We start from the raw sequence: 144,179 nt of genomic DNA, 5'->3' as shown, positions 1-144,179 counted from the left end.
CACCATTGGTCCATCTTGGTTGAGGAATTTCCTAAGTGACAAGTCTTGCACTTCACCTATTCACAAAGATATATGGGTCTCCATTCTGATTCCCAGATAGTTATTTATCGGGATTTTGAACCCCAAAGCCTACAAATGTATTGCTGAACCTTACTATCCTGCTCAATTTGCTAGACAATTTGGCCTCACACAAGGGGTCCCAATACCTCTCTGCAGCAACACAAATCTCAGTCTTACTAGAAGGGATCTGAAAGTTCGGAAGTCCAGGCTAGAAGAGGCAACTTTTAAATTTATAGACGACTTGGTCAATTTTGAGTATACCCCTTTCATTCCTCAAGGTACCCTATTGAAGAGATACCAAAACTGGTGGGTGACCAACATGGAAGTCTACTTGGCCATTTCACCTAACGGTGTTAGATGTGACCAAGCCCAAAGGAGCTGGAATTATCACTTCTTCCACTGTTTTAGTTGTAGCACATGCTACAACCCAATCTGCTCCTGCTGCTTCAATTTCTCCTAGAGTTACTCGGGCTGCCTCGAAGAAAGGTATATACCCTTGTCTCTTCTTCTTTTGTCTTTTTATAATGCATTTAGCCTTATCTTTAGTTCTTCTTTTGTGGAGGTGGCCAACAATAAAAGAAAAGGAGGCTCCTTGAGCTTGAGAAGGAAACATCCGATATTCAAGGAGAAGAAAAAGAAGAAGCAAATCAAGAGGAAGAGTCACCCTTGAAAAGAAAGAAGAGAGTGATCATATCTTCCTCTGACTTGCTTAGGGATAAGACAACTGTCAGAGAGATGGAAGATGAGCTCATTTCTTTGGAATCCAGATCTCAGATTGAAGAAGTTGAGAAGGAAATTGAGCAGGAGCAGACCCTGCTAATACAGAGAAAAAGGAAAAGAAAGGTGACTGTCTCTCCTTCTGATATGGTCAAAGACTCTGATTCCGAGACAATTGCCAAAGCAATGGAAAAGAGAAAGAAAGTGACTGCTTCTGCTATTATCTTGGTTGAAGATACCATCCATGAAGCAGCCGTCAAGGCAGTAGAACAAGAACATTCTAAGGCCATGATTGTCTTCGAGAGAGCTGAGAAGAAACGACAGCAACAATTTCTGAGAGATGAAGCTGCTGCTGCTGATGCACTACAAAGGGAAACTGCAAGAAAGCAACAAACTACCAGACATTACTCCCTTCGTAGTTTTCCCATCATCGCCGACACTTCTGGAGTAGGTAATTTCTTTCATACTTCTGCTGTTTTTCCTTTGTCAGCCTTTGGTATTGAAGTTTAACATTGCTTTACATTTCTTCCTCTTGCAACAGCAACTTTTGAGTTCATCTTTCCAATGAGACCTCTCTCAGTTTCACTTGAGGTTGATCAGATGCAGGATGTAAGGGCTATTCAGACCATACTTCCACTTCCAAGGTCTACACTTCCTGCACTTTTCCTGAGGCCAAGCATTCCTGCACTTCTTTCTCTTGGTTTGACTCCACGTCTTTCCCACTTGACCCTCGACCTTCCTCAATTTACTTCTCTATCAAGCCTTGCTTCTCTTCCTCCTTCCAAAGAAATTCCAACTGCTACCTCATCTCTGATGGAAGTTGATTCCCCTATTGAGGGTGCTGGCAGCTCTCCAACTCGTGGTTTATCACCTTTACCTAGCTCCAGCCCTCTTTCACTTGATTCATTGGTGGCTAGGACCATGGATACTGCTAAAGATGCTTCACCCATTTCTCCTATCCCTATGCAGTCTTCTGTGTCTTCCACAACAACTCTCTCTGCGCCCCTTATGTCTAATGATGAGGTTGATGTCTTCGAAGTAAGATTAGCTAGTCTCTTTGACATCCCCTCTACTTCTCCAACATTCGATGAGGAAGCTGAGCCATTAGTTTTGGCTGACTCTTTGCTGGAAATTTTTGAGAGCTCTTCTTCCTCCAGCAGCAAGCCTTCTGTACCTTTGATAGACTTAGACACCTGCCTAGACCTGTTAATTTCCTTTTCGAGGATTCCCTTTGAGGCTCTACAAAGGCCTATAATTAAAAATGGGTTTCTTTAGTGCTACAAACTTGCTGAGCAGTCTGGTATGAATGTCTCAAGTCATCTATCCCAGGCAGCAGTTACTATCGACTTCTACATCAGCATCTGTCATGCTGCCAAGGCTGCGGATGAGAAATTGGTTAGAGATCAAAGTTTTGTTTCTCAAGTGCATACTGAAGTGTCGAAGCTTAAGGAACAACACTCCTCTGCCTCTCACTTTCGAACTCAACTACTGGAGAGGAAAGCTCAACTTGAAGAGGAGCTTTCTGCAGTGAATCAGGCCTTAGTCCGAACTGACATCAAACTGCAAATCACCAATCAAGGACTGGCCGATCAAAAGAGAGACATGGCTGCAGCTATTCAACTATTTTCATCATTTACCAATAGAAATCTATTATACAAAAACAATTAAAACATTGTAATGATTTTTGGGCCAATTTGTGGCACGATGTACTTGACTCTTTATGAAAAATAAGTTCTTGTTTATCATCTTATGTTCTTGTATTCAGTGTTTATTTTATTCCTTGTGTTTCCCAAATAGTTGGAAAATAAGGCTTCAAATATCTGACATTAATCTTTTTCGGATGTACATAACCATTCAAATTTTTCAAATGGTATGCTCCAAAAGGCAAAACTCTATGAATTTGATATGGTCCTTCCCAGTTAGGTGACCATTTGCCAAACTTATGGCTTTTAATTCCTATTGAAAGTATTGTCTTCCACACCAAATCACCTTCATCAAAGCCAACGTGTTTGACTTTCTTATTATAATTTTTGGCTGCTTTCTTCTTCTGAAAGAGAATGCTATTTAATGCCAGAATTCTAGCTCCATCTATGTCTTCTAACTCCAAGCACATACTCTGATAGTACTGCTCAGGATCCAACTGGTCTTGGCATCTTACCCTCAAGGATTTAACATTGATTTCCACAGGTAATACTGCATCATGCCCATAAACTAAGGCATAAGGAGTGACTCCGGTGCTTGACCTCGGCGAAGTTCTGTAAACCCATAATACATCCAACAATAAGTTATGCCAATCCTTAGGATTATCTTCCACAACCTTTTGTATTCCTTTTTCAAGGACTTATTGGATGATTCATGTAATAACCCTCACCACTGTTTACCGATTAACTACTGATTACTGCTAAACTGAGACTGATTATGATTGGTAATTGAACTGATTGAAATACTGAACTGACTGACTGAAATATGGAATTGAATTGACTAAGTATATCTGTTTAATTGTATGTCCATCTGTTGACTGTTTAATTATCTGTTCAGTTTTTATGTTTAAGCTGTTAATTGAAGGCCTTATCGGCGGCCGAATCTGAAATTGATTGATGATTTGTGATCCTTAGAATTAATGCGATTTTACGGCATATTTAGTTAAAATGTGATTTGGTATGATTTAATTAGATTGAATTGAGTAATCAAGAGAGTTAAGTTTATTTACCAAACTACCCCCTTAGTGGCCACTTTCTTACACATATTTGAGCCTTATTATATACTTAGGCACACAATTCATCAGCCATTCTCTTGTTATTGCCGACCATAGAGAGAGAGAGACTAGAAGAGTTGATTTCATCTCACTTTTGCTTGTGAATTGCTTGGAAATTAAAGAAGAAATTGCATATTTGAGCTTCCCTTCCTTGAATTGGAGACTTAAGGTAGAAATTCATCTTCTCATTCTTGTGTTTAAATTGTTTCTTGCATGGTTTAGACCTAGGTTGAAGACTAGAGCCAACCTATGGCTCAAATTGTTGTGTTGAAGCTTAATTGTTGCATGTATGTATATATATATATATATATTGAAGTTTGAGGTTGTAGTTCACATTCCTCACATGCATGTCCATGTTTTAAGAGTAGTCCATGATTTCATCATGTTTTTAGAAAGAATGGGCTCAATTAAGCTAGCATTTGAAGCTTTGAAGTGTTTAAATTCATGCATTTTTGCACGTTCTTCATATTCATGGAAATTGGTTTGAATTGGATTTATTTGAAACACCCTTGGGCTTTGATTTTACAAATTGAGCTTTGAATCATGTTAAAGTATGAGTTTTGATGTGTTTTCTGGAAAATTGGCCCAAGAGGATCGAAATTTATGGTTTAAAACTTGGTTTTGAGCTTGAGGTTCAAATCTGGAATTTCTAGAATTTGGACTCACGCTCGAGCGGGGTGACTGGCGCTCGAGCGTGGAAATTGTGCTCCCAGCATTTTGTTCTGTTTTGAAGTCCGCTCGAGTGGAATAATTGACACTCGAGCGTGACATTGTGTCTCATGCTCGAGCGGGTGTCGAGCGCCCAATCGAGCGTGATTTTCGCCTTTCCAGCACTTTTGACTGTTTTGCAGAACGCTCGAGCGGGTAATGATACGCTCGAGTGGTAACCTTCGTCTGCATGTCCGCTCGAGCGGAGTAACCTACGCTCGAGCGTGACCCCTGTTTTTTGAAAAGTCTGAAAATGCTTTTAAAGTGCACCTTTACATTCTCATCTCATTCTAGGCATTCTTAGGTCTAGTTTAAGACATCTTATTGAGGAAATAGATGTAGAACCACACCGAGGTAAATTAGGGATTAAGTTACTATCTTTCCCAACTGTGTAGCTTAGTGTGTGTTCAATCTGTAAACTGTGTAGGGTTGGCTTTCCGAGGAGACGCGCTCTAGCTTTACCATAGCCCAGAACCCTGTAAGTAACAACTGTGTAAAGATATGTTCAAAATGACTATCTTCTGAACAACTGAACTGTTTACTGAACTGTTACTGTTAATTGAACGAATGTATGTCCTATATTCTGAACTGTACTGTGGTATCCATAGCAACTACTGTTTACTGATACTGTTACAGAGATCTCTGTCGGTTCCCTTGTTGGAACCATTACTGTTTACTGATTGATGGCCATCATTTACTGCTCGGTCTTTTAAGACCTACTGTTTACTGTACTGTTATGCTAATGGGTGTACCACATATGACTGTACTGACTGAACGACTGAAATACTGATTTAATGAACGGTTTTCCTAACTGTAAGGACATTCATTCTTAACCCCTTTACGCATTGTGTTATTCACTGGGCTTTAGCTCACTGCTCATATATATATGTAGGTGTACAGGCACCAGACCGCAGCTAGGAATGTCGGGGTAAACTCCGGTTTTGTCGAGCCAACCTATGTGCCTCAATGCGAGGTTCCGAGCCTGTCAAGTTATGGCTTAAGGGTGTTTAGTTCCCCCTTCTGTCTCTGTAACTGTTTTGTTTACTGTACTGTACTGTTTAATAGGGATTAGGTCCCTGACTGAATGATTGTATATATGTATATACTGTTTTGTCTGACTGTATATATATTTGAATGAAAAGTCTTTTTGCGTACATATTATCACAGCTCATTGGACATTGTTTATTTATTGTATTGGCTTCCGCCAGCCCCTGTACTCTGTATACTGTATTACTGTTAAGCAGGCCTTCGGTAATCTCAGATTACTGGCTGGTTACGGTGCTAAACCCATAGGGGCGGGTTTGGGTCGTGACAATTCAGCTTGACCATTGGCTTGTGCATAATATGGGATGAAATTAACAAGGCTAATTCCAAACTCAGACACAAAAGACTTTACCATTTTCCCATAAAAAAAAGTTCCATTATCAACCGTTATAGTTTGCGGGACGCCAAATCTATGGATCAAATCTTTAATGAACCCAATAACCTCCGTCTGATCTACAACTTTGTATGGCTTAGCTTCGACCCACTTGGTGAAATAATCAGTAGCTACCAAAATGAAACAATGATGCTTCGAAGAGGGTGGGTGTATTTTCCCCATCATATCCATGGCTCATCCTCTGAATGGCCAAGGCTTTACTACTGCATGCAGATCAGTTATGGGCACATGCCTTATTGTGCCATGCTTTTGACATGCTTGGCAATCCTTTGCATATTCTATGCAGCCTTTAAGGATAGTTGGCCAATAGTAGGAATGTCTTCGAAGCAGCCATCTCATTTTTACACCAGGCTGATGTGCACCACAGATGCCTTCATGAACCTCAGCCATAGTTGTTAATGCTTCTTTTGGTCCTAAACATTCCAACAATAGACCATCTCCCCCCCTTTTGTAGAGATCATTGTTATATATGATGTATTGCATAGATTGCAATTTAACTCTTCTGCTGGCTTTTGAGGATGGCCAGCCAAGTACTGTATTATTGGATGCCTCCAATCTTGTTCCTGCAAATCATTATGATTGATTTTCAGGACCACATTCCTTTTATTTAAGGGTGGTATAGATTTTTGGTATGTTGTTTGGCTTATGTCCCGTTGGGTACCTGTCACGCCCCAAACTTGCCCCTAAAAGTTTGGGCATGACCTACACAGAAACGGATGCATAACCTGGTATACATATCATATGGGGCCAGAACGGAAGCATTTACCAATATAAATTAACATAAATAAAAGAACTGCATCCATTGAGCGACCACTATCATGCCAGGATCACAGACAGAACATAAGGCAAATAAACATACAGTGACGTGCACCAGAGAGTTAGCTATGTACATATATATATACAGACCCAGCCCTCAGAATTGGGCGTAAAACAACATGGACAGGCAAAGGAATTATATATACATCAACCTTAAGCAAACAATCAGAGTGTAAAATCAAAAGTTTAGCAAAAAGGGCTGCCTTCACTTAAGTGCCTGGATACTCTGAGGTTGACAAAAGAGGCACGGATGCCATGGGTTAAAACTGACCTCCAGGTGGAGTGCCTACAGAAACAGATATAAGACAAAGTGAGTCAAGCTCAGTGAACAGTAGTACATAAACAATTTAAAGATTAACTTAATTTACTTACAATGTACACATTTCTCTAATTAGATAAGTAAATGCAAAAATCCTGTGGTTAGTCTGATTCTGTACACATTTCAGAACAGTCTTGTCGGTTCATAACTTCATAGGTTGGCCCTTGGCCTGATGGGTTCACACATTCACAAATTAACCCTTGGCTTAACTTAGATGCATAACTTCACAAATTGGCCCTCGGCCTTTGAGATTCATAGTTTCACAAGTTACAGATTCATACTTCACAAGTTGGCCCTCGGCCTCATACTTTCAGAATTCACAAGTTGGCCCTCGGCCTCATACTTTCAGAATTCACAAGTTCGCCCTCGGCCTCATAAGTTCACAAATTCACAAAGTGGCCCTCGGCCTCATAAGTTCACAAATTCACAAAGTGGCCCTCGGCCTCATAAGTTCACAAGTTATACCTTTCATATCTTCACAAATTATATCTTTCATAAGTTCACAAGTTATTCCTTTCATATCTTCAAAAATTATATCTTTCATAATTTCACATAACCAGGTGACCCATAAAGGGACTAAATTGGCTTTAAGCCCAGTTCTTGTATGTATGGACTCAAGAGGTGGTTCACATTGCAGCACTTAGTTTCGTACTAGGAATCAATAGTTCTTGAAGACTGAACAATTCATATTATGTCATAGCATAAACGAAGTGAATAAACATAACATAATAATGCCAGGTTCATACAAATACCGTTCACAATGGTGCACATAAATTTCCCTTTATGATTCATTACATGTAGCCATAGTCATCTTACATATAACAAAGTATTAATAATAATTATTTACAGAAACACGTGTCGTTACAGTACTATTCATGGGGATAGAACAATTCACACCATAACGTGAGTCATATAACAATGTTATTGATATTCAATTCTTTGACGTATAAGGAAACCCATGGTTCTGTTCGATTTTCATTTCGTTAATCCATTTTAGGCAGATGTCTATGTCATAAAACATGTATCGAACTAAATAAGGCTGTAGGAGTCCAGGATAGGACGTTCAAAATATCATGTTCCCATTAAGCGGGGTTTATATTCATAATCCCTTCTTGCCAACTAGTTGCATAATATTAATAATTCTTGTGCGGAGTTATAGGTAATTTACAGGTTATTATACATTAAGGATAACCATTAACCATAACCAGAATGTAGAGTAGTTTCAGCGTCATACCGAAGTGCACATAATCTTTCAATGTTCTCACTGATCCCTAAACAACATAAATGCTTACAAAGAACAGTGCGTTAACAATAAGAATTATTTACGGTAAGTAAACGTACGATTGCAGAACTACTACTCACAGTGATCGGTTCCCGGTGGTAATAGGACGATGTCCTCGTCTCGACCTACAAGTACAGTGCACAACACATAATATGAGATTATACTCGATCATTTACTTATTCTCTTTGATCATTCAATCAATTAGCCATGGTGGTACCAAGCTCATTATTTCTTAATAAGTTATACTCCATGTCACAGAAACAGGAGAAATCAATGGAAAATGGTTTAGGTGAAGAAATGGTATAAAATTAGTTGACAGAAAGTGAACATTCGTCACTAATTTGGGAATAACTATTTTTGTATTTAGAATTTGGGAGTGAGACCATTTCCATTGGAAACTAGACTTCCGGGGCTTGATTTTAGGCTCAAGAATCACTCAAAACGGAGCCACGAGGCAAAAGATATGCTTATTCAAAGATGGTTGGACAAAGCTGTCTCCCGCACGTGCGGGAAACAGGGCCGCACGTGCGGCTCTGGGCAGTGTGTAGTCCGAAAATGGCTCTTTTTGCTCCAACACTTGGTTTTTCCATTTTTAAGCTTGGTTCTTAACATAAATCACTCAAAAACATGTAGAATTGCCCTATAACATGATAAACTAACATCAACCATGTGTAATTTCATTTCAAACAATTCAATCTTTGTCTCAAAGTTCAAGATTAATGCTTAATCTTTCATGATCTTCAAGGTTCTTAAAAACACAACCCACAATCCACAAATTCACATGATTCCTGCATAATCTAAAGTTTATTTCATGATATCCATGAGCTTGAGCTCCACTCATAAACAAAATTAAAGAACTCAATTTCTAACTCCTCAAATTAGCTCAAGTAAATACATAGATAAACCTTAACCCCAAATGGGTTTAAATCTTCCAAGATCTCTATGATTTTACCAAATTGATACTTTAAACACAAGATTTCAAGATAGATTTTCATACCTAACTCAATCTTTGTCTATCTCTTAGCTCTCTTCAATTCCTCCAAGTCCCATGGGTGATCTTCTTTCTTTCCTTCAATTCTCTTCCATCATCTTCAAAGCCTCCATGGATGTTGGGAAAATTGACACTCTTCCCTCTCTCCCTTTCACGGTTTCCTCTCTCTCTCTTTAGATATTTTGTTTTTTGACACCAAAAGTATGAGTTCACCACTTATATAACTCATACACACCTATATATTTAATTATACAAGCTTTATCACAAATAAGGAGGGCCAAACACGCCCTTACGAATCGCGAAAAATTAAATTTCAATTAAACTTTCCAGATGACTCTAAAAATTATGATGATCATAAATATGTCCCCTATTCTGGTTTCTGAAGCCTCCAAGGCCTTCAATTTGCAGTACAAAGTTAACCACCCAAACGCACATTAACAAATCAGACAAATTAGATTTCCAATTATGTTTCCCAAATAGTTCTAAAAATTTTCATTAACACATCCAAGTCCTCAATTGTGATTTCTGAACCCAAAAAGGTCGGTAATTTCAATGGTACAGTCGTGGCTCAACAAATAATTTCTCAATTTGAACACATATCAATAAATCAAAATGCATTAACCCAATAGGCCGTAAAGGTAATCTCTAATACGGATTTTGGGGTCGTTACAGTACCATCCTTCCTCTTGAAATTCGAGACTTTCTGAGCCACATCATTAGCTCTATTATTCAAGAATCTTGGAACATGAGTTACATTTGCTACTTGAAATTGAGAGAGCAAATGTAATGCGACAACATAATATGGCAGCATACTTATACTTTGATACTTGAAAATCCCTTTTACTTGGTTAACGACCAATTGGGAATCTCCAAATATGTCAACTGCATGTACTTGTAATCCAATAAGAATTTCCAATCCCACTATCAAAGCTTCATAGTCAGCTTGGTTATTAGAACAAGCAGTTTCATTCACTCTGAAACCATGTGTGGTTTCTATTCCTTGTGGTGACTTGATCACTATACCAATTCCAGTTAGGCCATTGGCTTTCGATCCATCGAACCACATTTGCCATGGCTCGACACTAGCCATACTAAGTTCCATTATCTCTTGACTCTCTGTTTGAGATGGATGGTCTGTCAAAAAATTGGCTAAAACTTGTCCTTTCACTGCCTTTTGGAGAACATATTCTAAGTGAAATTCTGACAAGGCTAATACCCATTTGCCAATTCTTCCCCTCAACATAGGTCTAGATAACATAAATTTAACCAAATCTGTGGTTGCAATTACCAAGACAATCATAGGCAAAAGGTAATATCTTAATTTCATTGCAGCAAAATACAGTGCAAGGCAAAGCTTTTCTACAGCTGAATATTTACATTCACAAGAATTTAAAAACCTACTAAGATAATAAATAGCTTGCTCCTTGCCTTCTTCATTGTCTTGGGCCAAGAACGCTCCTAATGAATCTTCTGCTGCAGCTATGTACAACTTTAAAGGCTTAACGCCATTTGGTGGCATCAGTACTGGAGGGTTGGCCAAGTAGGCTTTGATTCCTTCGAAAGCACTTTGATGCTCCGTTGTCCACACAAATTCCTTTTCATCTTTCAGCCTTAATAAGGAAGAAAAAACTTTAGTTTTCCCTGCAGTGTTAGAAATGAATCTTCGAAGAAAATTAACCTGTTCAAAGAACTTTTGTTATTCTTTCTTACTTGATGGATGTCTGGCTTCAATGATGGCTTTGGCTTTATTCTGGTCGATCTGTATTCCTTTCTTGTGTACTACATAGCCTAAGAAGTTTCCAGATGATACGCCAAAAGCACACTTAAGAGGATTAAGCTTCAATTTGAACTTTCTCATTCTTTCAAAGGTTGCTTCTAGGTGAAACAGATGTTCCTCCATGGATTGGGATTTAACTACAATGTCATCAATATAACACTCTAAATACCCTCCAATAAGGTCATGAAAGATAGTGTTCATAGCCCTCTGATATGTGGCCCCAGCATTCTTTAGGCCAAATGGCATTTTAACCCATTCGAAGGTCCCAATATTCCCAGGATATCTAAATGCTGTCTTGTGAACATCTTCCTCCGCAATGCAGATTTGGTTAGAACCAGAGTGCCCATCCATCATTGATAAAATCTGATGTCCTGCTGAGCTATCCACCAGCAAATCTACTATAGGCATATGATATTCATCTTTCGGAGTTGCTAGATTTAGGTTTCTAAAATCGATGCATACCCTCATTTTGCCATTCTTCTTAACTACAGGCACAATATTAGATAGCCATTCAACATACCTGGTTGTCCTGATAAAGCCTGCCTTGAGTAGTCTAAGAATTTCATCCTTAACTTTTTGGATCACGTCTGAACCCATTCTTCTTGGTTTTTGTTTGTATGGCTTGAAGTTAGGCTTCATAGGAAGCCTATGTTCCACTAATGACCTATCCAATCCTGGTAGTTCATTATAAGACCATGCAAAACAATCTTTATATCTCCTCAGAATAACCAACAACTGGTTCCTATCAAGAGAATTCAACCAAGCACTTATATAAATGGGTTGTTGTACAGAATCTTCCCCTAAATTTATTTCTTCTAAGGGGTCTTGTATCTGAGTACTTACTGGAACTCATTCTTTGATTCCTTCTGGCTTCGAAGCAGTCTCTTTCCTGCGTTCTATTTCCAGGCTCTTTGATTCCACCTCTTTATCCTCCTCCTCATAGACAAAGTCTGTCCACAAGGTTTCTTCTTCCTGTATTTCTTGGACTTTTGTTTCTATGTCCAATGCACAGTATTTATCAAGAGTCAAAACTCTGGCTTGTTGCTGCTCCTGCTTGTAGCCAATCGTCATGATTTCTTTCTCTTACTCCCACACTTTCTGGACTATTGACTTTACATCCAATATTGAAAACTTAATTAAAGCCAAAGATCTAGCTTCTGGTGCTTCATCTTGTTGCCTATAACCAGGCATCATTGTCATCTTTAACGACCAGCTCTTCATCAGCACTCTCCAGGACTAAGTGCTTCAGGTGTGCTACTTCCTCATCAGTCGTTACTTCGGATGAGCCATCGGATTTCATCAGTATACTGAGCGGTGCCACGCCCTCAATATACAACTTGGCTTCTGCGAAATCCGCACAGGCTATGAAAGGTTGAGGATCTGCATTAATTTCCTCCGTCTCACCATTGCCTAGAGCCATTATCATTTTCTGATGCAAAGAGGAAGGCACACATTTGTTAGTGTGGATCCAATCTCTACCAAGTAAAGCATTGTACTTCGCATTGTTGTCGATGACGAAAAACGCCGTCATGCAGTCCCTGGTTCCCACACTCAGGTTGATGGGTAGAATTCCCTGGGCTATCTGTTTGTCTCCAGTAAAACTAGCAATGGTTGTACTGGTTGGGATCAACCTGGGATTCTTTTCCCCTAATTTCTTCAAGGAGGATTTCGGTAGTAAGTTCACCGCTGCTCCATTATCCACTAGGACTCGGTTTAATTGTATCCCAACGAAGAAGGCCTTAATGTACAAAGATTTAACATGTTGCGTCATAGAATTCGAGGGATATTCAAAAGGATATGAAAGGTTAATACTTACCACTTTTTCACTTTCATACTCAGCTTCCATTGGGGTAACCATCCCGGAATTATCTTGTACCATACTCGCTTGTGAGTCTTCACTAGAGATTGGAATTGGATCAATTTCTTGCCCCTCTTGATTCTTATCTCCAGCTTGGAATTCCTGCGGTAGTATGTGTACCATGTTTACTGATACTGGGGGAAACGAGCCAAATTGGATGGCTGGTTGTACCTGTTTCCCCTCTTGGCTACCTTGGTCAATTACCTCAGAAGCATCCTGCATGCTGCATTCTGGTACTTCATTGCTAACAGGTTCCATCGAATGGTTTTCCTCGACTGGTTTTTCAACCAAAAATGTTTGCTTGGCCATGAAAGCTTCGAACATTTCTTCTTCCACCATTTCTTTCTTTTGGCTCATGCCAATTTCTTCTTTTGTCTCACTACCACTCTCCATTAGAGCTTTCTCCAATCCTGCTAGGCTATCCTTCTTTCTGACTTTTAGTTCAGAATGAACCTTAGCCAACTGTTCTCTGCTGCAACCCACCTTGCTTTGTAGAACTGGCTTTGGAGTATGGTCTGACTTTCGATTCTTCTTTTCTTCAATCTTGTTCAACGAAGAACTCTCTCCACTTTCTTTCAGGTCTTGCTGGTATTGGGTGTACCTACGCTGAATTTTCCTTCTTTGTGATCTGGAAATAACGGGAACCATATCTGGTTCCTTCGTTCTTGGGTGTTTCAGCAATACCCAGTTGTTGGGGGCCACCAAAGGAGGCTTAACCATCCTACCTTGATTTCCAAAATTCGTTTGGGTAGGCATTTCCCTAGGTTTGTTCTGCATCACAAACCAATCTGGAACCCTAGGTACCCACGAACTTACTGACCCAGATGTTGAATTGCCCTTTTCTTCCTTTGAGGTCACCTTCGAAGCTGGCTGTGAAGGCAATTGTTTGGCCCTGACCCCAAGCTTTGAGCCTGATTCAGGCCTTCGATGATGGTGATCATTTTCTATCCTCCGTGAAGCTAGTCCAGGGGGCCAATTTCTGGTTTTGATCCTAAAACCTGAACTCTTCTCCAATCTTCTTTCAGAATGACTACTCTCCATTCTGTAATAGTTAGGTGACCTGGACTCATATAAGGGCCTCTTGCCTTTAGCATGCATTCTATCAACTGCAGGCTCAACCACTAATGGCTGCTGCCTAACATTAGCCAGATACAGCCTTTTATTATAAGCATTGGTTGGTTTGGGACGCCTCTGCACATCCCTGTAATATTGTTTCCCATCAACTGGAAGGCCTTTCAACCACTTATAACTCAGTCTGCACCTGGGACACATCCTCTGCATTACGGTTGCCTCTAGGGAGTCATCATCCAGTGCTTCTTCATCAGAGCCTTCCCTCTGATGTGAGAAATCTTGTCCAATAGCTGGTAGATTTCTAGTGCCTTTTTTTATTGCTGTCTAGTTGGCCACATGCATCTGTACATTGACTTCTTCCAATTCTTTCAAAGACAGGTTCTGAAAATTTGACATAATGACATTGGCTGCCACCTCTCAAATTTCTGGAAATGGACTGCTATCGATCCCCATGGCCTTTTCAGCTTTGGCTGGGAATTTCAAACTCCCTTTTCGAATTATTTCTTGGATCCTGTCTCGAAAAACAACACAGGTTTTAGTCGAGTGAGACCAAGAATTATGCCATTTACAATATACTTTTCCTTTAAGTTCATCAAGAGATAGAATTTTAACCCTTTTTGGTAACTTAAGGAAGTTGGCCGCAAGCAAATGATCAAAAATGTCATCTGCCTTAGTTAAATCGAAAGAATACTTCCTGTGGAGATCTTTCTTTTTAAACTGCTGGTCAATTGTCGTATCTTTATGAATTAATGCTTCACAGATCATAGGCTCTTTTCTCACAATCTCTGCTGCATCAATCTCATAGTTAGGATTTTTGTAGTATGTCCTATATGATGCATTATTTCGATCTTGTTCCTCTTCTTGTAATGCTTCATATCTAGATACTTTGTAAGTCAGTTCCACTAAATCCCTGAACTCTGTTGAATCAAACTTCTTTCGAAGCCTGAACTCTAAGCCATTTTGGGCCAATCTTACGAATTCTGGCTCTGGCAAGATTACTCTACATTTATTTCGAGCCCTTTTAAATCTGGCAATAAACTGAGTAGCCTTCTCTTCAGGCATTTGACTCAATCTTGCTAAGTCTGCCAAAGAAACTTCTGGCTCTGATTGGAAGAATTGGGCATGAAATGCCTTTTCCATTTGCTGCCAAGTCTGGATGGAGCCAGGTGGAAGGTTAATGTGCCATACAAATGCTCCCCCAGTTAGAGAATTTGAGAATAGTCTCAACTTCATATAGTCATGATTGGTAAATTCACCACATTGAGCAGCAAACCTAGCAATATGCTCTACTGTTGATTGGTTTCCGTTCCCATAAAAAAGGACAAAATCTGGTATCCTGAAATCCCTTGGGTATTCATGTACCCTGTCGACCCATTCTGGGTATAGTTTTCTGTACACAGGAGTTTGGACCCCCCGAGCCATTGGTCCACACAGCTCCCTAACTATATCAGCAATTTGGTCCCTAGGGACCATATTTTGTGCTTGCTGAACCACTACTAGGGAAACAAACACAGGATTTGGTGGACAAACTTGTGCTTGTGGTCCTCTTGGTCCATAGGGTGGTACATTTGGGACTGGTTGTCCCTGTGGTACAGGTTGCTGTTAGGGGTGTAGGTAACCTCTTTGAGCCTATCCTGCGAAGGGACCTACGAAAGGTGCTGGAACAGGTATTGTATCCCTTCCATTTGTGGGAAAACCTTCCAATCCCCGTGTATAAATTCGAATAAGGGATTATTGTACCCCCTAGTGCCAGGTATGGCTTCGAATGTGGGATTTGGAACCATTCTTATGCCATTTTCTTGTACTGGGCCAGATCCACCAATTTGCATGGCTTCACTGTTGAACATTGAGGCATTTTGGCCTGCTACAGGCCTCGAAATGGGTTCGTACCAAGACTGAAGTGGTGGTCTTTCATGACTCTGATTACTAGTTTGACCATTAGAATGTCCATTAACTTGCATAGGCTGTTTATCTCTAGCCAGTCTTTGCTGAGGGACATTTACTTCCTCCATGTGTCTTACATTTGTTGGTTGGTGGTTATTCATTCGATCCAAAAAGGATGTTGCCTACCTTTTCATTGTGTTTATTAATTGCTGTCCCATGGTATCTACTAGGCCACCCCACGGATTTACTGGCTGAGTAGATGGGACATTGGATGGTCCAATTCCTTGGTCTCGTCCAATATTACGAACAAATGGTATTTGCTCTGAAGTACTGGTCTGTTCGACCATAAGTTCCGATAAGATAGGAGTCTCCACAGGATGTGTTATCACATTATCCTCTGGATTAGGTATCTCTACCTCTCCTTCTACGCCTTCTTCCAAGCGTTCATTTTCTTCTTGTCTTCTACGTCTAGCCATTTTAAATGTGTCCCACTGGGCGTACCAAAAATATATGTTGACTTTTTGGCTTTCGAAAGTTATTTTTGTAATTACTAGCGTGCCAGCAAGGATCAATCAGTCCTTACAGAATTTTAATTGCCAACCAATTATTCAGACGATTGTGTTATAGTTCTTTCAGCCTCAATGAAGAGGACTTTTACTGGTGGCATGATTTAGGAGAATTTAAGTATAAGAACAGTTAAATAAAGAACAATTGAAGCATTTCATCAGTATGAAAAACTTACAATGATCCAAACTCAGCCTCGTAGAGATTTACAACGACAATATACTTGAAACTACTCCTATGAATAAAGTGTAGTGCAGGAATTTAAAGTACAGAAATGTAAAGAACAGGAAATATAAAAACTGGAATGAAATATATAAAGTAAGACTGGTTTTTTAGACCTGAGCCTCTTCTTTCCTGGGGTTTTCCCTGCTATTTATACTCCCCAAAGATAACCATCGAACTGCACTTCAAACCGTCGAACTGCTCCTCTGTGATCGCTGATCATGCTGCCTTATAAATAGTTCCACTACGCTTTTACTTACAGTTAGGCTTCCCTCCTATATTTGAATTTGAATGTGAGTAACCGTTGAAGCCACGTCACTTTGCATCTGTTTGTTGATTCACTGCTACTCAGATCTTATAACAACCAATATTAACTGTCACGTGTATGATCAGGATCGGAGACTTGACTGATTTCCCCATATTACCCTTACTTTGTCACGGGTCGAATTGTCACTGGCTTGCACAAAATATGTAGCCAACAGATAATTAATGACATTTTTCATCAAACACTATTAAAAAATTTCACTAATTGTTAATTTTCAGTGATAGTTTAAAAATTGTCACAAAAAATTTCACAAATTATAAGTTTTAGTGACAATTTAAGAAAATCATCACAGAAAAGTTAAAATTTTATGATAGTTTGAAAAATTCGCCACAAAAAACATCACTAATTGTAAGTTTAGTGAAAATTTATAAAAATCGTAATAAAAAAAATTACTAATTGTTAATTTTTGAAACATATGAAAAAAATATCACAAAAAATTATTTTTAACGATAATTTTATTATGACTTATATTTAATAAAACTTGATAGAAATTATGTCTAACAACAGATTTTACTTGTAATTAACCTAAGAGGAATAGTTCCCATCTCAATTTGTAATCTTGACCGTACGTGACGACTAGGTAGTCGCCCACAATGGGCTCGAAATCCGGTGGTCCTAATGTCTACTATGACAACAATGATTCATCCCCCACCCCTTTTGACCCCCTCTCTCTCTCATTGGTTACATTTTTTTTTTTTTTTTTTTTTTTCCCTGCTCCTCCAATCACCACCCGCCACGTGGCAAAGGGGGGGTGAGGGGGTGACCCCCAAAAGGGGGTCCCAAGCATTATTCCTACGATAACTGTCAATGAGAAGAAAAATGCTTGGGAGCACTAATTAGTGCTCCCACTAATTAGGTGGCAGTGAGTCCCGCCATTAATGATGTGATGTTTTGGCCTTGGAGTTGTGCTTTTTTTTTTTTTTTTTTTTACTTTTTTAATACATTAGTGCTATTAGTGGTGATATTTTTAGTGGGATGAATCATTATTGCAACGAGAAATACAATCCTTTGCATTTTCAACCTCTTCCTGTGTCATGATCTCTTTTGTTGTTAATAGAAAATGGTGGTTTAAACAGAGTCAAATACAAGTCTGCAATATAAAAAATAAAAAAAAATTGGTTGTTTGGGGTTTATTTATTACCAATAAAAAAAAAGAAAATGATTGTTTGGGGGTTTGTTTATTTTTTAAAATTTTTTTTATGAAAAAATATGTTAAAAAATAAAAAAATAATTTGATAACTTGTGTAACTTCTTCTTCTCCTCCCCCTCCCCCCCCTCCCCTTTTTTTAAATTTTTTTTTTATTTTTAAATCATGTACCCAGAAGACCATTGAAAACCGGTTAGTGTTAAATGAGTTCTCTGTAATACGGCAATTTTTTTTTTTTTAATCTTTTCGTAATAAATAAAAAAAATTAAAAAATAAGTTATACCCAAATCAACTCAAGTGTGTTATGTTTTTATGGTCTTATTTGGGAAGTTAGCTATTTTATTTTTTGACTATTTTAACCTGACTAAAATAGTTGTGTTTAGAAGGTTAGTTGGTTTTTTTATAATTGATTTGATAGTTGTAAAAAAAAAATATGATTGTGAATTAGATGTGATATTTTATCTTATTAACTATTTTAGTCTATTTTATCTTTTAATAGACTATTTTAGCTAAATCCTCCCCCAACCAAAGCCTATGGCCCGTTTGGTGTAACTGTTAAAACAGATTATAGACTACAACTTAATATATTATAGATTATAACTTTAATCAAAAGCTGTTAATCTGTTTGGTGTAACTGTTTGATTATAGATTTAAGTTGCTGAGTAGTGTTTGTTAAATAAGCTGTGAAGTAACTTTTTCAATTAACTTTTATTTTTTATTATTCACTACTTGTCTACATTTCTCATAAATAATAATAATAATAATAATAATAATAATAATAATAATAATAATAATAATAATATATAGTCCATTTGGATCTTTTTCTATTTTTTAAAAAATAAAAAATAAAAAAATTTAAGAATATAACCGTAAATTAACATGTCCACAGCAGAAACTAAGAATCAGAAGGAAGGGGTGAGTAACTTTTCAGAATCAGTTTTTTTGAGTTAAAATAAATTGTTAGAATTAGAAGCTATTTGAAATAAATTTAACCAAACAGTTCAAAATAATTTTTTCAAAATTAAAAGGTATAAATTGGTTAAAAAAAGTCCCAACAAACACCCCCTTATGTATTTTTAATGATGTTGTCAATTGATGTGGGTTGTCAAAGAATGGAAAAACATATTAAGTAGTGTTTTGAAAAGTTGGTAAAAAGTTATTTTTTTGACTTTTTTAGTTTATTTTGCCTTTTTGTTGATAAAAAATGTGAGAGGTGATGTGATTTAAAATGGATAAAAAGCTAAAAACTAACTTTTTAGTTTCTTCCCAAAAGACCCCTAAATGATTGTGTCTTTTTGAATATTAAGGGTTGTTTTAGAAAGTTGGTTAATAATTAGTTTTTTAATTTTTTTTCTTAGGGGTGGTTTGGGATGTTGTAAATAAGTGTATTTTTTGAATTTTTATGAAATATGGGTTGGGTATGGGTTGTGTTTGAAGTGATATGGTAGAGAGGTGATGTGACTTAAATAAGATGATGTGCCTTAAATAGGATAGTGACTTTTTGACTTTTTTAGCATATGCCAAACAAGGTCTTACTTTTTAAAAAAATATATATATATATAAAAAAATAAATATATAATGTGACTTAAAATAAATTAAAAGCTAAAAAGTGACTATTTACTATATCTCCAAAAGGAGACCTAAAGAAGTGAGCCCAACCAAATATTGTAAAGTTTTGTCAAATGATATATGTTATATGTTTAATTATGAATTTGATGTCTTTATTCCTAACATTGGGGTGTTGGGCAACTTAAGTTTAGGTTAAAATAGTTCATAAAGATAAAATAGATTAAAATAGTTATCAAGACAAGACGTTACATTAGGAATGGCAGTAGGGCAGGGTCGGGGATCACACTCCCCGTCCTCGATCCCCGATGGTGGAAATTACCCCGTCTCTTGCCCCGATCCCCGACTGGGAACCTATATCCCGCCCCCGCCCCCTAACGGGGATCGGGTTTTCCCGACCCCGAAAATTTTCCGACCAAAAAAAATAAATTAGATACAACTGATTTGTTCATCATTAACAACGACAACAACGTAGAAAGAGATATATTCATCATTATTATACAGATCTGTTCACCATTAACAAATCTGATGAGCTCAAATGGGGAAAAAAATAAATAAGATCTAACAGATCTGTTCATCATCATCATCATCATTATCAACAACATAAAGAGAGAGAGAGATCTGATGCTCAAATCTAATATATATATATAACAAATCGAGACAGAGAGAGAGGGGAAAAGTGCTCAAATCTAATATATATATACACCGTCGAATGGTGTCATTGTTGAACTGCCGCAAACAGTGGTGATGGTGGCGGTGATTCGGCAAACTTGGCCTCACTACCATTGAAGAAGAAAAAGAGACAGTGGAGTTGTGGTGGCTCAATCGGCGGTCGGAGATAGTGACGGAGGTCAGGGAAAGTGAACTCAGATCTCGACGGTGATGGGAGAAGGGAGATGAGGGAAATCGGCGGTGATGAGAGGATAGACATTGGCGGAGGGTTTGAGAGAGAGAGAGAGAGAGAGAGAGAGAGAGAGAGAGAGAGAGAGAGAGAGAGATATAGAGAGATGAGAGGCAGTGATAAGTGTGTGAGGTGCACAGTGCTGTGTGAGTGAAAGGGTTGGTTTATATATATATATAAAGAGGGGTAAAATAGTAATTTTACTTCGGGGAAATTCGGGGTTGGGGACGGAGACGGGCCGGGGCTTGAACACTGATCCTTGTCTTCGGCTCGAAACTGATCGGGGATTTAATTTTGAATACCATCCGCGTTCCTACGGGGTATTTTTCAGGAAAAAAACTATTCTAATTGGGATCGGGAGATCAGGTTCTCATCGGGCCGGGTTCAAATTATCATCCCTACGTTACATCTAAATCATAATCATTTCATTTTTACTCTCACAATCATTAAATTAATTACAAAAAAATTCACCTATCATCTTAAATACAATTTTTTTAATCAAATTAAAGTAACTGAAAAATCAATTAAAATAGCTAACTTCTCAAACCAGTCTATTATTGCTTGATTTCGTGTACTGTTCATGCATTGTAGTCACTAAAAAAATGATATTCAGTGTTTTTGGTTTCAATTTTCTGAATTCAGTTTTTTAGAAATTAAATTTTTTATTTTTCGTGTTTTTTTGTTTTTAGTGAATATTTTTTAAATTTTAAGTAATTTTTTTTACTTTTTTAGATGCACCTTACTTAGATGTATCTAAATAGTAAAATATTTGTGAAAAAATATTTTAAAAAATTAATAAATACACAAAAATATAAAAAATGTACTAAATTTTCATATATATATATATATATATATTTGTGTTTTTTTTTTATAAAAAAAATTCACAAATATTATACTTTTTAAATCTATTCATGTTAGATGCATTTAAAAATTTTAAAAAATTGCTTAAAAGATTAAAAAAGTTCAGTAAAAATAGAAAAATATAAAAACGAAAAAATAGAATTTTTGAAAAAGTGAATTTTGAAAATTAAAACCAAACAGATTTGTATTTTTGTGAGAGAATTGCCTCGAAAGTTGAATCAAATTGATCTATTAGGATTTAAAACATGAACAAGCATAACAACCAGCACATAGGGATGGCAATTCAAACCCGACCCGACGGGGACCCGACCCCCCGACCCCGATCAGAACGGTTTTCCCCGAAAATTACTCCTCGTAGGGCCGAGAATGGTATCAAAAATTAAATTCCCGATAATTTTCGGGCCGGGGACGGGGATATGTTTCCCAACCCCGGCCCTGGCCCCGGCCCCGGCCCCGGCCCCGAATTATCCCCGAAGGCAACCCGTGTATATATATATATATAATATTTATAAACCATTCATTCTCTCGCAGCCCATTTTTCTCTTATTTCGAATCCCTCATTTCTACACCCAAAAGAATCCCTCATTTCTCTCTCTCTCTCTCTCTCTCTCTACTCCACTGCCGATCTCCACTCTCCACTCTCTTCCACCACCGATCTTCACTCACCACTCCCCTCCACTGTCGATCTTCTTCACTCGCCACTCTCCTTTCTCGCAGCGTCTCTCTCTCTCTTTCTCTCTCTTTCGCTACCACCATCGTCGTACACCACCGTGAAGCCATTGATCAGAAGCCGCCATCACCACCGATCCCTCTGTTGCCACCGATCTGAAGCCATGACCATGACCAGGACCGCAAAGCCACCGATCGATGTCTTGATCAACGGACCATGGACAGATCGTGAAGCCCTGCTCTCTCTCTCTCTCTCTCTCTTTATATATATATATATGTTGTTGATTGATGAACAAATTTTTTTTTTCCAAGTTGTTATCTATATTATATCTGTTGTTGTATGTGGTTGTTGATGAAGAATATTATATCTGTTGTGTATGTGTTGAATGTATGTGTGTGTTGAACAGATCTGTGTACATATAGATTATTATTATTATTTTTTTTTTGTTCTTGTGTTTGTATGTGTGTTGAACAGATTCGTCGGGAATTGTTCAAGGTCGGGGAAACCCGATCCCCATTAGGGGACGGGAACGAGGGAGGTGAAGGGTTCCTCGCCGGGATCGGGGCCGGGGATTTTGTTATTGTCAGGGATCGGGGACGGAGAGGGTCATCCCCGGCCCCGCCCAGCCCCATAAGAAACATGGATCATTTCAAGAAAAAAATTATTAAATATTTTCAAAATCTTATATAATATTATTCATATTTTATTTTTGATGACCAAAAAAATCGCCACATAGCAATCTAATAATTTATTTATTTCACTAAAAAATAATAAAACAATATATTATAGGATAAATTACAATTATTTCACCTAAGAATTAATAACACTGTAGAAACACCGCTTGAGAATTTTAAAATGACTTAAACCTTCCTCATTAATTTGAAAATAATTTTTCAATCTTCTATTGGAGTGTAATTTTCCATGTGAGCCATTGAATTGCGAATTGCCACGTCACAAAGCCACTGTTGCACTCAATTCTAATAAATTCTAAGCCATTAATTAAAATCACAGGAAAAGATAGATTTCTCCCCCATTGTACAGTAGGTACATTTGAAAGTAATTTTCTGCATACGATGATGATGATTTCCTTATATATTAATTTTACTGTGCCTTGCATGTACCTCGTGGCCATTTTTGTCCACATTGCTACCTAGAAAACTAATGTAGTTGAAATTGTGGGAATTTCATTGTTAACACCATGCTTCAAATTTGATGGGTTGAGACAAAATGTTCAAGGAAATAATATGCCAATTCCACATTTACATTGGTTGAGACTATATCTAGGTGTAATGTTCCAATTCAAATTCGAATCTTACTGACTAAACTTGTAATGCAGCTTTCCCCTCACGGATTTGGGGATTCTGCTGTGATTTTCACAGCAGGGATATGTGGTACTTTGGTGGGAGGTTTCTCTCAGTCTTTTTTTAATAATTTGAGCGGTTTATATTGTAAGATTCGTCGAATATATAATTCATACAAAAAACTAAGTTAAATAAAAAATTCGCAACTTCGTGATCATATTCAAATTGTTTTACAAAAATTATTAAGATAATGTTAATTGTTTAATTTTTTAAAAACAAATAATATGTTTTTGTTATAAAGTTATAGATTTCCAATCAATTTGATTTTTTGCATGAATGATCTATTCAATGAATCCTATAATATGAACAATTCAGATTATCAAAAAAAACCTCGCAAAAAAGCCTCCATCCAGGCACCATAAATCGCTACTATAACTTAGTCACAACAACATCCCTTGGTCTCCCTCACCTATTACCTTTCTACCATCGAAAAAGGGGTAAAATCTAGTTTAGGGCATGTTTGGTTTGTCTATCAAAACATGTTTTTAGAGAAAATTTTTTAAAAAATGTTTGGTTGAAAATTAAAAAAAAAAAAATTTCTAAAATCATTTTTCTCTTTACTACTCATCAATCAATTACTTTTTCTCTCCTCTCTCTCATTTTCAATCACTTTTTCTCTCACACTTATCTATTTAATTATAAAAAAAATATCAAATCATCTCAAATTTCAAAACTCTAAAATTATTTTCAAAATATACAACTAAACAAAATTTTAAATTCTCCAAAAAAATTATTTTTAAAATAATATCTTAAAACACAAATCAAAATATTGTCTTGTCTTTCAAAAATATTTAAAGAAACTTGGACAACTTGGTTTGGGATAACCAATAAAAGTTAAAAAGTCAAAAAGTTATTAAAAAAGTTAAAAAGTTCATACTATTTAGGAAAACTTGTGAAGGAAGCCTAGAGGGCAAAATTATTATTTTGCCCTTTGAATTTAACTATCCAAAAGTCAAAAAGTTAAAAGTCAAAAAATCAACAAGGATAGAATAGTTATTTTGATTTTACTACAATATTTTATTACACATCTTTTTGTAAAAAATCAAAAAATTATTTCAAATATACGTGTTTTTTTCTCTACTTTTTTAGTTAAAAAGTCAAAAAATGCAATTATATAACATATCCCAATTAACCCTCACTATAAATTATTACATCACTTTCTCTATTTTTTTTACATATTTTTTCATAAAAAATAAAAAAATATTAAAATAATTTGTCCCAAACGATACTTAAATAGAGAAAAAAATGGATCACGCTAAATAAATACATCGTTGATCTACAAAATAGAGCATTAATAAAGGAAACTTCGATACTTAAGACAGTACCCCTATGAATATGGTGATAATCTATCTACTGTATAAAAAGTTGTGTATATATCTTTGCAAAGTATTGTTCGGTTTCATATTTTTTCCCCAGTTTTTTGAAGTTAATATCACATGCATTTTTAATAATGTGTGTGCACTGTGCATACATACTTATATATATATATATATATATATCAATTCCGATTCGTAGCTCGAATTCAGAGGCTCGAATTTGACTCGACACCAAAAAGACGTCGTTTTGGTACCTTTTTTGTTTTTTTTTCTTTTTTCCTGCGTTTTTGTTGCAAAAGGAAGAAGAAAAAGAATGGAGAAGAAGAAGGGTGGGTCTAAAATCAAACCCAAACCCACACACACAGAGCAGCAAAATCACCCCCCACACACACAGAGCAGCAAACCAGCACGAGCCTCGTCGGCGTTCGGCGTCCGCCGTCGTTGGCAGAACTAGCATGATCGCGTCGCCGGCAGAACCAGCACAATCGTCCACCGTCGTCCTCCGTCGTCGGCAGAACCAGCACGAGCCTTCTCTTTCTCTTCTTTTCTTCCTCTTCTCTCTTCCCTCTTCCTCTTTTCCCCTCTCTCTCTTCTCTCTCTCTCTTTGTATTCAAATGAAAAAGAAAAAAAATAAAAAATCAATTTCGAGCCAAAATCGGGCCACTAATTTAAAGCTACCAGCCATTTTTCTATATATATATATATATATATGAATGGAGAGAGAGACAGCTTTGCACTGCAACATTAATGGCTCTAAAGTGAAAAATGAGCAATCACAATCCAGAGTATGTACTGCTTGAATCTAAGATAGAGAAATTTTCACATGAAGATTGAAGGAGAGTGGGTCATTGCTCTCTCACGTGAAGCTATTGTGACTTTGTCTGGTTTAACTCTTAAAATATAATTTTTAAAATTTTTTTTTAAAATTTTGTTTGATTAGAAATTTTAAAAAAAGTTTCAAAATTATTTTCTCTCTCCTACACATCAATCAATAACTTTTTATCTCTCTTCTCTCAATTTCAATCATTTTTTCTCTTACACAAATTGACTCAACTGTAACAAAATATCAAATTATTTCAAACTCTCATATTCCAAAACTATTTTCAAAATATAGAGCTAAACAAATCAAAAAAAAATTAAACTCTTTTTCCAATTAGTGTGTTTGATTTGAGTTTTCTAGATTAAGTTTTTTGAAAATTGAATTTTTTAATTTTCGTATTCTTTTGTTTTTAGTGAATATTTTTTAAATTTTAAACTTTTTTTTTTAAACTTTTTTAGATGCACCTTAGTTAGATGTATCTAAAAAGTAAAAAATTTGTGAAAAAATATTTTTAAAAATTAATAAATATATAAAAATACAAAAAATATACTGAATTCTTGTATTTTTTTGATATTTAATGAATTTTTAAAATATTTTTTTTTACAATTTTTTTACTCTTTAGTTGTATTTATGTTAGGTGTGTCTAAAAAGTAAAAAAAATTATTTAAAATATTAAAAAAATTCAGTAAAAATAAAAAAAACACGGAAAATAAAAAAATAAAATTTTCTGAAAATATTTTCTAAAAAATGAAAACAAACAAGCTAAATATTTTTTTGAAAATTTATCTCTTAAAATCAAACCAAACACACCTGGATTTCTGATAATGACATTTCATACGATTATTAGACTTTGTCCCCATCTTTTTTATTTTATTTTTCTCTGACTGATGATGACATTTCATACAAGTATTCAGTTGTCTCCTTCTTTGTTTTTTCAAGACTATTATACTATAGATGAAAACTCACACTATTTTCATATAAAAAAAACTGATCAAAATGTTTGAATAGACACTACTGCATAAAATAAAAAAATAAAAAATATAATATATGTGTTGTATTATAATTTTTTTTTTATTCTCGAGAATTAGCGATTAATTGTTAGATTAATACATTGTGAGAGTTGAAATTCACATCTATACACTTTGCAATCAAATCTTGCCCTGTCATTCTATTTTTAAGAGTAGAATCCAAACCTCCTCTTAAGAGAGCCCTGTCATTCTATTTTTAAGAGTAGAATCCAAACCTCCTCTTAAGAGAGGTATAGTGGCCAAAGAGCTAGCCAATTACGCTAGAGTTCCTTGGTTATGTTGAATTATACTAGTTTGTGTATGGTAACCACCATTCATTTAATGAAAAATATTGAGGTCTGACTTGGTGTTGTATTTGGATTATTTTGGTGATTATAGGATTTTGTGAATAGAGAGAACTCTTTACAAACAAATTTTGAGAGATAGTTGCTTCTTGTATTTTTTTCCTCTTTTGATATGAAACCTTTTGTCATTTTTCTCGGGTGAACATAGATTAAGGGGGTCTTTTAGGAAGTCAAAAAAAAAAAAAAAATCAACTTTTAACTTTTTATCTATTTTGAGTCACATCATCTCTCACATTTTTTACTCATAAAAAGATAAAATAAATTAAAAAGTCAAAAAATTAATTTTTTATCAACTTTTCAAAACACTACCAAGTCGAATCAATTATATCTTTTTATTTTCTCATGTTACTTTATTCGACTATAACAAAAATAATGATCGAACTATATCAACACAAAAACAAATTACATAACAAAACATAAACACTCATATTTGTGGGTCTCGCATAATATATGAGTATCCATATATATATATATATATATATTTAAGTATGTGTTAAGTTCAATCCAATAGTCCCATAGCCAGCTTGTGAGATATAAAAGACAAGACTTCATTGAGGAGCTATCACAAGTTCTTGCTCTACCTACCAAAGTAATTGTTGGTGGTCATATGTGATATTGATGGGAACCCAAGAGAGCCTAGCCCACGGCTCAGGGCCCAGTTCACGGTTTGGTTATTAAAACCCACTAACCTTGAGAAGTCAATGCTGGACTAGGACTAACTGCATTCAAACACATGCAAAAAATTAGCCACGTAAGTAAACAAAAATGCTGCAAAGTTATTATACCCACATATCAGTCATTTAATGAGGCCCTCGCAGCATTAAATGTGGCAAACCCTTCACGCCGGAAGAAGCAGACTCACCATGAACAATGTGAGCTAGACTATAGACTTTCAACCAACAAGACAGTCTGGAATGGACAAGGAAATGATGAGCAAAGGATATAAGGAAACTTTCGAGATACGTTAAAGGTTAAGTTTTTCATCCTTTGCCCTTCTCTCTCTATAATCAATCTTCCTTAACCTAACTTGATTGTCGAAGTGTCTATCAAGGGATTACCTCCTCCTTTCGACATTTTTGCAGGCTTGCTTTGAGGACATCGAGGCCAGTAGATGCCTTGGAAATGTAGATCAGCCCGACCCATCCATCGTTGAAGTTATAGCATTATCAATATGAAATCAATATATCCAAGATTATTAAAAAAAAAGTCCAAAATATCATCATAATACATGCAAAATCTAACTTTACATGTACATAATCCTCATTGACCATTGAAGCTTTTTCACATTGAATGTGTGCATGAAAAACTATGCAACAATATTATCATTATTCATTTTAAGTTCCTTGAAAATGAAATGACGTGTCAACTAAATTTATTTTGAGTGTGGCTCATGTAGTACCAATTTTGATAAATTCATAGTTTTTTGGGCAAATTATATTAAATTCACTTAAACTATCAACCATTTATACTTTAACCCCCCTAATGTTTTAAACCCAATAATTACCCCCTCAAATTATTTGAATTTGAACATTAGTCATTCTGTTAGTCATCTATTAGATATTTGAATGAAAAATTGTCAAGTGTTATGTGCATGCTGATTATATTAAATTTTATGATCAAATTACCTTATTTTATCTTTTGTTAAAATTTAATATAATCATCATATGCACATTATGTCACGACCCAAACTCGCCCCTATAGGTTTAGTATTGTAACCGGCCAGTAATCCTTGGATTACCGAAGGCCTCTGAACAGATTAACAAAAATAAAGGGGCTAGCGGAAGCAAATACATAAATATAGTTGTCCAATGAGTTGTGCTGACTTATATGAAACAGAATATTTAAAATTTTATATACATAACTGGTAGTCAACCATACATTATACCCACACACATTACAGTATTTTAAGGACAGCCAACGACATCAAATCAAGTCTTATATAAACAGAAATCACAAAACTTAAACACAAGACGCTTCGGGAACCTCCACGTGAGGCATAATGGTTGGCTGACAACGGAACACAGATCCAAACAAAAACCTTCAGACTCGAACTCCAGAATGCTTACCTATATATATATATATATAAATACAAACAGTGAGCTAAAGCCCAGTGAATAACATTAAGGTAAAGGAGTTACCGAACGAAATATGAACATATCATAAGCGGAAACAAATCATAGCATAATCATTCTCATATCAGAACATAATAATGGTACATCCCATAGAACACATCACAGAACGTCTTCCGACTAGAGTAATCAGTTCCGGATACCAATTAAACACATATCACCACAATGAAGTGGCTAACGAGATCTCGTAATTACTTGTATGTCATGGGCCCGCATTTTCATGCCGTCCCCCATGACTTGGGACTATCTATGGATGCCATAATAGATTTTAAACTTGGAATGTTCGTTCATGTAAACAGATAACATTTCAGAAATCACAGCTTATCATATTTCATTCGGAACATAATTCATATGAACGTATCTTTACGATAACGTTACTCACAGTAGTTCTTGCAAACGGTTAATCAATCTTTAGACGTTGACCTACAAATACAAAGGTACATAACACAACATATCTCATTATTACACATTCACATGGCCAACACAGCTTAACTTTCTTATTACATAGGTTTCTTGCTTAGCACATTGCTCGAAACACACTCTTGAATCTCATAATTTAGTACATTCTTCACTTAGTGTGTTTCTAATCCATAACCTCATTATCAAAGCTTAATTAGGTCTTAGGAATGCCTAAGATGCAATGAGGATGCCAAAACATGAATTGGAACACTTAGTAAATTTTCTGAAAATGAGGTTTGCGCTCGAGCGTGGGTTTCCCCGCTCGAGCGGACATGCAGACAATGAAGGCTCCGCTCGAGCGTGGCTTTCCCCGCTCGAGCGGAATGTAAACTCAAAAAGTACTGGATGCAAGGCTTTTACGCTCGGTGGGCGCTCGACCTACGCTTGAGCGTGGTGCATGAATTCAGGATTCACGCTCGAGCGTGAAAGTCTTCGCTCGAGCGTGGGTCAAATTTCTGGAAAATCCAAATTGACCTCCCAAGTTCAAAACTCGAATTTCACCATCCAAAACACATCTCTTGGGCCCCAAAACTTGAGATAACAAAGTAAACTTGTAAAACATGAAGAATTTAGGATCATTTCATAAAATCATGGCCCAAGAGTTTTCCAAAAGTTTCCAATTTCAATTTAAACTTCAAGAATGTTTATGAACACAACATGCATGGATTTTTCTTGTATCAAACTTCTCAAAACATGATCAAACACCACAAAACAACTTGAAACTTGAATATTTCCCATAATTTAGATGAATTTCAAACATGCATGAGAGAATTCTTGGAGTTCATGCTCAATTTGTGAGAAAATGCACATGCATGCATGAATTGCAACTCAAATCTATATTCTAAGCTCAATGTACACATTCAAACTCATAATCTTGAAGAAATTTCATGTTAAATGACTTAGTTACATAATCTAGAGGTTGTAATCTTACCTAGAGTCTTCAATAGGCTAGATATTTGCACAATCTTTGATCAATTCAAGCTATAGCCTTCAATTTCTCTTTAATCTCTACATTTCTCTCTCTAGAATTGCACTCTCTCTCTCTCTAAAACAAACTCTCAGATTTTTGCACTAAGGGAAAATGAAAGAAATGAGCTCAAATGAGCTAAATGTGATGCATATATAGTTATGAGGCTAAAATACATTAATTAAAACATAAGGCTTGCCAAACGCAACTTAATGAATCATTTTGAACCAATTTTTAATAAAACTTGCCAAAATGTTCTAAAAAATCTAAATAACACATTAACGTAACTAATTCCGAATTCAGATGCCGATAAGACTTTCAATTTACATATTAAAGCGGAATTCCAAACAGATATTTCTACAAGTAACAGATAGAAAGCCAAATATCAAGCAAAATACATAATAAACACATAATTTATTTTAATCCTCTCATTAACATCCTTAATTACCGATTAGTGGCTAATTGTGGATCGGGGTCATTATAGTCTCCCCACCTTAAAAAGTTTGGTCCTTCAAACTCAAGTTATCTTATATCAAAAGAAATGATGTTCATCGAAAATATAACTGCAATTCTTTACAAAACAGAAGCATAACCACATTCATAAATATGCTCATAACCCAATCTCGACCTTAGCTTCATACCGAAACAAAATGACAAATCATATACAGAGATTAGGGTTCGTATCAAAACAGAGTCTTATACGCATTCAGATTTTAATTAGAAACAGATTCATATACATATTCACATTCACATTCACATTCTTGTCCAGATCATACACAGATGTCACAATTCTTACTTAAGCATACGTGGTGCATACATTAGCACTAACAAATCCGATGACCCATAAAGAGACCCGATGACCCATAAAGAGACCTGATGACCCATAAAGGGATGCATGTTATATGATGCTAAGGATGTCACGAATACATACCACAAATTGGATAATCATTCAGCATACAACATATAGCATTTCAGAAAACAGAACTTATTTTGTCACACAGAAAATAAATACAGTTGGACATAACTTTATTAAGTTATTATTCACATTACTTATATCAAGTACTTATCGGGGTCATAAATTCACACTGTTTCCCGTTATTAAGTCAGAGAGACTTGATTTACTCACTCCCGAGTCATCCATCCGGTCCTTGTTCGATTTGGTTTTCAATCCGGTAATCTTATTACAGTTAATCCAGTCATTCTGAAGTTATCATTCATATACTATTCATCAGCCTCAGCTTCCATAGATTCAATTGTACTATGTGTCAATACAGGAGCAGTCATACTGATTGCATATCCCCCAGGTAGTCAGAGTTTATAATCAACCAGTCTGTTGCCACAAATTCCATCAATTTTGAAATTTAGTAATACTAAAACAATCATCCTCTAGTCAAACAAGTTCATGGTCAAAACGGTAATACCGGGTAATTAATAACATGTCATATATACAGTATTCCCATATTCTCCCAAGCACAAGTTACCAAATTTCATAATCTCATTCACGTGTTTTCCCAATCGGTTTCAGGCATATAGTAAGAAGCTATTCGTAATTACGTAGTCTGCTGTTGACGGTTCACATTATTCCTAAGGGTTCAAGATTGATTCTAATTCTCATTCGGTTAGTTCCCTTAGCAACACGACCCTGTTATTCAATCATAAGCAACTCACAATCCCCTATAATGTAATCAATCAGATAATAGCTCTCAATAAGGGTCTCTTCAGATTAAATCAATGAAAGTTCAACCAGGTCATATCAAATCAAGGTTCAAGCATGAGTCATCAAACAGAAGTTCTCTCAGGTAAACAAAGGTCTCGTCAAGCCATGATTCTATCAGGCAAAATCAGGTAAAGGTTCTAGCCTTATTATTTCCAAACGAGGTATATTAATTCTATAGTTCATACTCCATTCGCTTAGGTGCAGAGTCAGTAATTCTACAGTTGTTCTAAGTTCCTCGATTCTCAAATCACATAAGAGTCATGTATCATAATAGGTCTAATCGAAGTGTTTAAGGTCATATACAATGTGGCATTCTCCAAATAAGTTTACATGTGGGTGTACAGGCATACAGTTGTTCATATCGAGAGGTAAGCATCACAGTCAATATAGCAATTTCCCAAATGAGCCTTTCATGTAAGCATAAGGTACACAATAGCAGATTGTTATACAAAAGTTTCAAATTGGTCATACAGTCATTAAAGCATGGGCTCACTGGTCTAGTCAAATACAGTCCACAGTTTAGAGGTTATCACATGGGGTCTTTACTTAGTCATACAATCCCAGAGTCGTAGTCCCGATGGTCAAATTACCAAAGCAACTAACATATCAATCATTCTGAGCAAAGGTACAGTCATATATGTGTATGTCCAGATTCTAATAACATTTCCAATACAGGTTCATGAGGTCTATGTACAGATGAACACAAAACAGTTTCTCCAAATACGATAGTGAAGGCAACAAGTCATAACTCTACTCAGTCTAGATACAAATACAGCGGATAAAAAGAGTGTGTCGGGTTCGATTAACTAACATCCCACGCAAGGGTATAGATATATGTAGGTCCAAACATGTTCCATATGCAGTCAATCGTAGTGTGTCTCTATATTTAACAGTTCAAGCATAGTTCAACAGGTCTGACACGATAGTTCATATCAACTAGTAAGTCTCTAAGTGTTCATTAACCACGGTTCAATCCCATCAATTCTAATAGTATTACAAGCATGAAACATACAAATAGGTACGTGTCCAAAAGCAATTACCATTTAGGCATTCGTTCACAATTCATAAGCAAGAGTTCGTCGTTCCAAACTGACATAGGTTCTCAATTTCAGAAGCTCTATATGTGGCTGATTCATGTATATAATTCGAGATTACGGGTCTACTCATTCGATGATGTCAGTCAATATATAACAGTTTAGATCAAGTCATGGTCATACAGATTTCCTCAAATTATAGTCAATCATAACGTATTCCCATGTTCGATAGTTCTAGCATAGTTCAAAAGGTCATACCTAACAGTTCATATTAAGTTGTTGAAATACAGTACAAAGATCTAATCCAGCAAATTCTTATTGTCCATAAGTCTCAATGATTTCCAAGGCTCAAGTGATTCGTTATAGGGTTTTGTCCATCTCACATAAAATTTACATTAAATAGTAAGTCTTCAAGACAGTCAATGACTAGGGTTCATAATTCTAATAATTCAATTGATCCAATTAACATGTCCACAATCAATATCAAGTTAAGGAATGTACACTTTCCACACAAATTCCCATATAAACAATTGCACATAGTCAAGGTAATACCTGCGTCAGTCATTTCAGCATTCCGAGCATTTTCTGGAACTAGGGTATAGGAACAGAACCAGTCGTGCTAGCATTAGGCCTAGTGTTATTCAGATGAGTTCACGGGCAAGATTTAGCCAAGTACCCTTTTTTACCACATCTAAAACAGGCCCCTGACAGGCAGCGACAAATGCCCCAATGTTGTTTCCCACATTCTTTATAACTAGGTATGCCATTGTTCATATTGCTTCCCCGACTTTCTTTGTTCACAGTTATTGCCCTAGATTTTTCATTCGCAGAAGTCAACGAATTACTAGTTATTTCAACTTTTTGTTTCTTTTGTTTCGTTCTTTCGGATTCAATTGATGATGTTGATTTCGATATTTTCAAAGCTACTATGTTTGCCTCGGACATTAAGGCCCTATCCAGAACATCTACATACTTTGACAGTTTTAAAACGCCAACATGGTCATACACATCTAGGTCAAGCCCACCTTCAAATTTCCTAGCCTTTTTGTAGTCAGTGTCTATCATGTGGGGTGCATATCAGGCTAACTCAGTAAATTTTTTTCATACTCAGCTACAGTCATTTTACCTTGTTTTAGTTGTTTAAATTCGGATACCTTCCTATCCCGGATGCATTGGGGAAAATATTTTTCGAAGAAGATTTCTTTAAATCTATCCCACGTTACACCTTCATTATCATTTCGTACTAACATCCACCATCTCCTAGCTTCTTATTTAAGTGTGAATGTTGCCAACAAAACTTTCTGTGCCTCAGGACACGGAAATACTTCAAATATTTTCTCAGTTTCTAAAACCCAAGCCTCAGCTTTTAACGGTTCAATACCCCCCTGAAATTCTGGTGGTTTCATCTTATTGTATTTCTGTGTCAGTGTTACCATATCATAATTAGCTGGTTCAGGTACATGTAGTTGCCCTTGTTGCTGTTGTTTCAAATTTTCGGTTAAGGCTTCAACCATTCTTTCTAACCGGCTAATTCTAGCGTCAGAAGATTCAGATTCGTCTATATTCCTTGTCCTTTCCATTGGCTACACACAAACAGGGTGCTTATTAATATAAGGAAAGTTCTCACTGTTCTCACATTTCATTTCATATCAGATGTGTTTATACTTTCATTTCAATTTAGATACAGTCACATGATCCCTTAATTTCATACATTCATGTTCACATAGATTCCACATTCGATATTGAAATTAACATTACATGTTATTCCACTTAACTTCTTTGATCATGCACGAAGGTTTCATGTCAATGTGTTTTCAATAAGGACGTGTTCATAATAGTTCACATACTTACACATGATAATGCAATGTCCCTATTTCATTGCTAGGACATCCTATAGCTCATATGGACACGTGTGTGCGGTATAACTCGTGTTTTGATACCACTCTGTCACGACCCAAACCCGCCCCCTATAGGTTTAGCATCGTAACCGGCCAGTAATCCTTAGATTACCGAAGGCCTCTGAACAGATTAACAAAAATAAAGGGGCTAGCGGAAGTAAATAAATAAATATAGTTGTCCAATGAGCTGTGCTGACTTATATGAAACAGAATATTTAAAACTTTATATACATAACCGGTAGTCAACCATACATTATACCCACACACATTACAGTATTTTAAGTACAGCCAACAACATCAAATCAAGTCTTATATAAACAGAAACCACAAAACTTAAACACAAGACGCTTCGGGAACCTCCACGTGAGGTACAATGGTTGGCTAACAACGGAACACAGATCCAGACAAAAACCTTCAGACTCGAACTCCAGAATGCTTACCTATATATATATATATAAATACAAACAGTGAGCTAAAGCCCAGTGAATAACATTAAGGTAAAGGGGTTAGTGAACGAAATCTGAACATATCATAAGCGGAAACAGATCATAGCATAATCATTCTCATATTAGAACATTATAATGGTGCATCCCACAGAACACATCACAGAACGTCTTCTGACTAGAGTAATTGGTTCCGGACACCGATTAAACACATATCACTACAATGAAGTGGCTAACGAGATCTCGTAAATTACTTGTATGTCATGGGTCCGCATTTTCATGCCGTCCCCCATGACTTGGGACTATCTATGGATGCCATAATAGATTTCAAACTTGGAATGTTCGTTCATGTAAACAGATAACATTTCAGAAATCATAACTTATCATATTTCATTCGGAACATAATTCATATGAATGTATCTTTACGATAACGTTACTCACAGTGGTTCTCGCAAATGGTTAATCAATCTTCAGACGTTAACCTACAAACACAAAGGTACATAACACAACATATCTCATTATTACACATTCACATGGCCAACACAGCTTAACTTTCTTATTACGTAGGTTTCTTGCTTAACACATTGCTCAAAACACACTCTTGAATCTCATAACTTAGTACATTCTTCACTTAGTGTGTTTCTAATCCATAACCTCATTATCAAAGCTTAATTAGGTCTTAGGAATGCCTAAGATGCAATGAGGATACCAGAACATGAATTGGAATACTTAGTAAATTTTTTGAAAATGAGGTCTACGCTCGAGCGTGGGTTTCCCCGCTCGAGCGGACATGCAAACAATGAAGGCTCCGCTCGAGCGTGGCTTTCCCCGCTCGAGCAGAATGTAAACTCAAAAAGTACTGGATGCAAGGTTTTCATGCTCGACGGGCGCTCAACCCACGCTCGAGCGTGGTGCATGAATTCAAGGTTCACGCTCGAGCGTGGGTCAAATTTCTAGAAAATCCAGATTGACCTCCCAAGTTCAAAACTCGAATTCCACCATCCAAAACACATCTCTTGGACCCCAAAACTTGAGATAACAAAGTAAACTTGTAAAACATGAAGGGTCTGTTTGGTAACGTTTACGTTTTCAGTTTATATTTATAAACTGGTTTTTGTTTATTTTTAGAAAAACATAAACTACAAACGCGTTTGGTAATTGACAAAATGTTTAAAAAAAATTTAAAATATAAAAAAAGAGTGAGAAATGGCAAGTGGTGGCAAGTGATGACAAGTGGCGGCGAAAGACGGTGGTGGAAAGCGGTGACGGTAGGTGGTGGGTAGCGGGTGGGTGGTAGTGGTGGTGGGTAAGTGGGTGATGGTGGTGGGTGGTTGCGAGTGGGTGGTGGTGGTGGTGGTGGCAGGTGGGTGGCAGATAGCGGGTGGTGGCGGGTGGTGGTGGTGGGTGGGTGGGTAACGGTGGCGGGTGGTGGTGGTGGTGGCAGGTGGGTGGCGGATGGGGGGTGGTGGCGGGTGGGTAGGTGGTGACGGCGAGTGGTGATGGTGGGTAGATGGGTGATAGTGGCGGGTGATTGGTGATAGCGAGCGAGTGAGTGGTGGTGGTGGTGGTGGTGGTGCTGGCGGGTGGTGGTGGTAGGTGGGTGGCGGATGGTGGGTGGTAGTGGTGGTAGGTGGGTAGGTGACGGTGGCGGGTGGTGGGTGGTGGCGGTGGATGGCAGGTGGGTGGTGGTGGCGAGTGGGTGGCAGACGGGTGGTAGTTAGTGGTGGCTGGTGGGTGGTAGGTGGATGGTGGTGACGGGTGGTGGGTGGTGGTAGTAGGTGAGTGGTGAGTGGTGGTGGCAGGTGGTGGTGGGGAGTGGGTGGTGGTGGCGGCGGCGGAAGACGGTGGTGGAAAATGGTGGCGGGTGGGGGCTAGTGTTGGGTGGTAAAAAAAAAAAAAAAACTGAAAACTCAAAATGGAAACACATTTTTTGAGTTTACATTTTTTGGCCAAATTTATAAACTGAGACCACTGATTTATAAATAAAAAATTTACCAAACAAGTTTTTATTTGAGTTTTTAAAATTTTTGTAAATATAAACAGAAAACTGAAAACGTAAGTGTTACCAAACGGCACCAAAGAATTTAGGATCATTTCATAAAATCATGGCCCAAGGGTTTTCCGAAAGTTCCCAATTTCAATTTAAACTTCAAGAATGTTTATGAACACAACATGAATGGATTTTTCTTGTATCAAACTTCTCAAAACATGATCAAACACCACAAAACAACTTGAAACTTGAAGATTTCCCATAATTAAGATGAATTTCAAACATGCATGAGAGAATTCTTGGAGTTTATGCTCAATTTGTGAGAAAATGCACATGCATGCATAAATTGCAACTCAAATCTTTATTCTAAGCTCAATGTACACATTCAAACTCATAATCTTGAAGAAATTTCACGTTAAATGACTTAGTTACACAATCTAGAGGTTGTAATCTTACCTAGAGTCTTCAATAGGCTTGATATTTGCACAATCTTTGATCAATTCAAGCTATAGCCTTCAATTTCTCTTTAATCTCTACCTTTCTCTCTCTAGAATTGCACTCTCTCTCTCTCTAAAACAAACTCTCAGATTTTTGCACTAAGGGGAAATGAAAGAAATGAGCTCAAATGAGCTAAATGTGATGCATATATAGTTATGAGGCTAAAATACATTAATTAAAACATAAGGAGTGCCAAACGCAACTTAATGAATCGTTCTTAACCAATTTTTAATAAAACTTGTCAAAAGGTTCTAAAAATTCTAAATAACACATTAATGTAACTAATTTTGAATTTAGATGCCGATAAGGCTTTCAATTTACATATTAAAGCGGAATTCCAAGCAGATATTTCTACAAGTAACAGATAGAAAGCCAAATATCAAGCAAAATACATAATAAACACATAATTTATTTTAATCCTCTCGTTAACATCCTTAATTACTAATTAGTGGCTAATTGTGGATCGGGGTTATTACACATTACTTAACAATTTTTCATCCAAATATCTAACAGATGACTAACAGAAGGACTTAATGTTCAAATTCAAATAGTTTAAGAAAGGTAATTGTTGGGTTTAAAATATTAGGGAGATAAAGTGTAAATGGTCGATAGTTTGAGGGGGTTTGATATAATTTGCCCTAATTTTTTTTGATACAATCACTGTCTCCTCACTTGTATGGACGGACTCCAATTATGTAAAAGGAGATGAGCTCCCCTCCATACTTTCATCTTTCTATATCTTTCCATACTCCTTTTGTGGGCCTTAATTCGGACCCGCACCAAAATCCAAACCATCTATCTCACAAATTTTGTAATAAAGGTCATTCATAGATTTAGATTATCGGTGCGGGTCCGAATTGGGACTTACAAAAAGAATATGAAGAAATGAAAATATGGAGCGGAGCATATCTCATGTAAGTGAGACTTTGAAATCATAAAAAAAATTAGTTGTGAATTGAACTAAAAATAAATAGTTGTGAATTTGCTACCCTTTTTATTTCTTTTCAAATAAGGTGAATGTTGGTAGAATTATCATGTGGACCAAAATATAAATAAATAAAGAAAGAAAAAGATCATCACCACGCCATGCAAGTGGACAAGTAGATCCTCAATTTCTTCCACCCCCCTTTCGTCGCCGCCAAAACCAAAACTCTCTAATGTACTATCTCTTCATATTTTAATCATTGAACCATATGCAATATTTATTGACTTGTTTTAACTTTTAGGGAAAAACCGATTAAAAAAAAACTTCTTAAGGAAAATCGTACCTGTAATGTATCTCTTGCAGTAGTAATTTGGACTCTGTAATTAAAATTGTATTAATTTTTGGGGAAGTAGCAATTCAGTATAAAATTGGATAAAAAAAGGTGCACATCAATGGTAAATGTTAGGTCCCTTTATTGTCAAATCCTTGTATAAACTTTGTTTTGAAAAAGTTGTAATTTTTCCTTGGTTTTTGGCTTTCCTGCTCGAGTGGGACCATTGGCGCTCGAGCATAATATGTGATGTCTCAGTAGTTGGTCATGTCTATAAACATAATGAGAAGTGTGATTTCGCGCTCGAGCGTGTGTTCTAGCGCTCGAGCGGAAACCTATTTGGTCACACGCGTATTTTACTGAAGCCGCTCGAGCGGGCTGTCCTGCGCTCAAGCGGAGATTGCGAACTCTGTTTTTCTATATATATCTGTTAAGGCCGATTTTAGGTTTTACTTTTCCTAGATCTTGTTTAAGAGTCTTAGGATTTTGTTTGAGGTTTTCTTCTAAAAGTCTTGTTGAGTTTTCCTTGATGATTTGAGAGAGTTCTAAACTTATGATCTAAGATACATACATCAAGGAGTTTGTTGCGTCATATTCAAGAGTGTTCTCTTCGGTGGATTCCGAAGATCTAAATGTGGAGTTTCAAAGGAGTTTGATTCTGTACGTAGTCGTTGATTCGACAAGTAAAGTTATGGATTTAATTTCAGATTAATCAGTTCCGAGACGAAGGCTTGGTGAAAGAGTTACAGAAGGTTCAAAGACAAATTGGTTGAGTTGGGTAATTTGTTTGTTATCTTTGTAATCTTTCTTTCTTCAGTAGTGGATTGATTAGTGGCGGTTTGCCCGTGGTTTTTGATTACAATTGAAGGTTCTTCAATTGTGGTTTTTTCACGTAAAAATTGTTTATGTCGATTTATTGTTTATTTCGAAAACAACAATCTAAATCACTTTCACAAGTGCTTGATGATTTAGATTGTGTGTTTTGAATAATTGGGAATTGAAATATTTTAATCTTGATCTAATCATGAATCACTTAAGATTTTCAATTGGTATCAGAGCAGGTCACTCTTTGTTTTTATCAAAACTATAGGAGTGTGATTTTGGGTGACTAGTGATATGGATTCAACTCGTGAAGGTAACTCGACCCATAGACCTCCTTTACTCGATGATACAAACTATTCTTATTGGAAAGCTCGTATGAGAGCGCTTTTAAAATCCATCGATGAGAAAGTTTGGCACTGCGTGATCTATGGGTGGAGTGAACCTATTGTCACCATTGATGGTGTTGATATTCCTAAATCCCTTGATAAATGGGACACAACCGATTACCAAAACTCGAGTTGAAACAGTAAGGCTCTCAATTCCCTTTTTTGCTCCGTCACACCTGACGAGTTTCGTCGTATCTACACGTGTGAGGTAGCAAAAGAGGCTTGGGATATTCTTGAAACAATTCATGAAGGTACTACTTCTGTCAAAAGGTTAAAACTTCAATGTCTCATATCTGCCTTTGAAACCCTTTTATGCGAGATGATGAGACGTTTGATGATTTCGATGCAAAACTTAGTGACATCGTGAATTCCTGTTTCACACTTAGTGAAAAAATCCCTGAAGCTAAAGTTGTTGGAAAAATTTTGAGGTCTTTACCCGAGAGGTTCCAATCAAAAGTGACAGCCATTGAGGAGGCTTAGAATGTTGATACCCTCAAGCTTGATCAGTTGGTTGGAAACTTGCTGGCTTATGAAGCCTACTAGATTTCTAAGAAAAAACAAAAAGATAGTGTGGCTTTCACTAGTGCTCATGAGACTGTAAGAACTCCGGAGACTGAGTTTGATTTAGAGTACGGCTATGTATACTAAACAGTTTAAAAAAAATTTGAAGAAAAAAAAGCCTAATTTCAGAGACCCTAATTCAAAAGACAAGAGTAATGAAAAACCCAAAACTTTTTCACCAAAACTTGCTCTAAAACCTGAAAAGAAAATTGTAAAGGGGCAAGGGGCCAAGTGCTATGAATGCCAAGGGTTTGGCCATATTGCCCTTGAATGTCCTTCGAAAAAGAATCGGAAGAAAGTCTACATAGTGACCTGGGATGATGAAAGTGGGTTGGAGCAAGAACTCGAAGAACCTGAATCTGGTGAAGACGGGGATAGTACTTTCATGGCCTTTTGGTCCACCTTCACACAACCTCTTCCGAAGCCAGTGGAATAAGCTCGTGGTCAGAACCTGCATCATACTCCTATCTTTGATGGGAGTAACTACTTGTATTGGAAGATCAGAATGAGGGCATTTTTTGAGAGATTGTGACCCAGAAGGCTAGCAAACCATTGAAGAAGATACAGAAAGTGCTGACAATCCGAGCAATCAGAGAGCCCTGATTACTATTTGTGGAGCAATTTTTGATGAAGAACAACAACGAGTTGCTCATTGCACAAAGGCTAAAGATGCACGGGAAATTCTGAGCCGATTTCATGAAAGAAGAGATTCACCTTCACCACCATCCAACAACTTTCCTGCCTTAGTTGCTAGATTGGATGAGGTCAAGGAGAACAAAGAGCAAAAGAGGATGATGAAACGTCAGAAGACAATGATGAGATTAATGGTGATGAACTGCAACAAGCTTATGAAAAGCTTTACGAGGAATCTCTGAATTTGTCCAAAATCAATGACAAACTCTCTCTCAAGCTCAAAGCATGTGAAAGCGAGAATGTCAAGCTAAAAGAAGAACTTGTAGTAGCAAAGCAGAATGTCATCAAGATCTCAAGTGATAGGCAAGACCTATGTGGAAAACTCCTATCCTGTGAAACTAAAAGGAATGAACTTCTAAAAGTGTATTCCATATATTAAGAGAAGCTTGAAAGCCTTGAGATGTCACAAGCTACACTGGAAGAGATAGTCTGTCAGAAAGATGAAGAACTCCGTATTGCTAGAGCCATAATTGCCATGTGGAACAAAGGTTCCAAATCATTAGAAGACATCCTCGGGTCTCAACAAATGGGTTATGACAAAAATGGGCTAGGCTATGGTGCGACAGCCCACAAGGGACATGCCTCTATTTTACATGACCTGAAGACTCAAGCAAATGGAAAGTTGAAGGTAGATCAAGGTGACTCCTCTCTTCATCTACCTAAAGGGGGTAAGATCAACAAAAGGGAGGTAAAACTTGTTTTTATCTGTCATCACTGTGGTAGGTATGGCCACATTCGTCCTTATTGCTGTAGACACCCCATTTTTGACCGTCCTCAAGACTTGGACATCACCGTTTGAACACTCGGTGATCATCTATGTTCGTGTTCAATTTGAGTTCTCGGAGGTCTCGGCTACGCGCCTTGCCTTAGGATCTCTTAACTTGCTTGCTTTGTGTTTGGTTGTGCACCAAACACTTGTTGTTTTGCTTCTTAGGGAAGGGAATGGCTTGTTGGTCATCCCCACACCTCACCGGCCATGGCTTGAGGCCATCGGCCCTGTTTTGTTGTTACCGGCCATTTGTAATGGCCGGCCGGCACTTTTTATGGTCGGTCGACCATTGTTTTGGTCAATTTGACATTTTTAGCTGGCCGATCACTGTTCATCTGCTTTTGGCAGATATTTTATGCCAGCTGTGATAGCTGGCATCCACAATGCACCCCCTCCATACACGTGTATGGAGGGATTTCTCTCTTGCTTAGCTTGTTTGGTAAGCTTTGCAAGAGTGAATCTCTATAAAGAGAGGGCTTCTCCTCCCTCCTCAAGGGTTCCAAAAAGTTCCAAAGAGGGTCTGAGATTAGGGTTTAGGATTTGTATCTCTTTATCTCTATATCTCCCTGTATTTCACTCTTGTGTGTGTATAAGGTGTATTAATTCTTAGTTTTGCACTAGGACACCTAGTATCACACCTTACCTTGGTTGCTGAGGTGCCAAAGGGTTGTTCTTGAAGTTTTTGAGTGGATTTAAGCTTGGAAAGACTGCTAGAGCCTTGTTCTCGAAGGTGGTCTACAAGGGTGAGATTCTTGCTCTTTATTCCCCATTTTTGCATAAGTCTTTTGCCTATCTTGCATCTATTTTTGAGCTTAGTCTATAACTGATAAAAGTTCTGATTTTACTTGCTTAAAATAGTTGTTTAAGGTTGCTTTGGTGTTTGGGGTTGTTTACCCTCCTTAGGCCTTGTTTGGCCTCCTTTTTGTGCTATTTTTGGTGAGCTCCGGGACTACCTTGTATTGGCCTCCTCACCACTGAAATCTAAAGGGATTTCAGTGGTGAGGATGGTGTTTTGAGATCCTAAGAAGGAGAGGGCCATCCCCTCTCCTTGTTGTCTTTAAAACTTGTCATTTTAGCCTCATGTGTGAGCACCTTTTTAAGTTCATGTTGGCCATGTCTTAGTTGGTATTTGTGCTTATTTTGTCATGACATAGCACTGTTTCAAGTTGGTTTAGACACATCATGCATGCTTTGCATACTTGTCTTGTAATGCCATAAAATTACCTTAACATGCTTTGTGCTTTGAGCCTTGTTTCTAGCATGATTTTGGCTTAGCTTTGTGAAGCTTTTATGCATGTTTTGATGTGTTTGATGTTTGATTTTGGTTATTTGGGTCGTCCATGACTTGCTTTGTATAGCTACCATGCAATCTCCCTTATAGGCCTTGAGTGTTGGTCTCTCTAGCATGCTCTCCTTGCATCATTTCAGTGGTTTGACACCACTTATCATGTCATTTCAGTCCATATGGTATGCTTGTATGCTTGCATTTGATACTCCTTTGTTGCTTTAAAAGGTTGTTGTCTTCTGCTCCATGTTTGGACCATTATGTATGCTTCCATGTGTAGGCCATTTAGATGCCATCTAAGTGTGTCTTGGGCCTTGTCCCGACCTACATTGGGACTGTTTTGAGTCCCCTCGACTCTTTGGGACCCGCCTTGCATAGCCATGGTTTGATCCCTTAGGTTTGCCTCAGGCCTTGGGCTTGGTTGCATGCTTTGCTTGCCTTATTTAATTGGTTTGACACCTTTTTTAACATTATTTCAGAGCTTGTTATGCTTGCCATATGTCCATGTTCATCCCTTTTAAGTGTACTTAAAAATTGCCTCTTTATGCTTAAGTGTTGGACCATGTGTGCATGCATGTTTGTATGTGACTTTGTCCCTTGTCTCTTAGCATCTTGGCCACTGATTTGGGCCTATTTTAGAGCTGCCCAAATTGGTTTAAGACCATCCTTCGTATGTTGTCGCATGCTCGCCTTGTGTGGTGTTACGTACTTGGTCTATCGTATGTTGTTGCATGCTTAAATCACATTGCATTTGGCATGCATTTTCTTTGCTAAAGTTGCTTTACATGTTCCCATGCTAAGTTTCATTCACATGTTGTTGCATGTTGGTTATTAGCATTATTGTTACATGTCTCGCATGCTTGTTTGCTTAGGTTGTGTGCCTAGTACACATTGCTTGTTTGCATGCTCATATTGCATACTTAGCTCGCATGCTCAGGTTGCATTTTGCATGCATGCCTTGCCTCTTGAATCACCATGATAGAGGTTGGGTCCCTTGTTTGTTTGGTGTGCATTTCATTTGACATTGAAATGGCATACTTGGCCTCTTTGGCCATCATGCATTGAAATGCGTGATTGGTGGCCCGAAGGTCGAGGGCCACACTCCCTTGAGTTCATAACATGATGGGGAGGTTCGTTGTGCAAACATTTACTTTAAAATGCATTGCCATGCCTAGTTTGCCCTATGCTGTTGTCAAAACAGGATTCTGCAGGAAGATATGGTCGACCGACCATATTGAGTGCTGGCCGAGAGCCATACCAATGGTCGATGACCAGTTTCCTCTGACCGGTGGTGTTTCCTCTTGGTCGGTGACCTTCCACAGTGATCAGGAAGTGATTCTGGAGCATCATTAAGACTTGCACAATTTTCAGATGAGCAGAGCAGGGTAAACAGAGGCAGCTTGCGCATGGTGGTGGATTTCCGAGCGAAGCCAAGCACGCATGCATTGAACCCTCTTCCCGAGGTTGTTTTACCGCTTTATTAGCTTAGTTAATTTGCTTAACTAGTTAAGTGGTCTGTAACTATTTAATTAGCTTGTTAGTTAGTTAAATTTGTATTATTCTTTTGGTCCCTCCGAGAAAGGGCGAATTGTGTAATAAGCATGCGTGTGTGTGATGCATGTCTTCCAAACCCCACTTCTTTCTCCCTTTTACTTACCTGCTTTGATGGTTAGTATTAGGGCATATTTTAATTAGCATCCTTATGCCATGCATGTGTGCATTCATTCATCAGTATTGCATGCACCGGACTCGGCGCATCATACTAACTGCATAATATTTCAAATCTAACTTGAATACATGTTATCTGTTGCATTTCATATGCCATCCATAGATTAGCCGAGCCTATTCTAGCTGCATTTTGCCTGCGATGCATTAGCCATCTTAACATGGACTTAGATCATACATTTGATTACTAACATGTTCCTTGATTTGGCTTGGAGTACTAGGTGAGTGTTTATGCTTTAGCATCTCGCATGAGTGTGAATGTTAACATGAAAGCATGCTTGCTATGAGGCTAACCGCTTAGTTGATTTACTGCCTGATTTCCTGTGGGTGAAGGTTGGATTGTTTGAATTGGAATAATTCATCGAAATCTGTATTTTAGCCTACTTGCGAGTAGCAAACCTTAAATCATATTCCAAACAAACGGATATGCGATGCTTTGTTCCAAATTAAGCGATCTAGTCTATACTTGTTTTGCTGCGCGCATCACATAGTAATTCTAGCTAATTAATTGGAATAAGAACGCATGTGTTTTCAAAAACGAGATATCATGGTTAGTAGAGGCTGATCTTTGATCGGGCGAGCGGGGGTGCTCATAGCTGACCTTCCCCAATCGTACCTAAGTTCCCGAGCCGAGGCAACTTTGGTGATGACGGATACGTGGCCTTAGACAAACGAGTCAGGGTTTCCTAAATTTCCCAAAAATAAAACATTTAGGTGGCGACTCTGTATCTGGCAAAGCAGTTCATGTTTGGCACTTCTTTCTAAAAATTTGTTTTTTAAAACGATTTGCCAGATTTGGACTCTTTGGTGATTTATCAATCTCACATCGCACATTGTGAGATCAGATTAAGAACCGTGACGATTTGAGTCCGAACTGTAGTGAGCCCAAATGAACAGAACGGGATTCCCTCCCGGGACGTTCGGGGACGTCTACAATTGCTTTGAAATGTTTGGTAAGGTGTCTCAAAAGGGTAGAAATTCGAATACTTTTTAGGTTAGGAGACAACCTTACATGTCTAGGCGGAATACCAAGATTTATCAGGGTGTTCACAACGCCAAGACATTTACCAAGACCAAAAAGATTTGGATGAGAAAAGATGATTTGACTTGTTTAGTTGTTCACACTGCTCTAAAAGCACGTGACTCACACATATGGTATCTTGATAGTGGGTGCTCTCGTCACATGTCCGGTAACAAATCCTACTTCACCTCCCTTGAAAAATATGAAGGAGGAATTGTTACCTTTGGAGATGGCGGCACTTCTAGAGTTATTGGTAAAGGCTCTATAAGTGTTGCTGGTCTTCCCAAGTTGGAAAATGCTTTACTTGTTGATGGTCTTAAAGCAAATCTTTTGAGCATTAGTCAAATGTGTGATTCCCACCATGAAGTATTGTTTTCAAAAAATAAATGTGAAATTTTGGATAAAAAGGGGAATACTGTCTTACAGGGGTTCGCACATCTGATAACTGCTATGCGATTGTTACTACTAATGATCTCACTTGTCACTCTGCCATCATAAGTAACATTGATTTGTGGCATCAAAGATTAGGTCACATGAATTTCAAAGACCTAACTAAGATAGCCAACAAAGAGCTTGTGAGATGAGTACCTAAACTAGGTAAAAATTTGAATCATGTGTGTGGACCATGTCAACTTGGGAAGCAAACCCGTGCCCCTCATAAAAAGGTGAACAACTTTACAACCAAACGTCCTATTGAATTGGTTCACATGGACTTAATGGAACCTACTCGCACTGAAAACATCGGAGGTAAAAGATACATTTTTTTAACTGTTGATGATTTTACTCGATTTTCGTGGGTAAACTTTTTAAGGGAAAAATCTGATACGTTTGATGCTTTCCAGGCTTTAGTCCTTAAAATCCAAAATGAACAGGGTGTTTCCATTGGGCGTATCATAAGAATCCGAACTGATCATGGTCGTGAGTTTGAAAACAGTTCGTTTTCGGATTTTTGTGATATGCACGGAATTAAGCATGAATTTTCTACACCTATTACTCCACAACAAAAATGGAGTGGTTGAGAGGAAGAACAGAGTTGTTCAAGAAATGGCTAGGGTCATGCTCCTTAGTAATAAACTTCCTCCAAAGTTTTGGGCTGAAGCCCTAAATACTGCTGTTTATGTCATAAATCGCGTGTATTTAAGGCCCGGCACGTTACAAACTCCATATGAATTGTGGAAGGGTTTGAAACCTAATGTAAAATACTTCAAAACTTTTGGGAGTAAGCGTTACATTTTCAAAAATAGAGAGCCTTTGGGCAAATTTGACTCCCGAAGTGATGAAGGTATTTTCCTAGGGTATTCAACCACTAGTAGGGCTTTTCGAGTTTATGACCTGCGAACTTCTTCTTTAATGGAATCTATTAATGTGGTTATAGATGACACAGGTTCAACTACTCCAGTAACAAATGAGGATGACAATGGTGAGTCTCCAATCCTGGATACTGAACCACAAAGTCAAAGAGAAGCTGGGGTCCAAGCATAAGAAGTTGTGACAGCACCATTCTCATAGGTAAGTTCAAGTCCAAAGAGTGCACACAGAAACATCACTCCTGATGCTTCTGTCACCACAAGTCCTGAGTTCAAACTATCAGCAAGGGTGAAACTGAATCATCCAGCTCAACAGGTGATTGGAAGTGTATCGGATCGAATAAAAACCCAAAGACAGATTCGGGATGAGGTATCACATATGTGTTATGTTTCATTAATTGAACCTAAGAATTTTAAAGAGGCCTTGCTAGATGATAGTTGGGTTAATGCTATGCATGAAGAATTATGTCAATTTGAACGTAACAATGTTTGGACTCTAGTTCCCAAACCTAGAGACATGAATGTGATAGGTACCAAGTGGATCTTTAAAAATAAATCTGATGAGAATGGTACTGTGGTTAGAAATAAAGCTAGGTTGGTGGCTCAAGGCTATACACAAGTAGAGAGTGTTGACTATGATGAGACGTTTGCCCCAGTTGCACGTCTCGAATCTATTCATATTTTACTTGGTGTTGCATGTTTTCTTGGTTTCAAATTATTTCAAATGGATGTGAAAAATGCTTTTCTGAATGGGTACTTGAAAGAAGAGGCATATGTTGAGCAACCAAAAGGGTTTGAGGACCCTAAATGTCCAAATCATGTCTACAAGTTAGACAAGGCTTTGTATGGATTGAAACAAGCCCCTTGGGCTTGGTATGATAGACTTACTACCTGTCTTCTTGATAATGATTTTCAAAGGGATAGTGTGGATAAGACTTTATTTGTGAAACATACGAAGTCTCATATTCTTGTTGTTTAGATTTATGTTGATGATATTGTGTTTGGATCCACTGCTGATCATCTTGTGAAATATTTTTGGGATTGCATGACACATGAGTTTGAGATGAGCATGATATTGTGTTTGGATCCACTGCTGATCATCAGGTATGTTTGTTTCTCAGTCTAAGTATGCCAAAAATCTTGTGTCAAAGTTTGGTCTTGAGTCTGCCAAACATGCTCGCACTCTCATGAGCACTAGTCTCCACCTTTCTAAAGATCCCTTTGGCACTGATGTTGATCCTACCCTGTATAGGAGTATGATAGGGAGTCTTCTTTACCTCACAGCCAGTCGTCTTGATATTGCTTTTAGTGTAGATGTTTGTACCCGTTACCAAGCCAGCCCTAAAGAGTCTCATCTTCTTGCTGTCAAAGCATCATTAAATATGTTAATGGGATTGGGGTATGGGGTTTGGTTTTCTACTGATACTACAGCTGAAATTACTGATTTTTCTGATGTTGACTGGGCAAGGTGTGCTGATAGTAGGAAGAGTACATCCGGGGGGTGTTTTTACCTTGGGAATAATTTGGTTTCCTGGCATAGTAAAAAGCAAAATGCCATCTCCCTTTCGACTGCTGAGGCTGAGTACATTGCTGCAGGGGGTTATCGTGCACAAATGCTGTAGATAAGGAAAATGCTTCATGATTATGGGATAGAATAGAACACTCTCACTCTTTTCTATCATAACACAAGTGCCATAAACATTTCAAAAAATCCTGTCCAACACTCTCGCACCAAACACATTGACATCCGTTATCATTTTATTCGAGAGTTAGTGGAAGAAGGTGTCACGACCCAAACCCGCCCCTATGGGTTTAGCACCGTAACTGGCCAGTAATCCGTGATTACCGAAGGCCTGCTTAACAGTAATAACCGTATTACAGAGTACAGGGGCTGGTGGAAGCCAAAACAGTAAAGGAAAGATGTCCAATGAGCTGTGATAATCTGTATGCAAAAGGACTTTTCATAACATATTCACATTCAAAACAAAAACAGTATATACATACATCATTTACAGGCATTCAGGTTAGGGACCAAATCCCCACCATAACAGTACAATACAAATATCATTCAGTCTATACATAACAGAGACAGATAGGGTGAATCTGAGACACCCCAAAAGCAGCCTTAGCTTGACCAGATCTGGAACCTCGAAGTGAGGCACAAAGGTTGGCTTGACAAACAAGGGCTTAGCCTGACGCTTCTAGCAATGGTCCGGTGCCTGAACACCTACATATATATATGAGCAGTGAGCTAAAGCCCAGCGAATAACATATGCGTAAAGAGGTTAAGAATGAATGTCCTTTCAGTATTGAAAACAGTTATTTATCAATATATCAGTCATTCAGTTTGTGGCTCATATTTCATGCCATAACAGTCATTCAGAAACTATAATAGTCATATGTAGTACATCCAATAGCAAAACAGTACAGTAGGTCTTAACAGACCAAACAGTTAGTTGATGACCATCATATCAGTAAACAGTAGTGGTTCCAAACATGGGAACTGATAGAGATCTCTGTGACAGTAGCAGCACAGTACAGTAACAGTAAATTGCTATAGATGCCACGAATATAGTTCGCAAATAGGACAAGCATTTATTCAGTGAGAAATATCATTTCAGAAAACAGTACAGTTGTTCATTCAGAAAATATTCATGATTGAACATATCTTTATAACATTGTTACTCACAGAGTTCTGGGCTACAGATAGGCTAGTGAGCGTCCTCGGATGCTAACCCTACACAATTACAGGATGAACACACACTAAGTTGCACGTTTGGAAAACAACAACTTAGTCCCTATCTTGACTCGGTGTGCTTCTAAAGCATTATCCTCATTAAGATGCCTTAAACTAGGCCTAGGAATGCCTAGGATGGAGTGAGGATGCAAAAATGCATTTAAAAACACTTATCAAAATTTTTCTGAAACAAGGTCCCGCTCGAGCATGGGTTTCCTCGCTCGAGCGGACATGCAGACAAAAGAGCCCCGCTCGAGCGTGACTCACTCCACTCGAGCGGACTGCAAAAGTACTGGATGGGTGAAATTCACCCTCGATGGGCGCTCGATCTCTGCTCGAGCGTGAGACGCAAGTCCTTGCTCGAGCGTGCATTTCCCTGCTCGAGCGGACTGTAAACACATGCAAAGTACTGGATACACGCATTTCTCGCTCGAGCGTTACTTTCCCCGCTCGAGTGGACTGCATGAACTCAGTGTGTACGCTCGAGCGTGGAGTTCCCCACTCGAGCGTGAGTCCAAAATCTGAAATTTCCAGATTTGAACCTCAAGCTCAAAACTCAACTTTAATGCATCAAATTCGATCATTTTGGGCTAATTTTCTAGAAAAAACTTGTAAACTCATAATATGACATGTTTCAAAGATCAATTTGCAAAATCAAAGCCCAAAGGTAGTTCAATTAAACACAATTTCGAAGAAGTTTTCATGAACATAAAGAACATATGACATGCATGAATTCTAGTGAATTCTAATGCCTCAAAATATGATCCAAAGCAAGATTAAACTCAAAACAATGATGAACTCATGGACTAGAACAAGAATGTAAACTTGCATGCAAGATTTCATGAAAATCAACTTCAAAATACAAGAATATGTACATGCAGGCATGATTCAAGCTTCAATTCAACAATTTAAGCCATAACTTGGCTCTAAACTCCAACAATCCTCTAAACCATGCAAGAACCAACCCAAAATATGAACAAAAAGGTAAATTCTCTACCTTTAGTCTCCAATTTCAAATGTAGAAGCTCAAAAATGCAATCCTCTCTTCAAAACTTCTAATTTCAAGCAAGAATTCTAGATGAATTCAAGGTCTCCAACACTCTATCTCTCTCTCACGTTTGGTCTTAGAGGAAATGAAGAATGATGCAAGACTAAGCTTCAAACAATATTTGGTGAAGTGGCCCACTAGATGGGGTAATAAACATAACTAGTGTAGTTTAACATTATTTAATCTAATTTAATCATACCAAATCAAGTTCCAATTAAATATACCATAAAATCACATAAATTTTAACTAGCATAAAACATTACTCGATTTCAGATTCGGCCGCCGATAAAGCCTTCAATTTACAGTTTAAAGCACAAAACACGAACAGATCATTCAACAGTCAGCAGATAGAAATGCACTTAAGCTATACACTCAATCAATCAGTTCAAGATTTCAGTCAATCAGTCATTTAACATGCTTAATCATTGATTAACGCTAATCAGTTGTAAGGGTTGTCACAGAAGGCCTTGTTGTTCTTGAACATGTACCCACTGAGCATCAAAAAGCTGATATTTTTACAAAACTCCTTGATCTTCTTCGGTTTGAGTTTCTTAGAAAGACCTTGGGTGTAGTGCTCAGTAACTAGGATGTTTCCTGTTTTCTAAATTGGGTGTGAGTGGTTGGCTTATTGTATACTTGGATGTGATAATCTCATTGTCATTGAGTCCTGATATCTTTGCATCAAAAATTTATATGAACACTGCTCAAGTTGCTTACAAGATCTCATTCTTCTTTGTTCATAACTCATTCTGAATGCCCATACTCATTTACTTCATGATCTCATTCTGTACACATCCTTGAGATAAACTGTTGCAAGGGTTTCCGCACAAGTGATCAAAGTTCTCTATGGACCACTAATAGTGTTTCTTGTACTTTTTCAAAGGAATTGACTTATACTAGTATATCATGGGTGATGTTGAGTCTCTTAAACATCTACCATCTTTTTTCACTTCCATGGTTTCTTCCTCAGTTCATTGAAATCCGGGCATTAGGAAAAGGCTACCTTAGAGGCACCAACCAGGCCATCCTTTTTTATTTCATTCTTCTCTGGTTTGGTCTCCATACTCTTGAGCGTGCATGCCACCAGTGAGTGCCCATAAGAAAGAAAAGTTCAAAAAACACAAAAAGGGGAATCATTGATTGAGGAGGAGCCTCCGGGTTTACTCAACAAATACCCCATGATTCCTAATGGTTTGACTTTTCTCTGTGATGTTCAGTTACTCTAGTCGGAGGTCCAGCCATCCGATCACTATGAGGATTAACTTTAGCTTTGTGGCTCTCAAGGATTGTACACACACACATTCTATTTGTAAGCTCTCATGGGTGTTTTTGAGTCATGCATTCGTATGTTGCTTATGTCATTGATTACATTCTATCTGTTCTGTTCATGACCTGGTGTTTCAAATTTTTTTTTTCCAAGTTTACAGGATTCATGATTAATGGACTATCTTATCCTAGTGGTACAGTCTTTCAATTGGACTCCCCGCTGGTAACAGGACATCTTAGGTGTTTTTTTTAATTTTTTTTATTTTATTAAAAAAAAAAGAAAAAAAAAAATTGATGTCTTGTTCCCGCTGGAGCGGACATTCCCACGCTCGAGCGTGGTTTTGGGTCTTGCAGCATTTTTGCCCATGCTTTACAGTTCTATGAGGGGTGTTTTTGCGCTCGAACGTCCTTGTTAGCGCTCAAACGGGTCTCTGCGTGCTTTGTCTCACTCTCGAGCGTTAATCCTTACGCTCGAGCGGACTGATTTTGTTTAAAACTCCCTCCCTCGACTCTTCAGTTCATTTTTTTCCCATATTTTTCAGTCTCTGCTCCCTAGGGCTTGGATCGCGACATCTTTGGCCTTAATTTTGCCTTCCTCCTTCCTCTTTCCTCTCCGATTTAACCTTGGTAAGTTTTTCATCTCAATTTCTCTTTGTTTGCCTCTGTTCTTTCGGCTTTTGAGGAGGTTGTATTTAGGTTTTTTTTTTTTTTTTTTTTTTTGCTTTAGTTTTTTTTTTCCCTTCTTACCTCACACTCTCACCGAGTCTTGGTTTCCTCTTAATGGTGAGTTTGCTGCATTTTTATGTCATTTGATGTGTCCTTAAGTTCTAGGATTCTTAGTTGTTGATCTCATGCCTTTTATTATGTTCTTTCCTCTCTCCATTATTTGTTGATTTGGTGAGTTTGGTTCAGATTTGTTAGGTTTTGGATCCCACTTAATGCCTTATTTTCTTCCTCCTATCATCTATATTATGCATTGTGTCTATCATTTACATCATATTGTTATTCTTATATCTTTTATTTATTGTCATTGATCTATGCTTTGAGTTTGTCATTGTGATTATGCTAGTTTTTTGATATCTTTCTAACAGTGTTCCTAATGTTTGCTGTGATCTGTTGCTTTGGTTTTTGGGATTGTTTTGTTTTGGGTTTTAGTTGTGTTTTGGTGTCACCATGTCTGCTCCCAAAAGACGCAAGTCTATAGTGTCGCGTCCTTCATTTAATCCTGTTAGATTTTCCTCTGCCAGACAAGCCAAGTTATTCCGTAAGTCATTTGCGTCTAGGACAGTTCATCTCGAACGTCATGTCCAGCCCAATACCTTCGAGTCTATTCCCATCCGTCTCTTGTTTGATCCTTTAGGCGGCGACTTGGTTTTGTCCTTCTCCGGACACCAAAATCTAGACTGGGTCCGTGAGTTTTTCAGCAATATTGAGAATATCAATGACATTAGTCCTTCTTTCACCACCTGGGTTCGGTCTAAGTCCATCTCTGTCACTCCCGAGCTTGTTAGAGGGCTTCTTAGTATTGACTAAGTGTTTCCGGAACATTATCCTTTTCCGGTTCGTCCTAATTGTGATTTTAATATTGTGGCCGAAGTGTTGTGTGGTGCTCCTCATAACTGGATTAAGAGCACTTTGATTAAACAGTTTGAACTCCTTCCCGAGTTTCGACTGCTTAATCTTATTGTGTGTGCTAATATTATTGTCACCACACACTCTTTTGAAATCAATCAAGAACAGGGGTTCGTTCTTTTCTGTATTGCTCGTCATATGTCCATCGATCTTGCCACCCTCAATATTCGTAAGATGATTGCTGTCTTTGGTAACAAGCAATTAGGTCTCCCTTATGGTTGTTTAATCAACCGTCTCTTGTCCCAGCTTGCCGTTCCCGTTTTAGAAGATGATGAGTTTACCTTTCCCTCTTGGCCCTTCACTAAAAAGACTGTTTCCCAAAGTCGTGCACACGTCAAGAGGGAGTCTTCTAGGGTTGGTCCTTCCGCAGGTATAGCAGCTGGACTTGCCGAGGATGCAGAGATTGATGCTGCCACAGCTGGTGGTGAGGAGGATGTTGTTCCACCCCGGGCTTTTCATGACCAGCTTCGACATTTCGAGGAGGCTATGACATAGAGGTTGGATTTTCTGGATGCTAGGTTTGATGCCTTCGATGGCCGCCTTGGACAGTTGGAGCAGTCCGCCGTCCAGACTACTACTCAGCTGGCTCACATTATTTCTTTGCTTCAGATTTAACAGCCTCATCCTCCACCTGATGCTTGATCCCTTTGTTTGTCTCCCGGCCAAAAAGGGGGAGAAGTTTTTGGATATGGTACATTGATATAGGATGGATACTTTTGATATTTTGTTTGGTACATTGCTACATGATGGATACTTTGTTTTTTGACATCTGATGGATACTTTGTTCTTATTATGGTACATTCATTTTGTTTTCATTTTGGATATAGTATAGTGGTTTTCTTTATATATATGTTTTGATATCTTCTTATGAAGTTCCACAGTTTTTGTTTTTCTGGTATGTTGCTTGCTGTCTCACAGGTGGATGTGTGATGGATTGTTCGAATGGCAGAGTTGTTTGTTGATTCAAGAGTTGTTTTGTTTACTTATTTTCTAGGTTGTCAGGTTGTTTAGTGCGTGTGTTTTAAGGAAAATTGTTTAGAAGAGTTTTGTCCAGGAATTGACAAAGGGGGAGATTGTTAGGTCCTTTTATTGTCAAATCCTCGTACAAACTTTGTTTTGAAAAAGTTGTAATTTTTCCTTGGTTTTTGGCTGTCCCGCTCGAGCGGGACCATTGGCGCTCGAGCGTAATATGTGATGTCTCAGTAGTTGGTCATGTCTGTAAACATACTGAGAAGTGTGATTTCGCGCTCGAGCGTGTGTTCTAGCGTTCGAGCGAAAACCTATTTGGTCACACGCATATTTTACTGAAGCTGCTTGAGCGGGCTGTCCTGCGCTCGAGCGGAGATCGCGAACTCTGTTTTCCTATATATATCTATTTAGGCTGATTTTAGGTTTTACTTTTCCTAGATCTTGTTTAAGAGTCTTAGGGTTTTGTTTGAGGTTTTCTTCTAAAAGTCTTGTTGAGTTTTCCTTGATGATTTGAGAGAGTTCTAAACTCATGATCTAAGATACATACATCAAGGAGTTTGTTGCTTCATATTCAAGAGTGTTCTCTTCGGTGGATTCCGAAGATCTAAACGTGGAGTTTCAAAGGAGTTTGATTCTGTACATAGTCATTGATTCGACAAGTGAAGTTGTGGATTCAACTTCAGATTAATCAGTTCTGAGACGAAGACTTGGTGAAAGAGTTACTGTGGCACCCGAATGTTTTAAATTTAATATTACGATAAATTAAATAAATAATAATAATAATAATAAAATAAGTATATATATATATACATGTAGTGACAATAATAATAATAAATAAATGATAATAAATAAATGCATAATTTAGGAGATTGGGAATTTTATGGTTAAAGAAATACGTTGTGAAATACTACACATTAAATATTTTAATAAGTGGTAAGTGGTGATTTATAGTTGGGTAGTGAGGTTTTTAGACGTGAACCTAACTTATTATTATACGTAATTTTAAGAATCATTGTGGATTACCAAAGAAGATAATAATGTTTAAAGTGGTAAAGTGGTCAAAATAAGTCAACAGTCAAAGAAATAAAAAGATAAAATCAAACAAGTTCATAAATAACAGGATAAAGGTGGACAAGAGACTACAAGTGTCAATTTACGGACTCCGTAGCTTATTATCCAAGAGTGTATTTCCTATAAATAGAGAAGGTTGGTATGTTAAGGCAACGGAAAAATAAATAAATAGAGAGTAGGAAAGAGGACGGCTCGGGTGAGAAGCTTGAGTGGAAAGGAAGAATAAAGGAAGTAATTTAAGGTGAATTATATTATACCTTAAGTTATCAAAAAGTATTTTACTTATGTTTTGACTTACCAAAATCTATTTTATATAATTTATGTTTTATTAATATATTAATAAAAGTTATGTTTTATAAAAGTTTCAGCTACGTGGTTTTATTTCTGAACCCTATTTGCTTAAAAGTGAAAACATGGATATGTTTGTTTTACCTTTAAAGAATATTTGGCTATGACCTTATATGAAAATATGTTTTGTGAGTACCACCACGGGAGTCACATGCCTTGGGGGACTTAAATAACCATTGGCTAGTTTTTGACCACTTTGTGGTCCAGTGTTTGTCATGGATCCATTGACCAGTGTAGTGCTTGTCACTTAGTGATGTACCGTGGTTATAGTGATTGTTTCAGTTTCTGACACTTAATTAATTTGTGTATTTAACTCAACTCAATTTATAATGTTTTAGCTTAAATAAATATCCATGGCCATTTTGTGCCCCTCATAGTATAATATTTCTCACTCTGCTATGTGCTTATAGTTGTTACCCATTTCAGGTGACGAGGTTTAACGGGAGCAAGATAGAAAATGAATTGCTATGTTATTTTGTTTTTAAGATTTCTATCTTTTATTATTAAACTCTTGTAATACAGTGAAGCTCAAATGACTATATTTTATTTCCTTTTAAATAAACAGTTGGTACCCGGTTATTTATTTTAATTTATTTAATTTATCCGCTTGTGCTGTGACTACAGAATTATCCGAATTATTTTATTTTTATCTTGTTACGACGCTGAGCCTTTGGGTACCGGGTTTGGGTCGTGACAAAAGTGGTATCAGAGCAATGGTTTTTTTTTTTTTATAAAAATAATAATAATAATAATGATAAATAATAAAATAAATAAATATATATATATATATATATAGTACAAGTTTTAAAATTTTATATAATTTTCACATTATTTACAATTATAAAAAAAAAAGAAAGAACATATATGTATTAAACTTGTATTATTTTGTATTATGTGGTATGTCTAACGCAAATAAACCATGTTATCTGTATGTCTAGGCTAAGTTTTCTTGTGTTGTAGGACATGGTGAACCTATTGGAGCTATTCTGGTACGAGCCCCCAGAAGCTCATCTCCTTCTGAACCAATTAGAGGGCTGGGGTGACTCAGAGAATCTTGTCAGGTAAGCCCATCCAACACTTGACCATCTCATGGAAAAATCCGTTTATTTACAAGCTGACCCCGATAAGGACTTATTATTCTGGAGACTTAGCCGAGGTAGCACTCGTGAAAGGTACATAGGACCGACCCATGTTTTTGGTCTTGTTCCGAACCTAGAACCACCACATTTTCTGGTCGCACCTCTACCCGTAGGCTTTGCAAAAAGGAGGGGACCCGCATATCCTAGTAGCCATATTCGCACCACGACATCACCTCCCCAGCACATTGCCTATATCCCAGCTGTGGACTTTATCGACGGTGCATCATACCTGGAGACACCGATACGGATTACTGGACGGGAATTCTGGGGCTATGATCACGGTACTCCTATTTACATGGTTCAGGTAGTATGGAGCTGCTTCGGAGTTGAGCTTAGTGGATGAGAGTTTGAGTCCATCATGCAAAGTGAGTTTCCGGGGTTGTTTCATGGACCAGTTTTTCGAAGCCAGTTCTCCTGGTGGCCTAATGAACTATTCTAGATGTCTCACCAGAAGACCCTTTTTGTGAGCTGACCATGAGTAGTCTAATCTTTTTGTATTAGTAGGATTAGACATTAATTTGTAATCGCCAGACTAACGCCCTATGTATGGTAACAATGATGTATATGGTATTAATGTGGTAATATTAACATGATGGTAAAACTAATATGTTATATATGAAAGTGGTGATATTAATAGCAAAACTAATACAGTATATACGAATGTGGTGATAATATAACTAATATGTTACATATGACGTTGTATCAAAATTGTCTCAATGTGATGTCACGTTTATATCATTTTGCCTTGTAGTAATGGCCAACGAAGGAAACGAAATTGGATCATCAGTCAGCGGTACCCTCCCAATGGAACAGATCATGGAAAGGGCAGTCACCAACTTTTTACAGGCCTTGCAAAGCAGCATAACCAATGGGACATTAGAAAGACGAGAAAAACCGACTTCGATTAAACAATTTCAAGAGCTGAAACCCACCACGTTTATCGGCAATCCAAACCCACTAGTAACAGAGGCTTGGGTCAGTGACATGGAGAAAATCTTTCGCGCACTACCTTGCATAGAAAGACAGAAGGTGACTTTTGCCACCTTCACCTTCAAGGACGATGCACAAGAATGGTGGCTTCTTACCCTGGAAAAGGAAGATATTGTGACTTGGGCGAGATTTTTAGAAGTATTCTATGAAAAGTATGTTCCAGATTCACTACGGGAACAAAAAGCGTCAGAATTCATACATCTAAGGCAAGGAACCATGACAGTGGTCGAATATGAAAGTAAGTTCACACAGCTAGCCCGGTTCGCGACATATGTCATTCCCACCAAAGCTCGAAAAGCTAGGAAATTTGAAGCAGGGTTGGATCCTGAAATTAAGGACAGGCTGGAGGTTTTGAAACTACCAACCTATGCGGCGGTGGTAGATCAAGCATACATTGCGGAAAAAGGGATTAAAGCCTTGCGATCTGGGGAGCCAAGTCAGAGGAAGCGATTTTGGGAAAAGAGATAACAGAAGGGCCGGTGTCGCACCTCCCAAGAGAATAAATACGAGCACAACCAGTTCAATCGGTCCAAGCAATCAAAGCCCTGCAAACCCTAAAGGAGGCACCACTCCAGCTTGCTCTACCTGTGGACGGATTCATTAGGGACCATGCCGTCAAGATATGAGAACATGCTTTAGATGTGGCCAAGTTGGCCATTGGCTGAGGAATTGTCCAATGCTCGTCTGCCCCTTTGAACCAGTCCGAAAACCTGCAGTACTTGAAAGAGCGAGATAGGACCAAAAACGCCAAGGAAGAGCTTTTGCCTTGGTGCCTGGAAACCCAGAAGTTACTGAAAATGTTGTGTCAGGTACACTCTCTGTTTGTGGTCACTTAGCCCATGTTCTCTTTGACTCTGTTCAACTCATTCTTTTGTTACACCACACTTTGCTACCAAATTGGCATCAACACCCAAGCCCTTAGGATACATACTATCTGTGTCTTTTCCCTCTGGAAATTCCGCCCTTAGTACTGATGTATACAAATCTTGTACTGTATCCTTAAAAGGTGAAACCTTACACGTAGACTTGATACCCCTTGGCATTAGTACCTTTGATGTAATCTTAGGAATGGATTGGCCACGACCTACTAACGTATCAGAAATTCGAAGCTTCTTGGGCCTAGCCGGCTACTACCGGCGCTTTGTGCAAGACTTCTCGAAGATAGCTTCACCATTGACCCAGCTAACTCAAAAGAACACACCCTTTGAATGGACGGACAAACAGGAACGTTGCTTCCAAGAATTGAAGGACAGACTTGTGACGGCTCCAATACTAGTGCTCCCCGCGGAAGCAGAAGGGTTTATAATTTACAGCGATGCCTCATACAATGGTTTGGGTTGCGTTCTTATGCAAAACGGGAAGGTCATTGCTTATGCCTCTCGCCAACTAAAGACTCACGAAAGGAACTATCCAACTCATGATCTAGAATTGGCTGCGGTGATTTTCGCCCTCAAAATCTGGCATCATTATCTCTACGGAGTAGCTTGCGAAATCTACACCGATCACAAAAGTCTCAAATATCTGTTTACACAGAAGGAATTGAATATGAGGCAACGACGATGGCTAGAATTTATGAAGGACTACGATATAGAGATCCATTATCATCTCGGCAAAGCTAATGTAGTAACAGACGCACTAAGTCGAAAAACGACCAAAAGTTTGGCATGTACCCTCGTTCCCCGCAAGATCCATGGATTGCTCGCCAACATAATCGTGGAACCCGAGTTGATGAAAGAAATTAGAGCCCGCCAATGTGAAGATAAACTTCTGAAGAAAAAAAACGAGGAACAAGGAAACACGCCTGATCCTGACTTTACAATAAGCAATGGGATGCTAAAATTTCGAAATCAAATTGGCATACCCGACCTCCCAGAACTCAAGAAAAAGATATTGATAGAAGTTCATAGCACGAAGGTTGCGATCCATCCTGGCAATGCGAAGATGTATCACGATCTGCGGGAACACTTCTGGTGGACAGGAATGAAGAAAGACATAGCAAACTATTTCTCCAAATGCCTGCGTTGTCAACAAGTTAAAGCAGAGCATCAGAGACCTGCAGGTATGTTGCAGCCACTCCCTATTCCCGAATGGAAATGGGAGCATATTACTATGGATTTCGTGGTCGGGCTACCGCAATCAGTCTCGAAGAATGATGCAATATGGGTTATCATAGATCGATTGACAAAGTCGGCGCATTTTCTACCAATCAGAATCATGTACTCCCTCTCTAAGTTCGCTACTCTCTACATTAAGGAAATCGTTCGCTTGCACGGCACCCCAGTTTCAATCGTATATCCGATAGAGACCCTCATTTCGTGTCTCACTTCTGGACCAAATTACAAGAAGTTTTGGGAACCACTCTAAGGTTTAGCACGGCTTACCACCCGCAAACTGATGGGCAATCTGAAAGGACGATCCAGACTTTGGAAGATATGTTACGTTTGTGCATACTAGACCTCAAAGGTAACTGGGATGATCACCTACCTTTTGTGGAGTTCGCATATAATAATAGCTACCATGCAAGTATTGGAATGGCACCGTACGAGGCACTGTATGGAAGAAGATGTCAATCACCTCTGTGTTGGACGGAAGTCGGAGACAGAAAATTATTAGGCCCCGAGATCGTGCAAGTAACGAGTGATAAAATTCAACTCATCTAACAATGAATTTGCACTGCCCAGAGCCGCCAAAAAAGCTATGCAGATACACGAAGACGAGACTTAGAATTTCAAATAGGAGATCATGTGTTCCTTAAAATCTCATCGACAAGAGGGGTAATCCGATTTGGGAAAAGAGGAAAGTTAAGACCACGTTATATCGGCCCATTCGAGATACTCGAAAGGATTGGTCCTATAGCATATCGTCTTGCGCTTCCACCCGAACTATCCAATGTCCATAATGTGTTTCACATTTCGATGCTTCGTCGATAACTTCGAGATCCAGAGCATGTTGTCGATCATAAGAACCTAGAAGTTCAAGAAGATCTCTCCTACGAAGAACAACCTGTACAGATTCTCGATCGCCGTGATTAGATCTTTCGAAATAAAACTATACCCCTTGTAAAGGTCTTATGGAGAAATTATCGTGTCGAAGAAGCAACGTGGGAAACAGAAAGCCAAACGCGAGCCAAATACCCCACCTCTTCGAAAACCAAGGTACGTCAAGTTTGGGGACAAACTTCTTTTAAGGAGAGGAGAAATGTGACACCCGAATGTTTTAAATTTAACATTACGATAAATTAAATAAATAAATAATAATAATAATAATAATAATAATAATAATAATAATAATAAAAATAAGTATATATATATACATGTAGTGACAATAATAATAATAAATAAATGATAATAAATAAATGCATAATTTAGGAGATTGGAAATTTTATGGTTAAAGAAATACGTTGTGAAATACTACACATTAAATATTTTAATAAGTGGTAAGTGGTGATTTATAGTTGGGTAGTGAGATTTTTAGACGTGAATCTAACTTATTATTATACGTAATTTTAAGAATCATTGTGGATTACCAAAGAAGATAATAATATTTAAAGTGGTAAAGTGGTCAAAATAAGTCAATAGTCAAAGAAATAAAAAGATAAAATCAAACAAGTTCATAAATAACAAGATAAGGGTGGACCGGAGACTACACACGTCAATTTACGGACTCCGTAGCTTGTTATCCAAGAGTGTCTTTCCTATAAATAGAGAAAGTTGGTATGTTAAGGCAACGGAAAAAATAAATAAATAGAGAGTAGGAAAGAGGACGGCTCGGGTGAGAAGTTTGAGTAGAAAGAAAGAATAAAAGAAGTAATTTAAGGTGAGTTATATTATACCTTGAGTTACCAAAAAGTATTTTACTTATATTTTGACTTATCAAAATCTATTTTATATAATTTATGCTATTAATATATTAATAAAAGTTATGTTTTATAAAAGTTTCAGCTACGTGGTTTTATTTCTGAACCCTATTTGCTTAAAAGTGAAAACATGGATATGTTTGTTTTACCTTTAAAGAATATTTGGCTATGACCTTATATGAAAATATGTTTTGTGAGTACCACCACGGGAGTCACACGCCTTGGGGGACTTAAATAACCATTGGCTAGTGTTTGACCACTTTGTGGTCCAGTGTTTGTCATGGATCTATTGACCAATGTAGTGCTTGTCACTTAGTGATGTACCGTGGTTATAGTGATTATTTCAGTTTCTGGCACTTAATTAATTTGTGTATTCAACTCAATTCAATTTATAATGTTTTAGCTTAAATAAATATCCATGGCCATTTTGTGCCCCTCGTAGTATAATATTTCTTACTCTGCTATATGCTTATAACTGTTACCCCTTTCAGGTGATGAGGTTTTGCGGGATTAAGATGGAAAATGAATCGCTATGTTATTTTGTTTTTAAGATTTCTATCTTTTATTATTAAACTCTTGTAATACAGCAAAGCTCAAATGACTATGTTTTATTTCCTTTTAAATAAACAGTTGGTATCCAGTTATTTATTTTAATTTATTTAATTTATCCGCTTGCGCTGTGACTACAAAATTATCTGAATTATTTTATTTTTATCTTGTTACGACGCTGAGCCTTTGGGTACCGGGTTTGGGTCGTGACAGTTACAGAAGGTTCGAAGACAAATTGGTTGAGTTGGGTAATTTGTTTGTTATCTTTGTAATCTTTCTTTCTTCAGCAGTGGATTGATTAGTGGCGGTTCACTCGTAGTTTTTTATTACAATTGAAGGTTCTTCAATTGTGATTTTTTTATGTAAAAATAGTTTGTGTCGATTTATTGTTTATTTCGAAAACAACAATCTAAATCACTTTCGTAAGTGCTTGATGATTTAGATTGTGTGTTTTGAATAATTGAGAATTGAAATATTTTAATCTTGATCTAATCACGAATCACTTAGGATTTTCAGTAAACTTTATACACATTAATAATTATAATTATTTTTTTTATGTATTTACAAATATTTATTCAAAAGTCATAATTCTCCCCTAACCAAAATCAAGGGTAAAGTAATCCATTGAATTAAAAGGAAAATGGAAAATTTTAAATTGAACGTGAATCTATCAATCACTTTAAAAAAAGTGAAAAAGATTATTTTCCCTCTTGAATTTAGTTCAATTTCCAATGAATTAGAATAAATTGATACAATATAAAAAATTTAAGAATAAAACTGATACAATTTGGGAAGTGGGTTATAATCCACTTTCCAGATTATAACCCACTTTCTCTCTCACAAAAAAAGTTGCTTATAAACTGTTTATAAGCAATTTTTTACCAAAAAATTGATTATAATAATCTTTCCAAAATAGGCCAAAGTCATAGGACCTGCATTAACACAAGACACAAATTATTGAGACCACATATATAACTTTCCTAGCTCTTATTAAGCACAGCTTCTTTGGCTGGAATGACCATCTGATTAATAAGGTTTTTCAGTTTTAATCAGTCTATGGAATGTGGAGCTATCAAAAGAATATAATAATCTAAATATAAACAACAATAGTAGATGTATATTAAAAAACAATTATGTAGAGAAACGAATCAATGGTGTATATTTATTGTAAGTATGATGCGCATTTCACTAACTTTAAATCTATACTATACAATTACTTTCAAATAAGATTTAAAATACATTTTTAGATTCAATATAAAACACTCACCACAAAATGTTTTTTTCTATTTCTTTTTCCTTTTTTCTTAACGGATGGATTTAGTAAGTAGCAGACATATACGTCAGCAGTGGATAATGAAGACGTAATCATGTAGATTTATTTATGATAATAAAAGTCATCTCTCTATTTTTTATCTCTAATTTTCTATTGAGCAAGATATACACCTCAGGTTATTGGTAGTATATTCATGTATACTTACCCTATAGGTTTGTCGCTTTAAACCTTGTTGAAACTTGGAGAGCTAAACTTCTCATTTATCATATTCGAGAAGTATAATTTTTATGAGAATTTTTAATTCACTACAAGAAAAATCACTTTTGGCGACTAAATTTTTAGTCGCCAAAAGTCCACTTTTAGTCGCCGAAAGTCGAGTTTTTGCTTTCAGCGACTAATTTTTTTAGTCGCCCCTTTTGTCGCGCATAAATGGTCGCGAGAGGTATCGGCGACTAAACTTTTTTTAGTCGGCAAAAAATAGCTCTTTAGCGACCAAATGTTTAGTCGCCATTGGTGCATTACACATTTTAAAAGCACACATTTGGCGACTAATATTTTAGTCGCCAATAGTCCATGAATCGCCGACTAAACAATTTTGTCGCCCAAAATAACACCTTTGGCGACTAAAAGTTTAGTCGCCAAAGGTTCTTCCGTAAAAAAAAAAAAAAAACAAATTCTTTGGTTTTTCTGAGATTCGAACCGTGAACCATTCCAAGTGCCAACACCTTTACCAACATACTCCCCCACTATGCCACTTGAACCTCACATGATTATATATGCAATATATATTATTTATATACTATTTTGACCGGTATTTATACAAAACCATATCTGTAAATATAATTATTTTTATTGAATATAATTTATGTAAAAAATAAATTATTTATTAAAAAAAAATGTAGGCCACTTTTGGCGACTAAATCAATTATTTAGTCGCCAATTCTATGATTTTTGGGCTACTAATTAATTTGTTGTCGCTAAAAAAATATGTTTAAATTAAAAATAGCACTTTTCGCGACTAAATCTGTTTTTAGTCGCCAAAAACGTCCCGTTTTGGCTACTAAATTGAAATTTAGTCGCCAATTCACTGTTTTTAGCTACTAATTTTTTTTTTTGTAGCCAAAAATCTTCATTTTCAGCGACTAATCTTTTTTTAGTCGGCAAAAGACCCATAATCGGCGACTAAAATGGTTTTTAGTCGCCAAAACCATAACTTTTGGCTACTAAATTAATTTAGTCGCCAAAAACCGTCGCTTTTGGCTACCAAACACCCTTTAGTCGGCAAAACTGTTACATTCGGCGACCAACAAACAGTTTAGTCGCTAAATCCTTGGTATTCGGCGACTAATTCATTTTAGTCGGCAAAAGGCTTCATTTTTGGCGACTAAATCAAGTTTAGTCGCCATTTGGTCAACTTTCAGCGACGAAATTCTTCATTTTAGTCGCCATTTGTGCTTTTTCTTGTAGTGATTTCATTAATTCCAATCGTTAATAGAGTTATTATAGATAGGTTTAATTAAAATTACAAAACACAAACATTGACTCTTAGACCTCGTTTGGCAACATCACTTTTGTATTTAAAAGTCAAAAAGTCACTAAAAAAATTAAAAAACCAACAACTCATACTAAAAAGTCAAAATTTTCATTTTCTCTTTATTTTTTGCACATCTTTTCATAAAAAAATTAAAAAGTCATCACAAATATACTAATTTTTTTTACATCATATTTTAGTTAAAAAACTAAAAAATTACTTTAAAAAATCTGTTTCTAAATGAAACTTTAGATAATGGCCTCGTTTGGTAGAACTGTTTATAACTTAACAGATTATGGCTTATAGCTGTGAATATAAGTTGTTAATCTGTTTGGTGCAGCTGTGTGATTATGGATTTAAGTAGCAGAGTAGTGTTTGGTTAATCAGCTGTAAAATAGCTTTTTACGGTATAATTGTCCTTTCTACCCTTGTATGATATAAAAATGATTATTTTGTCATTTTTTTCAGTTTTAATTTTCATTAATAAAAGTTAATATAATTAGTATTAATTAGTATCAATTAATATAAAAATTGATACATTTGCTAAAAATGAATGGAAGTATTATTGTCACAATTATTATTAATTGCCACAATTATTTTCCATTATAAATTAATTATTATTAATTAATTGCTTAATTAGTATCAATTAATGGCTTAATTATTCTCAATTAATACTAAAATTATTAATTAGTATAAATTAATATTAATGTTAATATTTAATTTTTATTAGTATCAATTAATATTAATAATCAACAATTGTTATTAATTTGTATGAATTAATAATTAATTCATTACAAAAGTATACAATATTAATTTATTAATAATTAATACCAATTAATATTGATTTTTTTAATTAATATTGTTTTTTTTCTTTTTCTTTAGAAATATACAATTTTTTATTTTTTAATTAATATAAAAATATACAATATGAATTTATTAATAATTAATACCAATTAATATTTATTTTTTTCTTTTTCTTCAGAAATATACATTTTTTTTATTTTTTAATTAATATTAATATTAATATTTGAGTATTGACGAGGGTATTTAAGTAATTTTAGCCCCTCATACTAGTTATGCGCTTAAGTCAAAAATTTAAGCGCTTCTTGACCAGCTTTTAAGATAAGTTGAGAAATAACTTGATTTAAGTTATAAGCTAATTAACTTAAATTGTATCAAACATAATATTTTAACTTAAATTAAGCTAAAAATTAAAATAAATGAGCTCTACCAAACTGGCTTAACATAGAAGCCATCACGTGAGAGTAGCCGCCCTAATTTAGCCACCACATGCGTCACGTGTTCCCACACCTCCTCCCAAAAACCACCCAACACTGGCAAACGCTTCCGAAGAAGCAATTTGAAAAGAAATGAAAAGGAAAATAAATAAATAAATAAATAAATTAAATTTAAATATATTTTTTTTATTAGCATTTTCAGACGCCAGTATGTCCATGTTTCTTGTCCATAGACCTTTGCACCAAAATATCATTAACTTGCTTGGTTTGGTTTTTTTACTTTTCAGGAAATTTTATTTTTTTTATTTTATATATATATATATATATATATATTTTTTATTGAATTTTTTTAATATTTTAATTTTTTTTTTCATTTTTAGACACACCTAACATAAATACGCTTAAAAAGTATAATTTTCGTGAAAAAAATATTTAAAAAATTCACTAAATACCAAAAATACAAAAAAAAAGAGAAAATTCAGTATATTTTTTTATATTGTTGTGTATTTATTAATTTTTAAAAATATTTTTTCACAAATATTTTACTTTTTAGATATATTTAAGTAAGGTGCATCTAAAAAAATTAAAAAAATATTTAAAATTTTAAAAATATTTATTAAAAACAAAAAATTACAAAAAATAAAAAACTCAGTTTTCACAAAACTGAAACCAAATGCACTAAATTTTGTTATTTTTATTTTTTTAGATGGTTGAAGGCCTTACATAGGCAAAGAAAAGGAATAAAGCACACAAAAACCAGCAGAACACAAAACCAAAATACCAAAACTTAAACCACTAACATTAGAAGGAAAATGTCATTCTTTTAGATTTATTTATTTATTTATTTGTGCACAAATTGTCCACCAAAATAACATGACAGTGATCTTTTTATAAATAAAAGTATCTTGATTGATTTTTAATTTAAAATGATATTACAACAACTCAATACGTCATTCTGTATATTCTCACTTTCTCCATTGCAATCCACATATATAATAGTTGTTAATAGTTTATTTTATTTTATTTTATTTTATTTTTTTGGTCATTTTAGTAGGGTCTTTGTGAAGCTGATTTTGGAGCTAATAATAATTGCAAAGTATGTGATTGTCTTTATCATTGTTGGTTCTAATCTTATCAGGTTGTACGTGTGTGGACTTACTATTTTTTTTGATCAAATTGTGTGGACTTACTATTAGCATTATTAAAATCCATGTTGTAATTGAACTAAAAACAAGGGGAGTCAAAAGTCATTTTTGGTTATAACAAATTGCTTACAATAGTATTGTTACACAAAAATAAATTTTTTATTTGATTTTGCTACTATTTTGTATGAGGAAGAATTGCACAGAAATCTGAAGGAATCGTCTATACTTCAGGGCTTTAAAATTAGTGAAGAGAGAGTGAGAGAGAGATGGCATTTGTCAAACTAACAAATCATACAAAATTTACAAATTAATGTGACACTCACCATATTTTATGTTCCAAAGTGATTATTGCCTGACAAATTTTATAATTTATTAGTTTGTTTAATTTTATTCTAACTAACACCATCTATGAAAGTAGAAATACCATACACTTAAAAATAAAAAAAATAAAAAAAAAAATTCAAAACCTAAATTTATTGTGTTATTTAAATTTGATGTGATATAATTCACATTTCAAAATAAAGGATTTTTTTTTTCCAGATCCCTGGTATTAAGACTTTACAGCATAAAGGACACTCAATATTTTCATAATGTCTAAGGTCTCTTATGTTGATCCAGAGAAAATTGGTCCAGAGAAAATTTGTCTAGAGAAAATTGGTCTAGAGAAAATTCCTCAATATTTTCATAATTTCTTCACCTGTTTGAATTTGCAGCATTATCACCATGGGTTTGTTTACATGGTCCAGAGAAATTCTTTGGTTTAGACTGAATTTTCTTTGGTTTGAACTGAATTTTCTCTGGACTTTCTCTAGGTTGGTCCAGAGAATTTCTCTGGTTTGGTTGGTCTGAATTTTCTTTGGGTTGTTGGACTGAAATTTGAGAAGTTGATGCATACTTACCTTGATTGAATTACCCATGAGATTTGTGATGATTTGCCGAAATCTATCTGGATCTCCATAATACTGAAATTCTTGAATCGGGAAAATTCAGTTTAAAAACCAAAGAATTTCTCGGGACCAACCCAGAGAAAATTCAGTTAAAAAACCTGAGAATTTCTCTGATTTTAACCCAGAGAAAATTCAGTTCAGGTGAATGGCCATGGCCATGGAAGTTTCCCTATCTTGAAGCTGTAGCAGTGTTGATGGAATGTGAAAATCCAGCGAATTCTCCACTATACATGAACACCAATAGTAGTACTTATACTAGCTGTATTAATAAAACAGTCTAGTCTTCTTCACAAACCCATTATTAACACCAATAGTAGTGAGGCAACAAAGGATGCTGGTGTAATTGCTGGTCTCAATGTGATGCGTATCATCAATGAACCCATTGCCGCTGCCATTGCTTATGGTCTTGACAAAAAGGCAACCAGTGTTGGCGAGAAGAATGTTTAGAAACTCTAGAGCGGTGCATTGGTGGATTACACACAAAATAATAATAATAAATAAATAATTAGAATTAAAATCGAACACATGTGAGAGGGTGATTTGCGATCTGGAGTTGGGCCGAGGCAACGGCCAAACAGGTTGAGAGCCCAACGGTGCATGGGGCCGAGATGATCGACTATCCGCCCAGAGATGGGCTGCCAGAACTTGGGCCGGACAGAGCTTGGGCCGTGTGTGAGCCGCCCCGGACCAAGAAGCTCGGCAAGGTAGTGCTCGGTTGGACCGAGCTGCCTGATCAGGGGATGACTGAAGCCAGACAGGCTGAGTGACCGGCGCCCGGAAAGGCGTGGTCAACCGAGGAGACCGTTTGATCGGCAGGAAGGCCGACCAAAGGGGGTGCCCGGGCTAGGCTCTGCCGAGATGCTGCCTAGCCCGGTCCTCCTTGTGTTTATCCAGTGAGGTGCTTGGGTATGAAGCATAGCATGGCCGTAGTAGAGCAGCTCGGCTGCCGAGCTCCAGCTGTGAAGTCAGGCAGTTGAGATTAGGTGATGTTCAGCAAGGTTTATGCTGACAAATGGGATGGCGGAGCCACGTGTAAGGAGACGACTGGAAGTAGATACGGGGCACAGAGGGTATATAAGCATGTCTGCGCCCCCCATACGCGACATATGAACACTTTGTAAGGATTTTCTTACATTAAAACACCTCCCTCTCTCTCTCTCTCTCTGTCCTAAGGTGTGTGCTAACTTGATCATCAGAGGGTTTTTCCGGTCACACACCGCCGGGTAGCTCACCATTCTTTGCACGCAGGTGATCGGGCATAAACGGAGCTTAGAAGAAAGGAGTACGGGCTTGCCGGAATATTTTCTCCCCGTACAACATGCATTAAGAAAATGAAGACGCAGTGATATATATGCAGTAGTATTGAAATTCAAATATCATTAGTCCAGAGAAAATTATCATTTTTGTAGCTAGTTATAACAATCTATATATATATATACACACATTGATCATATGTTTTCTTTCTTTTACAATTTTAGAAACCAAACCATGCACGAGGTGAAAACTTTTCTACATTTGTATATTTTCCAAGGATTATCAGTGAGAACAGAGTGTATGTACAATCCATTATAGGCCTTTTCCAGTTTCTCTCTCTATTCAGGGCAAATCAATTATAGGAAAATCCAATCTGGATCTGGGTATAGTCATAACAAAACAACACAAATATTTGATATTTGGCCAAGATGGCAATGACTTTGCATATTGGTGAAAATTTGAAGCTTATCAAGGGAGATCAGGGAAAATGGTGTTCTTAGAATACTCACATTTTGCTTACTATACACAGTTTCATTCTCATGATACTATTAAAGGTTTCAAAAAACCTAGTATAGTGATCACAAATAATTTAAATTATTCCAACTCATAACTTCAAATCCACTGCCTACCAAATACATCATAGGTAAAATAAGTTACTAGATGGAAGGATAACTAAATGAGAGACTATACAATATAGGAGCATGCATATATATATTGGTGAAAGGAAGAGTAACAGCACCAAAATGCATGGATACAACAGAATCGTTCTACAGCACAGGCATTGTATAAATGATTCAATCACAGAGAAAATTCAAATTTCTCTGGGTTCAGTTTGATCAATTTTCAAACCAGAGAAAATTGATAAATTCTGGACATCCCAAGCCCAGAGAAAATTGGTACAATTATTAGAATCTTGAATTTGAAGCTGTGATTTCAAATCTTCCACTTTGTTGGGTTATGAATAAAATTGGTTTTCAAAAATTCAGGTGGTCTCCTCTCTCTCTCTAGCCCGAGACCATCCATCACATGCAAGCAAATCCTTTAAAACAACCATAGACGATGCTGCTGTTCGGGTGAAGCAAGAAACCAAGCGACCGAGGTTCGGATGAATAGATACAAACCCAGACCTCTCTCTCTCTCGGGTGGGAGAGACAGCATTGTTTGTGAGACACATGCATGATCTCTCTATCTATCACCTTCTCTCTCTCCACAGGGGCAAAACCCAGCTTGCTTATAGCCCATGGCTACCACTCTAGGGGCCGTCGTCATCACCGAGGCCAAGCCACCTTGCACACCATCCGCGGTCATAGCTTCGGTTACCATTAACGTCGCGACAGCTCTGGCTACCATCGGTTCATGCCGATACCATCTCCACCTCATCTTGGTGCTTCACTTCAGACTATTACTCGTCGGAGTCAGATCCATAGATGGCTATTTCCATAGGCGTAGCAGCAGAAGAGGAAGACGCAATGTTATTGTGGCTGGGCTCGGCCATATCTGATGAAGAGTCAACAACGCGAAGTCGAAGAGAAAGAGAGGAATTGTGGGTAAAGAGTCAAATTTCTCTGATATATGTTTAGGGACCTTAGACATCAAAAAATAATTTTGTGGATCTCTTCCATTACGAAAAGTGGGGGAGGGACCCTAGACTAATTTTCTCCAAAATAAATATAATTTACATATTTCAAAATAGATAGGTCACTTTTTAAAGTAGGTAAATATGTAAGACTAACAATAAATTGTGTGAAGAACTGTGATAGAAAAATAGAAATTACAGCTACAAATAAAATTACTAATTATCTTAATTTTATGAAAAATTGATAATTTAATTTGCATGTTTATTTTATTTTATTTTTTGTAAACTTCAAACTACGATACTAGTATTAAATACATAAAGAGCTAGGTTTTTTGACAGAGTGGTTAATTAATTAGAAAAGGAAAAATCAAAGCAACGACACCGTTTATCTACGACGTGGCTTATAGATTCGGGCCCAGAGATGTTTTCGGCCCACAATGAACTTAGCCTTGGCCTGACCATTGAGTACTAACGGTATAGTCGTGGGCCACTTGAATATGACCCGCCCATATAGAGGTGCTTGTCCTCCAACTGGTTGCTCTACCACCACATTTTGTACCACATCTCCCCATTTCCTACACAAAATAAATAAATAAATAAATAAATAAAAATAATCAATTTATAAGGGAAAGAAAGAAAAGTATTCAAAAGGTAAAAGAATATGGAGTAAATTTAAATAAAAATTAGTAGGTGAATTGCGCGATGCATGTGAATTATTTTTAAAATAAAAATTTAATTTTGAGTCTTAATATTTTATGTATAGAAAATTTAATAATTGAAAATTAAATACAAATAGATTTGCTAATGATTAATGAAAATTTTTGTCACTATATATGATCCTATGCAAAATAGTCTCATAAAAATAATTTCTTTCAATTTTTTTTTTTAAAAAGAGTGTATTCTTAATTTGAAATCAAATCCTCATTTGTGTTAATTAAATTACCAATCATGAATTTCACTTGTATCAAAATATTTTTTCCTCAAAAAAAAAAAAAAAAAAAAATCAACGAAATTTTTTATAATATACAAATTATGACTTGGTTATAACTCATGGTGTATTATTTTGGTTATTAATTAAAAAAAAAAGTCTTTGCTAATTTCCAATGTATATCGGGTCTTTAATTATATTTTAAGTAGTGTTTGATTATGATTTATATATAAGTATTTTATTATACGAAACGGTGCTTAAGGTGGATTGACTTAAAGATAGGATTTATGCTCAAAAGTTATTCATATTGATACATAAAAAATTATAAATTCAACATAAACAGTGTCCTCAAAGGGAATCAGACACAAAATTCTCTATTACTTTAATAATTTCAATTCTCAAAGGGGTCCTAATTAATTATGTGACAAATCTTAATAACTACATAATTTTTATTCCAGCCAAATTATTTTTGTATATCTTTTCCGGCAGAACTCATGAGGGTGCACTACAACAAATAAGAGTTTTAGAGATCAATTTTTTTGGTTTTTAAAAGTGAAAATTTTGTTATAAAAGATATTTAGGGATCAATTTCTATTATCATGAGGATAGTTGCTAAAAGGTAATCCCAAAAAATCAAAAATAAGAATTTTAGCTACAAAATTTTGAAAATGTCATTGACAAATACACTTTTAGAGACAAAACAATTTGGTCTCAAAATGGTTTATTTTTTTAGACAAAAAATATAGTCCCAAAAAGATAATAATTCATCACTAATATCCAATTTTCGTTGTTAAAAATATAATAACGATACTTTTAGCAATAAAAATATTTGGTCTCTAAAAAATAACTTTGTCTCTAAATTTTGGTCTCTAAAATCTTAATTTTTTGTAGTGGTGCATTATCAGCAATACTATAAATTTGAAAATTATTCAAGAAACATCAATAGGAACCTTAAATATACACAATCATTTTCGATGGGTTATTATTCTTTAAAATAATACTCCACACTATTTTTCATTTGATATTTGTCAATTTATCTTTTAAAAATTTAACAAAAAAAGTATTGAGTTTTATTATTTTAATCAATCAATATCAAATTGGATTCTACACATATATGTAAATCACTTCTAAAAATATGACATCTAACATAAAATTACAATGGAGTTAATTTTAATTAATGTGATGATATTTTATAATATGAGATGTGTTGCAAAAGAATAATATTAATTTTATTTAAATAATTTTAACCTTATCGCTCTATGAAAGTATTACTTGAATACTTATATAATACATATATGTAAATTATTTTTTTATTTTGATAATTTTATTTTTATTATGCTATAAACGTATAATTATCAAATAATGATTTTATATGATATACTCTATATTAAATTAAAAGATAGTAAAATAATAGTTAAATTAGAAAGAGAATTAGTTAAAACTAAATGTGATTCTAATTAATTATTTTTATTTTTATCAAATAAAAATAAAAATAGGTAGAAATAGAACTACACCAAATTTATTTCAAAGATTAAACATAAATATGTCACAATTGGATTGAGAAGAAAATACATAAATTAATTATGTAGAGTATTATAGTTTCTTTAATATTTTTTTTGAATTATTCATACATATTGTATAAAGATATATAAAATTTAAATTAAATATAAATATTTTGTAATAAATAATTTCATGTTAAATAAAAAATTAAATATAAATTAATATTAAGACATCAATAAGATAGACAAAAAATATAAAATATAAAAAATTTAATTTGATATGTGCAATACACATAATTAAGCATATTCTGTCTTATTTATTTATTTTTATATAGAGATAATTTTTTTTCCCAATATCATAATAATTAAATTAAAATATCAATTATATAAAAGAAATCTGATAACAACAAAACTAAATTCATGATAAAAAATATATAAAAAAAAAAGTATTTCTCAAATAGAATTCATATAAAATTAGTTATTATAATTGAAATTGAATTTGTGTAGAACTTTATATGTAAATAGAAAATGCATGTTGATGTGTTTTTTTTTTATAAAAAAAGTAAACCTTTAGAGTATGTTAGAAAGAGAAAAACACAACATATATATACATATATATAAAGTGATTTGTAAAATAGAATTTTTGTATAGATGATGTGGGAGTGATAATTTTAAAATAACAACTCACTTTCATAGGTTAATTGATTTGAAATGAATAATTATTAATTTGACACAACATTCATGCATTATTATTTTATTTTATTTTTGTCTGTATAATATTATTTAGTCAAATTTAGTATGGTTGTGTGCCAATAAATAAAAAAAATAAAATCGGATGGACCCTTCTTGACCAATAAAAACATACTGATCATGAGTTTAAGAAATTTAAAACCACAACACTCGATTCTTCTGTGATATAGATACACCATGATTGATATTGTTACATGTCGCACTAAAACAGTTTAGAACCATGGATGAGCAGTAGAATAAATTTTTTTTTTATCTAAGCATGTTTTTAATCAAAAAAAAAAAAAGCATGTTTTTAATCAAGTAAGAATTTTTGGACAGAAAAGGAGAGAGTAATACATACAAAGTGAAGAAGTTGAAGATTTCTTGAGGAGTAAGCGCAAATCCCTTAGAGAATGTCAAGAACATAGTACTAGTATCCTCATGACTTTGTCCTGGTACAAACTCACTTGCATTAGGGTTTAGTCTTGATTGCCTAGCCACCTCACCACCACCACCACCTTTAGCCACCAGTCTCCCACTCGACTCATCGATCTCAACCGCTTCCCTCTCCCCAAAAATCTTCCCACACACTGTCACCATAATATGCACAAACCTCCTATGCATGAACTCTCTATTGTAGTAAAAAAACCTCCGATTCATCGGCTCATCGAATATAAGTCTGAAAAACACCGAGGTATCATTGTCAGACTCAACGGGCTCTTCTGCACCGGGTTGAATGCAATCCAAGCATGACAAGGCCTCATCGAACACAGCTTCGATAGTGTGATTGTTAAGGGAGTGGATGGTCCGAGTCAAGTCGTAGTAACCGATTTCTTCTAGCATGAGCCACAATGCCATGGCTTTCTTGACAAGGTTTGGGTTTTTTCCTAATTGGTTTACAATTCTGTTGAAGAGTACTCTCTCTAGGGTGTAGAATAGCAAGAGATCGACTAGGGTGATTGATGTGCTAGACATGTTTGGAGAGAAAGAAAGTGAGAACGAAAATGAGTGATTATTGGAAGGTGAAGGTATGTACATTGATAGATAGAGGGTGGTGTGACATATATTTATGTTTTTGTGAGTTTTTGGGACTTGGGTTTTAGTGAGGGTGGAATGTATTGGGACATGTATTTCTGACTGACTCTTCGAAGTATTAGAAAATGTTTTGGCGCCAAATAGTGCAGTTGAAAAAAAAATTAAGGAGATCTAAAAACTTGTCTACTTAGCTTTTGAATTAGTGCTCGTTTGGGATGTCACATTGGGATTAAAATAGTCATATAAGATAAAATAAGTTATTTTAATTAAGTAGGATAAAATGTTACATTTAACCTATAATTATTTTATTTTTTCTTTCACAAAAGTCAAAAAAGTCAAAAAATCTATCACAAATGAAACTTTTTAGCCCTAAACTAAAAAAGTCAAAAAGCCAACCCACATCCCAAATGAGCTCTTAGGGGTGGATATCGGCCTGTTGGTCCGTCCATCTCACCCGACTCAACCTTATTTTTCTAAAATTTGGGAAGGTTGTTTAGTCTATAAAACTGGGCTGGACTAATATTTTCAACCAGAAATATTAATGGGTTAGGTTTGGGATTTATACTTCCAATCCAGTTCGACCTGCTATTTAATTATTTATTTATTTGTAATACATTAAAATATTTTCTTTGGGGGGGGGATCTAGACATTTTTTTATTGATTTTATTAAAACTCACATTTGTAGTAATGTGTGATTGAATTTATTTAAGAAATCCTTCAATTTATATACAATTTTTCAATTTATAATGATATCAACATATTTATTTAAGAAATATAATGTGCGATTGAATTTAATTATAGAATGTTTTAATTTTTTTTAAACATATAGTCTAATAGGTGGACTTGAAATTTATAATTATTTTTCAAACCGAGCTTGGGTAGATATAGAGGCCCAATGTTAGGGTCGGGTGGAGCTTGGGTAGACAGAAAATCTTTTATTATATAGTTGGGATTTTTACAGGCCAATCCTATTTTCAAGGGTTATTATCCACTAGGTCCTTAATGGAGACTCTTTTAACTATAGGTCCTGAACATTTTTGTTTATTTCATTTTTGTCCTCATGTTTTATACACAGATCTGTGAGGTGAAAAGTGAAAAATGAAAAAAAAAGAAACTCTCTCTGTCTCTCTCTACACATTCCTCCATCAATGACCATCGCCATCTCCACTGTTGCCGACCACAGCCGCCTCTACTGTCATCATTGCCGACGACCTCAATCGGTATCTTTTTCCACTTTCACTGTTGCTTCCACTTCCATCGATGTCTTCGCCTCTACCGTCACCAACGTCTTCGCTTCCACTTCCACCATCGTTGCCGACTACTTCCGCCTCGATCTCCATAGTCGTTGTTGCCTCCACCTCTAGATCTAGGATCTAGGCTCTTTGCCGCCGGGTCTTCTCTTTCTCTCTCTCTCTCCATGTGTATATTGGAGGAAGATCCTAGTGATAAATCTATTTAAACTAGTGATAAATTTGTTTAAACTAGTGATAAATCATTGACAAATTTGTTTAAACCAGTGATAAGTTTGTTTTTGTGAATTTATCACTGAAAATTTTGAGTTACAGTGTTGAGTTTAGGGGTAAAAATGGAAAACACTGTTTGATTTTTTTGGGTAGGACCTATTGGGTAATAAGACCGGTTCATAGTACCGGCCCGTAACTCCCCCTATATAGTTTTAGCTCTGTCCAAACCTGGCCCAACTTGGCCTGACCCAACGTTTCTCCACACTTTTTTTGAACTGACTTTAGACAAACTTCAATGAAATCGAATTTTAATAGTTTATGTCACGGTTGGTTTGATTTTTTGAAATTTTAGATTATTTTTTTTTAAATTGAAAATTAGTTTGACAAAAATAAATATCAAAAAATATTTTTTTAATTTAAAAAAAAATTTACCCTCCCAAAAGATAAAAAAATATTAGAATGATAAGTATTTTTTTTTTCAAATTATGATTACTTTTAAAAAAAATTCAAAAATAAATTCTAAAAACCAAACTAAATAGCCTTAATAAGAATAAAAAATTAATAGCGTTTCATATAACTTTAGACTATAGTCAAGTTTAAAAAATTAATAAGAATAAAAAAAAGTGTTTAAATATGATTTATTTATATTATAAAATGTGTTTAAATTTCTTTAATTTGATTAACCAAATGATCTTTGATATAGTTGGATGAAAAACAAAAAAAATTATATAGCTAATCCCATTATATGGGTTTCAGCGACTAACACAATTTTCGTCGCCAAAAGTGATGGTTTTTGCCGACTAAAACAATTTAGTAGCCAAAGGTGCTGGTTTTAGCGACTAAAAAACAGGTTAGTCGCTGAATGTGCAGGTTTTTGGCTACAAAAAAAAATTAGTAGCTAAAAACTGACAATTGCCGACTAAAACAGGTTTAGTAGCCAAAAAGTGACATTTTTGGCGACTAAAAATAGATTTAGTCGCCAAAATTGCTTTATTTTTAAACGGAACTTAATTTTTTAGCGACAAAAAATAATTAGTAGCCGATAATTATAGCATTGGCGACTAAAAATTGATTTTAGTCGCCAAAAGTGGCCTAAATTTTTTTTAATAAATCATTTATTTTTTACATAAATTATATTTGAATAAAAATAATTATATTTATAAATATTGTTTTGTATTAATATTGGACAATATACTATATAAATAATATATATTTCATATATATTCATGTGATGTGTAGTGGCATAGTGGAGGGAGTGTGTTGTTAAAGGTTTGGAATGTTGGACGGCTGCGGTTCGAAACTCAGAAATAACAAGAAAATGGGATTTTTTTTTTTTGACGGAAACACCTTCGACGACTAAAAAAGTCGGCGTTTGATTGAGTATTGGCGACTAAATTATTAGTCGGTAAATGTATGATTTTCAAAAGTGTAAAACACTATTGGCGACTAAATTATTGGTCACTAAAAGGACTCCTTTTTGCCGACTAAAACAGGTTTAGTCGCCAATACCTCCCGCGACCATTTATTGGCGACAAAGGCAGCGACTAAAAATTTTTGTCAGGGAAACCAAAAACTTGAGTTTTAGCGACTAAAAATGGACCTTTGGCGACTAAAAATTTAGTCGCCAAAGGTGATTTTTCTTGTAGTGAGGCTTGTAGCTTTTAGTTTGATTTGGTTTGTTGGTCATGACATTACAAGCCATTTGCATACAAATCTTTCAATGAGTGGAGCTGCAAAATTTAATGAGTCCGTTTTTCAACAAGACCTTTTTTTTAATATTTTTTTAAATATAACTTATTTACATAATAAATTAATTTTAAATGAGCTTTTGACCAAATAAATACAAATAAATCTGTTTTATTGTTCCGGAGAAATCTACTCTATTAGCTAAAAACAAGGCTAAATTACATTGGCTCAATAAGCCCACAAATTTAATGTTAATCCCCATAATTTGTTGAAAATAGGGAGTGCTAAAAGGACGCAGATCAGAATTATACAAAACAATGTGGTTGAATTTGGATCATAATTTCGTCAAATTAAATGATGGAATAATTAAGATGGTGCATAACGTAAAACCTATGCTGGGAGTTCGCCCGCATACAAATAAATATTATTCTCCTGCCTCAAGTTAACTTCATTCAAGGCAAGCAATAATAATTATCAACAAAAATGTCAAAATTTATTCAGTATCGGCGGTAGCAAATAGTAACACAGGAAAATTAAAATTTTCAAAAATGTATGGAGAATGAAAGAAGTTCCTTCAAAGTCTCGCACCACGGAGCTGTTGTTTCAGCATAGGCTGGATATATTCACGGTAGCCATCAGGCACGACTGACTCATTCAGAGGATCCATCCACGCTGCCTCGTACAGTTTTGGATATACATTTCCATCATAGCAGCCAAGAATTGAGCCAAGGTAGTGGTCTGAGTAATTAAATGCATCAACAAGAGCGATTGCATTTGGACGAACCTAAAAACAAAACATGAGTTTGAAGCTAGTAAGCAAATAAGGTTTGGCAATTGCCTTTTTAGTAGTTTTTTAATTTTTTTAGAATCTAAAAAAATTGATACAGTTCACTAATTGCTAAAAAGTTACTTTAGTATTTTCAAACTTGCTTTTTGGTGAGAAGTAACCATATTTACCCTTAATGAGTATTGCAGAGTCCTAATAGGGATACAGTGGAATTTCATAAAGTATGAGGGTCAAATTGTCTTTTCATAAATTTGCTAAAAACGCTTCACTTTCATTGATAAACCATCTCAGACATACTTAATTACTTTTAGCCTTTTTAGTGGAAAAACTTCTTGTTTAGTACTTCTGTTTAGGGTCTAAGCAGATTGGCATTTTCCTATCTAGTACTAGTAGGGGTTAACAAGAGTAATTAAGGAAAACCATTAGGGCAAACCTGGGAATACAAAGATCTGAGCTGATCATTTGCAAGCGAAGCCTGCTTGGCAGTGATGCAGCCAGTGGAGAGAAAATCGCCTTGATGCTTGTGAAGAAGGAATAGGGCATAGACGTTACAGAGCATCTCTAACTGTTGTTTGATCCCCTTTCCGGGAATGACTTGTTGCAATTTCTCAATGAACCTGAGTAACATGAAAATTCCTTATTTCCAACAAAAAACCAAAAAGCACAAAAAAAATTAAAAAAAAAAGTGAAGAAGACAATTTGCCGTCAGTGAAGAGGAGAGAGTAAAAGCAACTTACTTGGAAACTACAATTAATTGGCAGTGAGCAGCCGCTACCTCTACTAAATCAGCTGAGAGTTCTGCAAAGCCTGAATGGAAGAAAAGATTAAATAAATTTAGCACAAAACATACAAGATTTGACTTTTGTCACAGCAGAAATACCTTCTTCTGAATTTGCAAACTTGCTTAAATTTTGAGCACAAGCAACAGACATTCTAACAGCCCTTGCCTCAAATGCCTCCAATACTGCCCTAGGCTTTTCCCAATCCTCGGCTGCATGTCATTAAAGAAGAGAAAGATTACTATGCAAATCTTTGAAAACTGACTCGTTAAGATGTCTTATGGAGTTCAGATATACAATTAGTATGATTGTGTTTTTGTTACAGCTTATAGTTGCTTCTTTTTTGTTTTGGGCGCTTTTATTAGCTCGTGTCAACTTCTAACCAAAACTATAAACTAAAATCACTTAAAGCTGAAGTTAAGCTTCAACAGTTTAACAATGTATTGAGGCAACAATAAAAAAAAAAGAGATGCAAATCATCATGGTTAGGTTGAGCCTTTACACTGTTTTTTTCAATCACCTGAAAACTTTGAACAACGTGAAATAATCGATGCACTCAAAAGAACCAATTACCTCTTTGAATATCGCAACGGCATTGCATAAGATGCTCAGCTCGCCCCATGTAAGATGTTGTACCAACTGGTTTCATTCCAGACCCCAGCTGAGAAACAGTCTTCATGAGAAACCTTGCAACCTACAGAAGAAAAGTACATGAACAAAATGATCCCTGATTGAGTGTGATGGAAGAACCCCACAGAGATATAACCACATATTAATACCCTAGTGCTCAACTGGTATATGCCGGTCTAAAGCTATATCCAACTCAAGTCAACATAGGAGTAATGAATAAAATATACATCTAGTTCCCTAAACAATTACATACAATGCTTGAACTCATCGGAAGAAGCAATCAGTGCAATAGGAAAAAAAACAATTCTTTTGTACACATTTTCCAAAAGTAAACAGTAGCATGCAATTACCACAAAAATGCACACCCTAATCCAAGACATTTTATGCCTTATTTAGGCAGATTGGTCGACTGAATCTCAACCAAAGTGCAGACTCAAACCATATATTCTCTATCACTCCCTAATCCATCTATCCAAAGATAAAAATTGCAAATTAGAAGTCAAAATTTCAATTTCTCAAACTAACATCCAACTGATTGATGAGGTTCAGATTCTATATGCAAGGCACAGATTATAAAACAAAATTATGATTTATGGTTACCGATCCAGATTGTAGGATCTCACGATTTTATGACTCCAGTTTGGCAAATTGATCTAGATAGCACTAGGATCTAAAAGCGTGTAGAATCTTAAAGAGTGACTATCATCCTAGTCACAAAATTGTGCAAAATCGCACTACAACCCCGATTCTACCAACGTTTTTTCTTATTATTTATTTTTTATATATGCATGTGTGTGTGTGTGTGTGTGTGTGTGTGTGAATATAATATCAAAATTTTGACTAGAAACTTTTTCTTCAAGTGTCTCATTTTATGAGGAATTCCATTTGGGAACTTGACGAGAATATTTAACATACATTATCATTATTAATAAAATTTCCCTTTATTTTGTAATGAAAGTAGAATCATGCGATCCTCGATCAGTTTCTACAATCCGATTTGTGAGACTCTCCCAATGATCCCATGTAGGCTCTCGATTTGAAAACATTGTTTATGACTACTCTGGAAGTTCTATTGACAATGACAACTATATCACTAATCCCTTACCTATTAAATTATTTATAAATGTAAGAATACTTCCTGAAGTATTTCAATACATTAAGGCAAATTTTGTTTATGCCCAAATAGGACTACTATTGCAAGCCTTCCATGTGAAATGCATAAGGGAAATAAAAGCAATTAAGAAGAAGGTTATAAATAACTCATTCATGTACCTGTAAAAGCAGCACAATATTGTCTCCTTCATATGTACAGGCTGGGACGTAAACGGCAAACAATTCAGGAAGCCCACTGCTACAAAGGTAGCCATGGCCGCCACATAATTTCCGGCATTCTTCAATACCATCCTGCAATGAGCATGGGTGGTTATAAATTAAGCAGCATTCCAGAGTAATGCAATTCTATAAATCAACTATTGTTGACAAAAATTGAAACATTAGATGTTGTGAAATACTGACAAGCATTATTGTCATTATCGTAAGCTATGCAACACAACATGCATAAAAATCAATAAATCGCTGTAGGTGCTTCTCACTTATGGTCTGTGTATACACATTATGGTACCCATGGAATAAACAAACTCGGCAGTGCAGCCATACAACACATACCCTAGGTGCAGAATTAAGGATCTTTAATAGAACAAAAATCTGTTTTATATATTTTCCCCCCATTGGACTACTTGACGTCTTTAAGGCTTACAGTAGTTTAATATTCATGCAAAAAAATTATGACGGTTCAGTTTGTTATTACCTGTTAGTCTATGCTACAAATAGGTTGCAAGAATCTAGTGCTACATACATTGGTCAATAAAAAGCAACAAAATGCACTTGATTTATTTTCCCAAAGAAGAAAAAACCCAACCCACCTCAAAACAAAACAAAATACAACCTCAAGACCTGCTTACCATTTATTTTCCCAAAAGAAGAAAACACACTTTACTTTTCCAACAGCAAATACATCTTATATGAAAGATCAAACATGTGGTTATAGTCAATTAAAAAAATAATGATAAGTTATCAAACCCTATAAATCAATGAGAGCATCCTTGGTTGCGGTTTTTGAGTCAATAATCTCAAGAGTAAAATTCTAAAAAATTTGGAAGGAACAAGAAATCCAGATATACAAAGATTAGCTGGCAAATATCAATAGATGCTTTGTGTGTTGGTACTGATACAAGGTCTTGGATAGAACTCACCCCAAAAGCTAGCTCAAGAGGTGAAAGTGCCCTCACACTTATATGCTTAATACTACTTTAATACTTAGGCGATGTGGGACTTTGCTTCACACCCTCCCTCACGCCTAGCGTGCTCATTCGGCAGCACCTGCGGTGTGCAAGTCAGGGACATGCACTCTACCTAGGAAGCACGGATACGGATACGGGATACGGATACGATACGATACGGATACGGCGATACGACAAAATTTGAAAAACTAGGATACGGGTACGGCGGGGATACGTTCATAAAAAATATTATTTTAACAATTTTTAGTAATGCAGTATGCATAAAAATAAAACCTAAAGCAAAAGATTACTTGATAAAGAAGAAAAATTCCTATAAAACTAAGAGTCTTCAAGGTCAATAGCTTCAACTTGTTCCCCTTCATCAGTGAATATCACAGACCTTAGCTGTACGGGGAGCAAATATTCCGGCGTGCCCGTATTCCTTTCTTCCGAGCTCCGTCGATATCCGATCACCTGCGAACAAATAACGGTGAGCTACCCGGCGGTGTGTGGCCGGAAACACCCTCCGACGGTCAAATTAGCACACACCTTAGAGGGAATAGAGAGAAGGGAGAGAGTGTTTGAGTGTAAGAAATTCCTTACAGAGTGTTCGTGTCTTGCGTATGGGGGGCGCAGACATACTTATATACCTTCTGAGCCCCATATCCACTCCCTGTCATCTCCTGACATGTGGCTCTGCTATCCCATCTGTCAGCATAAACCATGCCATTCATCACCTGCTCTCAACTGCCTGTCAACACAGCTGGAGCTCGGCAGCCGAGCTGCCCTACCTCGGTCGTACCATGATTCATACCTTAAGCGCCTAACCGGATAAACAAACGGTGGACCGGGCTAAGCGGCATCCCGGCCGAGCCTAGCCCAGATGCTTACTTTGATCGGCCTTCTCGCCGGTCAATCAACTACCTCGGCTGGCCGCGCCTTTCAGAGCGCCGGTCTCTCGGTCTGTCTGGTTTCGACCATCCTCGGACCAAGCATCCTGGTCCGACCGGTCACTTCCCGACCGAGCAACTTCTGCACGGTCCGGGGCGGCACACAGTCCAAACCTTGCCTGGCCCAAGTTCTGGTAGCCCATCTCCGGGTGAACAGTTGATCATCTCGGCCCAATGCACTGCTGGGCCCTCAGCTTGCCCGGTCGATACCTCGGCCCAACACCGGATCATAAATCACCCTCTCAATTGCCCCTTAATCCCGTCCGCGAAAGCGTGACTGGGATTACTTACTTTGACCGAGATAAAATTTCTCCGGTCGTCAAGACGCCAAGCCTTTGCCGAGCTAATCTGCTATCCTTACCCGGTCATGTTCCTCGGCTTACGGCCTTTTCGTCGAAAGTAGCTCGGCTGGCTCTTCGTCTCTTCATCCCGTCGCTTCAATCCTGATGTAGCCATAAATGGGGACACGTGGCGAGCTCCCATTGGTCATCGAGAAGCCAACCCGCCGTTCTTGTCAGATTTTGAATTTGGGCGGTCTCTTTCGCCTATACAAACTCCCCCCCCATCGTTCCATTTTTTTCCTACTGCTGCCTCCATCTCTGACGATTCTGAAGCTCAAGCTCGACTGTCATTCTGCCATTCTTCGTGTTTAGGAAGAACACCCTCAGCCCTTCACAGGTAAGATACTCAATCCCTTTTATGTCGCTATTTTCTTTTATTTTACACACATTAGGGCACAAAAACGTAGCTTTTAGGGCATTGACCATTGAAAACGTCACAAACCTCCCACTGTTCTTGGCGTTCTTCGTCTTCCTGAAGAACGCTGAAGAACTGGGGTGAACCGGGCTCTGGGCCTTCTTGTGATCCAAAAAACCAACCAAACCGGGCAAACAACATGTTTGTAATAACCACGGCACAAACCGAGATAACCCAATTACTCGATCGCTTAACCGGGCTAAAATTAGGTCTGCTTGGGCGACCGAGCTCCTTAATTAGTCAACCGAGGTGGTTTGGCACCCTTACCGACCGAGCTGAAGTCTAGCTCCTAATGCGAAACCGCGCTCACTTACACTTGCCATCCTTTTCCTGCAGAGTCCAAGGGGACCACTGCCATTCCTGAACCTCTCAGGACCGAGCTACAGCCAATTACCACCGTGCCCAACCCATCAACCGGGCTATAGTAAGTCGGCCTCGAATGGGGAAATTCCGCTTCCTAGTGGACACTCCGGCCGCGCTAGCCGCTTTCAGAGAGGATTACGGCGTCCCGGCCGACGTCCATCTCGAGCTGGCCGAAGAAGAAACCACGCCTTGGGGTAGGGAGGAATGCCCCTTCACCGTGCTGTCCATTGTTGAAGGGGGCCTTCGTTTCCCTCTTAACCCGCTGATTACCGAGTTCTTACGCCGAACCGGGCTAGCGCCAACCCAAGTGTCCACCAACACATACAGGATAATAAATGGCGTGCATGAGTTAAATAACCGGTTAGGCATAAGCCTAGGTTTAGCCGAGATCCTACGCCAATACACACTTGGCCACACCGGCGACGGTCTCGCCTATTACTTGAAGATTCGACCGGGCCGAGAAAAAATCGTAACCGGCACACCAGACAAGGATCTTCATGACGATGATTTCTTCTGGGTGTCTGGTAACTATGAAATAGCCGAGACACCGGGCTGGATGATTAGCAAAAGTTTTGGGAGCACAAGTAAGCTGCGCAAATAATCTCGGTTTACATACTTATGTTTTTCGCAGTTTAATCATTCTCTTGTTTCTTTTGCAGCCATCCAAGCCTTGCAAGCCAACTACAACTTCCCCAACGTAGAGGCGATCAGGACCGCGCTTCGCTACCGGGATCGTGACTGTAACCAACTACTCGGCTACAGTCCTACATACAGATATTCCGCTCCCCGCCGGAGTAAAGTAACCGACTTCCTCAGAGCTCCTTCGCCACCGCCAGATCCAACCCTTCCCGACGTCCCGTTAATCCGGTTAACAGACGAGCAAGAAATGGCCAAGAGAAGTCGAATCAAGAACCTGCTCACCGCCACATCTGCCGAGGTGCCGAGCGTGGTAACCCGGTCGCCAACCGCCGGTCAATCCAGTGGCGCCGTAGTCGCCCTAGCCACTCCATCCGCCGGGCAATCCAGCCGAGAACCTTCTGCGCGGCGGGCCGGGAAAAGAGCTCGGGCAGATCCGTCCGCCGAGCTAGTCACCGAGCTTGCCACCGAGCACCCCACGGACGCCCCCGCCCCAGTGCCAGCCTGGCGCCCACATCTGAAGCACCGGGGTCAGGACATCCCGGCGACGGCTTCGATCAAGGCTGACAAAGAGCATCTGCTCGCCTTTGATCTGTCCAAAGCATTCCTACTACCGAGCGACGTGGTTGGCAGCGACCACGTCCCTGACACTCGGTTAGTCAAGTCATCAGTAAAGTCCATGGCCAGGGTAAGCCAATGCAGCTCTGAAAATTTTCCTAAGTGTTTGCCCGGTTCCGTTTCTCATCAACTTTGTTTTTTGCAGGCCATTCAAAAACAGCATCTGGTTTTGGAGCGCATCCACCGGCTTAGGCAAAAGGCAAACGACACAGCCAGCCAGGTTGAGAGCCTTCAAGCCGAGCTGGGCCGGGCTAAGGCTTCCCTCCAAATAGCCAATGCTGACAACAACAGACTGCTCGGTCAGCTGGAGGCGGCCGAGAAAAAACAAAGTGAGCTTCAGATTGAGGTGGACGCTTTTAAGAAGACGAAGAGGAAAGCTTGCCGGGCTGCCAACAATGCCGGTTTTAACGAAGCCGAGAAGAACTACAAGAAGCAAGTCTTTGCAACACAAGACATCTTTTTCAAGGCTGGCTGGAAGTCCGCCTGCGAGCACCTTGGCCAGGGCTCCGACACCGATGTATTTACTAATCCTCCTCCCGCCAAGCTACCGATCTACCTCGTGCCTTACGCAAATGATGTATTCAGTGCCCTTCAAGCGGAGGCCGAGGAGGGGCTTGAAGAAGGAAGTGATGAGACAGATTCGGAGGCCGAGGACGCCGAAGTGGAAGTGCAGCCCGGTCAAGTTGAGCCCGGTGCCCAAGAAGCGAGCCCAACCGTCAACCTTGAGGCTGCCGAGGATGAATTCACCAATCTATCCCCCTTGGTTTAGTTTTCTTTTCTTTGTATTTTTGCTTTTAATACTGTTGATGTAACCGGGCTCTGTCCCCATCTTTTGTAATGAATTTCTTTATCAATGAAAGATTTTGAATTTTTGCAAGTGTACGCACGGTTGTAATCAATTCTGTCTTCAGCAAAACATCTCGGTATAACTCATCGAACCGGAATACATAACACGGTCTAAGTACTTTAGCAGAACGAGACAAATTCATGAACCGAAATAGCCACTTTGGCTGTAACTAAGTTGAACAAACCAACACTTCCAACCGGAGTACATCATCTCGGTTGGGAATCCAAAGTTGGACAAGACACCAACTCTTCCAACCGGAGTACATTATCTTGGTTGGGGATCCTAAGTTGGACAAAACACCAACTCTTCCAACCGGAGTACACCATCTCGGTTGGGGATCCTAAGTTGGACAAAACACCAACTCTTCCAACCGGAGTACACCATCTCGGTTGGGGATCCTAAGTTGGACAAAACACCAACTCTTCCAACCGGAGTACATCATCTCGGTTGGGGATCCTAAGTTGGACAAAACACCAACTCTTCCAACTGGAGTACACCATCTCGGTTGGGGATCCTAAGTTGGACAAAACACCAACTCTTCCAACCGGAGTACATCATCTCGGTTGGGAATCCTAAGTTGGACAAATCACCAACTCTTCCAACCGGAGTACATCATCTCGGTTGGGAATCCTAAGTTGGACAAAACACCAACTCTTCCAACCGGAGTACATCATCTCGGTTGGGGATCCTAAGTTGGACAAAACACCAACTCTTCCAACCGGGGTACATCATCTTGGTCCGTAACTTTAAAACAATAATCCAAGTGCTAAAGCAAAATGACTTCTATAATTTTGACAAAAAGAATTACATTCTGCTATGCAAGCCAAAAAATTGCTTTAAAAAGAGGAAAGTAAAAAAGCTTAAAAATAATACAATTTCAAGTTGGCCGCATTCCATGGCCGGGGTATGGCTCTTCCCTCTAGATCCTCCAAGTGGTAAGCCCCCTTGCCAGCCAGACCAGTGATCTTGTAGGGTCCTTCCCAATTTGCCCCTAGTTTGCCTTCTCCTAGCACCAGGGTGTTGCCCATAATCTTCCTCAAAACCCAATCCCCAACTTTGAATGGTCTGGGGTGCACTTTCTTGTTATACTTCTTGGAGAGCTCTTGTTGGTAAGCGGCAACATGGATGAGGGCTTTCTCCCGGCGCTCTTCCGCTAGGTCCAACTCCAAGGCAATAGCCTCGGCATTTAGCTCGGGCTCAAAACTCTCAGTTCTGAGGGTGGGCATTTCAACTTCCAAGGGTATGACCGCCTCCATGCCATAAGCCAAAGCAAATGGGGTTTCCCCGGTCGAACGTCGCGGGGTTGTTCGGTATGCCCAAAGTACACTGGGCAATTCCTCAGCCCACTTTCCCTTGGCCTTTTCCAGCCGTTTCTTCAACCCATGCAGGATAGTCTTGTTCGACGCTTCGGCTTGACCATTGGACTGCGGGTAGGCCGGGGTGGAGTTGTAGAATTCTATCTTCAGATCTTCACAAAATCCTCTGAATAGGCGTCCGTCAAACTGGGTGCCGTTGTCAGAGATCAAAATCTTGGGGACGCCAAACCGCGTGACAACGTTCTGCCAGACAAATCGCTTCACGTCTTTCTCTTTGATGGTTGCCAAGGGCTCAGCTTCAACCCACTTTGTGAAGTAATCTGTGGCCGCGATGAAGAATTTCCGATTGCCCGGTGCTGTTGGCAATGGTCCCACTATATCTAGCCCCCACATGGCGAACGGCCAAGGACTGGTGAGGGGAAGAAGTTCCCTGGCAGGCTGGTGGATCTGATGGGCGAATTTCTGGCATTTCTCGCACTTGCGGACATATTTTTGCGCGTCGGCCTGCATGCACGGCCACCAGTATCCCTGCGAAATAGCTCGGTAGGCCAAGGACCTGCCCCCGATGTGGCTGCCACAAATGCCTTCATGAATTTCAAACAAGAAGGCCTCCACACTGTTCGGGTGCACGCACTTGAGATAAGGACCGGTGAAGGACTTCTTATACAACGCGCCTGATGGAGAGAGCCAAAACCGCTCGGACTTCACCCGGATTTTGTGTGCTTCTTTCTTGTCCGTTGGAAGAGTCCGGTCTCTGAGGAACAAGATCAAGGGGTCCATCCATGAAGGACCTAGCTCGGCGCAGAGTACATCCGTCTGCCCGGCGTTTTCAATGCTCGGCCGCGGAAGAAAGTCAATCAACAGGGGGTTTGGAGACGTACTATGGACCATGGAAGCGAGGCCGGCGAGTTCATCAGCCCGGCTGTTTTCTTCTCGGCCAATCCGTTGGACTCTGATTGCCTCAAACTGCTTGATATGGTCTCTGACCAGAGCTTGGTATTCGCCATCCTGTCGTCCTTCGCTTCATAAATCCCTGAAACTTGGTTAACCACAAGTTGGGAATCACTATATACCAGAAGCTCGGCAGCCTTCATTTGAATTGCGCTCTTGAGCCCAGCAAGAAGCGCCTCGTACTCAGCCTCGTTGTTAGACGCCGGGAAGCCGAGTGTGATAGAATGCTCAATGGTTAGGCCGTCCGGGGATATAAGAACGATACCTAGGCCGGCACCGTGACGGTTGGACGCTCCATTAACAAAAAGCTTCCACATGTCCCCCACAAAAAGCTTCCAGCAGTCAGATAGGTCCTGAGAGTTGCGAAGGGCAATGGGATCACAACTGCTCGGCTGTGCGGTGTCAAGTTTTTTGTTGACCGGTTCAAATTCAGTGCCCCTTGGTGATTCGACACCAGACTCAGCAAGTTGGTCCGTAATGCCCAAGTCCGTAGACGAATCACCAGGTTGCGGTGTGAAGCCGGCCGCAAGGTCTGAGCTGCCTGGAACCATTAATCCTCCCCTTGAGGATTCGGCACCGGACTCAGCAAGTTGGTTCAGAATGCCCAAGTCCGTAGGCGAATCATCAAGTTCTGAGCTGTGTGGAACCATTCCTTCCCCCCTTGGTGATGCGGTACCGGGCGGAGTGGATGGGTTGGTGATACACAACTCCGTCATCGCAGCACCGGGAGGTATTACCGTGCAAACTGAGGGAATCTCGATGGTGCGCGCTAACTCCGCGGCGCGTCCTTCTGCAGCTGGTAGTTCCTCGGTTGGCATTGTGGGCGTCTCATCATCTGCCTCGGCAATGTCGACCGGCATACAGGATGAGTGCCAGGTGAGAACTCGGCAACAAAATCGGCCAAGGTTTGCGCTTTGATTGCGGTGCGCGGCTGGAACTTCACATCGAACTGTCCCAACTCGACCGCCCATTTTAGTATTCGGCTTGAAAAGTCTGCGCGCTCAAACAAGGCCTTGAGGGGGAACTCGGTCAGTACGACGATGGTATGGGCGTGAAAGTAATGTGCCAATTTTCTCGAAGCCATCATCAGTGCCAACGCAAGCTTTTCCAGCGGCAAGTACCTCGTCTCAGCCGGCAGCAAGGTCTTACTGACGTAAAAAATTGGGAGGTGCTTAATTCCTTCAGCCCGGACTAACACCGCACTTACTGCGTGCTGGGAGACGGCAAGGTAAAGGTAGAGTTCCTCACCGGGCTCAGGTGTAACCAACAGCGGCGGAGAAGACAAATAATCTTTGAGCTCGGCCAAAGCTCGGTCACACTCGTCATCCCATGAGAATTTTGACTTCAATGCTTGAAAGAAAGGGCGGCAGCGATCTGATGACCGGCTTATAAATCGATTAAGCGCGGCGGCCATCCCGGCCAGATGCTGCACGTCCTTAGCCGAGCTGGGTTGTTTCAATTCTTGCACGGCTCTGATCTGAGTAGGGTCTGCTTCGATGCCTCGGTTCGTGACTAAGAATCCCAAAAATTTCCCGGATCCCACGCCAAAGGCACACTTCGAGGCGTTCAAGCGCAGCTTGTGCTTCTTCAGAATGGCGAACATCTCGGCCAAGTCGGACAAATGGTGTGCCTCATGTCGGCTCTTTACCACCATATCATCGATGTAAGCCTCCATTGTCCGGCCGAGCAAAGGAGCGAACATTTTGGTCACCATCCTCTGAAAGGTTGCCCCGGCGTTTTTCAAACCAAAGGGCATAACTCGATAGCAGAAGAGTCCCCTTGGAGTCGTGAAAGAGGTGATCTCTTGGTCAGGCCCATGCATGGCAATCTGGTGATAGCCGCGGTACGCATCCAAGAAACTGAACCGATTGTGTCCAGCCGTCAAATCCACTAGCTGGTCAATGCGCGGCAAAGGGAAGCTATCTTTTGGACAAGCTCGGTTGACTGTCTTGTAGTCGACACAAACTCGCCATTTTCCATTTTTCTTGGGCACCACTACCGTGTTGGAAATCCACCGAGGGTAGTGCACTTCCTGTATTGCTCGTGCCTCAAGCAAGTTCTTTACCTCCTCTGCTACTACCTCGGCGTGATGCAGCGCCGATCTCCTTGTTCGCTGGATGACTGGCTTTGCTCCAGGGAAGACGTTGAGGTGATGGCAGATAAAGCTTGGGTCAAGACCAGGCATGTCGTAGGGCGACCATGCAAAGACTTCGATGTTCACCATCAAAAACTCAATCATCTCGGTTCTCTCCATGGCCGAGAGAGTTGAACCGAGCAAGAAGAATCTGTCCGGCTGCTCGGCATCAATCCGCACCTCAACCAATTCTTCAACAGCCTTGTCTTCGGCTTTGGTGCCAACATCATCCAAGACACTCTGGTCCTCCGGTCCCTCGATCATTTGAACGAATCCTTTGGCAGCCCGGCTCCCGTTGACCGCCACAAAGCATTGCTTGGACATGACCTGGTCTCCCCAAATCTCCTCGATTGCCCCCATAGCCGAGGGGAATCTCATTACCTGGTGGTAGGTCGATGCTACGGCTTGCATGGCGTGAAGCCATCCTCTTCCAAGGATAAGGTTGTACGTTGAAGGCACTTGTAGCACCCAAAACTCTACTTGCTTGACCACGGATCCCGCTTTGACCGGCAGGATAATCTGGCCACTCCGGCTGCGAGTTAAATCCAACCAGTGGCGAAGTGGCCGGAGCCAAGTCTGTCTCGCGGAGTTTGAGCTGTTTGAACGCATCATAATACATGATCTCGACCGAGCTTCCCTGATCGATCAAGATCCGTCTAACATCAAATTCTTTGACGCGTAGTGTTACGACAAGAGCATCGTTGTGCGGCGTCAGGATACGCTCTAAATCCCTTGAGGTGAAACTGATAACATCTTTCTCTTCTGTCTTCCCCCTTTTGATGGCAGGCTGTACTGACAAAACTTCCCTCATATGCTCTGCCTTCTTAATCATGCCCCGGAGTTCGCAAACACGCGCCGGTTCCACGATTCCGTGGATGACATTAATAACTCCTTGTGGTGGTGCATCTCGGTCGTCCTGTCCCCTGGGATCGACCGGAGCCTGATTCGGTTTCACTCCGCCATCAATGTAAAGGTCCAGATGCCCGGCCGCAACCAGTTCTTCCAAGTGTTGTCGTAGAGGCAAACAATCCTCAGTCCGGTGGCCCCTCTCCCGGTGAAACGTACAACGATACCGCGGATTGTAGCCCTTTTGTCCATCGCCCAACTTAGCAGGAAACCGGACATACTCCTCGTCTCGGATTTCACTAAGTATGCGATAGATTGGAATCTTGAAGACCGTGGTTATGCCAGTCCTTGCCTTCATTCTTCTGTTTGCGTCCTCAACGTCATCTCGGGGGTAATCATCCCGGTCATTCCGACGTCCTCTACCCCGGTTTTTTCGATTTGAACCTCGGTCTGATTCCTCTGCTCGGTCATTTGAGCGGCTGGACTCTTGCCCAACTGCGTGCACTTTGCCTGCTGTCTTCTTGTCTGTTCCGACCGGAGTCGCCTTCACGGTGGAAGCTGACGCATCATCCTCTACTCGGATGTGCTCATTGATGCGCTGCATGAGATGGCCCATGGAGGTCGGTTGGTGCATGGTAAGCGAGTCCCGCAGTCTATGTCCGACCGGGAGACCGCGCTTATATTGCGTGATTGCAAGGTTGACCGGGCAATCCAGGATCTCGTTGAAGGTCTCCCAATACCTTGAATTGTATGCCTTTAGTGTGTCGCACGGTTTCATCTTGACACTCAGCAAGTGATCAACTTCCTTTGGTGTTTTTGTGTTGGTTTTGAAGCGCGTAACAAACGCCTCGGCCAACTGATGCCACCTTTGTATGCTCCCTTCCGGCAACCTCTCGAACCACTTTAGGCCCAGCTCGCCTAAACTTGACGGGAAAATTAGGCACATAAGTCCGTCATTGCGCCGATGTCCGGCCATAACCTGTCGGAAGTGGCTTACATGCATGTACGGATCGGTTTTTCCGTCGTAAAGTGTGAACTTAGGCTGGTGGAAGCCTGCCGGAAGCGGCGTTGTTTCTATTTCCAGGGAAAAAGGAGTGGCACTCAGCCTTGCCAAATCTGTATCTTCGAATATTGGCATTGCTGGGCGGGGTGGAGGCATTCCGACCTCCTCGCTGCCGTGAACCCCGTAGGAGAGCCGCTGGAAAGCAGGTATTCTCTGAGCTTCGCGCCGGCGAGCCCGCTCCCTTAACACTGCCCGTAGATCCTCTGACTGAGCAGAATAAGAGTACCTCGACGTCGTCGCCGGACGTGAGGGTTTGTAAGTGCTGTCTTGCGCGCTAGACTTTTCTGCACGCATGTCGGAATCACCAACCTGGTAACTCCTGGTGATGGAAATGGACTGAGTACGTCGCTGACTCTGATCGCCTGACCGGCGGGATGGGGTGCGCTCACTGTGGTCTCCCACTCCAGCTACACCTTTCCCTTTGACATGCCGCTTAAGATCCTCCATCTCCGCCGCCATCCGCCTGATGACAGCGTCTTGGTCCCTTAACTTGCTTTCCAATCGTCTGGCGTGTGAGTCTCTCCGCCGGTGACCGTCTGGACTCCGTGAATGCCCATGACTCCTTCCGCGTTTATCCCGCGCGTCACCTGACTGTCCTCCAGTGGGCGTCCCCAAGTCAGCCATTGGATGGACGGCAGGTGGTCCCTCTCTCCTTCGGGTATACTCCGGGGTGGCTCCATCGATGGCGGACAACGGGAACTCGTCGTTGTTCGCCATGGATGGCGATCAGATGAACCTGGAAGACAAGGTTTTGTCTGTCAAGATTCCCACAGACGGCGCCAATTGTACGGGGAGCAAATATTCCGGCGTGCCCGTATTCCTTTCTTCCGAGCTCCGTCGATATCCGATCACCTGCGAACAAATAACGGTGAGCTACCCGGCGGTGTGTGGCCGGAAACACCCTCCGACGGTCAAATTAGCACACACCTTAGAGGGAATAGAGAGAAGGGAGAGAGTGTTTGAGTGTAAGAAATTCCTTACAGAGTGTTCGTGTCTTGCGTATGGGGGGCGCAGACATGCTTATATACCTTCTGAGCCCCATATCCACTCCCTGTCATCTCCTGACATGTGGCTCTGCTATCCCATCTGTCAGCATAAACCATGCCATTCATCACCTGCTCTCAACTGCCTGTCAACACAGCTGGAGCTCGGCAGCCGAGCTGCCCTACCTCGGTCGTACCATGATTCATACCTTAAGCGCCTAACCGGATAAACAAACGGTGGACCGGGCTAAGCGGCATCCCGGCCGAGCCTAGCCCGGATGCTTACTTTGATCGGCCTTCTCGCCGGTCAATCAACTACCTCGGCTGGCCGCGCCTTTCCGAGCGCCGGTCTCTCGGTCTGTCTGGTTTCGACCATCCTCGGACCAAGCATCCTGGTCCGACCGGTCACTTCCCGACCGAGCAACTTCTGCACGGTCCGGGGCGGCACACAGTCCAAACCTTGCCTGGCCCAAGTTCTGGTAGCCCATCTCCGGGTGAACAGTTGATCATCTCGGCCCAATGCACTGCTGGGCCCTCAGCTTGCCCGGTCGATACCTCGGCCCAACACCGGATCATAAATCACCCTCTCATTAGCTAAAGCCAAAAAACCATTCTTAAATAAAAATTTCAGCAAATATGCTTTTTGAAGTCATCAATAATAGCCTAGGAAGCACGGATACGGATATGGTGATATGGGGATGTGGATATGGCGAAATGTCAAAATTTGAAAAAGTATGATACAGGTACAGCGGGGATGCATTCGTAAAAAAAAGAAAATTATAATTTTAATAATGTAATATGCATGAAAATAAAACTTAAAGTAAATTAATAAATAAAAAGAGGGATTCCTATTAACCTAAAAGTGCTCAAACATTCATAAAACATCCAAAACTAAAAGCAAAAGCAAAAGCAAAAGCAAAAGCAAATGCAAATTAAACATCATCCTTACATGCCAACACCAAAAAAAGAATGAAAGCAGAGAGAAGAAACGTGGGAGAGTGAGAAAGCGAGAGAGAAGTGAGAGAGACAACAAGGATACATCAATTTGACAAATTCTATTACTTTAACTCTTACTATATTCCTCTTATCAAAGAACTAAACAAAATATTATAAGTAATATGTAACTTCGAGTATCCGATACTTCAAAATTAAGGCTTGGTTTGGCATGTCCTAAATAATACAAAAAGTCAAAAAGTCACTATCCTATTTAAGTCACATCATCTTATTTAAATCACATCACCTCTCTAACACATCACATCAAACCCAATCCAAACCCAACCCATATAAGTCAATAAGTTAAAAAGTGCACTTTTTTAGAACATCCCAAACCAACCCTAAGTATCCGATACTTCAAAATTAATAAAAAATTAATTAAGAAGTATCTGATACTTTTAAGAAGTATCCGATACGTATCCGCGAGTATCCGAGGAGTATCGATATCTGATAAGTATTCGATACGGATACGTCACCCTTTTTGAAGTATCCGTGCTTCATAGCACTCTACCCATCCCTGAGTACTGTGGCTCTGATACCATGATACACGGTCTTAGATGGAACTCACCCCAAAAGCTAGCTATTATGATGAGGGTGACCTCATGCTTATATGTTTAATATTACTTTAGTATTCAGGCGATATGGAACTTCACTTCATAGGTACAAGTCTAATGCTACAGGACACCACCATTAACTGCATGTAGTGGTGGGATGATTCATAATGAAAACAAAAATAAGAGACGATGAATAATACAAGTCTGATCTATTCTACCATACATTGGTCAATAAAAAGCAAACCTACCAGTGTGTCAAAGCTGAAGGAAATAGCATATTCATTTAGAAAATTGGCTACAGTCGGTATCTAGAGTTCATAATATCAGGGGCTACTATATGCTGGTATGTTACCAGACTCATGTCTTCAAAATAAAGTTACCAATGCAAGGAGCAAGTTTATGAGATTCAAGTAACTAACAATCATATACATGAGTATATCAATCAATGAAAATTTTCAAGAACTACCCCTATCATTCACACGTACACATGCGCTTGCACATAGTAATAAGAGTCAGTTTTAACTTACAGCAGTAGCAGAAGTAGTCAAAGACTTCAAGCCGGCAGTGCAAGCATGAGCCTCAGGCAATGTCGAGAAATCGTTGGCTTGCAATTTTTGGGTCACATCCATATATAACCATTTCAACCACTCACCAACAAATCTGAAAGCATAAGCAGAAGCCAGCAAAGGAAAGAGCCTACTTTGCTGAGTTTTGTAATCAATCACCTATAGAACAACCAGGCAACAAAAGCATTAGTAATATAGTAATATGTTTAGAGCTGAATTAGTAATATAGTTATATCTCTAGAGCTGAATTAGTAATTTAGTGATATCTTTAGAGCTGATACAACAATCAAGACCTAATTTCTGAAATTCACCAAGAGGAGGATATTCTCAGACTCAATCATGTCGATTGAATAACCCCAGTTGTCCAAACCAGACACCCACTACAATGCATGATTAGATTCTATTTTGAATGTGAAAAAACAGTAGTCAATTCAACTAAATTTGAGAACTTGCAAGAGCCTAGCTACTAAAGCATAATATAAATCTAAATCAAAGCTTCTTCTACAGTTTAAAAAAGCCAAATCTGATGATGTTCAATGTTTCTAATGAACTCCACACCAATGTATTCTTCAAAGAAAGTTAAATTCCTTAATAGCTTCCATTCAACGTTCTTGATTACCTGGGTCTCAGGTCCACCATTCTGTGATCCAAACTGTCTACGAACAGCACTATACCTAGTAGCAATACAAACTGCCCGTGATAAAGCACAGGAAGCATCGGCTACAATTGTTTGTCGGACATATACCATAGTACCATAAACTAGCTGTCGGGGAACGTTAGACTGCATATATTTCCCTTCCCGTGTAACCTGTGAAACCCTGAGGCATTTAAGAGAAGCTTTAAGACAGCCATCCTATATATTCAAATATACAAATGGTAGCAAGACTGAAGACTATGATTTATCATTTAAATGGTATGAAGGAAGAGTAAATTCAGTTCTTTTAACTCTATTGAAACTGATACCGAAATACACCCACATACAACAACCTTGTGCCTGATTCCATGTAAAATATACCACACCACGATCACTTTGGATACAATAATTTAGCCTTCCAAACTTTAATGAGATAGCTAGTTCTAGAAATAGTGTGGCAAAGTAAATAGAATAGAAGGTCAAGTACACACCTCATCAACATCTGATCTCTTGGGATACGCACATGATCGAATCTTAAGACCCCGTTGTCCATGGAGTTGTATGCTCCATTTCCAAATTTCATTCCAATGTCGCCAACAGTTACGCCAGGAAGAGGTGAATGATCTTCCAAGCTCCGTAGTTGGACAATAAAACCTGAAAGAACAAAAAATAAAAATGAAAAGAAAGTCACAATAGTTATTCTGAGAAAAATATGATGTTTAGCATATGAAATTAAATAGATGATTTTGTCATGCTTAAAAACAGAGGATAAGGTAGTTACCATGCACTCCATGGTCCTGACCATCTGTGATAAGACGGGCATAAACAACAGCATGTGTGGACACTTTACCCAGTCCACCAGGCCACCACTGTACACAATAGTACAAGTAAGAATTATAAGAACCCACCATCAGATAGTTCAATAAGAGAAGAAAATTTTAACAAATTATCAAAACTAGCAACAGAAGGTAATGAATAAAAACACTTAATAGACAATAAACAGAACATAAGACTAGATAACTATATAAGGCAGATGCAGAAGGATTACTTGTTTTTCACTTAAGATGTCCTACAATGAATAACGAGTAGGCATTGGTTCTCCATGCTATCTTATGCACATCCTAAATAAATTATGTATATTTACCCAGTAATCAAGTAAAGACTCCTATAAACCATTTCACTCACTTTGCTTGAAGTCAATGTAGGACTATGAATGATAAACTCATCCGCTTGGGGATCAAATGTTGCAGTGGTTTCAAGACCTTGTACATTGGAGCCATGACCAAGCTCAGTTTGCGCATAGCAGCCAATAATTTGCATTTTATATGCCAATGGCAACCATTTCTGTTGCTGCTCCTCAGTGCCTTGTCCTTTTATAGCAGGTACAAACATTCCCTACAGATGTAGTCGGGAACAAGAGAATAAGTGAGAGTGATGAAATATGTGTTCATATTTTTAAAGCCTTGAAGCATGAAAGAAGAATTTATAACTCCGAAGAACCCTAAAACTAACTAGTAACTATCAAGCAAGTTATTAAAAGATCAGTTAAAAGTATGAGGATGTCAATACACCTGAATTTGGCTTCAATACACTAGTACTTAAGAAAATGACCCACAAACAACTACAAAACGACAAAAATTAGGAATTAGAATGTACCCAATGAAGATCAGTGAAAGCAGTTTGATCGACAAAAAACCTTAACTTAGCTGCCTCTTCTTCTGCAATAATGGAAATTGAGCTCCAAGATTACACAATGAGACAAAATTCAAAAGTCCCATAAATCTGATCAGCTAATGAAATTTATGACAATCATCTGAAAACCTAAGATGAAGGTATACCAGAAAGGCGGAGCTCAATGATCCTCTTCCATGCATAAGCTGCTTTTCTAAGAGTATTTTTAAACAAATCCTTTCTGCTAAGCATAGGTCTGTTATCTTTCCGGAAGACCTAAATCATGAAACAATGCAGAGAAAATAAAAATTAGATACCTGAAACCACCAAAAGTGCCAATGAATAAGAATCATATCACTGTTAATTAAATTCAGAAAATAAAAGCAGTACACAGATGCTAATATGATTCCTCCCAAAAAGGGATCTAATTGCACATCACGCTCCAAATTTTAAGGGATTTAATTAATCTTTCTTTTGGGCAAAACAGAGTATATCTTGATTGGGCGAGAAAACGGAGAAATCTCATGATCCAATATATCTGACAAGTCACACTAAACGTGGGTTCCCCAAACCCTAAACATATAAATAAAAAAGTAGTAAATGGACAAAGAAATAGCGGGTTGTAACGTTTCTAGACAACGAGCACATGTTGATCCATCTATCTATCTACCTACCTAATCCGTGTCCTCTGTAAAACTCATCTATCAAGCCTCTATAAGGTCCAAAGCATCCCGATGACTCTAAAACCATTTTTTATTTTCAAAAAATAAGAATGATGGTATATAGGGTTGCACCCCCTTATGTTGGCGCCTTTTTCATACAATAGTTATCTTTTTCTTCAAAAAAAAGAAAAAGGCAAAAAGGATGAGGGTCAATTTGAGCACAAGTCCCCCATTCCAACCTTTTGGCTTTTGAGCTTTTTGTAGCATAAAAATTATAACATTTAATCAGTTAAGCTTTTTTTCATGCTTGTCCAATGCACTAGCTCAATCGAAAAGAAATATTGTTAATTAATTAAAACTAAAGGAAAGTAGAAAATTAAAAGCTGGACTCACCCTGAAAGACCATCTGAAATGAACTAACTAATCAAAGTGCCTAATCAATGTTCCATATGAGAAATTAGGTCAATTGAACTGCACAAATCCATGAACAGTAATCCCTTCAATATTACCACTAAAGATGCTCATAAAAAAATGAAAAACTATAATTAAGGATACAAAAGCACCAAAATTAAATTATATGCACACACCAAAAAAAAAAAAAATCTAATTATAACAAAACAATTTTTAATTTTTAATTTTTTTGTGTGGATATCTTTAGTATATTATCTTAGTCCCTCAATATAGGAATTTGGTGAATAGAGCGTGTGCCCATTAAATGCTAATTGCTTCTAATCAATATTAAAATTACAAAGCCAACAAATTTTGATTTCTTGCAACAAAATAACACATTTCACCAACAGAATCGCCAAATTAGTACTCCAACCAAAACAGAAGTTTGACTAATTGAACAGGCAGTTCAAAGCTACATCAAAGAGAAACAAAATAAACAACACAGATGGATTAACCCAATAAGATAAACAAGGATCTTGCTAATCAGTGCCCTTGCCCGCAAGAAAAAGACAAAAATGAGGAAGGGCACAGACATTTTTACAAATTTCGAACACAAGATTTTTTTTTTTTTTTTGAAAAAAAAAAAAAACATTTTCACTTAATTCCAAAACACTTTTCACATAATTCCTAGGGGCACTGGTAAGCATTTTCAATAAACGATCTAAGTTCAACAACACCGTCAATATACGAAAAAAATAATAAATAAATTTATACAAATTACATGGACAGTCTTTATAATTTCTCTTTATCTCGATTGGTGATACTCTAATTGCATCAATTTTACATTTTACATTTTCACATTGTGTCAATTTAATTCAACATCATATTTTGTAAATTAATTAAACCAAAATCAAGGGATAAAATAGCACATTTTCTCTTTTCAAAGTGACCGAGGGATTAATGTCTAATTTGAAAAGGGCAAAATTGATATAATTAGTGGACTAAATTGAGATTAGATTCATATAATTTGCCCAAGAAATTTTAGGGAGAGATAGAGAGAGAGTCACAGGATCGCTAGCGACGAGCTTGGAAATGCGATCGGAGACTTCGAGGGCTTGTGGAGAACCAGCCCAGACGATCTTCATGGCTTCAACATCAAACTCTGCCTTACTCCTCTCCTCAGCTAAATGATCCACTACCTCCATTTCTCTCTTCAGATCAAAATTAACACAAACCCTAATTCACAAATCGCAATATATATGTGTGTGTATAGATATCTATTCTATAGATAGATATAAACAGAGAGAGAAAATTGGACAATTGGGTCGTGTAGTTCTTTGTCTGGTAAGAAGGTGAACAAATATACAGAGTATATACTAGCAGTGGATGCTCCTCTCTGCCGATGACCTTTCCCACACGTTGTGTTTTCCGAAATCGTTTGTTCTGTTACGAATCGATCGTTTACATAAATTATTCCATATACATAGACCTTAGCAGTTGGAGCAGTTACGATTTTTTTTTTTTTACCAAATACATTACCATTCACACCTTTGACATAATTGAATTAAATTTTTTTAAAAAATTTATTTGACATAATATTTAAATTTTCTTTGTTTATAGGGCATTATTATTATAGTCTAAAAATTAGACGCTCTTTTTAAATTTATTAATTTGACAATCTATTAAAATATTCAAGGCAACTCTTTCTTTTATATATTTTTTAATCATTAGTAAATTATTTTTTTTACATATAATTGAGTCTAGAAAGTCAACTTACATATCATTTTCCTAGTTTATATGAATGAAAAAATAAGGTTGCCTCTTACACTAAAATATTTTATATTTTTATATTTTTGCATCAACTCTATTAATTTTGATCTCTTTAAACTTATAATTTTTTTTTTGATATAATTATGTCAAAATTATAAAATGTGTTGTATTGTCTCTAAATCTTAAAGAAGGTTAGTTTAATTTACTACTAGCAGTCGAGGCATACATGCTACGTGTGCAAATTCAGAAAAAAGTTATGCGATTGAGTTGATAAAAATTGAACTAAGGAAAATTACATTCAATTGGTAAAATTTTTAATGCATCCTCATTCAAATATATATTTTTTTAATTTATATATCCAATCACATAACTTTTTCTGAATTTGATATGGTATATACGCACACACTCTCATATACTTTTGCATTATCTTTGAGTTTTTTTTTTTTATTTGAGTTTTTAACTTTTTTAATTTATTTTTTTTCCCTTATTTATCAAATCTCTTTGAGTTAAGATTGAGGATGTATTTAATTAAGAATATTGAGTTTGGCCAATATTATTTTTATATTCAATTTGTTTTTTTTTTAAATTTATATATTCATTTTTTTAATGCATCCTCATTATTATTTTATTATTTTTATTATTTTTGTGTGTGTGTGTATGAGCAATTTTTTTTTGAAAAGTTGAAAATACTATTGTGTTTGGTCTAAATTTTCTGAATTAAATTTTTTGAAAACTGAGTTTTTTGGTTTTCGTATTCTTTTGTTTTTAGTGAATATTTTTAAAATTTTAAACATTTGTTTTTATTTTTTTAGTTGCACCTTAGTTAGATGTATCTAAAAAGTAAAAAATTTGTGAAAAAATATTTTAAAAAATTAATAAATACATAAAAATATAAAAAATGTACTGAATTATTGTATTTTTTTTTTGTATTTTTGGTATTTAGTGAATTTTTAAAAGATTTTTTTTACAATTTTTTTATTTTTTAAGTGTATTTATGTTAGGTATGTCTAAAAAGTAAAAAAATTACTTAAACTATTAAAAAAATTCAGTAAAAACAAAAAAACACGGAAAAGAAGAATGTAGAATTTTTTGAAAAATGTTTTCTGAAAAATTGCTTACGTTTTAAAGAAAGATGGAAAGGGAAAAAAAATTATTACCTTTTTTGTTTTCTTTTTCTGACTTCTTTATTAACTTTCAAAATATATATGAGTGTGTATATATATCCTATCAAATATTAAAATTTAAAATTTTTTCTAAATATCTGTTTCTTTCTCATTCTTTTTTTTAAAAAAAAATAAGTAAATTTTCATAATATATTTTCAACTTACTATTGTCAGCTATAAAAAAAATTAGGGAAAATTAGTCTAAAGTCCCTCTCCCATTTTTAGTAATGGAAGAAATCCATAATATTATTTTTTGATGTCTAAGGTCCCTCCTATCTATCACAGAGAAATTTGATATATATCTCACGCTATGTGTGTCTCTCTCGCTGCTCTCTTCCACTCTTCCAAATCCCCAAACTCAACCTTCTTCTTCGATATCACTTTCTCCTCCAATTCATTGCAAGGTTAAACCCTACTCTGCTTGCTTCTCTCTCTCTCTGTGGGGAAGGAGGTGAGATGGTCGTGGACAAGAACAAGCTCGAAGAAGAAGCAAGTGTTCTTCGCTTCTACAAAATAGTTCTCAGTTGGGATTATCTACGCCTCATCCAACATTCCGGAGTAATTACATACACACACTCTCTCTCTCTCTGTATATACATATATACATATATATATATATATATATATATATATATATTTGTCTATGTATGATTTTTAAATGTTAATGTTTCGATTCATGTGATTATTGAAATTTCAATGCGTTAAATTCACGCGATTTGTTTTGAAGCAAAAAAATAGCAAGAACATTAAGGACGGAAGTGGTTTGGGATTGAGGGAAGTGAAGAATACATACAAAGATGTTAATGACTATCTGGCAACATTTGTGCCCCTTTTGTTTGAAGAAGTGAAAACACAGATCCTCCAAGAAAAAGACGACGAAGAAAGTAATTTTTCTGTCCCTTGTTTGTTTTTGTAAATAGAAGGGGGAATGTCTCTGGAGAGAGAGGGAAGGTCAGAGAAATTTCCAAAATTTCTCTAAAAAATCACTTTGTTGAGATTTTCTCTATGACGAAATAGGTAGAGTTGAATTTGCTGTTCTATTGATTTGATAAACTGCCTCAGAGAGATTCTCTTAGTCCAGAGAAATTACCTTCTAACCCAGAGAAATTCACAAAAAGTCAGTGAAAATTCCCTTCTAGTCTAGAGAAATTCACAAAAGCTTAGAGAAATTTGGAATTTTCTTTGTAATGTGTCTAGAGAAATTCTCTGGATCGAATTTTCTCTGGATTGATGTTGAGGGATCTTAGATATTATGAAAATATTAAGTGTCCTTTATGCTATAAAATCATAATACCAGGGACCTTAAAAAAAACCCCCAAAAATTAAGGGAATTTTTTGTTTTTTTATTATTATTACTATTTGTGTTTAAGAACATCCTCATTCTTTTTTTGAAAAGTTTGGAATAGTATTTTTTTGGAAACAGTTTAAAAATTGAAAAGCAGTTTGCCTACGTTTTGAAGAAAGATAGAAAGAAAAAAAAAATTGAAAACACAATGAATAAAAAAAAATTCCCTTTTTTGTTTTCTTTTTCTGACTTTTTTATTAACCTGTTAAATTAATGTGCAAAAAGAAGCAATGAACTTTTCTTCTAAAAAACATAAAGTCGTAAAAATTTTATTGGGGCATTTACATACAAGCCCCATATTGTGAACTTATAATCCATTAAGTCCTAAATAAGATTATTTGCTCCTTCAAGTCCCATTAATTTTTAATAGACCAATTTACCCTTAATTTACCCTTCTTAGGCATACTTCATCACTGCCAGATGTCTTATTGCATGCTTGGTGTGAAAGTAAGTTGTTGTGTTTATTCTCTCTCTCTTACTTTTACAGCCACTTCCCAATAATAACAAGCAAACATCCCCTTTTCTCTTATTTGTTTTTTCTCTCTTTTTTTAGTTTCAGACTCTCTCTCACATATAAAAAGATGGAGCCCAAGCTTTTTGACTTTGGTTCTCTCCTTATCTATCACACCGTCAACACATGCCTCGACTCCCACACCATCTTCGTTCTCCTCTACCATGCCAAATCAAAGCTCATCTTCTTGTTTTCCATATTCGATCACTAGTCCTCGAAGCTCTCTCTTTGTACCCACCAAATATACAACATCCTAAGTTCATCCTCATCATGGATGATGTGGTTTCAGACCCAATCCCTCATCATCCGCCATTGGTGACTACGAGAGCTTGGTGAAAAATGATGATTCTAGGTTCAACTGGGTTTGTCCTTTAAATGAGTGGGACTCGATCACATTAAACTACAGCTCCAAGATCACTTCTTCCCTGAAAGAGGTAGTTCATTCTCACTGTGCGATTTTCAATGGGTGTGCAAAAACTAAGAAATTTTCATAAAAAATGGTTGTGTAAAACTGAGAATTTTCTCAATTTTTTCTAGTTTTAAAATTGAGAATATTATCAGTCTAAAACTGGAAAATGATAATATTCTCAATTTTAACACTAAAAAAAATTGAAAAATTTCTCAATTTTATTGGATATTTTTGCAATCTGAAATCATTCTCAATTTTAAATTGAGAACATTCTCAGTTTTGAAACTGAGAATATCTCAGTTCTTACCTACAAACCAGATCTCCTGGTCCATCTCTTTAGTCGATTTAATATGCTCTGTTCTAAACCCTGAAATTGAGCAATCAAACATTTTAAGGGCTGGAATTACACACACACACACACACACAACAAAGTGCTGCAAATTGAAGTGATCAAAGAAGAGAATAGATCGAAACGAAAGTGTAAAAGGTTGAGGCATCACAAACCTCCAACTTAAAAATCTTTGGATAATCCAAACGATCATCATCATCAAGTGTTTGAAAAGATCCATGAAGATGCAGACTATGCTCCTTCTCCTACTCATAAAATTTCTTAAGGACGTTCAAAGTCCTCTTCTTTCTCTGAAGTTGCATCTGTAATCTGTTAGATTCAAAAGGGCATGAACGTCAATTGCATTCCAAAATGGGACTTGTGTGTCCAAAAACTATTGCACAGGACTTGAGCTACCACACCTACTATCATTAGGACTTTAAGTAATTAATCCAATTTTATTTCATATATTTAAAATGTTTACAAAAAATTTATATAAAAAGAATAAATTTATAATTAGAATAATAATCTATATAATTTAAATTCAAATTTGTATTGTAAAATCCACATCTATCTATACTATGTATAAAGCATCTAAAATATATGTGAACAAAATTTATAAACAAATAAAATAAAAATATAATTATACAAAATCTGTACTATTCTTTTTATTTTTTGTATTTTCAACATAATGAATAAAATGAAAAAACTTTTTTTTTTAAATTTTTGCAAGCAACTTAATGAAGAAATAAAAACTATTAAAGAATTAATTTATACAAAAAAAAAAAAACAAACAAACAAACAAAAAAATTAGTCATTGAGAATTTAAATTTTTTAAAAAAAATCTAACACTTTTAAGTCAAAGAAAAATAAAAGATAATTATTAATAACTACTTGAATAGTTATTTTCTGAACAACACAAAGTTGTAAAACAATTTGGAAAAAAAAATTATGTATATAAGTTGTAAGACAACCTTTTAAACAAAAAATTGATTTTTATTGATAAATCCTATTTAGAAGTGTTCTAATCCAAGAAATCCATGAAAGAATTTTTTAACTCACTTAGTCCCATTTGTTTATACTTTTATTTCACAAAGTCATTTTTCTTAATTTACACTATTTTCTTAGACTTTTATGCCCTTATATTTAATATTGGAGGGAGGAGAGAGAAGGGAAAGGATCAAGGCATAGAAAATTTCATATACAAATTAAATAACATTGATATTATTATTTTATATTGTTATATAATGTGAATATATTTTTAATTGATAACAAATTAAAAATAATGTGAACATTCTCTCTCATCTGATGTGAATATATTTTTAATTGACAATACATTAAAAATAATGTGAACATTCTCTCTCATCTGATGTGAACGTTCACAACACATTTTCAAAAAAATTTCTCTCATATAATGTAATGATGTGAACGTTCACAACATGTGAACCTTCTTATTTTTAATTGACAACACATTAAAAATAACGTTTATTATATTTTTAATTGACAACACATTTTTATTCATAACATGTAGTGATGTGAACGTTGACATTCGTATGTTTAAGCATAAATATTCATATCAAGCAATTGGTAACATAATGACAAAAATTCATTTCAATTACATGAAGTGAATATTCACATCATATAATTGACAATACAATAACAAAAATTCATTTCAAATTAATATGAATATGATGACAACATCTTAATGTATGGGAACTACCAAAATATAATGACAATTAACATTAAATATCAACATTAATAGAAGACATGAGAGATTAAGGGTGTTTTGGTCTTCTTACCTCAAATAGGACCTAACGGAATAGTCAAAAAGAATATGGATTGGATGAAATAAAACTCTTAGAAAATAGATTTATCAAAAAATCTCCTCCAAAAAAATGTATAAATTTGTGTAAAACAATCTAGAAAAAGAATAGGAATACGAATTCTATAAATATAAATTTTATATATTGACTCATCACATGGCCAACTCTTATATAAGTTTGTATTTTACTTCTGTACTTCCTTTGCAAACTCATTCAAAACCTCCAAGTTTTGGCTCTAAGGCCCCGTTTGTTTTTAGACGTAGAATGGAGGGGATTCATAGTGAGAGGATTGTTAGTGAAGGAATTGATGGTAAGGGGATTAAATAACATTGTGTTTGTTTTGATGATAGTTGTTGGTGTAGGGATTGTTAAATTATTTTTATATAAAATAAATATAAAAATAATAAAACAAATAAAAAAATAAAAAAACATTAAACATTAATGTTCAAAAAAAAATGCCAACATGTAAAATATAAAAAAAATAAAAATAAATAAAACAATGATTTTTACTTAACAAAAAATACAAAAAATTAAACATTCATGTTCAAAAAAATAAAATAAAAATGCCCAACATATAAAAAAAATAAAAATAAAAATTAGTCTGGCAGACTATTTTTCTAATATCTTCTCCACTTTCTCCATTCCAATCTCTCTTCCAAGGCCCAACCTAATCTGGACCTTCATTTCAATCCCTTTCCCAAATCTGCAAACAAATACAACATTAAATGGGTCTCACCCAAGGTTCTGAAAAGCGGTTGCGGTCGCTGTAACGGTGGCGGTGACGCGGTTGCGGTTGCGAGGTGTAAAGGTCGTAGCGTAACGATTGCGGTAACCGGAACCGTGAATTTTTTTATTTTTCGCACAATTTAAAAAAAACTTACCGATACGCACATTTTTTTTCCATGATCATATTTATTAGGTCTTAAAATAAATATTGATCAATTTTTGTAAATTTTAAAGTTTGATCCAATATATTTCGTATTTTTAAAGCATTATAAACTGAGTTTTTTACATTTTATTTTAATAATTAATAACTTTATATTATACAAAAAATCAATCACTAATTATTATATATAAGATAAACAATGACAAAAGCAAGAGAATAAATAAAAGCTTAAAAATATATATATATATATATATATATATATAAAATAAATATTAAAACATTTAATTAAAACATTTAATATAACTTACAATTACAATTGTAGCAACTGCAAGGATCTTAACTAGGTGCAAAGGGAGAATATGAAGAGGGAGCATTCAGCACATCACACTCTGGTTTTCTTACAACAATCAAGGAGAAGAAAAATTTTCGAATGCCTGAATGCTTACAATTGATTACAATATAAAGGAATAAAAAGCAGAACAATAAGCATGTGACTTCTGAAAGCAGCTGGCAGATCATGAGGCAAAGGAGATGCTGTCGGATGCTTTCGGTGGAGTGATTGCACAGCTGAGCAGCCTTTAGCAAAAGTTGATTGGGTGAATAGTGATGGTGAATAGTAAAAGTGAACAGTAACTTTTACTATTCAATAAAGGAATCAATAGGTGAACAGTAAAAGTGAACAGTAACTTTTACTATTCAATAAAGGAATCAATATAAATATAAATTAGCAGCTTTTCTCAAAAGAGTATTGATTGAAGCTAATTTGTATTTATAAGGAATCCTATGTTGATTAGGCAAACGGATCCTGAGCATCTTGAAACTCGGGTCCTGAGTATTGATTAGTTGATTCTTCAGAAGAGTGTGCACTGTCTGATCCTTCTTCTAAATGGGCGGAACTGGAAACAGATTGGGCTTCAGCTTGATCTGTAATTTGGCGAGCTAACTGGAGCAGTTCGTCTCTGGATAACTTGGGTTTGACCTTTGATTTAGCTGTGGGCTGAGCAGGAGGAGGAATGGGCTTAGCCTTAGTTTTGATTTGTGATTTGGGCTGGGGCGGAGCTGCAGGAGCTTTGGACTTAGCCTTGGATTTTGATTGTGTTGACTGGGCTGCTTTGGATCTGGGTTTGGAACCACTAGATGAGGGGCTTCCAAGATTGATTGGAGGAAGACTGGGCTGACTTCCTTGACTGATTGTAGTAGTTGGGATCTGCTGGGCATTAACCATTGCAGGGGTTGGAGCACATTGATCAGATGGGAATTCTTCTTGAACAATTTCAAATATACGGGGCAAGTTGAATTTAGCCCACCATTTGACTGAATGATGTCGGATGATTATGTTACCATCAATCCCATAATGCCATTTGAATATCCAAGGGATTTTATACTTGGCTATAAAAATTAACAATAATGGGAATGACCTTTGATGAGTGGTAAATGGGTAAACAGTAGCAAAATAGTTGATTAATTCAAGCAAAGGATCAGGGAGGATATCTGAAATAGCACCATAGTGAGTCCACCATCTCAGAAACCAGGAAGGTAATTCAGACTTGAATTTTTGATCAAATGAGATGAACCAAGAGTGACTGAAGGTTTCGTTTTGGTACAAGAAAATCTTGAACCAAGCATCAATATAATCATGGTAATTATACTGGATAGAATGGCCAGGTAAATTACGAAGCTGGTAGGGAGGACCCCATTCAGCTAAGGAAACAATGTTGTGAATGTAAATGGAATGGTACAGAATCTTGTAAGCGTAGGTGCGATCTTGGATTGGCTTAATCAAAATTGATTGGTGATGGAGCAGAATATCTTTGTAGTAAGAAAGTGTTTTCTTTGGATGTGATAGGGTGAAATGGCATCCAGGACCAAAATAAGATTTAGCAATGTCATTAATGAGTTGGCTCTTTGGGTGACTGGGTTCTTTATAGAATAGGTTAGTAATATGTGATTTGGTGTATTCAGTTTTAGATGACCGGACTGGGTTAGTTGGGAATGGAGTGACTGAAACTGAGTGACTAGGAGCAAAAGGATCAGAGGCCAATGCCGAAGAGTAATCAGAGCGATAAATGTTACCAAGAGCTTGGTAACGGTTAATTGTCTCAAGAGAATGTGATTGGGAGATTGACTCCAAAGGAGGTGGAACAAGAAGTTGATTTGGTTTACTGGAAGAAGGAACTAAAGCCTTTGAAGGAGGCTTTGGGTGAGACATCTGTGGAGAAAGAAACAATGGTTAGCAGCCAGAAAGAAGATCTAAATAATTTTGATGGCGGTGTAAACAGTTGTAATTGTGAGCTAGTAAATTGCGACGGGCTTGAAGTTGATGGTAATTGATAAATTGGGCTCGTTTAGTAGTTGGTCGGGCTAATTTGAGGCGGTGAATACGGTAGGCAAGTTGTTTAATTTGGGTTTGGAAATAGGTAATTCGGGATTTGTGGTAAGAAGTAAATGGTGCAGTCATCCCTTACCCCCCTGTAAAAATTTCCGGGTGAGAAAATCAGGAAGGGAATTTTGACAACCAGGTATATAGGTAATATCAAAATCAAAAATACTTAAAATAGCTTGCCAACGGGCAAAAATTTGTTTACTAGCAAGATTTTGAACATCTTTGTCTAAAACATATTTAGCAGATTTGCAATCAACACGAAGTAAGAATTTTTGATTTAAAATATCATCTTGAAATTTCTGAATACATAAAACAATAGATAAAATTTCTTTTTTAATAGTACTATAATTTAATTGTACTTTAGTCCAGACACCAGAATGATAGCGAACAAGTTGTTCAGATGATTGAGGAGTGACTTGTTGAAGAATAATGCCACCATAACCAATGTCGGAGGCATCAGTTTGAATAATTTTGAAAGAATTTTCAGTAGGAATACCAAGACAAGGAAGAGACTTGACATATTGTTTGACTTGTTGAACAATAGAAGTATGAACAAAAGACCAAGGAGGAAGATTATCCTTTAACCGATCAAATAGAGGTTGACAAGTTTGCCTAAGGTCTTTATAGAACTCAGCAATGTAATTGAGGGATCCTAAGAACTTTTGTAATTGGGTTTTATCAAGAATTTCATCAGGAAATTTGGATGCAAATTCAATGGATCGACTAATGGGTAAAATAGTATTATGATGAATATCATATCCTAAAAATCGAACCTTAGTGTGAAATAATTTAATTTTAGGAGCAGAAATGACAAGACCATGACTTTTAATCGTGTAAAGAAGGCAGTTAAATGTTTCCAATGTGCACTAATTGATTTTGAAAAAATTAAGATTTCATCAATGTAAACAATGGAAAAATGACTAAAAGGGTTGAATATATCATTCATGATATTTGAAATTCACTAGGAGCATTTTTTAAACCAAAGGGCATGACATTTCATTCATATTGGCCAAAGGGAGTGTTGAATGCAGTTTTATATCTATCTTTGGGATGAATTTGAATTTGCCAAAAACCACTTTTCAAATCAAATTTACTGAAAATAACAGCTTGATTGAGTCGTTTAATTAAATCTTTTTTATTAGGAATAGGATATCGAATCCATTCTAAAATAGCATTTAAAGGTTTGTAATTAACAACCAATCGAGGAACACCGCGTTCTAATTCAGCATTTTTATTAACATAAAAAGCAGGACAAGACCATGGTGATTTACTTGGACTAATTATACGATTTTGTAATAATTCATTAATTTCTTTTTTACACATTTCAAGTAATTCATGATTCATTTGAATTGGTCTAGACTTAGTAGGAATATTTCGTTCATTAAAATTCTTAATATAAGGTAAGGTTACTACATGTTTTTTCCGATGCCAAAAGGCAGTAGGTAACGTAGAACAAACAGTGGATTCAAGTTTTAATTTGAAATCATTGATTTGAGAAATAAGGATTGGATTAGTCAATTGTTGATCAATGCGTTTATAATTAATTTCTTCTTTAAGAAAATTTAAATGCCGAGTTAAACGATTAATTTGATGAGAAATAGAACAATCTTTTAATTGATTTAAGTGTAATAGTTCAGGAGGAGATAAAAATTTAAATGCAACAGGTTGTCCTAAAACATGTGTAGTTATTCCTGTACTAGACGTAGTAAAAGGATATAATAAATATATAAATGGGGAACCTAAAATAATTTTATCAGTCATGTTTGTGACTAAAACAAAAGAGGTTTTAAAACATACATTATCTTGGCAAACATGTACTTTAGGTAACTTATATTTGATATGCATTTTAGTACCATTAGCAGAAGTTAATTTCTCTTGACATTTTTCATAATATGTAGTAGGTAGCAAACCTTCTTGTATACAATTTAAATCAGCACCAGTATCAATTAAAGCAATTAATTCTAGTTCAAAATCATTGACAATTATTTTAATTTTAGAATACCATTTTTGAATGTAAAGATTATTAATTAGACTTAACCGTTTTTCTTCAGGATTGTGAGAGTGGTGTGATCGGTTGTCAAATATCAAATTATCAGGATTAGTAGGATCAGGATCATGTTCAGATTCATGTGGGGAGTCTTGATCATTAGTTTGGAAATTATCTAAACTTTTATTAAGTTTTAAAGTAATAATTTCATCTTCTATTTTTTTATCTTTTTGTTGTAACTCTTTGATTGTTTGTTTAATCTGGTTGATTTCATGTTGAAGGTCTTGCAAGGTGACATCTTTTTGTTTATTTTTAAATTTTTCTAAAGTTTTGGATAAACTAATTATTGGTTTGTCAAACTTAGGTTTATTATCAGAATGAATTAATAAAGATTTGAGTTTGTCAATATATTTTTGTTTCAATTTTGGATCATCTAATTTACTGATTAGGTCAATAAGAGCTGATTCTTCTTGAGTGTTTTTGGTAAGAACGGTAATTTGTTTAACTGGTTTACAACAAACATCATTACATCCTATATTAATATTGTTATCAGAATCATCACTAGGTGATTGGTAATCAGACGAAGTATTGGGATGCTCAGAAGAAGAGGAACTAGTATTAGATAGAGATTGATTTAATTGAAAGATTTCATATAATTGATTTTTGGAGTTATCATCAATTTGAAGTTGATTAACTTTATCTTTGAGTTTGTGTTTTTCTTTACATTTATTTGAATAATGACCTTTTTGACCACAGTTATAACAAGTAATATCTTTGGTAGATTTAGATTTAGGATGTGATTTGGATTTATAATATTTCTTTTTAGGTTTAGTATAGAATTTATCATTTGATTTTGAAGGTGAATAGTTCTTTTTATATTTATTAGAATATTTGTATGAAGATTTATGTTTATGTTTAGAATATTTGTGTGATTTCCTACGAGAGGGTGCAACAGGAGGTAAACCATATTGTTCACAGAAATTGCCTAATTCATCTTTAGCTTTATGTTTATCTTTGTTAGCTTTTTGAGTAAGTTTAAGATCAATACATATTTTAAACCCTTCTTTTTGAATAGTGCTAATTATATCACCATATGTTAAATTATCATATTCAATAACACCAGTGGGTTGACTAACAACATCTCTAATTTTGTGAGCAAATAAGCTAGGTAATCCATCAATAAATTTTTCTTTCCAGAATGATTTAGTACAGTCTTCTCGTAACATGACGCGAGAAGTAAATACATCCTTGTACCATCTAAAATCACTTAGGGTTGGACAGGTAAGATTACTTAGTTGATCATGGACACGAGAATATATATTTGTAGGGGTACCAATAAAATGTCGCACTATGGTATAGATTAATTGATTAATTCCGTCAGGGTGACAACATCCTATGGATTCATCAAAGATAGGTAGACCATTTTCATCAGTTTGATTAGCATAAATGATGGAGTCACTTTGTTCTTCAGTAAGGTATTTTTCCCACCAAGATTTGAGCATTCCAGTGAAACCGGAGGTAATTAAGGAAACAATTTCAGGTTGAGAATATTGGGGATAATTGCTGAGATAACTATTTACGACCATAGATAAATGATTTAGTTTTTGAAGAATCTGATCTTCACTGAGTCCATCTATGTTCCATTCATATAATTTTTTAGCAGAAACATATAATTGATTATTAAAATTAGTTTCTTCAAATTGGAGATCAGGTGGAGTAGGTCTAGAGTACCAATTTTTGGTAGTTTGAGGATTAACTTTGGGATAATGAATTTTATTAAGATTAGAAGATTGAAATTGTTGAGCTAATTGAGTTATTTCATTATCAGTAGTGTCAGTTTCAGATTGATCGAAAACAGTGGTGGTAATAGGTTGTTGATTTAAAACAGTAATACCTTTATCTTTGGATGTAGAGGTATCATTGGGAGTTAATTTGGTGAATAAATGTTCAATGGCTTTGACAGTAGATTGATCATTAGTAATTAGACTAGTTCATTTAGAACGATGACTAGGGAGATTAAGTAAAGGTTGATCTAAGGATTTAGTGGATTTTGTGGATTGTTCATCTAAAGTAGTTTCTAATTTATCTAATTGTTTACCAATGATTTTTAAACATTGATTAGTATAATTATTTTGTTCAATAAGTTTTTTAATTTCAGGGTCAGGACCAGGTAATTTAAAGGGAGAGGCTGGTACTTCAGAACCTTGGTGATCAATAATTATATTTTCTAATGGAGGATGATTAGAGCTAACAGAAGTATTAGAAGAAGTTTTCCACTTGTGTTTTGTGATTGTGTTGATCTTTTTGTAATATTGATCGATATAGTTAAAGAAAGATAATTCAAAACCATACTGAACCATAAAATCATACCAGTTCCTAGTTATCTTGGATTGTTGAATAGAATCATATTTAGCACGATAAGCATGTCGTTTAGTTCTATTTTCTTTGGATCTAAAGTCAATAAGTAATTTATCTAAATCAGGAGTAAAATCTTTTTTGATGGTCATTAATTGGGGATTTACCGGAGGTATAAATTCTTCGAAATCAGTTTGAGTTGGCGAAGTATTTGAAGCAATGTCTTCGTCGGGTAAATGTGTGGGAGTAGTATACACAGGTTTACTGATCTGGGAAGTGGTAGAATTATCAATTCCTTTTAATTTGTTTTGAGGAAGTTGGTTGGATTGGCCAAGATGTATTTGACTATTTTTGCGGAATAAAGGGGTGTTAAATATTTCATCATCAGTTGAAATTTCTGTAGGGATACTAGAGGTACTATGCCTAGAGGATTGACTTCGATTAAATTTAATACCAATAGAACCATCATGAAACTGTTGAATATTTTGAATATCTTGGATAGAGGATTGTTGTTGATTATGTTTGTAATTTTCATTGACAGTAATCCATTGTTCAGGTAAATCTATATTTTGCCATTCAATCATTTGGGGAATATTAATATTGGATTCACCACTACTACTGCTTTGGATTAATAGAGTTTTATCCTTGGGACTTTTATGTAAAGCATAAACATTTAAATTTGTTTGCATACATTTATAATGAACACGATAAATTAAAGCAATATTATGAGCTTTTTCTAACATTTCAGTGTATGAACCATGTAATTGAATATTTAATGTTAAAGCCTTGAGTATATGTGGATCTCGTAAACTAAGTGTGAAATCAGGAAAACAGTTAAAATGAACTGGACCTTTATGAAGATCAGTTTCCATCATTCCCATTAAACTATCATTGTAATTTAGAAAGCGAGCATCACGTAAACATAATAAAACAGAAGTATTTTTACCAACTATAGTTAATGGATTGACACCAACTTGAATTAAACCAATATGCATAAAATTATAACCATTATCTAGATGTCGTTTGATTAATTTTGCATCAAATAATTGGCAAGTTTGTAGAGGTTTTTCTAAAGCATAAACTTGTTCAATAGTTTTAACATGGAGAGTAACTTTGAAAACATTTTGTAAAAAAGTAGTTTTATAAATTTCTTTAATTGGCAGTTTGGGTATATTCCATCCAGCATTAAATTTATCATTTTGAATTTCAACATCTTCTTCATTAATTACTAATCCTTGATTAGGTATTGAGGGCAAAGTTGTGGACCTAGAACTGACTAATGAGTTACTTCTAAATAAGCGACTCATTGTTTTGTGTGATTAATCAGTTTTACAGATATCTTAATACATACCCTATTCTTGTCAATTTTACCACATACCTAGTATACATACATACCCTATCTTGGAACCCCAAAGTCTGATTCTGCCTAAATCCCCAATTAATGACCATCAAAAAAGATTTTACTCCTGATTTAGATAAATTACTTATTGACTTTAGATCCAAAGAAAATAGAACTAAACGACATGCTTATCATGCTAAATATGATTCTATTCAACAATCCAAGATAACTAGGAACTGGTATGATTTTATGGTTCAGTATGGTTTTGAATTATCTTTCTTTAACTATATCGATCAATATTACAAAAAGATCAACACGATCACAAAACACAAGTGGAAAACTTCTTCTAATACTTCTGTTAGCTCTAATCATCCTCCATTAGAAAATATAATTATTGATCACCAAGGTTTTGAAGTACCAGCCTCTCCATTAGAAAAAATATATATATATATATATATATTTTTTTTTAATCAAATCAAATAGATAATGACCACACTTATTATTATTATTTTCAAACAATATATAGATAGACACACACAAACAAAATGGTTGAGTGATAGCTGCTGAATACAATAGCATAGGTCTTATAGCTTCAACAAATCAATAACATGTTCTTCATCTTTCCTCTTCTCTCTCTCTATCTCTTGCTCTTCCATCTTCTCTCTCTATCTCTCTTCCCCTATTTTCAATTTTTTTTTTTGCTTGTTTTTTCGAAAGAAGCAATTCGGAATCGTTACGTAACAGTGCGTAACAGGCCGTTACGACCATTACGGTACCGTTACGACTGCTATAGCAGCCGCTACGACCGATACACCTGTGAATCTCAATCACACTGCAAAAGCGGCCGTAACGGGTGGCGGCAACCACCACAACCGTTACGTAACGGCGTTACGTAACGGTTGCGGCCGCTTTTTAAAACCTTGGTCTCACCTCTATTATAATCCCATCCCTCCCTTTATACCCCAAAATAAACAGGGCCCAAAAGACTTCTCTTTGAATCTCTAAACCTAATAATTGTTCTTCTTTTATTACATCTCTTTCTTCCTCAATTTCGTATTTTTCTTCAATCCATTTGAGCATCTTCAACAGACTTAATTGCCTTCTCTGAAAAATCAAAAAGTTAAAAAAAAATAAAAAAAAATCATCTACCAGAATGATTGTAAAAGGAGAGAAAAGGGAAAAAAAAATTATACCCAAAAAAAAAAAAAACAAAAAAAACAAAAATTTTAATCATTGAGAATATAAAAATTTATAATTCTTAAATCACTTACCATTAAAGAGAAATAAAAGATAGTCTTCTATTGATTTGTACTTCCTTTGCCATAATTGAATGAAATACTTTTATATTTTCTTTTAAAAAAAGAAAACCATTATAGAAAGAAAGGAATAAAGCAAAAAGTAAAAAATAAAAATAAAAAATAAGTTATTAGAGAAGAGAATAAGTTATTATAGAGTAGTTATTTGGAGAATGTGATTTAGTGGGAAGTTGTTGTAGAATAATTTTATTATTATTATTATTATTATTATTATTATGTAAATGTCACATGGCAAAGATTTTAAGAAACCAAAATAAGGATTCACTTAATATAATAGTATAGATTATATTTTTCATGAAATTGATTAATTTTAAAAATGAATGAATTTAAAAAGTATTCACTAATTATTCTATTATAATTGGTTAATAGTTACTTTATAAGCATTGTCAAAATAAATGAATAAAATAACAATTTATATAACTTGAATCACTTCCACCCGATATTTGAAACTCACTCTGGCAAGCCTAACCATAATAATGAAAAAAGATTTAAGAGTTCTCAATTAAGAGTTCTAATAGTGTTAATTGATAGGTATGTTTTATGTGATATGATGTGATATTTTAATTTTAATTTTTTTTTAAACTTTTACATCATTAATATTCTTTTAAAATTCCTCAATTATATAGATGTTTCATTTCTGTCCTAATAATTGCCATCAAAAAAGCTGCACTCGGTGCATCAATTGTTGACTCGGCATTTGGTTTCAACGGAGCATGTTAAAATTGACATTTTCTACGCTTTCGTGTCTTTTCCTTTTTTTTTTTTTAATTCAAATGAAGTGTAACAATCCACAGTCCAACGGTAAAGAATTTCATACGGGTGAAAAAAATAATAGAAATTTAACATATCAAGTGCAAAGTTTCTTGCAATGTCAAATTAACATATGCTATTTTACTATTTAAATTTAAAAAAATTTAAGATAAATTATAAATATACTTCTTAAGATTTGTTTAAAATATGAATTCTCTCTTATGGTTCTAAAAATTACATCTCCCCCCCTTAATGTTTTAAATTTCATAATAATTCGTCCCTTTACAAGATAAATCATCAAATCAATTAATAATTTTTAATAATATCAAAAATTTATTTCAATTAATAATTCAAGTAATTTTATTATTGTTTAGTAAAATAGTTAGAAATTTTATTTTTTTAAATAATTTTGTTAAATAAAATATTTTGATGTTGAGATATTTATAATTTTTTAAATCATAAAAATATTTTATATTTTAAATAAATCTTAAAAAAAATATTTATAATTTATCTAAAACAACACTGATTCAGTGCTCTAAAATGGGAGTCCGGATCCTCGGCTACTCATTCCTGCGGTCATTTCTGCGGTACCCCCAAAACGACGTCGTTTTGAAAAAAAATTTCAATTTACAAAAAAAAGAGGACAGAACAGAAGAAAAGAAGGAAGGAAGAAGGGAGAAAAAGGAAGAAAGCGGCAATGTACCGATGATTTTGATGGCCGGTGAACATTGCCGGGGAAGTTGTAGGGGTTTTTGATGAAGGTGAACTTGGAGAGAGAAGAAGGCAGAAAAAGGAAGACGACAGTGAACTTGGAGAGAAAAGAGAGGTTTTTGATGGCCGGGTGGAGGCGGCCGGTGAGGCTGGGTGAACCGGCGCTAGGATCACTGAGATTCAAGGCGATGATCTTGTTGGAGTCACAGTAGACGCCGGAGAAGTTGTAGGGGTCGCTGGTGAAGTCCCAGGAGGAGAAGTAATTTGAGCCAGGAGAGTCGGCGAGGGAGCTTTGAATCAATTGGAGTGATAGGAAATCAATGGGGTCTAAGATTGCGAATGTGAAGAAACTAGATTGAAGAAAACAGAGCAAATGTATCATCATCATCAATATCTTCATTTTTGCTCAACACACAAAAATCAATTGAACAGAGCAACAGAGATTAAATGTGGTTTTATAAGCTTTTTGGTGGTGAAAGCTTTGATAGAGATAGACAGATTCAGGATAGAGAGAAGCTTGGGAAGAAAGGAAAGGGCTTTTTTGCTGATCTTTGTCTTCTTCGTCACGATTCTTTTATGTGTGAGCATTGAAAGCTAGCGATTTGTAGGGGTGACCCAAGAGAAGGAGTTTGGATCTGCCTTCTTCTTCTTTCTTCTCCATTCTTCATTCTTTCTTCTCTCTCTCTAGTTTACTTCTGTTCTATCCTTTTTCTTTTTTTTTAATTGAAAATTTTCCTAACACGACGTCGTTTTTGGGGTGCCGCAGGAATGGACGGCCGAGGATTCAGACTCCTAAAATAGTAGCACTAATGCCAGCTCTAATGAGCTAGCAGTGCAAGGAAAAAAAAAAAAACCAAACTATCACATCAATGATGGAGTTCACAAAATGCCAAATCATTAATGATGTATTAGTGGTGTTGAATTAATGATCTGAATTATTTTTCTATCTAAAAATCACATTCTATTCTATTACAGTTTGATGACGCATGATTTGGTATTAAAAAAAAGTTGCCACTGTAGACTGGAGCAGTATTAGTGGGTGAGGTGACTTGAGGGGGTTGGTCGGTATGCAGCAATGCTACATACCACTAAAAGTGGTACTCTAAAGCACCACTAGTGAGTTGGCACACACTTAAAAAAAAAAAAAACAAGGCATAACAACACTGTGGCAGTGGGTAGGGCCCACTGCCACATCATTAGTGGTACTACTAATTAGTAGTCTCAAGCATTTTTCGGTCGGTATGGGTGTGGGTGGGGGTAGGTGGATCAAGATTAGGATTAGGATTTGAGTTTTCTTTGATGGTAGAAGATTTTAGGCCAAATTATATTAAACCCTTTTAAATTATTGATTATTTACATTTTTTTTAATGTTTTAAGTTTAATAATTATTCTTCTCAAACTATTTGACTTTGAATATTAAATCTTTCTATTAGTTATATATTAGATATTTAGATAAAAAATTATCAAATATTATGTATATGATGATTATATTAAATTTTATGATCAAATTAACCTATTTTATCTTTTATAAAAATTTAATATGATCTTTATGTGTACTATACTTGACAAATTTTCATCCAAATATTTAACAGATGATTAATAGATGAACTTAATGTTCAAATTTAAATAATTTGAGGGAATAATTGTTGGATTTAAAATATTATGAGATAAAGTATAAATAATCGATAATTTGAGGGGTTTAATATAATTTGTCCAAGATTTTATAAAAGGGATAAATGTGTCTCTACGCATTGATAATTGACTTTGACTATGATTTTCTTTTCTATTTTTTAACAATGTGTGAGGTTTAATCTCCCTTGAAATAGACGAAAAATATTAGTTTGGTTTTGAGAGATATATTTTTAGAAAAAATTTTGGAGAGAGAGTTTAGAAATTTTTTTGATTTGTTTAGTTTTACATTTTAAAAATTATTTTGGAGTATAGGAGTTTGAGATGATTTGATGTTTTATTGTAATTGAGTAGATGTGTGTGAGAGAGAAAAAGTAATTGAGAAAGAGAAATGGGAGAGAAAAAATGATTAATTGATGTGCAAGAGAGAGAAAGTAAATATGAAATTTTTTCTAAAATCATTAAACCAAACAAAATTTTTTAAAAAAAATTTCAAAATTTATTTCTCAAAAGTAAACCAAACAAAGCCATAATATCAAAGGGCATGGCTTCTGTCCAGTCCTTAATCGGACTGGATAGTGCTATTGGGCCCGTGGAGGCCCACCATGGTCCCGTTTTGATAATATGAACCGTTCAATGTGTAAAACTCGTTGAGCACTATATGCTTACAAAAAATCACGTTAATCGGATATCGATAGCTATGTGATCAAATCAGTTTTGTATAAAAAAAATGGACGGTGAATAAATTAACAGTTGACAAAAATCTGTTTTGATCACATAGCTATCGATATCCGATCAACGTGATTTTATACAGGCATATAGTACTCGAACGAGTTCTACACATTGAACGGTTCAGATTATCAAAACGAGACCCGTCACTACAAAAAAATTGATTTTTTGCGACGGTAAAATGCCGTCGCAAATACCCAAAACGCCGTCTCAAAAGGTTTTTTGCGACGGTAAGTGGCCTTTTGCGACGGCAAGTGGGGGGTCGCAACAGAGGGGGTTGCAAAAGGGCTTTAGCGACGGTATGACGCCGTCGCCTTTGGTTTGCGACGGCAAAGAAGCCTTTTGCGACGAAAAAATGCCGTCGCCATTAACATGTGAAAATCTGAAATTTTTTTGAGACAGCACTGTTTTGCCGTCGCTAAAAGGGGTATTTGCGACGGCACAAGTACCGTCGCTAAAGGGTTATTTGAGACAGCACTTGGTGCCGTCGCTAAAGCACTATTGGCGACAGCAAATTACACCGTCGCTAAAAGTCCTCATTTTCAACCAAATGCCCTATCTTTTGCGACGCATTACTGCCGTCGCAAAAAACCCCTATTTGAGAAGGTGAGTGGACTACCCTCTCAAAAAAAAAATAAATAAATATATGAAAATAACCTGTATTAAATGAAAAATAACTAAAAAAAAAACCACTAATTACATAATAATAAAAAAAAGTCCAGTATAAAAATAATAATTCATCCATAATTAAAATATTCTTCCATTCATAACAATACATCAACAAAATTATCCAATACATAATGTTGTTCACAAATCTAAATAACGTAAATCAAAAACAAAAATTTTCGTCATGCTTCTGCACTTCCCATTTGAAAAATAAATTCACAAAAGAGATCAAATACAAGTAATATTCAACAGCTCTCTCTGGGTTGTAAGCAGCACGAAGAGCTCGAACAACAGTATCCCTATCCCAAGTCCCTCCACCCATATCAAGAATTTGCCGGACCGCTCCATCAAGGTTACTTCCAGCAACCAAATTCGATGTTGCTTGACCATAGACATTAGACTCTGGTCTGGTTGAACACACATTATTGGATTAACAAAGGTAACCAGTATTGTCCAAATTAAATAAACAGACAAAAAAAAATCATGCTCTTCAGTCTTCACAAGTTAACCAAAGAAGAAAAATACTCACATGGCAGTAACTGTAGAGGTAGGAGCAGCAGCAGGTGCAGGTGCAAACGCAGGCGCAGATACAGGTACAATATATATATATATCATATTTTTTCAGCCATACTAAAACAAAAGATGCTAAGATAAAACAAATCCATAAAAGATAAGATATAACAGGCATACATGAACCTAATCATGTATAAAAAAAATAATAAGTAATAGACATGCATGAACCTAATCATGTATAAAAAAAATAATAAGTAATAGACATGCATGTGTAAACAAAACAGAGAACTTAGTGTTTCATATTCTTTAATTGAAAATCCTATTTTCATTAATCTATATTACTAACTTATTGATTTAAAATAAAAACTATGAATTTTAAATGGTAATCTACTAATTCAAAAAATTAAGAGTCATATACGTCATTTGTTTTACGTGTAAACTCATGAATCAATGAGGTAATACATATAGCATACCTTATATTAGCCACTAGTGTTGTCATATTACTTGTATTACCATTGTAACAACAAATATTGACTTACAATTACTATATTTTTATGAATTATCTAATCTATTCTACTAGCATTTCTAAATACTCTAGATAGTGCAATTCCCTACTAGACGAAATTCTCCACTTTTTAAGCCTTAAAACCAACCTAAAATTCAATAACATCTAGAAAACATGTTCTTAGGTGCACAACATTGATTAAAACCATTACAAACATTCAAATTTTGATAAATTGGATCATAACATACTTATCAATAAGTTTTTTGGTGTTAAAAATGCGCTTGAAAAAATCTCATGCGTTTAGTGTTCCTACATTAACAAGTAGTTCACATCTAACTTCAATTTTTCTTGGTAAATAATAATTGAAAATAAAAAACAAAATGAAAGTCCAAGCGTTGCAATAACTAATCACTAGTCTGCAGAGTGCACCTTTCAATTTCATCTGAGACACCAGCTCATAGAAAGATCATACATATATTCAAGACAGAAGTAAAACCCCAAAACCAGAAACAATTCCACTTAATTATTTAATTATTTCTGAATAAAGTGTAATGTCCACCACAGATTCACAATGGTCCATAGAATGACAGACGTAGACAATACCTAAAGAATGCAGCCACCGAAATATCCAAGCTTTTGACAACAACAGAAGCATTCATCTCGCCACATATTGAAATAACACAAGACGTAGTGTGAAACAAGCATTAATCTAAAACTTACTACCAAATCAAAAAGAGACCTATACCTAGAAATGGGGAGGGGGGGAGAAATGAAAATTTCACTCTTTCACCATCTTATATAAAATTTCCACAGTGAAAAGCACAATTTGAACGCAAATAGGATACGAACACAGAATCAAGCAAATGAATATAATAGAGACCAAAATTAAGAAGAAGACTTGCAGCTTGTAATTTAATTCCAAAACACACAAACCACACAAACATTCAAATTTAATTTTCAAGTTTTATAACATTAAATCCTAATCATTTAAAAAATCACTGTAAAGAATCTAGAATCATAACTCAGACCTTGATTTTTAGATAACAGACGTATACTCTTACCTTTGATCTGAGATCAAACAGATTCAGATCACACATAACACAGATTCAGATCACAGATTCAGACCAAAACAAACACACAAAACACAGATTCAGATCTGTTGGTCCAACAAACACACAGAACACAGATTCAGATTCGATCAAGGCAAGAGAGAGAGACAGAGATTGAGAGAGATAGAAGCTTACCCGTGAGTAGATCGGTGCGATGAGAGAGTGAGACGATCGGTGTGATGCGATTCAGACCAAAACAAACACACAAAACACAGATTCAGATTCGATCGGGGCGAGAGAGAGAGAGACAAAGATTAAGAGAGATAAGAGGCTTACCCGTGAGTAGATCGGTGCGATGAGAGAGTGAGACGATCGGTGCGATGAGATGAACAACGAGAGAGTGAGATAGACAGTGATAAGATGAGAGTGATCGCCGATCGGTGCAAAACATGAAGATTAACAACGAAACGAGAGAGTGAGAGAGACGGTGATGAGATGAGATGAGACTGAGAGAGAGTGAGGTATAGACAGCAATTAGGGTTTTTTCTTTTGTTTGTCATAGATGAGGTGAGTGAGATGGTGAGAGATGGACGGTTAGATTTAAAAGCGGGGGAACAAAAAAATCAAAAAAAAGTAGGAATAATATTAGATTTAAAATAATTTTTATAGTTGGTGAATTCTTTTTTTTTATTTGGTAAAGTTAAAATTTATTTGTTTTATATTTATTTTAATGAATAAAAAATTATTATTATTTTTTTATTTGGTAAAAGTAGGAATAATATTTTCCATTAAAATAAAGTTAATTTTTTGTGGTCAATGAAAAACAGAGAAGATAGATGAGAGAAGAGATAAATGAATGAGAGACACAGAGAGAGAGAGAGAGTCAAATAGACAGAGAGAGAGAGAAGAGTGATGAATAAGAGAGAGAAAGAAAAGAGAGAGAAGAAGATGAAAAAATGGGTGAAAAGATATAGACAAAGAGAGAGACAGAGAGAGAGAAAAAAAAGAGCGAAAATAGATAAATAAGAGAGAGAGAGAGAGAGAGAAAGAGATGAGCGAGAGAGCGAGAGAGAAAAAAATAAGAGAGAGAGAAGAGAGACAGAGAGAGAAGATATATGAAAGAGATAGAGAGAAGAGAGATAGACGAGAGACATAGAGAAAAAGAGAGAGATAGACAGACATAGAGAAAAAGAGAGAGATAGACAGATAGAGAAGACGACTTTTCTAAATTTTTGCTGATATTTCTTCACCATACCCTCCATCCTCACCTACCTAAGAGACGACGGGTGTCGGAGGGAAAGTCGGAGGGAGGGAAGAGAGGGTAGTCGAAGTTGAGAGAAGAAAGAGAGAACCAAAGGTTTCGCCATTTGTGAGAGAGACAGGTGGTTCGAATGGCATCAAGAGTGGGGAGAAATGAGAGGATGAGAAGGAGGATGAGGTCCGGGAAGTCATTTAGGTTAGGAACGGTGGTGGAGTCACCGGTTGTCTCCGCCGTCGCCGTCTATCTCGAGAGAGGGGGGTAAGAACAGAGAGAGACAAAGTGGTCGCTAAAAGTGCATTTTCTTGTAGTGGAGAGCTCAGTAAATAGAGAAGCGATGAGGGAGAGAGTGAGTAATGTGAACACAATGGGGGAGAGAGACAAACAGACAGACAGACACATAGAGAGAAAGAGAGAGAAACAAAAGAGTGAGAGACAAACAAACAGACACAGAGAGAGAAAGAAAGAGAGAAAAGTGATAAGTGAGAGAGAGATAAAGAGAGAAAGAGATATAGAGAGAAAGAGATATAGAGAGACAGAGAGACAAAGAGAGAAAGAGATAGAGAGAGACATATAGAAAAATAGAGAAAAACAAGAGATGAGAGAGACATATAGAAAGAAAGCGAAAAGAGATGAACGAGACAGAGAATAGAAAAATAGAGAGATAGAGAGAAGAGAGATGAGCGAGAGAAATAGAGAGAGAAAAAAGAGATGAGCGAGAGAGACAGAGAGAGAAAAGAGATGAGAGAGATAGAGAGAAGAGAGATGAGCGAGAGAGACATAGAGAGAAGACAAATGAGAGAGATAGAAAGAAGAAAGACGAACGAAAGACACACAGACAGACAGACAAACAGACAGAGAAAGAAGAGTGATGAGTGAAAGAGAAAAAGAGAAGAGTGGTGGTAGTTAAATGGCATTTGCAGTAGTGGTAAATGTGGTAGAGAAGATGGGTGGTGAGAAAGAGAGATGAGTGAGAGACGAATAGAGAAAAGAGATAGAGAGATAGAGAAAGAGACAGAATGATGAGCAAGAAAGAGACAAAGTGGTCGCTAAAAATGCATTTTCTTGTAGTGGATCGACAAATCGAAAGGGAACTCAATAAATAAAGAAGACAGATAATTCAAAACTCTTTTCAAAACTTAATTCAAATCAATTTTTTAAATATTTTAAAAATATTTTAATTTTGTGAGAGACAGATAAAGAAGAGAGATAAAGAGAGAGAGAGAGACAGAGATAGAGTGATGAGCGAGAGAGAGAGAGATAGACAAAGTGGTTGCTAAAAGTGTATTTTCTTATAGTGGATCGATAAATCGATAAGGAGCTCAATAAATAGAGAAGATGAGAGTAAGAGAGTGAACAAGGCGAACATAGTGAGGGAAAAATAGACAAATAGACAAGTAGACAGAGAGAGAGTGAGAGAAGAGTGATGAGTGAGAGAGAGACAGGAAGAGAGAGATAGACAGAAAAAGGGATAGAGAGAGAGAGATGGAGAGATAGAAAAAGAGAGAGAAACAAGAGATAAGCGAGAGATAGACAAAAAGAAAGAAATAGAGCGAAAAGATATGAGCGAGAGAGAGACACAGAAAAAGAGAGAGACAGAAAGAGAAGAAAAATGAGCGAGAGAGATAGAGAGAGAGAAAAAAAAGAAATGAGAGAGATAGAGAGAAGAGAGATAGGCGAGAGACACAGAGAGAATGAGAGAGAAACAGGCAGACATAGAAAGAAGAGTGATAAGTGAAAGAGAGAGAGAGATAGAGACAGAGACAGAGAGACGGGAAGATGAAAAAATGAATGAAAAGAGAAATGGTATATCAAAAGAGTAAGATGACATTGTTTTTTTTAATTTTTTTTGCGACAGAAAAATACCGTTGAATTTATTCAAACCATTTTGTGACTGTATATATATGAAGCTATCTCAAAACCACAATCACTATGCTAGGTTAGAGTTTTCCAAAAACTCTTTTGAGAAAATTAAACTTTCTTGTTTTCCGTGTTATATTGTTTTTACTGAATTTTTTAAATATTTTAAGTATTTTTTAAAATTTTTAGACACACCTAACATAAATACACCTAAAAATTAAAAAAATTGTAAAAAAAATCTTTTAAAAATTCACTAAATACTAAAAATACAATAATTCAATACATTTTTTTGTATTTTTATGTATTTATTAATTTTTAAAAATATTTTTTCATAATTTTTTTTATTTTGTAGATACATCTAAGTAAGGTACATCTAAAAAAAATATTTAAAATTTTAAAAATATTCACTAAAAAAAAACACGAAAGTCACTTTTTGCGACGGCAGAAAATGCCGTCTCAAAAAAGCAGAGTATTTGCGACGGCATCATTTGCCGTCTCAAAAAAGCAGAGCATTTGCGACGGCACTATTTGCCGTCTCAAAAAAGCAGAGCATTTGCGACGGCACTATTTGCCGTCTCAAAAAATGAGAGTATTTGCGACGGTATTTAGTGCCGTCGCAAATGCTCTGCTTTTTTGAGACGGCAAATGATGCCGTCGCAAATACTCTGCTTTTTTGAGACGGCATTTTCTGCCGTCGCAAAAAGTGACTTTTTGAGACGGCAAGTGTGCCGTCGCAAATAGTTCCGTCTCATATACCCAGTTTTCTTGTAGTGCGTGATGGGCCTCCACAGGCCCAACAGTACGGTCCAGTCCGATTAAGAACTGGACAAAAGCCATTCCCAATATCAAAAACCACACCACATGACATGAGAGGTATATGATCATTTTTAAGAATTAATTGATCTCCAGTCTAGCTTTAGTCTGTTGAATTCATTGTGAGTCATATTTTGATGATTTGAATGATAATTGTTTAGATATTTATATGTAGATTATTTAAAAAAATTAGATTGATTTGATAATTATAAATATAATTTAATCACATTTGTTTAAAAATATAAATGACACGCATAATTTTTAAACAGACAATTTATTTGGTTAAAAACAAATATGATTGAATCATGTATTACAATTATCGAATTAAATTAATTATTATCATTGTTGTTATTGTTGTGAATGATCTACCATATGTTATATTTTTAAAAGCCAGGAGTAAATTGTTACCATTCCGTTAGCTAGCTTAATGCCATATGCAAGATAGTAAAGTGTTTTTTTTATTATTTTATTATTATTATTATTATTATTATTATTATTATTATTATTTATAATTCGGTATTAGGTCATTAGATCGGTTAATTCGGGAGATCAATTTCACAATCCAGGAGTCCTGACTATATGGACATGAGACCTATCTTGAAGGGAGTATACCTCTAAGCTGCAAACCTTGCCTACGAGGCCAACCCTTAATAAACAAACTGACATTGGCTAGCTAGCTTTTAATATCATATATCAGGTTGACATTGAATGATAATCTCTAGTAGGAAGTAAAAAAGGAAATTAGGTAGAGCTTAATATCATATATATTTATCCAACCCTCCCAAAAAAAAAAAAAAAAAAATCATACATATACAAGATGTATTGCACATATATGCAAGATGTATGATATCATCATTGTACGAGCAAGAAATAATATTCTCGTATAATCCTGTTGATTAAGTCCGCGCTCCTCCAAACGTCGTCGCTTTACTCCTTGAAAATACAAATGTGAGCTAGCCGGCGGGTGTGTGGCGGATACCTCTCCGATGCCTAAGTCAGCAAAATAGACAAATAGATAAAAGTTCTGTGTATTCGAGAATCAAAGTTGTGTTGCCTCTCCAAATGTGATGTTGTGAGCTTTTATAGGTTCCGCATGGCACAATCCTTGTAGGACTCTTATTCCTTCATGTAGAGTCCTCCTAGGAATCACACTCCTGAAGGATAATGCTTATTCTTCAACACCCCCCTCACTGCTTAAACCAAGTGAGATGGTTTTACTTCGGTTGGATGTCAATACGACCGAGGTAACATGACCATGCTAAAGCCGCAGACTAGACCGAGCTCCAACTAGCTCGGTTCTTCCTTTCACTGCGTGTGCCTCGGTTTGACATACTCCGACTGGGCTGTTCATTTAATACCGAGCTAACCAAGCTTGGTGCTCTAATGCACAACGCCAAGCTAGCTAGGTTCTCGTGCAGTTATACATCGGTTGCCTGTTGAAACCATGCTATCCATAGTGTGCCTAGACCGAGCTATTCAACAACAAGGTTCTGAGAAAAGACCCACAATACCTCGGCTCAGTTCGGTTTGACTGAGCTAACTGTCGCCGTTTTGACCATGTTAACCGAGCTAACTACAAAAGCTCTTTTGAACCGGGCTAACTTCAAGGCCTTTTTACTCAGTCGTTACTGTGGCCCACAGAATGGCCCATTACCCAGCTTGGCCCAATTTACATATAAATTACCCTCTCAATTGCCTCTTAATTCCATCTGCGCAGCATGATAGGGATTATCTTTTACTAGCCGAGCTAAAAACTTCAGCTTTTCAATTGAGCTAAATCCACACCGAGCTTCCCATCTGTCCGGTCAAAACGTCTCTTCAGTCGCTGTAACTGAATCGCTTCTTATTCCAAGAACACGTGGCACACTATCATTGGCCCAATGCAGCTGTCACACCGTCATCGTATTTTGCGTATTTTGAACAGTCCCACCCAATTTCTCATTCTTTACACAAAAACTACTCATTTGAATCTATCACATCTACTATTCATCATTTTCTCTCTCTTTGAGCTTTTTCTCCTTTGTTCTCTTGTAACTGCGGAGCTCGTGTTTTTGCTGGGATCTTTTTTGCCTTTGGTCCCTCCATTTTGAACTGGTATGTGACTCAAATCTCTTTCCTTTCCGTTGATTTCGCACTTGTTTTGTAATGCATAGCATGCGTTTTTGTATGATTTTCAAAAACACCTACTCCACTTTTGCTTCCATTTTCTGAAAAAACCTTTGTAATATAACCACTGTCTATATGAATAACCTGGGAAATGATAGTTTTGATCCAAAATCACACTCTAAACGAACTAGGATACTGTTTGTATTAGGTACGACCCTGGCCGAACTAAACAACCGGACTAAAACTTCACCCCATACTCGTAGTTTTAATAGGCCCTACCTCTTAGCCGTGCTATCGAACTGCATTAAGTTTGCGCAATACCACGCTAGAAAGCCCTAACAACCGACCGGACTAAAACTTGGAGCTAAACTAACTCCCTTAGATAAAACCGAACTAAGAATGCTGCCCCAAAAGTTCAACTAGGCTAAAGGCCCTTGCTCAAACCGAGCTAAGAATGGATAGTGGCCCACGTAACTAAGCTAGGATTTAGGCCTTTGTTTATTTTAGCACGGTCCAACGAGCTAAGCTTAACACCTTTCTTTTTTCACTTTGCAGACTTAGATTGCCAGGCACTCCCTTGAACGTTCAACCGAGTTGCTCAGCGTCATTTCACGACCGAGCTAATACTCCGTTAATTTATACATAATTTAAAACCTCATGGGTAAATATAGGTTTTTGGTAAACACCCCAGGTGCTATGGCCGAGTTCCGAAGGGACTACCATATCCCTGATGATGTCTATCTCACTCTAGCTGAACTAGATATCACACCTTGGGGAAACCCTAGTTTTGTTCCCTTTACCCTTCTTTCCATTGTAGAAATCGGACTAAGATTCCCTGTACAACCCCTTCTTTGCGAGTTCCTTAGACAAACCAACATCTGCCCTACCCAACTTTCCACAAATTCATATAAATGGCATCGCCGAGCTAAACCACTGGGCTGGCCTTAACCTCGGTTTAGCCTAGCTCTTCCACCAATATTCCATAGGGTCGGCTGAAGATGGCTGGGTTTACTATTTAAGAATAAAGCGCCGGCGTGAAAAGATAATAAAAAATACTCCAGATAAAGATGTGAATGATGATGATTTCTTCTGGGTATCTGGGAATTTTGAGGACTAACAAGCCCAGATCCCAGGTGACAGAATAAATTGGAACAAAGGTGTAGCCGGTAGGATTACCTCGACTCAATTCCATGCTTTTCTTTACTTCGGTACTTACTTTTAACTGTACTAACTGTTGTCTCCTTCTTTCATGCAAATTTGAACTTTCTCAAGTCTCAATACAGCTACCCCAACCTAAACACACTTCGCGCCGCACTCCGATATCCAAACAGGAGTTGGGCCGAGCTACTGAATTTTGAACCGACCTACCGATATAGTAGCCGTAGGAAGACCAGGGTGACCAATTTTCTCTTAGAGCCATCCCCAGAACCTGACCCTTCCCTTCCACAAATCAACTTGATCCCATTGACTGCGGAGCAAGAGATGGCCAAGAAAAGAGCAGTAAGGGCCCTTCTAACCGAAACAAACCAGGCCGAGGTACCACCAACCAGCCAACCTCAAGAGACCGTAGTAGCTTTACCAACCGCACAGCCTTCTTCATCTTGGCCAAACAAGCGCGCTCGGATTTCCACAACCGAGCCACGCCTTGTTGATGAAGAAGATACCATTCTTTCACAATCCACTCCACCAAGCCCACAACCAGAGCGCTCAGACCAAGCTAGCTCCTCCATGTGGGTACCAAAGGTCACCTTCAGGAACCGCGCTATCACTGACTCTGATTCAGTGGTCGTGGAAAAAGATCATTTGCTGGCCTTCAATCTGGCCAAGAGCGTCTGCCTTCTAGCCGACGTGGATCATCATGATCACCTTACCGAGCTGAGGGCCATTCGCTCGGCTTCAAAGTCAATGGTGTTGGTAAGTTCTCTGTTTCTTTCTTTAAATTTCAACATCTTTTAGCTCGGTTCCTACTCAATACTGTCTTCCTCCCCTTGCAGGCCTTACAGAAGAACCGCATTGCCCACAAACCCGTGCTGGAACTAAGAAAAACTACAAGGCAGGCCATGGTAGAAGCTAATGCCAAAACCACTGAGCTGGAAGAGTCAAAGAAGCAAATAGCCGAGCTATAAACTGAGATGGCAGGTCTGACCGATCTTGTCAGTTCGACTGAGGCAGATAAGAAAAAGGTCACGGCCGTGGTAAAAGATAAGTACCTGCACGAGCTAGCCAAGCTTGAGGGCAAGAAGAACGCTGAAATTGCTAAGCTGGAGAAAAAAGCAGATGATACAGAGGACCGGGGTTACAAGGAGGGAGAGGCCACTTATATCAAGCAATGCGAAGCTGCGAAAGATCTCTTCTTCAAATGCAGATGGGCGGCGGCTATGGCGCAGCTCGGTCATGGCCCAGAGACTGAGGTCTTCAACCCTCCTCCGTATTTCATACCGAGCTATATGGCGGAGTACGCTGCCGCCATTCAGCAAAAATTTCTAGAAGAGGAGGATGAAGATGCTGCTCCAGAGGACAACACCCAGCCCGGTCGCCAATCTATCTCCCCAACTCCAGTGGTCTCCATCCCTTCTTTGCCTGCTGTGTTTGATGCGGTGCCTCCAATCGAGCTGAACCAAGAGGTGCTTGCAACAATCGAGCTACCTCTGGGTGAAGATCGGGTTGTTTTGGACGGCGATTTAGATGACCTCTTTGCTTGATTATGTACTCTTCTTTTCTTTTAGGTGCTAACTTTAGCTATTTTTGTAACCGGGCTACGACCCCATCTTTTGTACTTTGGCTTTGCATTATCAATGAAATCATTTTTTGTTTTTTTTCAATTGTCTGTTCAGTTTACTTCTATGATATAATCTGAATGAAGTAAATTCTCTGGCTGAGATATTTATCTCGGTCTTAACTTTGTAATCTAACTGGCCATACCTTCTAACCTCTTCAGCCTAGATCCTTATCTCGGCTGAAGAACAATAAGTGTTGATTTTTTCAGCCAACCTCTGCAGCCTAGATCCTTATCTCGGCTGAAGGACAATATGTGTTGGTTTTTCCAGCCAACCTCTTCAACTTAGATCCTTATCTTGGTTGAAGAACAATAAGTGTTGGTTTTTCCAGCCAACCTCTTTAGCCTAGATCCTAATCTTGGCTGAAGAGAGCTCAAAGTTGGTTTTTCCTGCCAACCTAGAGTAAAGTGTTTGGTTATTCTTGCCAAACGTCCCGTAGCCTGGATCCTTATCCTAGGCTTAGGAGGGGTGTTGGTTTTTCCAGCCAACCTCTAAGTTGGTTATTCCTGCCAACCTAGAGTAAAGTGTTTGGTTATTCCAACCAAATGTCCTGCAGCCTGGATCCTTATCCTGGGCTTAGGAGGGGTGTTGGTTTTTCCAGCCAACCTCTAAGTTGGTTATTTCTGCCAACCTAGAGTAACGTGTTTGGTTATTCTGACCAAACGTCTTGCAGCCTGGATCCTTATCCTGAGCTTAGGAGGGGTGTTGGTTTTTCCAGCCAACTTCTTCAGCACTGATCCTAATCTTAGCTGAAGAGAGTGCAAAGTTGGTTATTCCAGCCAACTATGCTTTCAATGCGCCTAACTCACTAAAACAATCTTTTACAGAAGGAAACAACTATACTGAAAAGAAACTACTTATTTTATTGAGAAAGAAAAAATTACAAATACTTGAAAGAAAAGCTAAAAATAAAATAGTTTGAGATTGGCAGTGTTCCATGGCCTGGGAATTGGCTTTGCTATCTTCATCTTCCATCTGGTATGCCCCTTTTCCTGCTAATCCAACCACCTTGTAAGGTCCTTCCCAATTAGGTCCCAACTTGCCATCTCCAGGTACCAAGGTGTTGCCCATCACTTTACGCAGTACCCAATCTCCGATTTTGAATTGTCTTGGATGTACTGTTTTGTTATACTTTCTGGATAACTCTTGCTAGTATGAGGCAATGTGAACCAGTGCTCTTTCTCTTCTTTCTTCCGTAAGGTCGAGTTCCAAAGCTATGGCTTCCCCATTTAAGTCTGGATCGAAATTCTCGCTTCTCATTGTGGGGAGGCCGATTTCCAGTGGGATTACTGCTTCCATGTCGTAGGCTAAGGAGAATGGCATTTCTCCAGTTGATCGTCGAGGTGTGGTACGGTAAGCCCATAAGACATGAGGAAGCTACTCAGCCCACTTTCCTTTTGCTTTCTCTAACCTTTTCTTCAATCCATCCAAGACAACTTTGTTTGATGCTTTTGCCTGGCCATTTGCTTGGGGGTATGCCGGTGTAGAGTTATAGAATTCTATCTTGTACTCCTCACAAAAGCCTCTAAAAATTTTACCGTCGAACTGAGTGCCGTTGTCTGATATTAGCGCCTTGGGTATGCCGAACCGAGTGATTATATTCTGCCAAACGAACTTCTTCACATTTTTCTCCTTTATTGATGCTAGTGCTTCTGCTTCCACCCACTTTGTGAAGTAGTCTGTTGCTGCAAGGAAGGACTTTTTGTTTCCGGGTGCTGTTGGAAGTGGTCCTTCTATGTCCAAGCCCCACATTGCGAAGGGCCATGGGCTAGTTAATGGTAGCAGTTCTCTGGCTGGTTGATATATTTGGTGTGCGAACTTCTGACATTTCTCGCACTTCTTCACATACTTCTTTGAATTTGCTTGCATGTAGGGTCACCAATATCTTTGTGAAATTGCTCTGTAGGCTAAAGATCTTCCTCCTTGGTGGCTGCCGCATACGCCTTCGTGAATCTCGAATAGGAATGCTTCGACCTTGCTGGGATGGACGCACTTCAGGTAAGGTCTTGTGAAGGATTTCTTGTACAAGGCCATTGATAGGGAGAGCCAAAATCGTTGCGACTTTGCTCTAATCTTGTTGGCCTCATTCTTTTCTTCGGGCAAAGTGCTGTCTTTTAGGAACACTATAATGGGATCCATCCATGAAGGGCCTAGTTTGGCACAACATACCTCTTCTACTTCGGGTTCTTCAATGCTTGGTCTTGGTAAGTAGTCAATCAGTAATGGATGTGGGATGGATGTATTTGTCATCGAAGCGAAGCCTGCTAGTTCGCCCGCTCTACTATTTTCTTCCCTGCCGATCTGCTCTATCCGCACTACTTCAAATTTCTTGATCTATTTTCTGACTAACTCTTGGTACTTAGTCATCTTGTCGTCCTTTGCCTCGTAGTCACTTGAAATTTGGTTCACCACCACCTGTGAGTCACTGTAAACCATTAGCTCAGTGGCCTTCATGTAGAGTGCTGATTTTAGGCCTGCCAGAAGCGCTTTATACTCCGCATCATTGTTTGATACTGGGAAGCCAAGGTTGACTGCCTGTTCCACCACTAGGCCATCTGGTGAGATGAGGACTATGCCGAGTCCTGCACTGTGCCTATTGGACGCTCCATCCACAAAGAGCTTCCACATCTCTCCAATGAACAGCTTCCAGCAAGTAGAGGGATCGGATGATGCCTTGGGGTCATGAGTGGTGCTGGTATTTTCTTCAAAGTCCACACTTACTGTTTGCCCCTTGCTATCTGATTGTACCAAGTCTTTATTTGTTGGTGGGTCTTTGCTTGGTACAGCATGGTTTGTTTCTCCCTCCTTTTGTCCACTCTGGTCTGTCCTGGGATGTGGCTGGGTATCTTGTATTAGGGGTTGCGTTATTCCGGCGCTATTTTCCATCCCTATTTCGATTGTACTCGTTAAGTCAACTGAGCAGATATGATGACTTCCTGGTGTGAATTCTACGACAAAGTCTGCCAAAGCTTGGGCTTTTATCGTGGTTCTGGGTTGAAACTTGATGTCAAACTGTCCCAACTCTACTGTCCACTTCAAGATTCGCCCGTAAAAGTTTGCCCTCTCAAACAAAGCTTTTAATGAAAAAAGCTATGAGGACGATTATGGTGTGGGCGTGAAAGTAGTGCGACAACTTCCTTGAGGCCATCATCAAGGCTAAGGCTAGTTTTTCTAATGGTAAGTACCTGGTTTCTGCGCTCAGAATGTCTTACTGACATAAAAGATTGGCAGATGTTGGATTCTTTCCGCTCGGACCAATACTGCGCTAATTGCGTGCTGTGAAACTGCTAGGTACAAAAATAGTTCTTCTCCAGGTATTGGGGTCACTAGTAGCGGTGGAGAAGACAGGTATTCCTTCAAACTTTCTAGGGCGCGGTCGCATTCTTCATCCCACTCAAACTTGGCCTTTAATGCTTGAAAAAATGGTCGACATCTGTCTGACGACCGACTTATGAACCGGTTTAGCGTGGCTGCCATACCGGTGAGATGCTGTACTTCTTTTACTGAGTTGGGCCTCTCTAGATCCTGAATTTCTTTGATCTGAGAAGGGTCTACCTCTATACCTCTGTTGGTTACCAGGAAGCCTAGGAATTTGCCTGATCCTACGCCGAACGCACACTTAGATGCATTAAGGCGCAACTTGTGCTTCTTTAGGATCTGAAACATCTCACCTAGGTCCCTGAGATGGTCATTCTTATCTTTGCTTTTAACTACCATATCGTCGATGTAAGCCTCCATTGTTCTGCCTAACAATGGTTCGAACATCTTGGTGATCATCCGCTGGAATGTTGCCCCTGCGTTCTTTAGGCCAAAGGGCATGACCTTGTAGCAATACAAACCTCTTGGCGTTGTAAAAGATGTGACCTCCTGGTCTGGTTCATACATGGCGATCTGATGATAACCTCTATATGCATCAAGAAAGCTAAGTCGGTTGTGTCCTGCCATTAGGTCTACCAGTTGGTCTATCCATGGTAAGGGAAAGCTATTTTTTTGGCACGCCTTGTTGACTGTTTTGTAGTCCACGCAAACACGCCATTTTCTATTCTTCTTTGGCACCACTACTGTATTGGAGATCCATCTGGGGTAGTGCACCTCTCTGATAGCTCCTACTTCTAGCAGGTTTCCCACTTCTTCCGCTGCTATCTCGGCGTGGTGGAGTGCTGATCTGCGAGTGCGCTGTATGATTGGTCTTGCAGTTGGGTGGACATTTAATTGGTGACAGATGATGTTTGGGTCAATGCCAGGCATGTCATACGGTGTCCAGGAAAACACTTCGATGTTAGAGGTCAAGAATTCCATGACCTCTATTCTCTCAGTGCTGGACATGGATGAGCCAAGCAAAAAGAACTTTTTCGGGTCCTTTTCATCTATTCTTACCTGTACCAAGTCTTCCACTACCTTCTGTTCAGTGGCTTTGCCAACATCCGCAAACAATTCATTGCTCTCTGGTTTTTCCACCATCTGAACAAACCTTTTGGCAGCTCGATTGCCATTTACTGTGACGAAACACTGTTTGGACATGATTTGGTCCCCAAAGACCTTTTCAATTACTCCGGCTTCGTTGGGGAACCGCATTACTTGATGGTAGGTTGACATTATCGAACGCATGGCATGCAGTCATGTCCTTTCCAAGATTATGTTGTAAGTGGAAGGGACTTTCAATACCCAAAATTTCACTTGTTTCGTCATGCTTCCTACTCTGACTGGGAGGATTATCTTGCCAACTGGCCACTCTGGCATTGAGTTGAATCCGATCAGGGGAGATACGGCGGGTGCCAAGTCTTTGTCCTTCAGTTTCAGTTGTTTGAAGGTTTCGTAATACATTATCTCACATGAGCTTCCTTGGTCAATCAAAATTCACTTGACGTCGTAATCCTTGATGCGGAGAGTGACGACCAGTGCATCGTTGTGAGGGCAATATATCCTTGCCAGGTCTCTGTCTGAAAAAGACATGACGTTCGTGGCCTCTGTTCTCCCCTTTTAAATGGTGGGTTGCGCACTTAATACCCTCCTTAAGTGCTCAGCCTTCTTTATCATTCCCCTGAGCTCACATACTCGCTCAGGTTCGAATACCCCATGTATTACGTTTATCACGCCTTGAGGTGGGGCATCGATCGGCGTTCCGTCTGGGTGATCGTGGTTTGAGGGGCTGGCTGTGTCCCTCATTCTATGTACTGGTCAAGGTGCCCAGCTGCCACTAACTCCTCCAGGTGCTGTCTCAACGGCGTGCAATTTTCAGTGCGGTGCCCTTTTTCCTTATGGAAGGTGCACCGAGATCTTTCGTCATAGTCCTTTTGTGCCTCTCCCAATTTAGCTGGCCATCTGACGAAAGGTTCATTGCGTATTTCACTGAGAATTCGATAGATCGGTTTTTTGAACATCGTGGTAATGGTAGTGCGGACTCTTAACCACCTTTTATTGTGGTCCTCTCCGTTGTCCCGCCTGCCTCGCCCGTTTCTGCTTGGACGTTCTACCGCCTTGACTTTTGCTGAAGTCTTTTTATCTGGTATTGTGGTTGTATCAGACTTTGTTTTAGCACGGGCGCCATCCTCCTCCACCCGAATGTGCTGGTGTACCCTCTCCATTAAGGCTTCCATTGTGAGGGGTGGCGTCATGGTGATTGAGTCCCTTAACCTGTTTCCAACTGGAAGACCTCTTTTGTACTGTGCGATGGCGAGATTTGTGGGGCAATCTCAATAACGACTGTTATAGGATCTCAACGTCTCCTTGTCGCCCATGTCAATGGAGAGTAGCTGATCGATCTCTACTGGCGTCTTGGTGTTCATTCTGAACCTTGTCACGAACGCCTCCGCTAATTGCGCCCAGGAGGCTATGCTGCCTTCTAGTAGCCTTTCGAACCAGGTTAAACCTAGGTCGCCAAGGCTGGATGGGAATAGGATGCACATCAAAGCCTCGTTCCGCCGGTATACTGCCATGACCTGGCGAAAGTGGCTTAAGTGCATGTAAGGGTCTGTCTTCCCTCGTACGTCGTAAACTTAGGCTGGATGAAACTTGAAAGTAATGGTGCGTTCTCAATCGCCGGAACAAACGGCGAGCTATGTAGCCTTGCCAATGCTTTATCTGTTGGTCCGTAGGCAATGTGTGGTATTGGCATTCCTACCTCGACGCTTCCATGCGTCTGAGGAGCCAACCGCTGAAGGGCTGAAACTCTGTGCGAGTCGCGTGTCCTGGCATCCTTCTTCCGTCGTGCCCCTTCTTCAAGCACAGTCCGTAAGTCGGACGATCTAGGTAACTCCGTTTGCCTGGATGATGTCTGGTGCGTACGTGAGGGCCGATAGGTGCTTCCCTCAGTGTAAGACCTCAATGTTCTCGTTCTCTCAGACCTGGAGTAACAAGTCCTGGAAGTCTTTGATTGAGTGTCGCCTGTTCGGAGGCTCCTACTCTCTGCTTGCGATGGCGTGGCATGCCTACCACGATCTTCCAAGTGGCGAGGAGGCGTATTGCTTTTGCGCCCCTCTCCTGTCGCCACCCCATTCCCTTTTATCTGGCGCTTCATCAATTCCATGTCCGCCGCCATCTTCCTGATTAACTCGTCCTGCTCCTTTACCCGATCCTCCAAAACTTGAGGGTCGATCCTCCGCCTCTGCCTATCGGGACTTGATGAGCGACGGGGGCTGTTACCCCACCTTCCCCTTGTATCCCTCCGGGGATTCTGTCGCTGGGGCTCTAGATCTGCCATGGAAGGGATGGAAGGCAAACCTTCGCGCCTCCCACCTCCCTCTGGGGTTTGCCCGTCAATGGTGGACTGCGGCAAATCTTCATTGTGCGTCATTGCGTCTAATCTAGCAAGGAAAACTTTGATCAAGAGGTTTTGTTCTTTCTGTGATTCCCACAGACGGCGCCAATTGTACGAGCAAGAAATAATCTTCTCGTATAATCCTGTTGATCAAGTCCGCGCTCTTCCAAACGTCGTCGTTTTACTCCCTTAAAACACAAACATGAGCTAGTCGGCGAGTGTGTGCCGGATACCTCTCCGATGCCTAAGTCAGCAAAATAGACAAATATACAAAAGCTCTGTGTATTCGAGAATCAAAGTTGTGTTACCTCTCCAAAGGTGATGTTGTGAGCTTTTATAGGTTTTGTATGGCACAATCCTTGTAGGACTCTTATTCCTCCATGTAGAGTCCTTCTAGGAATCACACTCCTGAAGGATAATGCTTATCCTTCAACACCCCCTTCACTGTTTAAACCAAGTGAGATGGTTTTACTTCGGTTGGATGTCAATACGATCGAGCTAACATGACCATGCTAAAGTCGCAGACTAGACCGAGCTCCAACTAGCTCGGTTCTTTCTTTCACTGTGTGTGCCTCGGTTTGACATACTCCAACTGGGCTGTTCATTTAATACCGAGCTAACCAAGCTTGGTGCTCCAATGCACAACGCCAAGCTAGCTAGGTTCTCATGCAGTTGTACCTCTGTTGCCTGTTGAAACCATGCTATCCATAGCGTGCCTAGACCGAGCTATTCAACAACAAGGTTCTAAGAAAAGCCCCACAATACCTCGGCTCAGTCTAGTTTGACCGAGCTAACTGTCGCCGCTCTGACCATGTCGACCGAGCTAACTACAAAAGCTCTTTTGGACCGGGCTAGTTTCAAGGCCTTTTTACTCAGTCCTTACTGTGGCCCACATAATGGCCCATTACCCAGCTCGGCCCAATTTACATATAAATTACCCTCTCAATCACCTACATAAATTAACGAGGAAAGATCTATATTCAAACATAGATCGATTTTGATTTTGGATTTGCAATCCTGGTAAAACGTTTTCTCTTCTTGCTATAGCCTATATTTACTTACTATTTTTCCTATGTAACTAAAACTTGTTTATTTTTAAGCAGATAAATCAATGGCCGACACTACAACAACAACAACAATAACATTTTTGCACAGCACACAGAGAAATTTCTTTGGATAGATCAACGTTGTGATTATCGGTATGAGATACTACTTCTCCCAACAACAAGAATAGCTTAACAACTCAACTTCATTTCATGTCATTCTAGCCTTTATCATCCCCGGTGCTACTCAACTTTCTTCAACTCAAGTATCAAAAACTCGAAGTATATATCACCGTTTGAAACTCGCCCCAAATCAATAGGTGTTGTCATTGCTAGTTTGCTTCTGTATTACTTCGCTTATGATGCCGAATTGAGATCGTCTGCAAGTCACTGTGAGCATACTTATGAATTTATTGCTCGATGTGGTGTGATGGTGTTTGGTTGGCTTGTTGTGTTGTCTCTGGCTTCAATTCTTTTGCCAGACTCACTTGGGACTGTTTTGTACTTTGTCTATATATTGTTCTTTACAGGTGGCTTGAAGGCTATTGGTAGTATTCCCAGTTGGTTTAGAGCCCATGCCTTCACAAACACAAGAGCCATGCCTATGGTTGATGTGTAAATTAAAGATGTTGAAAATTTGGTCTTTATAGGCTTATTTTGGGCCAACTTTGAGCCCAAAATAGAGTGGGTCCCACACGTCTTTTGGGGTGGGTCTAAAGAGGTAACATGTTTCTTGTCGCATGGCAAGTCACACGGTGAAAACGGTTTGTCAAAACCATTTATGAGTGAATGGGAAGTTAGCGTCGTTTCGGGTTCGTGGAATGGACAATTAAAGAAGTAAAATGTGGGTTTCCTTGAATTAGTTATCCCATATTGGAAACTTAAGAGAACTTATGTGTGTATATAAGTTCTAGGTGGCAACATTTGGGTTGGGCCCCAAGGGGCCCCCAAGTTTGTAGAAGGGAGGAGTTATGGACAAAATGAACCTTGCCTCAAACCACCACACACACACGTTGCCGACTGGCCGGGCGCGAGTGTGGGTTATGGGTCGGGTTGGTTCTAACATTAATTTTTTGGACAAAATTTATTTGAATTTTTTCCAGAAATTCTTAATGAAATTAAATTCAAATTTTGTGCCAAAATTGAATTTAATTGTCTGTCCAAATTTTACCTCATTCAGTTCAAAATTTCAACAGATTAACTACTTAAAGCTGCTCAAAACTGCCAGCAATTACACAGATTTGAAGCTGCACAATTTGGATAGATTCATATAGTTCGGACAGATCAAAAAATTCCAGCAGATCTGTTGAAATGTGAACTGCACCTGTTCATTTCAAAAACATACCTGTTCGGTTTGAAAATCAAACATGTTCAGTCCTATAAATTCCAGGCCTGTTCTATCATATTTGTATCATCAAAAAAATCTAGAAAAATCCGTCCGCTTCCTAGTTTTGCTCTTTCACTGCATTGTACTTCATTCTAGTTTTAGGGGAGAAAAAAAATTCAGAGAGTATAAAACACAGGTTTGTTCGCCGTACAAATTGTTTGGAGTGCTACTACAATTTGTGAAGATCATTGTATCTTGGGAGATAGACGCCTTTTATCTGTAAGCACCGTAGCGGGGCGAATTTGTCTTAAGGAAAGAGTGTTACTCACTCGACTTGATCTTTTAAAGTTTTATTCGGTTCGGTAAAATAAATTCTGTAAGTGATTTATTTTTATTTATTTGATTTGGTTTCAAATTATTTATTTTACACAGAAGATTGTTCCAACAATCTTTGGACAGATTCAAATTATTCTGTTTACAGAATTTTTCGTTTATTTCCTTTTCTTTTTCTTCTTCTTACATAAATTATTTACTGTGGTTTTACAAAATAATATTCTGGTTGGAAAAACAAATAGTAGTAATATACTGTTTGAAAAATGGTAGTAATATACTGATTATTTTCTTTGACAGCTAGTAGTAATATACTGGTGTCATTAATAATTCAGAATATTTATTTGTGAAGTTTGTCAGAAATTAATTTTGGTTTTCAGAAATAATTTCTGAGTGTTCATTAATTAAAATTCTGTTTCATTATTTTAATTATTGAAGTGTTACAGAAATTTAATTTTTCATGTGAAATTAATTTGCTTAAATAAAATTTTATTTTATTTTTAAATTACTTGAAAATAAAAGTTACAATTCTTGTTTCTTTTATTTTTACAGAATTTAATTATGTGATTTTGGTTTAATTTTCTGTGTAATATAAAATTCTAATTCTAATTTTGTTTTATAATTTAGAATTCATGGCTACTAAAACTAGTCAAACTAATACTC

At 37.2% G+C, this 144,179-nt stretch overlaps 3 protein-coding genes and 2 long non-coding RNA genes across 9 annotated transcripts; 2 read left to right on the top strand and 3 right to left on the bottom strand.

Annotated features, from left to right (window-relative positions):
• Nucleotides 1-6,435: 6,435 nt before the first annotated feature.
• Nucleotides 6,436-9,569, bottom strand: LOC145803325 (uncharacterized). The gene is made up of 3 exons (XR_014345425.1): nucleotides 9,093-9,569; nucleotides 8,176-8,220; nucleotides 6,436-6,780 (listed from the first exon to the last, which is right to left on the bottom strand). It is a non-coding gene; the product is annotated as an uncharacterized LOC145803325 (long non-coding RNA).
• A 49,155-nt stretch (nucleotides 9,570-58,724) lies between these two features.
• Nucleotides 58,725-59,429, top strand: LOC114300800 (uncharacterized). Its single transcript, XM_028245669.2, has one exon. It carries the CDS (start codon nucleotides 58,725-58,727, stop codon nucleotides 59,427-59,429), a length of 705 nt encoding a protein of 234 aa, XP_028101470.2.
• Nucleotides 59,430-60,533: 1,104 nt separating this feature from the next.
• Nucleotides 60,534-69,947, top strand: LOC145802810 (uncharacterized). Its single transcript, XM_082895604.1, has 3 exons — nucleotides 60,534-61,020; nucleotides 69,267-69,280; nucleotides 69,777-69,947. The coding sequence occupies exons 1-3, from the start codon at nucleotides 60,534-60,536 to the stop codon at nucleotides 69,945-69,947; spliced, it is 672 nt and encodes a 223-aa protein (XP_082751730.1).
• Nucleotides 69,948-72,571: 2,624 nt separating this feature from the next.
• On the bottom strand, nucleotides 72,572-102,573 carry LOC114300798 (peroxisomal acyl-coenzyme A oxidase 1). 5 transcript variants are annotated; one of them, XM_028245666.2, is made up of 15 exons: nucleotides 102,146-102,179; nucleotides 101,082-101,159; nucleotides 100,194-100,302; nucleotides 100,012-100,073; nucleotides 99,541-99,750; nucleotides 99,137-99,224; nucleotides 98,847-99,009; nucleotides 98,341-98,539; nucleotides 97,683-97,880; nucleotides 83,139-83,270; nucleotides 81,810-81,930; nucleotides 81,338-81,448; nucleotides 81,195-81,264; nucleotides 80,891-81,074; nucleotides 79,991-80,454 (listed from the first exon to the last, which is right to left on the bottom strand). In XM_028245666.2, exons 3-15 carry the CDS (start codon nucleotides 100,276-100,278, stop codon nucleotides 80,245-80,247), a joined length of 1,833 nt encoding a protein of 610 aa, XP_028101467.2. In that variant the 5' UTR covers nucleotides 100,279-100,302; nucleotides 101,082-101,159; nucleotides 102,146-102,179; the 3' UTR covers nucleotides 79,991-80,244. The 5 variants fall into 5 exon arrangements, with proteins under 5 accessions (XP_082752078.1, XP_028101467.2, XP_028101465.2 ...); XM_082895952.1 differs by lacking the exons at nucleotides 79,991-80,454; nucleotides 101,082-101,159 and adding an exon at nucleotides 72,572-72,905 and having other exon boundaries at nucleotides 102,146-102,533; XM_028245664.2 differs by lacking the exon at nucleotides 101,082-101,159 and having other exon boundaries at nucleotides 102,146-102,573.
• A 20,663-nt stretch (nucleotides 102,574-123,236) lies between these two features.
• On the bottom strand, nucleotides 123,237-123,991 carry LOC114293840 (uncharacterized). Its single transcript, XR_014344858.1, has 2 exons — nucleotides 123,920-123,991; nucleotides 123,237-123,874 (listed from the first exon to the last, which is right to left on the bottom strand). It is a non-coding gene; the product is annotated as an uncharacterized LOC114293840 (long non-coding RNA).
• Nucleotides 123,992-144,179: the final 20,188 nt, after the last annotated feature.

This window comes from Camellia sinensis, chromosome 11, assembly GCF_055761805.1.
Source record: "Camellia sinensis isolate YWXY chromosome 11, ASM5576180v1, whole genome shotgun sequence".
Lineage (NCBI taxonomy): Eukaryota > Viridiplantae > Streptophyta > Magnoliopsida > Ericales > Theaceae > Camellia > Camellia sinensis.
The sequence above is the reverse complement of the archived record's forward strand: the minus strand, read 5'-3'. Positions and strand labels throughout refer to the sequence as shown.

What these genes read in the sequence shown, in the direction of transcription:
- LOC114300800 (XM_028245669.2), top strand. Translation starts at nt 58,725, where the DNA reads ATGGCCAACGAAGGAAACGAAATTGGATCATCAGTCAGCGGTACCCTC.
- LOC145802810 (XM_082895604.1), top strand. Translation starts at nt 60,534, where the DNA reads ATGAAGGACTACGATATAGAGATCCATTATCATCTCGGCAAAGCTAAT.
- LOC114300798 (XM_028245664.2), bottom strand. Translation starts at nt 102,283, where the DNA reads ATGGAGGTAGTGGATCATTTAGCTGAGGAGAGGAGTAAGGCAGAGTTT. An exon ending in CTACATTGACTTCAAGCAAA is followed by an intron (nt 99,225 to 99,540) that starts GTGAGTGAAATG and finishes TATTGTGTACAG; the next exon opens with TGGTGGCCTGGTGGACTGGG. An exon ending in ATGGTGGACCTGAGACCCAG is followed by an intron (nt 97,881 to 98,340) that starts GTAATCAAGAAC and finishes GTTGTTCTATAG; the next exon opens with GTGATTGATTACAAAACTCA.